The sequence below is a fragment of the Trematomus bernacchii genome, unplaced genomic scaffold (assembly GCF_902827165.1).
Source record: "Trematomus bernacchii unplaced genomic scaffold, fTreBer1.1, whole genome shotgun sequence".
Classification (NCBI taxonomy): domain Eukaryota; kingdom Metazoa; phylum Chordata; class Actinopteri; order Perciformes; family Nototheniidae; genus Trematomus; species Trematomus bernacchii.
The window spans coordinates 1,379,393-1,501,658 of NW_022987513.1; the positions used below are offsets into that span (position 1 = coordinate 1,379,393).

At 40.0% G+C, this 122,266-nt stretch overlaps 4 protein-coding genes across 4 annotated transcripts; 1 reads left to right on the forward strand and 3 right to left on the reverse strand.

The window, feature by feature from the left end:
- Positions 1 to 11,722: 11,722 nt before the first annotated feature.
- bhlha9 (basic helix-loop-helix family, member a9) lies at positions 11,723 to 12,592 on the reverse strand. The gene has a single exon (XM_034152467.1). The coding sequence runs from the start codon at positions 12,590 to 12,592 to the stop codon at positions 11,723 to 11,725; it is 870 nt and encodes a 289-aa protein (XP_034008358.1).
- Positions 12,593 to 29,188: 16,596 nt separating this feature from the next.
- Positions 29,189 to 42,917, reverse strand: riox2 (ribosomal oxygenase 2). The gene is made up of 10 exons (XM_034115165.1): positions 42,870 to 42,917; positions 39,291 to 39,734; positions 38,378 to 38,497; positions 37,679 to 37,807; positions 37,128 to 37,231; positions 35,560 to 35,662; positions 32,472 to 32,637; positions 30,483 to 30,571; positions 30,019 to 30,129; positions 29,189 to 29,440 (listed from the first exon to the last, which is right to left on the reverse strand). Exons 2-10 carry the CDS (start codon positions 39,726 to 39,728, stop codon positions 29,288 to 29,290), a joined length of 1,413 nt encoding a protein of 470 aa, XP_033971056.1. The 5' UTR covers positions 39,729 to 39,734; positions 42,870 to 42,917; the 3' UTR covers positions 29,189 to 29,287.
- A 7,643-nt stretch (positions 42,918 to 50,560) lies between these two features.
- Positions 50,561 to 68,225, forward strand: sim2 (SIM bHLH transcription factor 2). Its single transcript, XM_034114201.1, has 11 exons — positions 50,561 to 50,750; positions 56,379 to 56,461; positions 58,463 to 58,552; positions 58,787 to 58,895; positions 60,070 to 60,155; positions 62,213 to 62,412; positions 62,686 to 62,792; positions 65,715 to 65,862; positions 66,426 to 66,579; positions 66,706 to 66,997; positions 67,528 to 68,225. The coding sequence occupies exons 1-11, from the start codon at positions 50,576 to 50,578 to the stop codon at positions 68,088 to 68,090; spliced, it is 2,007 nt and encodes a 668-aa protein (XP_033970092.1). The 5' UTR covers positions 50,561 to 50,575; the 3' UTR covers positions 68,091 to 68,225.
- A 2,714-nt stretch (positions 68,226 to 70,939) lies between these two features.
- On the reverse strand, positions 70,940 to 102,602 carry hlcs (holocarboxylase synthetase (biotin-(proprionyl-CoA-carboxylase (ATP-hydrolysing)) ligase)). The gene is given in 12 exon segments (XM_034113969.1): positions 70,940 to 71,530; positions 72,193 to 72,406; positions 73,007 to 73,121; positions 73,385 to 73,545; positions 73,713 to 73,780; positions 87,152 to 87,432; positions 95,385 to 95,423; positions 95,425 to 95,565; positions 97,834 to 98,828; positions 99,534 to 99,696; positions 100,886 to 101,026; positions 102,226 to 102,602. Coding segments are annotated over 12 exon segments (2,745 nt in total). The 5' UTR covers positions 102,481 to 102,602; the 3' UTR covers positions 70,940 to 71,358.
- Positions 102,603 to 122,266: the final 19,664 nt, after the last annotated feature.

The window sequence follows — 122,266 nt, forward strand, 5'->3', positions numbered from 1 at the left end:
TTTTTTTGTTATACCATTACTTTGTTGAGAGGGAACATTTCTGTTCATTGACACTAAAAAGACCATTTTTGTTACATTCAAGACTGTGCCTCTGGGTCGTGCATTTGGGTTCTCCAGTTTGTGTCGAGGTCGTGACACCTTTTCAACTACAGCACACCTCTAAAATGGCTTGGCAGAAGAAATGGCTTCATATTTTTTGTGTTGATTTGTTATCGCCACTGTTTTAAAAATGCAATCTCCATGTTTTTGGATATTAATATGGATGAAAATATTTAATAAGTGTAGGAATTGCAGCTGTTGGTCAGTTAAGCACAGTTTATAAGACATGGAAGATAATTGTACATGGGATATGCAATGGAAGACTACATTTGTGGTGGTATGCTCACCCATTAGAAAATATAGCACAAGAAAATACATGTTCTTGATACCGTTCAACAATTAAGAATAAATTGTTCAAATGTATTGTTTGCTGTCTCCCTGCAGTTATTGGTGAGCTTTAAAATTGTGTCAAGAATTTCTGGTAATCTGTAAATTACCAGCATGACATGAAGTATACTATAATAAAGAAATTGTTTTACAGTTACAATACTGATACTGTAACTTAAAATTATAGCATTAAAGTTTCTATTTTACAGTTGAAACACTATTACCGTAAACAAAAATACAGTACTTTTTAAATGGCAGTGTTTTATTTTATAGTTAAAATACTATTACCTTAAACAAAAATACAATGCTTGGTAATTACTGTGTTTTATTTTACAGCTATAACACTACTGCTGTAACAAAAAATAAAGTAATTACATATTACTGTGTTTCATTTGACAGTTTAAACACTATTACCGTAAACACAAATACAGTACTTGGAAGTTACTGTGTTTCAGTAAGTAACTTATCAATTGCTGCCAGTTAAATACTATGAATGTCACGGTACGTTTCTTACAGTGTGCTCAACTGTAGAGTTGCTGCCTTTTCTTTGAGGCCTGACACATCACAAGGTGTTCTGTTCCTTTCTATTCTCTTGCCTCCTGATTTTTCTCCTTTTCACGATGCTGAGGGCCACATTACATTATATATGATTCATCTGTGAGTGTGCTACATCAGAACGTCACTTAAAAGTAGAAGTCTTCAGAGTCATTGACGTGATGCATGTTCAGTATGTTCAGCACTGTATGTTCACATGGAGCTTGGAGCTGCCATTAATGAGCCATATCAACATCTAGAGGGGTTTACTAGCCTAAATGTAGCGTCTTCCATGTTATGAAGGTGGCTGTTTTAGTAGATCGCCATGGCAACAGATGCAGCAGACCCTTCACTATGTAATTGCTTAATACAAGTTTAACTAAATAGTCAGTAGTTCATCTGTGAGCCGTACAGATTCTCAAATGAGTAAATACAGTGGTTCAGTGAGGAGGGTTTTTGTAGGCTGACCTCAAAGTTGGCAGCGCAAGGGCTTTCTGAACAAAAAGTATATGGGATGTTTCTATTTGAAATGTTGCAAGTTTATGCTACGTTTTGTTCAGCAGGATATTCTCCACCTATAAACAGCACGTTGTCTTTTTTGGAACGTAAATGCAATCGTCAGAAGTGCATTTACGAGACATAGACACTATTTGGCAACTGCAGTTTTCTTATGACACATAGAAGCTTCAGATATTCACCACAGGGTATTTAATGACCTATTTTATTTCGTAGAGCAAAACTTGAAAATGTCTTCAGCTTTTTTAACCACAGACCTTATTTCAGGGTTGTAACAACAAACAAGTTCAATCAAACATTGACTTTCAGACAAGGGAACCAGAAGTGTTAAAAATAACTGATTTCCAGTTTTTAGGACTCATTCTCGCACCACTCATCACTTGTAAACATGTTGATCATTACACCGGACGAAGCCGTGCAGTTACAGTCAGTTTTACTGTATGCATCGCATTGCTGCACAATTTATATAAGTTGTGCAGAAATCTGGGAAAGAATATTTAATGTCATTCTTGTTTTTAAGGAGGATAATGTGCATACGTTTTTTCTTTTTATTCCTCCTATATAGTTGTGTTTGGTGTAAATCAATATGACTGAAAATGAACAAGAACATTTGTCCTGGCCTGTAGATATTTTTCACAAATATATATATTTTTTTACAGAAATAATGATATTCTTTTCAATTTAGTTTTTACTCTTACTGAATAATGACTATATCTGCAGGGTTTTCTGGCCATTTGCCTTCGCCGGCTCCAAAGCCTTCTAAAAATGGTGGCACACCTTAACAACTGACTTTATTATTTATGAGTTTGTAATATGATAAAATGTCATAAATCCATAACATCACCACTGTGCATGTTTGTTTGTTTTGCAGCTTATAGAACACAGATTAGAACATTTATAAATGTAATGATATGTATAACAGAAAATATTCAATGAATACATTTCATAGCACTTTATTTGGCCAAAAGCTTTACCCACAATGCAATTTTTAAATGCAAAAACAATAAGTACCCTAATTAGTCTAGAAAAATAAAAGCAAAATAAATGATCTAAATAGTTTATTTATCCTCTGTTTATGCCTTCCCCTTGTGTTGTTAAGTCATTAAAAAGAAATAGAGATAGATTTGACTCCTGGTGACTTGTTTAGTCCCTTTGAGTACTGCACTTGAACACTGTTGAATCTAACAAAGTACACTGTGTACTGGAAATTATTTTGCTGCTTTATAAAGCCTTTCAAAGGGCTGTTGGGGGATTTACCGTGTAATTATGTGTTTGTAATAATTAACGTCAGATATACTAATGTCAAACAATGAATTATGCACATGTATTTGTAGTACGCTGGTAATATAATGTCAGTGTCAGACACTATACATTCCATTTTTATTGTAACCTACATTTTTCTTTTACCCCATCTGACATATTTCAACTTTCAGTTTGTGACAGGAAGTGGCAGAGGTGTGGACTCGAGTCACATGACTTGGACTCGAGTCAGACTCGAGTCACCAATTTGATGACTTTGGACTCGACTTGACAAAATCACAAAACAACATCAGCGACTCGACTTGGACTTGAACACCAATGATTCGGGACTTGACTTGGACTTGAGCCTTCTGACTTGAGGTGACTTGATAATTTAATTCAGGGGTCTCCAACACGCCGATCGCGAGATGCCGCTAGAAGAGCAGACTCCCGTCGGGGAGAGCAGAATCTTCAGCCGCTGCAACTCTTGCTGAGAATCCATGCAGGCAGGGGCGGGACTTTATTTTGCTGAGCCACCATGCGGCCAATCATATGCGAGGACACACTAGGATCATACCATTATGTGAAAGAAGGGTGGGGGGCAGACGCTCCAAAGACAGCAGGTGTAGTGGTACAGGCCAGCTACACAGAGCGACGGGGAGACGGGGAGCCGGATTTAAATGCAAGCACGTCGGAAAAAGTCAAGAAATTTGCGAAAACCGAACAAATAAGCAGCATCTGGCTGCATTTCAATGATATTGGAAAAAAAGAAAAGAAAGCAAAGCTGAGTGCAGGTTTTTTTTTGGTAACCACTCAGGATTTATTGCCAGAGGTGGGAGAAGTTCAGATCTTGTACTTGAGTAACAGTACCAGAGTGTAGGAATACTCGGTTACAATAAAAGATCCTGCATTCAAAATGTTACAAGTAAAAGTACAAAAGTATTAGCATCAAAATATACTTAAAGTACCACCTGCAGAGGGATTTAGATTCAGGTGTTCTTTTCCCCATAGAGACGCCTCGCTGCACATTATCCCTTGCATAAAGATAGGTTGTGGGTCCCTTATAACATGCTGTACACAGTGGAAATAAACATTCTGGTCACCTCAACATCAGGGATCTTGTACATTAAACTCCTTCTGAATCAAACCGTCACGGTAGCCTTACCTTACTGATCCCTCTTACAATAGAAGAAAAACACGTTACTTTACCAGCAGAGAGAAAATAAATTGATTATTAAATTATTAATGTGACTAATAAAGAGCAGTTTGATTATTAAGTATTATTCTGTTGATCGATGTCATTACATTTGTTGAAAAGCACATAAGGACTTGTTTAAGACTCGTTTTGTCAAAGTTTAGGACTTGGACTTGACTTGAACTTTCCCATCCTGACTTGAGACTTGACTTGGACTTGAGCGCAAAGACTTGAGACTTGACTCGGACTTGAGCGCAAAGACTTGAGACTTGACTCGGACTTGCAAAACAATGACTTGGTCCCACCTCTGGGAAGTGGTATAGTGAAAATATTTTATTTTGTATTTACTGTTAAATATCCTTACATGATACTGCTGCTGTGTGCATACATACAGTTGCAGTGTATTAATAATGATAATGAACTCACTGAAAATGTCATGTCTTTATGAAGGAATGTGTTTTTGTCTCTTTGGCTGAATCCATACATTCTCTCCACCAGTCAGTGATTGTCAGTGAAGCCCCGCCCCCTGGTTCTTCACTGATAACACCCAGCAGCTCCACAGTCCTGCCTCCATCTAGTGTTCAGTAGTGAAGCTGCTCTGTGAATCCAACAGATCAATACAACAGGCTGCATCTTGTCTCAAGTGTCAAATGGAAAGGGTGGACATAACACTTCATTTATGTCAAGGATTTGTGCTTTGTACAAATCTGACAAACGATTGAATAAACATCCAATACAAAATACACTGAGATACTACAGTCCGTGAACTCTCTCTATTTGCAGGTTGGCCTGACAGAGAGAATGTTCCAAATCAGTTTTCATTTTTACAAATGTATTAGGACTTCAGAGGGATCAGGCCCTAACACAGAATGTCTAAAAGCTAATTGTAAATGCAACATTCCTTTAATAAACTATCAATGATCTCAAGGGTCACTTTCAGAGGGATCCTAACTAGCCTCTAAAGAAAAAACGTGATTAAAGTGATAAAGTTATTATACTCCAATATATTTGGTAAATGAAAAAATGTGTTTTCCAGGTTTATATATTTACATGCCAATCATACCACTAATATAGACAGGCCAGGAATGACAGAAATTAATACAAGCAGAGTTATTTCCCGAGATCATATCACATACAGTAGATTAGGATCTAAAATGATCAGCAAGATGAAGTCATGTAAACATATGAAAACATTTATGACGACCATCAACCTGTATAAAGGCTACTGCGCAAATACGGCTTTGTTTAAAAACATTTTACGGCTAGTAACACCAAATATTTTTAAAATATAGGGCTAAGCCATGTCAATTTTATGTCCATAATCAGGGCTTTTTGTTTTGAGTTATTTAGTGGGAATGCTGATACAGCATTCCAACTATATGTTATGCTACGGACGAAAAGTTTATTATTATTCCGTCCAATTATTTTGGCCCTCTTCTCCTCCCACATTCAACATCGCAGAAACTCCGTTCAAACATCAAAACGTTCAGCTCGGTCGGGAATCGGGCGCTATTACTTTTATCATTCATAACTTTCATAATTCCAGAGATACATCCCATAATACATCCCATTTTTAACCATTGAAGTCAATGGAGAAATTCTTCAGACTTCAACAAATCTTTATGCGACTTCAACTGCTAACTGTTCATTCATACTTTCACTCAGAAACCTCATTCCAACTTTAAAATGTTACACATCTTTCTGACATTATTCATGTAACACAACTTTTAAATCTGATTCTTACTTTTAGAGATATTAAACATTGTTCAGACCTTGTTAAAGAGGTTTTCTTCAGATTTTAACATTAACTAGAGTGCGTGATGTCACAGCTAGAGGGTAGGAAATCTTGAAATTTCCCTTCATATTTTTTTTTAAAACTGCCATAATTGCCAAACCCTACATTCCTGAGACATACTTTTTCATGAGAAACGTAGGAAAACATCTCGTAGCTTGAAAAATGACAAATAATTAACCAAAATAATTAAACAAAATGCCTCTTGAGGGCATGAAGTGACAAAAACGTTCAACATGTCTTCATTAAAGCCCATTGTAATTTCAGGCAGATATTTCCTCACAGCAGCAGCCGCACACCTTTCTTAAACTGCCAAAAAGGCCACATTATTAACCCGAAAGTACACAAAAATTACACTTCAGATACTCAACTTCCTTGACATGCTTCACGTTTTGAAATTTCACAGATATCTGTTATCGTTCTTCCACAAAACGTTCACATGTAAGAGGTTCATCTCTCATTCAGAACAATGAAACCTTTGATCTTTTCATAGCTCGTTAGCTCAACTACAAACCCCTGTGTAATGGAACACGATGATGTCATCACTCCAACTGACAGCAGTCAGTTCTAACTGTTCATTTCATACTCACACACACACGGGGTGTTTCTCAATCGCGAGTAAAGCTGCTTCAGAGCCACTATTTCAAGCATACTACGTCATCGAGTGCCGCCGAAGTACTGTTCCAATCTCCAGCATACTTGGAAATCTACCGAGCCCGGCGTACTCCGTTTGGAGAAATATTGAGGCTGCACATGAGTAGACTCCCCACAATGCTTTGCGCACGGACCAATTTCCCCAAATCTGTGGCGGAAGATGTAAGGCGGGGCCTCTCATATGACGCACACCTGCACACTTGCTAGCGTGTTCCACACTTCGTTTTCCGAATGCCAGGAAGTATTCTTGACTCGCTTCTGAAGCAAGATGCTCGGCAGACATGTGCTACCAAGCAAGCGTACTCGCGATTGAGAAACTCTCTCTCTCTCTCTCTCTCTGCCACACCGGTCCAGAGCTGTTGGCTCTACGCCAAATCTGAAATCTCACCATATGCCGTTTCCATGGAAACGCATCCCTCGCCATAAAAGACGATGTCGCTATAACTCCTATGAAAATGTTAAAAAGTGCTCAAACTTCACATGTGTGCTAACAGTCCAGCCGTGAAGACATCTACGGGACAGTTTTGAGATTTCTTCAAATGCCGTTGCCATGGCGACAGACCACTCGCCATGAAGCACGATGTCGCTGTACTGTAAGTCCAATGGACACGGTCTGATCGTCCCCCAATCTTCACTTGTATATCACCGGTCCATGCCTCAACAGCTCTACGCCAAATCTGAGATCTCACCATATGCCGTTTCCATGGAACCCTCGCCATAAAACATGATGTCGCTATAACTCCTATGAAAATGTTCAAAAAGTGCTCAAACTTCACATGTGTGCTAACAGTCCAGCCGTGAAGACATCTACGGGACATGCCGTTGCCATGGCAACACAATGCCCGCCATGAAACACGGTTTTCTCATAACTTCAGTGAAAATGCTCCAAATGGCCCAAAACTTCACAGGTTTGGTAACACAACCATCAACGCATCTAAGCGTATTATGGGATGTCATCAAATGCCGTTGGCATGGCGACAGATCATTCGCCATCAAGTTAGTTCAAAAGTTAGCATTTCAAATATTCTGCTGCTTTCCAAGCCTTTTTACTTTCTTTTCTTCACTCATCACACATTCAAGCCCCCAGTGTTCATGTATCATTTCAATCTAAATTATTCACTTTCTTCTTACACATTACTTTTCAGCATAGCAGTTTAGTGTCAGCTTTTCAGCATAAAGCATTCCCACTAGCAATTTCTTCAGGAATTGCATTCTCTAGTTGATCATGCGCTACTACATTTTATAAATGAATATGTTATAACAATGGTGGAATGTAATTAAGTACTTTTACTTGAGTACTGTGCAAGTATAACTTTGAGGTCCTTGTACTTTACTTTAGCATTTGCATTTTATAGTACTTTTCTACTCCCCTTCACTTTGGAAGCCAATATTATACTCTTTACATTTCTACATTCATTTGACAGATTTACTTACAAGTTACTTTTTCAGAAGAATAGAAAATAGAACAAAAAATAAATAAATGAAAAAACTAATGAATATATTACCAGAGGTTGAGATATCTGACAGCAGTTTATCAAGTAAATAAAACTAGCTTCACAATTATTAGCTGTGATCAACACTATAATGCATACATTATCATAATACAGTCATGTATATACGTATATGATTTTGAAATGGCCTATTACGCACATCGAGTACTTTTACTTTTGGTACATTATTTGTCTTTTGATGCCAATATTTTTGTACTTTTCCATGCAGATTTTTGTCTTGTAACAGGGTATTTTTACATTTTAGTATTGCTACTGGTACTTAGGTAAAAATTCTGAGTACTTGTTCCATCTCAATACCCAATACATACTGTAGCACCGTGTCAACCTCATCGCTACAATAAAGTAAAAGTTTCTGAACCTTCCTGATCAGAGTTGCTCTGAGACGTTTCCTAAATCACTCCGATGCCATGACTCCTTGCTAGATTTCTTTCAGGTAATGAGCTAAACGAGAGGATGTTCTGAACAGCTCCTGTCATGTCTCAAACAGGAAATCATAATTCAGGTTTAATATGCCTTTATAAATGTCATGGGCAGAAACAGAGTCTGTACCATCATGCCCTCTGACACCTACGCTGTGTGTGTGTGTGTTTGTGTGTGTGTGTGTGTGTGTGTGTGTGTGTGTGTGTGTGTGTGTGTGTGTGTGTGTGTGTGTGTGTGTGTGTGTGTGTGTGTGTGTGGGTGGGCGTGTGTGTGTGTGTGTGTGTGTGTGTGTGTGTGTGTGTAAAGGGGGTGTATGTAGTATACAGCATCAACATCTACGCCGTGACTCATCCCCATATATCACGCAAACACACCCCTGTGTCTTGGAATCATTGCTCTCATGTTTGCTTGTTTTCTTTTCCATCATCTTGGCGGCGGAGTCTGTCGAGGAGGCCAAACAGTCTGAATAAAAGATGCATCACTGACAGATTCACATGGCGGAGAAGTGAGGTAAACCCTCGGGTGAGTCACAATGCAACAGGAAAGTTGACACGTTAAAGCACTTTATCGACAAAGGTGTTGGATAATGTCATGACTCACAAACTGATTTTGGTAAACAACCAACACATGCACTGTCTTGTTACATTTTACTGTAGGGCTCCAACTAAGTATTATTTTCATTTCTGATTTATTTGTCAGTTATTTCCATTTTGTCTATAAAATATCAGAACATTTTAAAGAATCTTGCGCTTTGCCAAGTAAAGATGTCAAGTAAACAGTCCAAAACCCATGATGTAAGAAAATAAAAGGCATAAAATCCTTATATTTTAAGATTTCTAAACCAAGAAGTGTTTGGTATTTTCTATGAATTGAGGAATTGCTTGTTCAACTAATTGTTTGCTCTCTGTTTCACCATCAAACGTTGACATTAAACATATAGGTGACATTCACTACAAATCTAGGTGGTGATAAAACCTCTTATTTTAATGATCAAATGTATTTTATTCAACAAATTGGACCTCAATCACAATCTTTATGATAAATAAGTTTCAAAACGTATAAATACAAAATAAATGTTTTAGTCAAAGTCATGTACAGGGGCTTAAATAATAACACAATACAAAAAAAACAAAAAGGTAAAGAAAACACACACTAAATGTCATACGTACATGTACAGATCATAATATAATGTACTATAAACCTTTAGTATCAATGATTTATATATTTTTTTGTAATCTGTTAAGAAAATATTCCTTAACTTTGGTTTGAATTGTTAATGAAAATTAATACTTGTTTATTATTGATAACATTTGTGATTGAATGGTTGTTCTACAGAGCTAGATTAAGAGTTGGTTTGCCTAGTTCTGTACTTTGACTTTATTTAAAAGTGTTTTTCTACATTATCAGATTTAATAAAAAAGAATGTATGTCTATTTTGTTAGCAAGTCCCCATTGAAAATATTTCAAACTCTTATCAATCCTCCCATACAGTTGCTTTTCTTTTTCTAAGGAAACAAAGATCCAATCTTTTCTTCTCTGTTGTGGAGTGGGAATGTGTTTCTGTTTATTAAACCAGCGACTAGACACGTGTTCTCAGGAGGATTGCGGTACTATCAGACCACTTTCACTCTGGAGTGTCATGAGGACCCAGACAAGATAACTGGCACTGCAGTGAGAGATGTGTGTGCCAGAAAGGGGGGGGGGGCAGAGACATGCCGTCACTGAGCTGTCAGCCTCACTCGTCTCTCACAGGTGAGTCAAGGTTCTCTAGTGATTCACGTCTGTGAAGAACGAAGTCCCCTCCCCTCCCCTTCCTATTATTTCATTCCTCTCCATTCATCTCTTTGTCCGGATTCCCTTTCCTTCCTGCCTGCTAATTGTTGTCGTTCCACACCATTTATTTCCCCCTGAGCCTGCAGTACTCCTCCCCAGGCTGACTGTTTTCAACAGCGTCTCGGGGGCCCTGCTGGGAGACCTCCAGGAGGTTCAAAACACTCTCACACCCAGTTCCACCTGCGGGCCCGTGGATCCCGACTGGGGATTTCACCGCGCTGATGACGGGGCACACTCTTCCTTCCTGAGCCCACATAAATCTGTCGGTGGGCTCAGACCCACAGTCTAATATTAAAGCTGTTTCCATGACATAGTGCTCAGCAGGGGGGAGGGCAGCTGTTGTTGACTAACATGAGCTGGAACAGGAGGGCGGGAGCTGTGGTTTTACTCTTACCGATGTGCTAACAAAACACTGAGCTATTATTGGGGATGATGTGTCTTGCTGTTGTTAGAAAGCAAAGGTTTTAACCCAATTAGGCGTGTACTGTACTTTAATGCAAGAGGCAGTGCATGCACTTTCCATACCCCTGCATTAGTTATATTCGATTTTTTTAAGCTGATATATCACATAGTCAGTGTTGTCGGCCCATGTTTTTATTTTGCTGTGTGTAAACAGCACCTTTATTCTTCTCCCGGTAAAATGGCAAGAGTGGACTTGTAAGGACATTTTTCAACAGAGTGAAGGACCTCTGTCATCTCAGACTCTGAGAGAGAGGCTACTGACCTTAGGCTATAATCAACACACACACACACACACACACACACACACACACACACACACACACACACACACACACACACACACACACACACACACACACACACACACACACACACACACACACACACACACACACACACACACACACACACACACACACACACACACACACACACACACACACACACATATTTGTAAGGAAAATGTTGTATGTGTTGTTGTAAATCCAATTACTAGCAAACAGTGTTGCTATAAAAAGAGACAGAACAGGAGTCATATAATTAAAACATTTAATTTTGGAGCTTAGAAAAGTATATACAAACTCTTTACAACTTTACGAACATCCATTCATTTTAAACGTATACAGAGTATAAATACAAGAATGTTGGGTTCAAATCGTAGACATCTTACTTGAAAGAAAACATGGTGTAAGTTACATAACAGTGTAGCACACACAGAATGCAAGCTGTCCCATGTGTGTTTGTTTGTCTACTTGTGGCTCTTTAAGGTCATTCTCACTTTTACTTTATTATCACACATTTAGCATCATTTTAAGTTCTTTAGCCTCTGCAGAAGACCAAACAACAATTAACAATCAAACATCTCGAACATAATTCTGTAGGAGAATTATTTACAGTGACACATTCTTTTACATTTTGAAATGCTAGATCAAAACAATGCATACAACATTCTGCAGTCTCATCATGCCATTGCACTAAATCTGTTACTCACATTATGATCACTCTGCTCTAAAATAATATTTTCATTGTAATACTGAGTTGATGCAAGAGAAGGAACAGAAAACGTTTCTCCCTGAGGTCATTGGTCAGTCCGCTGTGTCATCAGCAGTGTTCAGGACTCATGGTTCTGTATAAAGCCCGTTATAGGATTTCAGAACCCAGAGGGAGGATGTGCTCCGGCTCCTGCATGTAGCTCATCTGCCAGGGAAGCCCCAGAGCTGGAGAGGGCTCCACAAAAGTGTCCATGTATTTCTGAGTGCAGGAGCCCCACATGCCCGTCTGGTACCCCAAACCCTCACCCACCTGTGGGTATCGCATAGGGCTGGGCGGATGGTCGTGGGGGCTGCCGCAGTGTCCATATGAGGCATAAAGCTGTCCCTCAGGGGGGTAACAAGGGTAGTGTGGTGACGGGGGACATGATGACGCGGTGTTGTCCATGTACACATGAGGCTCCGTGGGCAGCCGGTGCAGGGGAGGCCCTTGTTGAGGGGGCATCTGGTGAGGGATGGACGAGTGCCAGGGGACGTAACTCTGAGGCTCCAGACGAGGAGCCGGGGCCCGGGTCTGCTCATGCCGAGATGCTCCCATGGCAGCGGGTCCTGCAGACGACCTGTTGCACTCCCGGTGGGCGCAGGGCTTGCTGGGGGGGTTGGAGCTCAGGAACACTGAGAGAGCGGAGATGCGGTTGATGGCCCTCTGCAGGGTGGCGATCTTTGACAGCCGCTTGCCGCTGAGGTCGTGGTTCAGAGTGACGCGCAGGGCATTGAACGCCTGGTTGTAGTCCATGATGCGTTTCCGCTCACGGACGTTGGCGGCCATCCTTCGAGCTTTTGAGCGAACCGGTCGATTACGCTTCTTGGTCTGACCTTCCTCTAGGTCACTAGGGCTGGCAGAGCTCTCGCTGTCTTCGAAAGACTCCTTGGGACTCCCTTCGTCCTCCCCCTCACCCAGCACGCCAAGCTCCAGGTCTTCTTCAGAGAACTCCGATCCTTCAACACTGCTGCAGCTCATTGTGTCAACAACCAGGACAGATCTTCCTGCTTGTATCGTAGCGAGGCGTTTGCAGACGACTTGACACTCTGGCTTGGTGCTCCCTGACTTGTTTTGTGGGGCTGTCGGTATTTGCTTCTGCGCCGACAGCCCAGGTATCCTCCTCCTCTGACTCCTCCGGTGCCTTGTGATTACTTGTACCTTGACAAGACAGGTTGGCCTGCGTTTTGAATGCTCTTGAAGTCACATGGTACAGTCACCTGTGAGGAATGGTGCACTCTCTCTCCCTCTCCAGGTTTATGGGCGCCCTCAAGGCAAATGGCACTGTCACCTCCTCCTCCTACTCTGACTCTCCCTCACATCCCTTACAGGATCGTAGCCTACAGAAGAGTTTCAACACTTCACGTCACTTTTAAACATACGCAAAACATACTCATTATTTGGATAGCAATTTACATCACACTTTTAACACCTTGACTGAGGTTTGATTCCACGATTCCTCCTGTACTCCAGTTACCTGTTTGTACTTGAGACTTTCCATGAGAGTTTTCGAATGTAGTCACTTCATTGAATTTCTGTCATTACAAAGAACTGTATCAGTAAACAATCATTTATTTTTCCGCACAGTACCATGTGTGCTTCTTTTTAACATCATTAGCCATGAAGAGATATTCATCTAAATAGGCGTTACACCAATATTAACTCAGGGCAGTGGCGGCGTCAGGGTATGGCTGGGGTAGGCTACAGCCATACCAAGAAATGGCTTAGCCCCACCTTAGCCCCACCATGAAAAGTAATGCAAATTCAATTAAATAATAAGCAAAATGCTAAATGTTGAGAACACGGATTGCGAAAATATACGGGTCGTGTCCACAGCACACAAACTGATCCTGCTGTAACAACAAGTGCACGTTACTAGAGATGGGCGAGTCCTGATTCATCCGGATCATTAACCCGGATCCTAGAAATGAGCTGGTCATGACGAGTCTCCCCTCTCCATTAACCCGAGTCCTTGAGTCCCACACTTGGTGTGACGTACAAATTAAAACTATAAAGTGCGTCACTCGCTACTCTCTTTATAACATGTAAAATCACATTACAACGTACCCCAGTCCATCTGCCTACCCTTTAGCAAGTATACAGGATAGCTGCCTGCCAGAAGTGATCGTTTGGCTCAGGGGAGGGGACGCGGATCAGTGAAACTTCCTGCAGACTCGTGGGGACTCAGAGGAGCCGACGGCTCCAACAGCAGACTCGCAGATTCGCAGATTCGCAGATTCGCAAATCCTGACTCGCTGCAACACACAGCGGATCAGACTCGTGCGGACTCGGAGCCGTAACCATATAGCAGCAGATCCAGAGATCCAGCAGACTCGTCCGTCATGCACGAGTCCACAGCAGACTCGGATTCGCAAATCCTGACTCACTGTGTGTGCAACACACAGCAGTGCGGACTCGCAGACTCAGATTTGCCAAATCGCAAAATAACCCTTTTTTTTGTGATCAACATTTTTTATTAAAGCAAAATACACTGTGTAGCGGAGGTTAATATAACGTCAGTTTAATAGATAGATAGATAGTACTTTATTGATCCCAAATTGGGAAATTGTTGTTGTTACAGCAGCATAAGGCATTTTACAATAAAACAAAACTACAAAATATGCAAGAATAGAAATAAAAATAAAATAAAATATAAAATATACATGTCGAAATAGAAAATATACATGCAGATATTATATATATATATATATATATATATATACAAATATATATATGTATATTCAAAATATATGGAATAATAATATGCTCGTGAAATGCAACAACTTTTCGGTTTCACCAATAGGATTTCTACGGTCTTGGTGATGCTGACTCATATGACTCAAATGACTCGTATGATCCGGATCTCTTCAATGACTGACTCAGAAGACCCTGAGTCCGTAAAATGATCCGGATTTGCCATCTCTACACGTTACTGATGCAATATGGTTGAGACCATTCGGGCTTATGCTAGAAGAGGGGTGCAAGGAATAGTCTAAGTAGTGGGGGAGTTTTATACACTAAAGGTGTGGAAATTCTCTGGCGTTATAATATCAGCGCGGCCGCGGTCAGATCAAAATGCCTCCGAATGCAATTTGAATAGACCTACAGCCAATCAGAGCAACGCAACGTTGGATCTGCGTCATGCCTTATTGATTGAGATCAATCGAAACCGCCATTCAGTATCCCCATTGGATCTTCAACGTGTACTATCATACGTCACGTTCACAGTGATCCCTTTTTATTTACTTCAAGACAAATGTGCCGTTTTATTTCATACAGTTCCATTTTGATTGAGACAGGGAAATAATCTAAACCTCACGCGTGGCGTTTCACTGTCAAGGGGGGCGATATAGCGTGTATGTAATTACATTGCAAATACTGATTTGCGCACCACCACTGTATGGGTTAGCCCTACCATAGATTACCTAACAAAAATGCTCTGGCGCCGCCACTGACTCAGGGGCATTCATGACAAATTGCACATTTATCCAAATCTGTTAGACACGTTTCCCCTTCTCTCAGGTCTGGGAAGAGTGGAACCCTCTTATCTAGCGCAGGTTAGGTTTTTCCTAGCAATTAGTTGTCTCTGGAGTGGCGATTGTGGCTCTCTCTGCTCAGGTTTAAGGGCCATGTAATTTAGAGTAGCTTCCCTTGGAACATGTCACCATAAATCAGGGCCGAGCAGCACCCGAGGACAAGAGCAGAGAAGGCCCTAGACTTCAAAGAGGGAAACAACAAGGCCAAATATTTTACAATTAGACCCTGCAATTGCTGCTGGTTAGGCTATCGATCTTTCACAACCTTTGGCTAGTGAAGATGTGGTGGTGATTTTGACGAATGATTTTTGAATGACTATTTTAGAAATGGTTTCATATTGATTATAATAAGCGATTTGTTTATTTTAACACTACTGAGTATCATTCATGCTCTGACGTGATATTTGAATGGCCTACAGTACATACCAGTGGAAGAACAAACCACTTAGCACTTTTGTAATGACTGCCACTTATTCACTTTTAGACTCTGAGAGGCAATTATCTTTGTGTATTTTGAGTGAAATGTGTGTTATTTGCGAGTGCCAAACACAAATGTCCATTTTATGTAAATGTAATAGACCAGGGGTTCCCAAACTCTTTCAGCATGAGACCCAAAACAGAAATGTTCTGGTCCTACGGGACCCAAGCTCACAACATGTCATGATTTTCCATAATATCTACATTTATAAACAAAGAATACAACACACCATGAATTTAAAATGTAAATGAAAATATTTATTTAATTATAAAAGTGCATCGCAGCAATCTTTCTCACCATAACAACCTTCCCTTAGAGCTTGCCCGGAACAAATAAGGATCAAAGCAATGACAAAACATGGGAAGTGCAGTCAAGTATATACAGTACATCACAGATCAAATCCAATTTAAATTATACAATTAATAAAAGTGCAATATTAAGTTTGTCACTAGCTCAAAAACTATGTACACACAATTTTAAACAATTTTAAATTAACAAAGAACAAACATGTTGTAAACAGAAAGAGACAAAACACTAACTATAGGAAGTGCAGTCAAGTATACAGTATACAGCACATGACAGGTGAAACCAAATTTAAATTAAATTATTGTCGCTAGATTAAAAACTATGTCCACACATGTTTTAAACACTTTTAAATGAACAAAGCCATTGTAAAACACTCTGAGAGACAAAGAAACTCCAACACTTGGCAACTGATTAACTTTACTGACTTATTTACAATATTTACAATATTTTCTGATCGGACATGCTAGAATGGGTATTATATCATATATTGAATACATGATATAATAACAATGACATCTAAAAATGAATGTCCCGAAACATAAAATGTTTTTGTTAAATCATCGCCTGTTTTCTGGGACTCTTCTTTTATTGTCGTTTAAGTATCTTTATTAACACTGATCGCTTTGCATGGCCGTCGTCAGTATAAATCAGTCTAAAATGACATTGAATGATTTGTCGGCATCAGGGCCGGACCTAGACATTTTGGTGCCCTAGCTAGGCGAGATTATGATTTGGTGCCCCCCCCCCCCTCCAAGCAATACACAAAGAATATATAAAGAATAAATGAAAAATCTCTACAAAATACCAATACGTATTGACATGTTGGTTATATACATAAAGAAGGTTTCAAATGTATTATTGTATGAACATGTTTTAATTGGGGGGTGGACGTCACATCCTCTAGGGGGGTCTGGGGGTATGCCCCCCCGCAAAGATTTTTTTAACATTTAAAATGCTTCAATCTGGTGCACTTTGAGCAGCATTACTAGAGACTAGATCTAGGGGGTATAACTCTAAAACACCCATATGAAAAAGATCGGTTTACATTTTAATAACCAAATAAGTATGTGAACATAACCAATAACCTACCATAGACAATAACAAATAAATGTAACATATTTTATTTTTGTTGTTCATTCATATCTTATTTTACTTAGTTAACATTTATTTATTCATGCATTTTTTTTCAATATCTCCAGTTTTAAACGATATTTTTGGTTACTGTCCTATAGTATACATTGGAATGATTTCAAACCTGTTGTTATTTATCCTAATAATTATAAAGGTGTGCCTTGGAAATATGTGTTTACATAAATTGTGACCAAACCGTTTGAGACCCACTGAGATAACTTAGACTAAAGTGAACTATCTAAACACTCAGAGTCCTTTACCTCACTGAGCTGTAGTTATCAGCCTCAATCTAACAACAATCCGCGGTACCGATGCGCGCCCTCTCTCTCTCTCTCTCTCGCTCGCTCGGAGGCTCGCTCGCACTTTGGCTGTGAGCTGCGGGTGCCTGATAAGTCCCCCACTTTCATCACTTACAGCGCCCATCGTACAGGGCAAATGCAAAATGTTGCCGGCCCGGGGTGCAAAGGGTGTTTACTTTATTCAATTATTAATGTAAATGTATTATATCAAGGGCAGAAAATTAGGCAGAATAAAAATTAAAAATAAATTAATTAAAAAAAATGTTTTATTATAAAAAAAAATCAAAACACTGCTTCTTGAAAGACTCTACTTTGCAGATGAAAAAATCCTTCGACCTCTCCACATAAAACACACTGAGGCCGCTCCTCTCCATTTCTAACAGCTTTTGTGAAGCCAACGTTTAAAAACTCCTCTTTGTATCGTCTTTTTGCCATCATGTACGATCGAGATTCAGAGAATGGCTCATCAACGTCGCTTAAACAGAAAGCGAGAACACTTTAGCGGGGGACGCGTCAGAGCTGATGGCTGCGTTGCAAATACAATCTTTTATTTTTAGTTTATTTTTATTCAGACAATGAAATCATTCAATATACAGTACAATGCTATATTGCATGATTTCATTTAAAAAAAAGAAAATAAATAATAATACAAAAATTGTATTTGCAAAGCAGCCATCAGCTGTGACGCTGTGTGTGTAATGCAATGCAATGCTGGCGACCCAATAGAGAGGCGAAGTCCCTCCCTTTCCGGTTGAGCTCCATGGGACCTTATTTAGAAGAAATGATGTATTGAAGTCAATGGAGAGAGAAAGATTATCTTTCGATCCCATTTGAATTGAGCCACGAATTACACATATGATGTTTGTCAATTTAAAAGATAATTTTGCAAGTACATTTTTTTTAAATGTGTCGTAAAACTGTGAAGTAACACTTTTTTTTGTGTGAAACGCTCAATTAACTATCTCTGGTCTCGCACACGTCACCAACACCAAGACGGCCGTCACGTTGGCACATTTCACTTCTTTCTTTCAGAATGAGGCAAAAAGTATTAAAAGAGGTGAAAATCACTACAAGTCTGGGCCTGTTGAGAGCTGTACATACACACAAGAGTTATCCCCTAGATTCCACCGGGTCCGTCTGCGCCGCGTTACGGCTGCGCCGCGGTTTTGGTCCGGCCTCCTCCGGCGTCATACCCTACCAGGCGCGTTTCAGAAACATTTCAGAAGCGGAGCGTCTTGCCTGCCGGCTCGCAGTTTTTGTTGATTTGGGCATATTTTCTGGACAGGCTACTTTGTACAGACAAAGTTAATAATAACTGTAATATTCCAGTTATAAACAACATGAATCAAAGATGTGTTGCTGTATTTTAGTGGTAAAAAAATGCATTCATCATCATAATTATTCTATATATATAATTTACACAGTGCCTGTAAACCGGAGGAGAACGCTGGCATTTCTCCTCCTACTTGAAAAGGCCCAGACACACCAGGCCGATATCGGCCGTCTTCGGTTGTCTGGCGACGAAGCGTGCCCTGTCGCCCAAAGTCAATTTGGTGTGTCCCGAACCCTCGGCCGTGACACGCCTTATTTGGCCTTTCACGGTCGACACATGGCCGATTCAACATGTTGAATCGGCCGTGTGTCAGACACAAGCTATCGGGCCAAGAAACCACTCTGATCAGCTAGCAAATGAGAAGCGAAACGGAAGTGAGGGACGTAAACAAACGATTTAAGAAGGCACAGGACAGCAGCTAAACACCAGCAGGTGATACTTAAAGACATCAAACATAGCCCTTAAATGTCCTCTCTTACCTCCCACACATAGCAGGGACATCTCTGATATCGGCGGGAGCGTCCCCGGCTGTCCTCTGCTGAGAGCTCCGTGATTTGTTTGGTCAAGTCCGGTTTTTCATCTCATCGGTTTATTTGTCAGTATAAAGTTGCAGGATTAGTCTCAAGTACCTCAACATTGTCCTTAAGTACAGTGTCTAAGTAAATGAGATAGTGTCTACTGCTGTTCATTTACCTATTGTGAGTCGCCTCGGATAAAAGCATCACATGGAAATGTAAATTTAGCAAGAAGTGGCCATTATTACATTACATACATTACTACATTGCTGACTCAATAAACTACACACCCGCCAGAACACTGCGATCATCAGATGCAGGTCTATTAACTGTGATTTTATAGTATGTCTGCACTTTATGTGCTCATTTCATCATTCATGTATTTTTATATTCTAAAACATGTTTTCGATGGACGAGAGTGAAAATGGAACGCACACGCTATTTGTTGTTTGTTTATATCAGTCTGTTCTTCTTCTCTGTCTTCCGGTTGTTGCCTATTTTGAATGACGAATACACACTACCGCCGCCTGCTGGTAAGGAGAGTTATTGCCACTCACGCATGCGCAGTTCGTACGTGCTCGGCTGAAGTCTTTGCGGTGGGTTCCAGTGCGACACATGGCCAAGACACAGGGGAACTCGCCGATGCAACTGTCGGTGTCAGTGTTGGCGAGTTCTCTGGTGACGGCCTGGTGTGTCTGGGCCTAAAGACTACGGAGGGATAGGGTCTGCAAAATTAGTTTGTGTGTGTGTATATATATATATACATATGCTATATGCTCTGAACGTTCCACTTCCTGCCTGCCCGACATTACCTTACGGCTGCGTCGCGTCAAAAATAGGATTCATCCTAATTTTAGAGGAGCCCTGCGCCGAGACGCTTCTGGGACGCTTCTGGGACGCTTCTGAGCCATAACGCGCCGCGTGTGGTGGAATAGCACCCATTGACTAGAGTGGCCGCGATCGCTGTGAGCGCCACGGCGCAGCCGTAACGCGGCCGTAACGCGACGCAGACGGACCCGGTGGAAATTAGGGGTTAGTCGGTTCCGTAAGAGCCAGCATGCGGGACTGGCTTTACAAGGTTTCGGTGAGTAACACGAGTGTAATGTGTAACGTTAATGACATCACTTACGCGACTCTGGGATTTGTAGTTTTTCTAGTTGCGTATTTTTCATAGTCTTATATTTCAACAGTTTTACGACAAACTGTGACTTTTTTGAGATTGACAAACATCATATGTGTAATTCGTGGCACAATTCAAACGGGATCGAAAGATAATCTTTCTCTCTCCATTGACTTCAATACATCATTTTTCCGAAATAAGGTCCCATGGGGCGGAAGTAGAACTTCTGAATTACACATATGATGTTTGTCAATCTTAAAAAATAATTTCCATGTAAAAAAAAGTCACAGTTTGTCGTAAAACTGTAAAACGGGATTTTCTTTAGTTTGGGAAAGGCTGTAATAGACAATAGAGAAATCTGAATCTGAATACTAAATCATGAGTTGGATATCATTTTCTTAATTTAGGACTAAACTACTAGATACAGAAAATAAACAGATTATTTTGTTTTGTTCATTACTGATGTGATGACATGTCTAACAGCAGTTTTCCTCTGCTTCTGGCCAAGTGCAACAGGTCAGGTAACTAAAGGGTAGGCCCTGAGACACTGAACTGTGGGTCGTTGAGAAGCATTGCTTCCTTCCTGCCCTCTTCTTTTTATTGTACGTGTATCAGCTCTGAGACACCAGCTTTACAGCCCAGAGCTGCAGCTCTAAAAGCCTAACCCTAACCCTAACTGATCTGAGGTGGGAATGTTCTCCAGCCGTTCTTCTGATGTGTCCGAGAGATCAGCACAGATTGGACTTGGATTACTCACTTTTTGCAAAAAAAATTAATAATAATTGATGTAGCCTAGCTTCACATACATACAGTATTGACGATCGCAGTGAAAATGTATTAGCTAAATGTTCTTTGTTGCAGAATTGTTGCATAATACAATATGTTCTATTGTTTTTTGAGTTTTTTCTGTTACATTTGTATTGCTTATTAAAAAGTGCATATTTTGTTTTTGTTTGAAACTTGAAGACCTACACCCTAAAGCCATTCAGGTTGACCTTGCATTCCACACTCATGTCTTCTAGATGCAAGTCTCATTTAAACAGTTAATTACACTAAAATCGGCCATTATTGGTTGAAAGGGAAGTCACTTTCACTTTAAATGGTAGAAATGTTCACACATACCTGAATAAATGACATATCAACAGTACAAGGTACAAATGTTTCTCACTGACACAATCTAGACCTAATGACACAATACAATCTAAAAAAATACTTGCTTCAAAAAATACATTGTGTAGATTTTAGACAGAGCTCAAAATCCTTTTGTAGCAAAACAAATTGTGCTCACTCAAACTAAAGCCACACGACAATGTTTTAAGCATTACATTCATTTTTTGTCTTTGTTTTTGTTTCAAATCCAGGAATCTGACCCCGCCTCTTGAATAACCCTGCTGATCTTTTGCATACCTTTATAGCTCAAACTGTTTGAAATGTTCAGCCCCTGATGCTCCGAGGAGAGTGTAGCTTTATCACAGGCCGTGATTTACGGCTTCACAAACATGTCAGATTTACTGCTGCGGTGTAAAGAGCATGAAGACTACAACCTCGGACTCTCCCCGTCCATTCATTTCTGACAGGTGACAAGACACCAGTAATTATCAGCCGCCGGGAATAAATCACTAGATTTTATCACGCAGCTCGCCATGCCCTTGGTGGAATAACCATTTTCAAGCAAAGGGAAGCCGTCCACCGCCGCTGAACCTAGGATTTGTAAATCTCCTGCTCAAGCCCCCATAATGACTGGTTGTTAGCCGCTTGTTATTAGAGGTCTGTGTGCCAAACGTTATAGATGTATATTTCCAAAGGGGTAGTTAGGGGTAATAAGTGAGTAAGGTCCAGGTCTGCTAACCTTGGCTTTGCAGTGGTATGTTAATGCATGTTTTTGGTGTCTGCCATGGAATTTTCTCACCTCAATAAAAACCCTGCAGTCAGAAAAAACAAAAGGCTTGTGGTTATCCCTGCCGCTCCACTATTTGTCCCAGCACAATCCCTTAGAAAGTTAATGTCAGTATAAATCAGTGTTATCAAGCACACTACCAATCTGTGGTCATTCATGGCGGTTATTTTATTTGCGATACTCAAATATCTGTTATTGCAAATAAATAACTGTTGCTTTCTTCGTCAAAAAAGGAATTTTAACTTTTATGCTTAATGAAATTGAAATATGTTTATTTACAGTGCCAGAAATACCACAGAGTATGACCCCATCCTTTAAATGTATTTGTTAAATAATTGCTACTAATGTTTACTTGCTAGAAGATAATGATCTAGTAATGATTTAAATGCAAAGATAATTCAATAAATGTATAATGAAGAGAGGAACAACTCCTTCATTCAAATGTTTTCTGAAGTAACAGTCCATATTTGCACTACAGACTGTACCCACTATACTTTCAGAGTGTTGTCTTCAAATACATATTCAATTCAGACACATTAACACGTGAGCAGCATTTTAATGTCACAGCTTTAATTGCTCATTTGAATAATTGTCTATATAGCCTGGTAGCTTTTAACAACGCACTTTATTTTATAAATTGACTTAACTGTTGCCATTTAATAAATATAGTAGAGTAAAAAGAACAATATTTGTCTCTAGAACACTGAAACATTGACTTGAATTAAATGTATTATGTCAACAGATTTCACACAACTTTATTAAGTTAGTTGAAAGCAATACTATTACTTTGAAATAGTTCCAACTTAAAGGTCCCATGTCATGGCCATTTCTACTGATCATATTTCCATTGTTGAGGTCTACTAGAATAGATTTATATTGTGCAATGTTCCAAACTCACATTGGTTTCTCATACAGCATCTCTGTAAAGTATGTGTATTCACTCTCTGTCCTACACGGCTTGTTGGAGCTCCTGCCCCCCCTCCTGTGAGCCCAGTGGCCGTCTGCGAGACAGCGAGACACAGCGAAACCCAGCCCGAAACCAGCCCGAAACACACACACACACCCGCAGCCTGGCTGGGAGTTTGTGTGTGTGCTCACACACCGACTCACAGCCTCGCCGCATCCCGCCGTCTCAGGGAGGAGAAATCGGCGGAGCTGCAGCTGAGAAAAGATTGAGTGTGTGTGTGTGAGGAAGTCCGCGGATTGGTCCATTTGGACCAATGGGTCCATTTGGGTATGGGCACGTCACAGAATCCAGGAAGTAAACAATGGAAAGAGAGAAATCTCCAACGAGGCGTTCTGGGGCAGCATAGACAGGTCTTTTCTGTGTTAGAGTTTTACTCCCTACAGGGTGTACTTTGAGGGTTTGTGACTCTGCAGACCGTTTACATGCAGAAAAACCTTCATAACACACAAGGGGACGGGTAATAACCGGAGAAGCATGACATGGGACCTTTAATAGTATTGCTTTCAACTAAACTGATAGTTATGTGGAATTTGTTGACATAAAACTATACATTTAATTAAAGTCAACCGTTTTAGTTTTTTCAGTGAAGGTAATGAAGTGAAAGTAGCTGTAACAGAAAATGAAAATACTCCAAAAGGAATTTAGTGCTCTTACTTTCTTCCCCTCGAACCAGCATGTATTCTCTGTATTTGTATGCTTTCTGAGGCCTTTACAAATCTCACTTGACACGTGACTGTTTTCTTTGGCATGCTGCCCAGCAGATATCTGTCCACACTCTTATCTTTACTGCTTGTTGTACAGTTTGTGAGTTTGAAGTCATGAAGCATTTAAGAATCATTTGAACATTATCACACAAAAAAAGTGTCAGTTTGATCTGAGGAGTATTCAGGTTTAGTAAGAGCTGTTATCATCTGTCAACATGTACCGCAGAGACAAGTGAGAGAGTATCTACATCTCCGATTCTGTCCAACAGGTTAAAAAAAAAATCAAAACAGCCAGGCTACTGACACAACAATTGTGAATCATTCTGTCTGAAATTACTGGCAATTACGTGTCGTTGGCTGCTGTAATCCCTTTCTGCGTGCACGGCAGCTATAAAACTCAGTTGTTGGGTTGAAACAGTGCCCCAGGTATTGGAGCACGCACTGCTCAGCACTGAAAGTCTTATTCACAGACTATCTGTCACAGCCACGGCCATTAATCATAGAGGTGTGCTGAAGTTTGTTCTGCAGCATTAGAGATGTTTCCAGGAGTTTACTCTGAGAGCTGGGAAGCACGGTGATTTATAGGAGGGGAACAACTAGTAAAGTTGGTGGTTGCTCACAACAAAAATGATATTGTGATCAAGGCAAATTCAGTTAATGACACCAGGATACAGTGATCAGTGATCTCTGTATTTATTCATCTGTATAATTTGTCATATTGTTTGTTAAATTATTTCCCTGCCGAAGTACCTAGTGAAGTACAATAAGATACTTGTACCTTACTTGAGTATTTCCAGTTGATGCTACTTTGTACTTCTACTACAAAAAGCAATTTAAAAAGCAATTTGTATTATTTCTACTCCCCTTCATTCATTTCACAACATTAATTACTAGTTACTTTGCAGGTTAATTATAGTAATACAACAATATAAATCATCAGTAATTAAGTACATCTACTCAAGTATTGTACTTAAGTACCTTTTTTTAAATCTTTGTAAAACCACAACTCACTTAAACACATGATATGCTGATATGTTATAATGCAGTCAACACAGTATTTTGAGTATCAATGCTAAAATGCTCTTACATGTATTTGTTAGTAATGATAATATAATAACCATAATAATAAAAAACAGTGACAAAAAGATTCATTTACTTTCATACTTGAAGTACATTTGGGTGATAATACTTCTATACTTTATATTATTCTGAAATGGGTCATTGTGCAGAATAAGTACTTTCACTTTTTGTATTTTAAGTATATTTTGATGCTGATACTTTTGTACTTTTACTCAAGTAAAACATTTTAAATCAGGACTTTCACTTGTAGTGGAGTATTTTCAAACCATAGTATTTGTACTTTTAAAGTAAAGGTTCTGAGTATTTCTTCCAACACTGTGTTTTAGGGTGGATTTAAATACATGGCAGCACAAAAAGGCATTCAAGTCAAATTTACCTATAGCTGCAAAATTAAAAACGTTTGATCATTAATTAAATCACTGATAACATATATATTATTCCAAAAATGGCCATTCTGCATAACTAGTTTTTGTACTTCAAGTATATTTTGATGCTTATACTTTTGTACTGTTTTTACATTTACAAAAAATGCAGTACTTTACCTTTATTAAAGGTATGTATACAATGCATTTTTTACTAAGTAAAATATCTAAGTACCTCTTCCACTTCTGCAGATTGATTAATGAGACATTTTTGTTTCAGTCAGGTCATAAAGGAAGGTGGTTACTATGTAAAGAAAAACACGTCTAAAGTTTGGGTCACTCAAAATCCTGCACTCTCTAATTTAGCCATTAACAAAACTTCCCTTCTTGGTGATTTATACCTTGTTACAAAACCATGCAAATCTGTCAGTACTGATGTCATGACATGTCGAACAGTTTCCTCCTCAGAGGAATGTCAGTATATTTCCTCGCCTCCCTATACTCGCATTATGGTATGAATCACTTGTTTTTACAAGATAGTATTAACAGTAGGACCTGCAGACTGAAGTCATTGCTAAATAGGAGTGAGTTTATTGCAGTGGTATTAAACGCTACAATTAAAACATATGATCATGTTGAAGTTAATGTCACCAAAAAGTTACCCCCTAAAAACAAAACGACAGCGGCGTAAATCCATAGTGCATTCCTCTGAGAGGGAGTCAGTCATTACGCCGGGTTATCATTACAGGCTCCATTTGGAGTGTTGGAACATGTGGTCAAGGTTAACTGTCTGTAGGCTAGTTCCCACACAACCCTCAGCAGTTACAGGCTGCCCTCTGACCGACGGAGCAACACACTATACTCAGGAGAAATGAGCCCAATACGTTCAGGACACTCTCTTAAATGGACGTGTGAGAAGTGTCGATCGACAGTTGTCAGTGGTTAGATGGATGAAGAATCGATTGGAAGAACAAATCAGGGCACAGGGAAAAACCTGAACAAAAGAATGCTTGAATATGAATATTGAATATTTCTTTAAATTGACTATAGCACTTTCCTAGTCTGCGTCCACATAAACCCATTCATACAGAGGCAGCCATACAAGCAGTGGTGTAAAGTAACTAAGAAGAGTTACTCAAGTACTGTACTTAATTACAATTTTGAGAGACTTGTACTTTTCAAGACTCAAGTTTCCTTATCAATACTAAACCAAAATGTAATTATACCTCCTTTGAAAGCCTTGTGTTTAGTTTTACGCATCCGACCTGGAACACTTTGCAGCCAATCTTATTTGTTACAGTGTACCGTGCACCAGGTCCTTATTCAGAATTCCTATGAGAATTCTGAGTTTTTATCAACTTCGGTACTTAAAACAGATAAAGTAATTATGTGACTTTAATATTCATGTTGACAACGATAAAAATAATAATAATAATAACTTGAATTTATATAGCGCCTTTCATAACCTCAAGGTCGCTTACTGTTACTTACTGCAAAATAGCCTTACTGTTGCATTTAACTCTGTATTAGATTCTATTGGTTTCCGTCAGAGTGTAAATAAACCAACCCACTGTTATAATCACCCTCTCGACCTTGTTCTGACTTATGGTATTGAAATTGAGCAACTATTAGTCGAACCGCATAATCCTGCTTCATCCGACAATTTTTTAGTAACTTTTGAAGTATTACACCACCCCAAATTGATCATGTCGTTGATAGTGCTACAGATGCGCTGCGAATTAAATTAGACTCTGTTGCTCCTTTGAAAAAGAAGAAAATAAAACAACATGGCATAATGCCGAAACCCTCAAAATAAAGCAAAAGTCGAGACAACTTGAAAGGATATGGCGTTCCACTAAACTTGAAGAATCTCGTTTAATTTGGCATATTACTCTCAATGAATATAAGAAAGCACTGCGTAAAGCGAGAGCAGCTTACTACTCTTCATTAATAGATGAGAATAAGAATAATGCAAGATAAAATTGTTACTCTTAGAAACAAAATTAATCAAATAAATAAAGTAGTGTTATCAAAAGCTCCCGGAAATGAGGTTTAGTATGTTGCCTAAGGACACTGAGAGCAGGGGCTGGGGATCAAACCTCTGACCCCACTTTTCTCAGTGCAGTCAGCTGAGAAAATGAAAGGCCTCGTTATAGTGGGCTACTACTATTGACTCAGTTATCTCTATTAACACACATAAAGCTTCAATGTAATATATGATGCAACACAACCCTTACCCTAATCCAATTGTCTTTATTTTGTAAGTGTGGGATTCTTTTATTTCCTCACAGCCACTCAAAACATGTTTTTACAGAGTTGTTATTGAGTGTTAAAGTCACGTGTCTGTATCGAGACATCTTCCTGAACTTTATTCACTTTTTAAACTACAAACTCAGCTCTTCTTAAAAAATACACTGCCGAGGAATGTTGGTAAAACGAGGAAAGAGTGGAGTGCGAATAATGACTAAATACAATTAACAGTGATGCCTACTGCAACAACATTTAAAGGGGACCTATCATGCAAAATGCACTTTTGTACGTCTTTTATACATGAATGTGTCCCCGGTGTTCCAGGGAACTCACCAAGTGTCAGAAAACACAACCCTCTCTATTTTCCTCCATACCCAAATCTCTAAAAAAGGGGCTGCAACAGATCTGATAAAAACTGATCCAGATTTGAACACTGTCCTGACGTCAGGACGGTGGCGCTACGGCTATTGGGCCAACTCCACCAATCAGGAGGAGACAGCCACGGCCATTGCCGTTCGAAAGCGCTGGAGACGCTGTAGTACATATGCCAGGCCTCTAGATGGTGCTGTTCTCACAGAATCAGCCCTTGCAAAAACAGGGGTAAAAAATGTCAAATTGAGCAAAATGAGGCATGGCTAAAATGCATGATCTGTTTGGTATTTTGAAAAAAAAAAAGTATAAATATGCCTTATATAGGTATGGTCCTACACTATATTATTCAAATATAGCATGATAGGTCCACTTTAACATTTAAGTCCCGAACAAAAACCCACAACTTGTAATCTGGGTTTGAAGACTTAGTCGACCGTAACCAGCAGGTCTCCCTTGAAAAAGAGAGCAATGATCTCAATGGGATACACCTGGATAAATAAAGGTTTGAAATTAAATGAAACCAAAATCTACCAACTGGCTCCTCTTGTTAGAGAAGAAATGGTGTTTGGTATCACCTTGGAGGACATGAAAAGTGATTTGTCATTGAACAGCCTAATACTTCAGGCTGAAGATTCACACATGTAAATGTAGGAAAGTGAAACCTGTTCTGTCATTAAAAGGTATCTTTTATAGTATTTAACTCTTGTCTGTTGTCTCTATGAGTTTATATTTCAGTTAACCAAGATTAGTTGATGACGTCTTACATTTCTTTGTTTATGTTACATTTTACCTGCCAAGGGACTAGCGGTGTATACATTTTTGCTAACTCTGGCATATTCACATTTTGCATTTTTAGCACTGATTTTTTACTCTGTGCCTATCAAATAAACAAATAAAGAATTAAATAAATGTTTATGTTTATGTCAAGGGATGAACAGTGTTCAGTCAGAGATCACAATTTATATATTATACTTGATAGAAAGAGCTGTAGTAGATGCGGATCATTTGTTTAATCCAGGCACACAGTACATTAAGGAATGCTGAACAAGAGTTTGTATAGAGTTACAAAATGTTGTGCAACGGAGGAAAAGAGGCTAGAACGGACCTGACATCAAGACTTGTGCTCTCAACTGCAGAAACAAAGACTTACTGAAGATTTGGATCTACATGGAGCAGCTGTTGAACTAATTAGTATTGCTATTAGGAATACAAATGACTTTCCACTCCTGGAGGTGTGACATCTTTATTCAGGACGAGCCATTAATAAGACAAAGAGAAATATTTATTATTTATAAAGATCAACAGATAAGGATTTCATGTGGTTTGCTATAGCACCTCCAGCAGGCTCTCGCTCCACAGAGCCAGCACCAGACTGCACTTCTCCTCCGCTGTGGGCAGCTGCAGCTGATCCACAGTCAGCTGCTCCGCCTTCTGCAGCTGCAGCAGCGCCTGCAGGTGGGACAGGGGGAACTGCAGGCCCTGCACACACACAACACAAACGTCACACTCATCAAGGACTGTGCATTGCCAGTACAGTACTATAGCTGAAAGACAGGGTGCTGCATCTATGAGCACAGAATAAGACAGTGTCACCCCCCACCCCACCCCACTTTACAAATGTCAGAGTCAACTTTATTGTCAATTCCTCTATTTTTGTAATACAGACAGGGGGGTCGAAATTGTGCTTCTCACCATCCCAGAGAATACAAATATATAAAAAGAGAAATATACATATGCATACATACACGCCTTTACACCTTTCTAAATACACTGAAAGGTGTTTGTTTTTTACATAGTATTAGCCTGTATCTAAGATAAGAGTAACCTTAGCAACAGGGATGCAGTCAAAGCGAACATTTAACTACAACAATGAGAGGCTTAAACATTTATTTGAACACTTTTGGAGAGAAAGACTTACATCACAAGATTGCAACGGTAAAAGAGAAGCTGCAAGAAGTGATCAGTCCCTCTGAAATGTTGTATCACATGAGAAGTACAGAGAGCATGCAGCTATCCTTTAAAGAAGTGAAGGACAGAACAGCTGAGTCACAGCTTACCCTGGAAATGTCCTCTTCCTCTTCTTCATCACCACTTTCACCCATCATGTGGTTCTCCCTCTGGTTCTTCAAAGAATGTAAGACAAAGACTACCATCTCTGAGGCCTCATCCTGAAACACACACACACACACACACACACACACACACACACACACACACACACACACACACACACACACACACACACACACACACACACACACACACACACACACACACACACACACACACACCACACACACACACACACACACACACACACACACACACACACACACACACACACACACACACACACACACACACACACACACACACACACACACACACACACACACACACACACACACACACACACACACACACACACACACACACACACACACACACACACACACAGCTGAGCATGTCACTGAATCCAATCTGTTGTGTTGTCAGGACGTCAGACTGCTGGTGGACTTACCGTTCTCTCCTGGCTGGGCTCCACTGTTATCACCATGTGGTCTTTGTGCATCAGACATACTGTATCCTCCAGAGCAGGAATCCTTCCAGCTGTGACACACACACACACAGAGACACACACACATTAACAAAACAGCAATTCTATAAAAGCGCACACAGTATTCAGTCCACTGTCTATCCAGCTGTCAAATGAATTACTTCATTGCAATTAATTAATGATTTACAAAATAACAATTTAAAATGTAACGCAAATAATCGCATAACACATCAGGTAATGTTTATTTTATTAAATTAATTGACCTATGTTATGGCGCATTTCCACTACACGGCCTCGCTCGGTATGGCTAGGCCTCGTTAGGACTGGCTCACTTTATGGCGCATTTCCATTACAGTTTAGGAACTGGGGTAGTATCTATAGTAACGCAGTGTAGGCGGAGCCGTGACGTCATCTTCAATGAGAACCCCAGAAAAACAACACAGCCGTTAGCTGTTAGCACTCAGAGCTCACAGCTCCTCATATATGTTCAGAAACTAGACAAAAGTTAAACAAGTACAAACCACAGACTGCCTGTGTCATGGCGAATACAGTCGCTGCTTTATTTATGTCTGTATAGGCCGTTGTTGTGAGTGTGGACGGTCGGAGCATATACTGCGTTAGCTTAGCCAATCTCCATTCAGAAAACACGCATTTTAAAAGGTTTTTCCCCTGCCGTCTGTCTGCAGACTTGACAAAGCATTAATTCATGGTTTTTACTAACCGGTATCAGTATGTTGTTACTTCGGCATCATTTTGAAACGTGTATTACAATTAAATCACGGTCAAATATGTCCATCTTGTTGTAGTTGTAGCCCCCTTGCCAGCGATCCTCTCTCTAGTTTAGCATACTCAGCCCGACTCAGCCTCGTTGTCTCTGGCCCTAGACCCACGATTTTATGAGGCCAGAAAAACTGTGAATTAGGACCCGCCGGCCGGTACTAGGCCAAGTGGAAACGCAACCAAAGATGGGCCGCTGACGTCACAGCCCTCTTAAACCATGCTCCGCGCTGTAGTGGAAACGCGCCATTAGTGTTCCCTGGTATACTCCTAAAATCCACCAAATGTAATCTCGAACTGCCAGCTTAAAGGGGACCTATTCTGCTGATGTTCAGGTTCATATCAGTATGTAGTGTCTCTACTGTGACATGTCTCCAGGCTTTAATGTTCAGAAAGCTCTCTATTTTTCTCATACTGCCTGTGCTGCAGCACCTCTTTTCACCCTCTGTCTGAAACCAGAGCCCAGTCTGCTCTGATTGGTTAGCTGGCTGGCTTTGTTGCAATTGGTTAACTGCTCAGAGGTCCTGCACCTTAGCCTATTATGCACAATGTGTTTGAGCGCTAGCCAATAGAAGCCCGATTTGTACATACTGATGTCACTATGTTACAGAAGTAAACAAAGCAAAACTATTTTTCTGTATCTTTAATACTTTTGTATGCATGCTTTAGGTAACATTAAGCTGTCTTTGGCTCTTTTCTGCTGTAACAATGTAAATGTCCCCTCTGTGGGACTAATAAAGGTATTCTGATTCTGATTCTGAAAGGAGTCCAAGGGAGGCGTTTCAGGCAGAGAGGGGGTGGGGGGGAGTGGGAGAGAAACTGCATCGGGAAGGACATTTGGGATTTTAGCCTTTGCAGACCGTTCACATGCAGGAAGAGGGAAAACCCCAAAAAGCATAATAGGGCCTCTTTAAGGGCTGTCCAAGAACACTGCTTAAAGTTTGTAATAAAGTTATCTTCTAAATTGTCAATGTTAAGTGTCTTTTAATTATTGTGAAAAGCGCTGTATTAAAAAAGGGTTATAAATATTATAATAACTGTATGTTGCTGCATGTTAAACCATTAGCCATTAACTTCATTAATTTAATAATTGATTTGATTCAGTGTATGATGTAATTCATCTCATACATTTCTAGAATAAATCCATTGACAACACTAGATTGAACATGAGCTCACATGGTGTCAGCAGGTCCTCCTGGCTGTGGGGGGGAAGTCTGTTCGTGATGAAGTCTCTCTTCATGTGGGTGGAGCGGACCTCCTGCTTCCCCGTTTCTATTTCCTCAGCCAGAGACCTGAGCAGAGAGGCCATCTGCCTGCTGGTGTCCTGTCCTGCCCCATCACCCTGCAGACAGAAGATATCAATACATCTTCATATCAAATGTTCCCCTGGTGTGAAGCACAAACTTGCAGTGGTTGGAAATATGTTGTAGTTTTAGACAGGTCTATCACCATTAAAAGCCATGAAAATGGCTGATGTTTGCAAAGAAGGCACTATTTCATGACGACACGACTCCCCAATCACAACACGTTGCCCTGATTTGCATACCAAGCTGCTCCGATCCTACGGCTATAACTCCACGAGAGAGGGCTTGTTAGAGCCAGGATATCAACACAAAGGGGAAGGCCCAACAAATGGACAGGCACTATAAAATCATTGGGACTGTTATTTACGAGCGTATCATTGTATTTGTGGTGGCATGATAACACAGATAGTAAAAATACAAGCACCGCCTATCAGAACGTTACTCTGCAGTGCCAGCAGTTGTCAACACTCCCCTGAACACAGACCAGAGTCATTACCAGGGAATTCATTTTATTGCTGTATTCCACAAAACATCATAATGTATTAAAACAGGGCTGTCAACGCTAATGCTCGCATTTCATCTGGAAACACAAATGAATCACAACACTACATTTGTCCCAAAGTTGCTCCCGTAATACTAGTGAGGATTTTGACCATGCGAAAAGGCAAAGATGTAGTTCTACATGTTCTGCACTGACTGGAAACAGCTGATCCATGACAGGTGTGGAGTAAAGAGTGTGAGATAGCAGACAGGGTCTCCACTGCAGGAGCAGATAGAGCAGAGCTGGAACACATCATACAGAGGGGAGTCCCAGCAGTGACAGCGGCTTTGTCCATGCTTTAGCTAACCGCGGACTTAACAAGCACTTTATCAGGTGCTCAAAGATTCAAATTCGAAGATGGCGCAATGATCCCGGACTCTGCCATTGTCCCCAAAGAATTCTCTATTTTTCGCCAGGACCGGACTGTCAAGTAAGTAAGGGAGGAGGTGTGTGCTTTATGGTGAACAATAACTGCTGCTCGGACTGTTCAGAGCAGCTCATGATCTAGTGATGTGTCGGTCGCGAACGAGCCGGCTCGTCATTTTTTATGATTAGAGACGGTTGGATGCTGCTGTTTTTAGCGTTGCAATATATTTATTTTCACTGTGTTATTTATTTAGGATTATCTTTAGGTTTTTACTGAAATAGAGCCCTGCTGTTTTGTTAGGGCTTTTTCTTTAAATACCATTTTAAAGTGTCGATACAGTAGCTGTCCTTTTTTTAAATGTCTATGCTTAAGTTGTTATAGGTGTTGCTATCTGCTTTGTGTAGCGTGGTTCTACAAGCAAGTCAGTGCATTCATTGGGTGGTATCAGAGAGTTACTGGGTCTGTCAATGCAATGAAAACAATTGGCCACAGCCAAAATGTAATTTTTACTTTTGAATACTTCAGTACAAAGGATGTATTGAATAAGTGATATATGTGTACACCAGGGTTTCCGTTAGCCGGTAATTACCGGTTTTTAGCTGGTAACATTTATTAAAAACCGGTAAATTCAAAACCTGCCGGTCAAAATGTCCGGTAATAATTAGGGATGCTCCGATCGATTGGGCGCCCATCATTATCGGCCGATATTCACTCTTAATAGTTTGATCGGTGCTCTCTATAAAGGCCGATCAGGAGAGCTGGATCGATCGATATGGACATAAACGCGAGTGAAGTATAACCGGACGAGAGAGAGAGATCAGAGATCAGATCAGCTGCTGAGTCTGACGGAGACACGCAGCTCTGCATGATCACCTGAAGCTCCGCCCACTGTTTAGCGAGCGAGAAATTGACGGGCTGTCAGGAGAGAGAGGGAGGGAGAGAGAGAGGGAGGGAGAGAGGAAAAGAGAGGATCCGTTTCTCCCGTGTTATTATCCAAAGTTAATGTAAACTTTTGAATAATGTACTTCATCTACTATAAGTCGTTTGAATGTAATAATTATGTTGTTTGTTGTTTGTGGAAGCGTATCATTTTTGGAAAAATTAATCTAAACTTTTCGATCTTTTACGATTATAAACTGAAGCAATATAAAAATGAGCCCCATTAACTGAGTTTTAAACATCAGCATATCCGGTCATAGTCCGGTAATTACCTGCTAACGGAAACTCTGCTGCACAATTCTTATTATTATTATTATTGAAACATGACCGGTAAGTTTTGAATTTGTCCGGTAAAATATTTTTTTCCCGGACATTTGACCGGCAAGAAAGAATCCTAGCGGAAACCCTGGTGTACACATGTAAACCATTAGTCAAAACAGGGTTACATTTGATTGAATTATAAAAGGTATATGTGGTCAAATGAAGAGCTGTTTAGGAGCCGAAAGAGCCGGCTCTTCTTGGTGAGCCGAGCCAAATGATCCGGCTCACTAAAAAGAGCCGGAATTCCCATCACTATCATGATCGGATGCCAGCCTTGTGACATTGGTTGTGCTGACAGCAGTGTATGTTCTCCTGCACTCTGACAACACAGCGCTGGCCAAGCTGTATGGTGTTATCAACAGGTTAGAAACTTCAGACGCTTAATCATTCAGAATTGATGTTATAATAAAGTAAAAAACCCTCTGATTTCACCTAGCATTTATCAGGCATTTATTTACCACACCTGTATTTGTTTTATTTGCCCCTAAAATAAAGTTAATACTAGTAATTTAAACTTGATTAATCATGATTAATCACAGATTCATATTGTGATTAACACAATTACATTTTCTTTTTTTTAAAGGACAGCCCTAATTACAATAAAAAACAACAACAGGTGTGTTTTCCAGTGTTAGATCATACATAACATTATCTTTCAATCCATTTGAAATAATCTACAAGTCTTAGTTTTGAGTCCGTTAATCTGTGGCTAACTGACATTAGGTAGACCCTGTCAGCTTAATAAATGATACTTCATTGTTGTGTCACAGTAATCCAAACCATCAGTTTTACCAGTAAGAATCTTCTGGGCATGCCTCCTCTCAGGCTGACTTCCCTCTTGCTGCGGTCTGACAGCACGCTGGGAAACACGTCCAGCAGCAGATCTCCCCACGACCTGAGGAGAGGACAGCGGGGGGGAGAAGAAAGGTGAGAGACAGTCTTTTCAGCCACATCAAAGAGGGACAAATACACAGCGAGTTCTTCTTAACTGAGATGCCAAACATGTTTTATGTGCACAGGTTGACCAATTGCACATTTCTACGCTTTCCTTGTGTTTTACGTGTGTAACTACAGTAATGTGTGTTGGTTTCTAAACGCTGACAAACACACATCAACTGTGCTGACATCAGCGGTGGAATGTAAACCAAGGACATTTACTCAAGTACTGTAATTGTGTAAAACTTTGAGGTACTTACGTATTTTTTTCACATAACTGTATGCTACTCAATGTTGTACTTTTACCTCCACTTCATTTATTTTACAGTATTAGTTACAGCATTAGTTACTAACTTCTATTCTTATTTATCGAATTAAACGGAATATGAATAAACTAATAAGTAATGAGATAGTATTTAACATTAAACTACCCGGCAGTACATACAGTTATTAATATGAGCTCTGACTTTACAAGCTGTATTAAATCATTAAACGGATGTACACATGAATGCATAATGAAGAGAAACAATAGTTCAATATGAATTCTACTGAAATCGGCCAACTACATAATGAGTACTCTAAGTATATGTTGATGCTAATCCTTTTGTACTTTTACTGGATTATGATTCTGAATGTTGGACTTTTACTAGTAATACCGTATTTTAACGCTGTAGTAATACTACTTTTAGACCCCCTTTACACGAGAACGAAACGGGTTGTATCTGCATAGTTTCTCATGCGTATAGCCCTTTCATTTACACGAGGCCGTAACAAAACGATAGAAATGGACCCCACAAACGATAACAGGTCCCAAGGTGGATAGATTTGCAAACGAAACGCTCTGGGGGGTCAAACGGCTCCGTGTAATCGCCTCTATACGATCATTTCCTGAAAAAATAACGATAGCCCCACCTCTCCCCACCTCTGCTGCTCACTGCTGTAGCATGGCCAGTAGCTACTGTCAGTAGCTACTGCTAGTGCTACTGCTAATGCTACAGATGTTAGTACAACATCTACAGCTCGACCATGCTACAGATGTTAGTGCAAAATCTACAGCTCCTCTACCACAACCATCAGCAACAAGTGGACATGGAGAATTACATGAACTACTACATGTTGCTAAATCCACCGCGGGGCATAAACAGAAGGGCAACCATGGCAACCGTGCTCCGGGGTCTTCTTCGCTGCTTTTGGTGTATTTTGTGGCGGAAGTTACAGCGCCACTTACAGTCCCAGCATATGTACTACAGCGTTTCCAGCGGTCTCGTGTGAACAGACACGTTAAATGAAACAAATGCATGTGAACGGAAGACTTTTTTGAAAACGCATACTGTGCATAAACGCAAACGTTCCCGTGTAAAGGCAGCCTTAGCACTACTTCCACCTCTGGTTGACCCGATGTAAAAGAGTAGGAGCGCTCATACATTCTCTGATAGGTGCTGAGGGTCAGGTGGGTGGAGTGCTCCTCCCCCGCTGGTGTGCTGGCCTGATGGATGGTTCCTCTGGGGAAGTACAGAAGATCTCCTGCCTGGGGAGGGAGGAGACGACTCAGTCAGACACATGTGACTCTGTTTTTACAGCAACAAGTTATTTTGTTCATATTTTGTGTTAGAATACATATGTTGTAAATATAGAAGGAACATAACATCTATCAACTCATTCATTGCTGTTATATCATTGTTTTTCTTAATGTCTGTATCTATTAGCTTTTAATCGTGCTTGTGTGTCTTTTTTGTGTGTATGGGTCTGTATTGATTTGCTTCTATTGTGCATACAGTATATGTTTTAATATGTGTGCTTATGTGCTCTTGTATGGATGATGTTGATGTGATAAAGGGAACCAAGGGACTGCAGATGAAAATGTGCCTCCATGGCTAAATGTGGCACATTTACTGATGATTTACATCAAGTGCTCATGTTAATATATGTTCACTGTACCTTTTCAAATAAGAATATATAGATGTATTATCTTTACCTTCAGTGTAATTTCATGTGAGGGGCTGCCGATCCTCTCCTCTGACTCCACGCAGTACTCTGCTGCCAGAGGAACGGTGGGGTTGTAGAGGAGCCAGTTCTTCTGTCCCTCCAGCTGCAGGATGAACACCTGGACAAAGAGCAGCCCATCAGGTTATGTAGAGGGAAAGGTAGTTACTGAGACGGTGCATTCTGTTCCTATTCACACATTCAATCGTATCATCAATTGCTTAGGTAAGCGTAGAGCATAACTAGTACAAGAACTCTCATTGGAGTTGTTTCACATAACAAAATGTTGTTCATTTTGAGCTGAATCTGTATTGGGAAGTAACTACGTGTAAAAAGGGACTCGCATTTCATTTCTCTCCACCGGCTCCTTGTTACTGCTTGCATTCAATTCAAGGCATAATGCTTGCTAACAGCCCACAATTACATGAGCATTCTCATTCATAACAATCTGCAGAGTGTGTTATTTTTTTAGTGATCGTAGTGCTCAAGATTTTTAGTGACTATTAAACAGTAATTTATTTTTTCCCTGGCACAAAAAGGGAATAAATAACTAATACAACAACCAAAACCTTGGTATAGATTAAAACCTGTGATACTCTAGCTCCTGGACGCTGTGATTTAAGGGTTTAGTCAAAAATAAAGTTTGTTTTTTACACAAGCTGGCTTTCTGCTGTGAATTCAGAGTTTGTACCTCGACGTCATCATAGTGAGCTGGGAGGCCCTGGGACTCCTGAGGTGTGATGTAGACGTTTGATCCCACCAAGCCTCCGAAGAAACACTCCAGCTTCTCCTGAATCTTCCACAGCTCATCCTGACAACACACAGGAAAAACAAGATGAGGGCCGCTGCTGACAGACCATCACTCAACTGTCTGATCTGACACTAGGGCTGTGCAATTAATCATATTTTAATCGCAATTACGATTTTGGCCTGCCACAATAACGAAAACAACATAATCGAAAAAAACGATTATTTTACTTTGCTAGGTTGTGACAGTGCACTGCAACATATTGGATCTCATTTATTTTGGTCTCATTTATTTGTATTTATCATATTTACATATGTTTAGTAGCTTGTGGAAGTGTGCTCCAAAACATTTGTTGATCTTGTTTATTGGTATTTATTATTTTGATATTATTTATTTAAATGTCAATATAAATGTATCATTTATTTTATTTATTTTTGTATTGGTTTTTCAGTTGAATTATACGTTCAGGGTAATCAACAGTTAAAAAGATACTGTTCAAATTATTATTTGTATTTGTTCAATAAATGGATGTTTTCAAAGTCAATGAATAATCGTATTTAATAATCGTGATATCAATTATTGACCAAAATAATCGTGATTATGATTTTTGCCATAATCGCACAGCCCTATCTGACACTTCACATCCACATCTATATCTGGGATAAACCCCAAACACATCTCTAATATTCCACAAGAAGTTGCTGCCGTGGTCGTCTCAATCCATCTGAAGTTATAACAGTTGGTTGTTTCATGCAGCTTTAAGAAATGGGTTCCTTATTGATGGACTAACATTAGCATCATTAAAGTGTTCACAAGACATGAAGCCATGCCTTCCTCTCTGCTGGAAGCTGCTCACCTTGAACCTCTGCGGCTGGTGGAACTGGATGGTGGCCTTATTCTGAGTAAAGCTCTTGTTGAGGACGCTGCTCTTAACTTTCCCCTGCTTGTTGAGATCTTTTTTCTTGCCGTTGATGCAGCGAACCACGTTGACGTCCGTGTAGTATTCGAGGTCGTGGGAACAGAGGCTCGGCAGGTCGGAGAGCTGGAACAGAGACTGGTAGTAGGAGGCTGTGGTGGGGTCAGACCTCTGCAGGTGGAGGGGCTTCTTCTCCCAGTACTCGCTGAAGAACTGCTCCGGCCCCATGGGCTGGATGAGGCTCTCAAACAGGCTGCTGGGGCTGAGGAAGCTCAGGGGGGAGGGGGGTGCGCTGTGCTCGACCCTGCTCTGTTTAGGGAGCAGCTCCTCCTCGCTGCTCCGTCTCTTCACCGGCTTCTCTTTGCTCCTCTTTGGCATTTTAATCTGAAACACGATTCAAAGAATATCATCAGTGAGATAACCTTACTGCCGCCACATTTTTGATTTTATTTAAACATTTTAGAAAACTGCAACCACTTGCACACTTTTTAAAATGTATATTGTATAAAATATTTAGTATTTTTTATATTCTGCCTTCTTTAGATACTCTATAGATATATGTAATTCTACTGTTGATATATACGGTAGTGATGTTACGTATTGCGCCGAGGCGTCGGAGCGTGTGTCGAGTAATCCCCGAAGCTTTTTGTGAAGCTTGTATCGAGGCTTGTATCGTTTTGGGCCAGTGACGTCACCGATGACAAACGAAGCCTCGCTGCCCCTCAATACCACGTGACTGCTTCAGAAAGTGCTTTAGATCGGTTGAACCACAACGGTCATAATATCCATGGATGTATAATAAGAACGATATTACCCTTCCTGTACCCGGGCCCGGCGACACGATGGAATTAAGAGAGCTCAGACCCTCACTTATATAAAGGTCGGAACATGTCATAAGTATAAATAAATAAAAGCATAAATAAATGTAGGAATAGAAATATGAATAAATAGTATCCAGTGTGTTCAGGTAGATTCAGTGCGTGGGCTGTGGCTCAGCTGGAAAGCAGTTGACTATCAACCTTAGGGTCCCTGGTTCAACGACTGGTCAATACATCTTGATTTTGTTTATAAAAGCTACAGCTAAATGTGATAATGGGCTACAAGCCTCACAAACGAACACACATCCTAAAGGTTATGCTTTTGTTTACATCAGACATACACAGACACATTGATTTGAAACAGCTTTATTTTGCTAGATTGAGTGCACGCAATCTTGTTTAAAATATCTATTGTTAATTGTGTTGTGTGTAATCCTATTGTCAGTGTCTTACAGCTCACCTTGCTCCTGGCAAAAGGCTGAGCTGATGGAAAACACCTACCTTTATAGATGTGACAGCTAATTGGACTACGCCCTTCCTCTCAAACCCTGAGGGGTGTTTAAAGAGGCCACTCTATTTAAAGGGGACCTATCATGCAAAATGCACTTTTGTACGTCTTTTTTACATGAATATGTGTCCCCGGTGTTCCAGGGAACTCACCAAGTGTCAGAAAACACAACCCTCTCTATTTTCCTCCATACCCAAATCTCTAAAAAAAGGGGCTGCAACGGATCTGATAAAAATTGATCCAGATTTGAACACTGTCCTGACGTCAGGACAGTGGCGCTACGGCTATTGGGCCAACTCCACCAATCAGGAGGAGACAGCCACGGCCATTGCCGTTCGAAAGCGCTGGAGACGCTGTAGTACATATGCCAGGCCAGTAGATGGTGCTGTTCTCACTGAATCTGCCCAGAGCTAGAAATTGTCAAATTGAGCAAAATGAGGCATGGCTAAAATGCATGATCTGTTTGGTATTTTGAAAAAAAAAAAGTATAAATATTCCTTATATACAGTAGGTATGGTCCTACACTATATTATTCAAATATAGCATGATAGGTCCACTTTAACCCCTTTTTAGAGCCTTTTCCCCCTGCACGCAACAATGGACTGGCCAGTAGTGCTATAAATTCCTGCAGTGTGGAGATGAGGGGGGGTATGCGAGTTGCTCTTGGGCAGAAGAGCACACAGGACGTTTTGTTTATGCGTTAAATGCTAGATTGTGTCTGTTGATATCTACACCTTTTTGTTTAAACCTAATTGATTTTATTACCCATCTTAAAACTGTACATATATTGGGTAAATAAAATCCTTATTTTTTTGCACCTCAACCTGCATTCCTGATTTTTGCGTACCCTGGTCCTTCACAGTAGTTAACAAATGTATTCTTTGATATGGTTTAGCCTTTCTCAGGCTACAACATGGTTAAGTTTACGAATATTATTAAGGAATACAAATCCCTCTTTGCAATGTTTACCAGCCTCCTTAGGCTTTTCAATCACAATCATTAAACTGGAATAAATATAATATTGTTAACATGAAAATATGATTTTATGTTCGTTGTTTAGAGTTATTCTAAGGCTTTACTCATTGGGAACTGTTTTAGATTCATTTTGGATTAATAAAACATAATATAATCTAACTAGATGAATAGTGACCATAATACGTGTGATTCGGAGCAAGAAAAGGAAAATAAACAAGACTTTGTACATAAATATTTGTATTGTGCATAAAACACCTATAAATAAAATGTGTTTTTCTTAAAGCAAGGTTTATACTATAGGCAGGACTACTGGAGCACATGCACATAACCTCGTTTCACAGTCTCACATATTTGGTAGGTCTATCTTGAATACTAACAACATTATGGCTAATAATCAAAATCCTGAATTCAGAATATGAATGGCAATTACATTTCCGGAAACCAGGTATTATGATGGTAGCCTATAGATGTTATTTAGGGCTACTTTGGACTGAAAGTAGTGTGACACTAGGCGCTTTCATGCGTTCACACCAAAAAGAGAACTTAGTTCATGAGAACTTGTCCCCTCTTTTCAGTCCCTACTAGAGAGCAGGTACTTTCTTGGGGAGAAAAAAGTTCCAATTCTGATTGGCTGGGCGAATTGCAAACCAAGCCCCGTAAAACTCTGAAGTAAGTTAGCATTTTACCACTTCCGGTTCCTTCGACAAAAAACAATGCAATTTCTCCATAGGATTTTGGAAAATAGCTCGAAATAAGGTCTGTGGTTGGCACACATTGAAGAGACAGATCACGTTTTGTTCAGCCGGATAATATCCACATGTCTACCCTACTTTTATAATTTTATAATCATAAATCTAATCGATAGATTTATGATCGAGATTTATGATTCACTATGTAAAAAAACACTAACAATATTACAGTTGGATAACAACAATGAAAGAGTGCGGCATTATCAAGCGACACTTCTCAGACCAATACGGGAACTTTATTTTCTAACGACACAAAATAAACTATAAAAGTAGATTCCTAGCCAGACTAGAGAAATTAATAACAGATAAACATCATGTAAACTTTCGCTCGTCTGTCAGCTCTAATGAAGCCGAGAATGAAGTTGTTGGTAATAATTTCGCGCTATAAACAAGAAAACATGTCGGACACTGTTACTCCATAAGCAGAAAGTGACAGAATAATGTGAGGTTAGTCTTTAACAACACTCACCTCTTCTGCAGCACAGTGCCCACGTGAACCGAGCTGTGTTTCATTAAATATGTCCGACTGGAAACTGCTTCCAGCTCTGGGTCAGTGTGGGCAGTGTGACGGCAGGGGGCGCTGCTGAGAGGATGGTGGTACTATCAATAAGTGATAATATGATGCATATACTATTACATATCATGGGCAGCCAGCTCTAGCAGGTTAGCTATCTAGGTGAGCCTTATGATCCATAAACGATATACTATGTTTAAATGTAACTTCTGGCAGCTTATTCGTTTTGCAATACCCAACACCTGGAACAACAATGTTGTAACTGAGCAATATACGTTACACTAGGAAATATGGTATTTACTACTGTCATTCTGCAGCTACTTCATTACATTCGACTTGTTTTACTTATTTGTTATAATGCTGGTACTTACCTTTTTATACTTGACATGTGTAATTATCTTAATGTATAATATGTGTGCTCACTTTACTAAATACTGTTTTTATCTTTGTCTCTATCAGTACTGTCCCTTTGCTGTAACTGTATCCCCTCTTTAGGATTAATAAAGGGATTTCTGAGGCCTGTGGTAAATATTGTGATTCACTGTATTATTTTGTTTTCGTTTTTTACTGTGTTTTGTTTTATCTTAAAAAAAATATCATATAAAATACATTACTGTTTTCTGTCAAAGTAAGTTACTTTTAGCTACATTTGTAATCTTCTGTCTTTTTTTCATTCTTTTTATATTTAATATTGTGTTCCAACCTCTGTGGGTGACATTCCTACCTTGAGATTCATTATGTTGTTTTTGTAGAGCTTGTTTATCATAAAGCCTGTAGTTAGTTTTGAGGTCTATGGCCAGGGACCATGTGATAATAACTCACAGGAGGACTTTCTTCTTCATAAACAATGCTTTCTACCCTCACGCTGCACAAGGGGAGTTTTCTTATACCTTGTCTGTATACATTCTGTGTATTTATATTGAATTAGTTGACTAAACTAAATGTTCTTATGTTGCTGTTTTGGTACAGGTGAAGCGAAATTCAAGATAATAAAGAACATGGTTTCTGACACAGTCACCAGAAACTGTGACTAACTGTTCCTGGATATTGAACAATAATGTTACCATTATGAGGATAACATTAGTCAGTGTAGCCAGGTATCACACTGTTTCAAATCAAATACCTTGATTTTGATATTTACAACAATAGGGTTCACTACGTGCTTTAGCAAAAAACAACACATTCTACTTTGTAGTTCCTTCTGTGTAATGTGTGTGTAATTCTTTTTTGTATGTTCAGTTGTATTGGGAAGAGAGTGCAGGTTAATATAAGTGTGGTTGCTGTACAAACTATTTTGTCCGGTGCCTTGCTCAAGGGCACCACGGCAGGGCAGGAGGTGAACTGGGACCTCTCCAAGTAGCAGTCCACACTCCATATTTAGGTCTGGTCGGGGACTTGAACCGGCGACCCTACGGCTCGCAGCCCCTACTGACTGAGCCACTGCCGGACATATAACCTGTTAATTAAAGGGCCCATGACATGCTTTTCCGGTTATTACCCGTCCCCTTGTGTGTTATGAAGGTTTTTATGCATGTAAACGGTCTGCAGAGTCAAAAACCTTGAAAACACCCTGTAGCGAGTAAAACTCTAACACAGAAAAGACCTGTCTCTGCTGCCCCAGAACGCCTCGTTGGAGATTTCTCATTTTCCATTGTTTGCTTCCTGGGTTCTGTGACGTGTGAACACCCAAATCAACAACAAATGACCGGATTGGCCCAAATGGACCAATCCGCGGAGCACCTCACACACCAGGATCCCTTGGCTAACTAACAGGGAGTCCCCATTGACTTGCATAGAGCTCCCTGAACGCTGGTAATAGACGAGTTGGGATGGCGGAGAAATGCTCTCCGTAGAGCCATTCTCACAGCGTTATAAACCTTTTTCTTACTCAATATCAAGCCACACTTATTGTTTTTACTTCGGCTGTGAGTGTTTGTGTGTGCTCAGGATGAGTTTCACTTGTTCTCGCTGTATCGCCGACCCAGAAACCTGTCCGCTCCTCGCAGCAGCTCGCAGCCTCACAACGTCTCGACCAATCAGAGCACACTGGGCTCACAGGGAGGGGGGGCAGGAGCTCCAACAAGCCGTGTAGGACAGAGAGTGAATACACATACTATACAGAGATGCTGTATGAGAAACCAATGTGAGTTTGGAAAACTGCACAATTTAAATCTATTCTAGTATACCTCAACAATGGAAATATGATCAGTAGAAATGGCCATGTCATGGGACCTTTAACTGCTTTGTTGAATCACACAATAATATGAATTATCTATCAGCTATCTATCATGGAAAAAAGTCATTTTAGAGCCAAAATATCAATCGTTTAACATGGTTAACATTTTGCCATCCCCCGTCAAGCAAAATTCCAAACACAACTGGATATTATAAAAATAAATACTCAATGAATTATATTCGTCTCAACAGTGACATTATGGAAATCACTGAGTCCTTTCACAGTTCCTCAGCAGGCCATGATGAAATATGTCACATGATGCATCTCTAACTCTGTTTGTCAAGACAATATGTTTGTTTACCTTTTCCCATGTTTGCCTACAGCTGATACTTTGAGTTCTCTTTTGGAAGTATTACTGCTCTGCTAATAATAATAATAATAATAATAATAATAATACATTACATTTATATAGCGCTTTTCCTGGTGCTCAAAGCGCTTTACAAGCAAGTACACTCACATTGTCCAGTGAGTGTAAACTAAGGTCAAAATGGGATTTGTGAGGAGGGACTATTTCTTCAGCAGGAAATAGTTCCAATCAAACCTGCAGAGAGAGGAGTACGGATATTTTAACTTGTTTCTATTCTCTTAATTTTTATATTTAGGATACTTCGTCTGTGTTAGCTTTGAAGTGTGGGTTAAAAATTCATACTTGACTTTAGAATCCATAGAATAATCTCACCTCAAAATCAGATTAAAAACTTTTAGGGACAAAAATGTTAATCCACAATAGTGGTAATTTTCAGACTTTAATGGTACGGCTTCTCAAACAATAATTAAATGATTATTTACATCATTAGAGTTAATAACTGTTCTTTCAGCATTAAACTCCGGGAGAATATGTCCCTCTTTTTGAAGATGTAATGATTTCACTTGCCCGCTAGATGGCGGTGTTTAGCTGAGTGTGTTTGACTAGTCTGGGCACCAACAGGTATTAGTGTTATGAGAAAGGTGTCTTCTATAATAGCTGAGGACAAGGAGAATGTTTCAAATAACCAGACAGCCTAAGTTATGTGCCTAACGCTCTTTATTTACCATCACCAAAGGAAATGTTTTATATTGTTATAAAATAAAGGGCAGTGTGTTGGGAGTACTGACAGTGAAGGCCACACAGTCCTAGGCTAAAATCACATAATAGTTAAGATGACAATGAACATGATACAGCAGTGTGGTTGTTGTACACTTTTCTAACAATGAACACACCGTTAAAACTCACAGCACAGCTCTGTGTTCTGCAGCATTCAACATCTGATTTATCCCATGTGTAAAAAACAAAATGCACTATTCTTTCAGAAAGCTGCTTTTTTGTGAGGTGCTTGACTATTATATTTAGCCATTATTAATTATTAAAGAACTCATCTTATCCCTTTGGCAACTTAGAGGTTAAAAAAGGAAAACTATTTTCCTAATGCAAAGTGGTGACGCCTACTGTATGTATGTATGCATTGCATGTTAGTTTCCCCTATTCATATTGAGTCACCAGTCTACATTTATCAACCGAGGTTTTATGGTGATATTTATTTGTATTTGTTTTACTCACCTGTAGCGTTGTTAGACATCTGTTGCAGTGAGTAAACAGTACAATCCATTCTGAAGTGCTTCCAGTTTTCATTGTGACATTTTTTCCAGTCCCTGATCTGTCAGTATACATATGTTCACAGTCATTTGTCATATTTGTATTGTTTTTGAATAATTATGTTTATTTTACCCTTTTTATTTTTTTATAATAGTTTCCTCATATACACTTATTTTTAATAAAACGTATTTTTATTAATTGTTCTCTTACTGTGTAATGTGTGCATCAATAAACCACTGCAAATGATGTGTATGGACTTCAAGAAACCTAACTCTGACTCAGTTGAAACTTAAATCTGTCACATGATCTGATGTGAAAAGGCCCGATGTAATACAAAACAATGTTATTTCTGCAGGGCTTTACTTACTTTGTGGACTTTAGCACCACCTTGTTCTGTCTTCAGTCTTCCTCCAATCAGTCACAGTTAGGTCTTCTTCTTCTGTCATCATGGAAACATTGGGTGTCCTGCAGTGTCAGTGAGTCTCGGGCATCCACGCTGTCCTGTCGTCCTGTGGGCCTGTTGCACATAACCCTAAAGAAAAAGACTACAGGCTCTTCTGTAGACCAATAATGAAAGAGCACAACAATTTAAGTGTGAAAACTCCTTGATAATAGATGTTAAAGGATATTTTAGATGTATTAAGAAGTACTATAGCCTGTATGAAAGGATTTTTGCTTTCACAAGTTGTTGAATGTATTACCTTCTGTTGAATTATAGCTGTGAAATGGACTTTTTACCATGAATGCTGTGTAACAAATGCGCCAGCAGCCAAACATACTCTGTTTACCTGCAATCCTGTGTGCCATGATGACATGGCACTTGTGTTAGGCTTCACTTTTCCCCAAACTTGTTGCTCCAAAACACACCAATCAATCAAACAGGAAACTTCTGTTGGAGTTCTAATTGTAACTTAATAATTAGATCCTCTTCAGGAGGAAGACCTGCTGATATACAGGCAGTTAACAACTTCAGGACAATGGTAGGGGACGTTGATGCCGCCGACATCCCATAACCAAATGAATACAGACCCTCAATTGGACCTTAAATGTCAGTGTAGCTCCATGAGTTTGTGTTGGCTTGAGGTAGGCTAGGAGCAAATGGTAATCTGAGGTGACCTTGTCAAAACAGACATGTGCAGGATCTCCACCAGAGGGCACCATGACAATACAAATAAATGGTTATGTTATGTGCAAATGGGGTGATTTTTGAAATATGTATTGATGAGTTCAAATGGAAAGAAAAGACTGGTGTGGTAGTTAATGTTCTGTTAACAGGACTTTTAACAAGCAGTAGCTGTATACTGAATATACTGTATACAGAGAAAACAACAATAATACCTAACTTTGAACTTTCCAATAAATAAAAATATCGAACCTTTGGCCACATAATTTAGCCTTTTGTACACAATTGGGAAAAAAGGACAACTTTTGTGAACATGGTGGTGGGGTGCATTCAATTCATTCTTCCAAATGTTTTTGTTCATCAGTATAACTATATTTAAAACAAGAAGAGACAAGAAAGCACAAAAAGAAATGTGACATTCCACTTATCACTAAGAGGACTTCTCTTACATACACTGAAAACAACTGAACCGTTGACTTTAATTAAGTTCAAGTTCTTTAAAAAAGCACATAACTGTATTGAGTTAGTTGAAAGCAATACGTTAATAAGTCTAAATCAAAGATATGTTCAAAATAGGTTCAACTTAATATTATTGCTTTCAACTAACTTAATCAAGGTATGTGAAATTTGTTGACGTGATACATTTAATTAATGTCAACATTTCAGTTATTTCAGTGTAGAGCATTGCTTATCTCACCTGTCTGACATTCATAATGTTCATAACTTCCATTGGCTCAACTCTGTGGTGCAGAGATACCCATCTTAGTGTCAGCAGGTCAGCAGCCACAATGAACGTTATGTGTTTTTGTACTTTTATTGTAAGGTATCAAAGTGCATAAAATAATTGTCAAACAAATATTAAGATGCAAGGGGAAGAACACAGAAGGACCCCCGACAAACATCAAAATGTCTTCCTTTCATTTTGTGTGTGGTCCAGTTAAATTGAATTAAATTGAGAGGTGTTTTAATTGGTGTACCCACTAAATTGCTCCCTCAGAATATATAGCAGGAATGTAGAGTCCTGACATCCAAAACAACAAGAAGAAACAGTTGTACTCCTCCTTATTGAGACTCAGAAAGTGTAGAAGTGCACAGTGTGTCCTGGGGAGAGTTTCCTCCACAGCTGGAGCAATGTTCATCCATCAACACTGACAGCCTGCAGAAAGTGATAGCCAGACTATTACAGCCAATGCAAATAAATGGACTGATTACTCTCTTATGAAAGCTGCCTTCAGGAGCGCGAGGAACATTTTCCCTCCGCTCCATAGGCGTGATTAACCAAGTTGTAAAGTGTAAGTTAGATATAGACAGACAGTGACTGATTGCAGAATATAATTATTAAATAAACGTTTGCATCGTCATTAATGGGGCGACAAGATATATTTTATTCTTGCTGTACAGAATTAGGGCATTGTATAGAAGTACTGGGTTTTATAAAAGGATTCAATAGAATGTATAAAACACTTTGTATGTGGTGTTGAATGTATTTAAGTAGTGATCATTTGTACTGCAGATTTCAAAACGTGATGTTCTTCATGGACATGTACGTACAGAAGCAGAATAAAACATTAAACATTGAACTCGAAACCTGGATAGAGCAATCCACAGTGCTCTGACAGAGAATCCTCAGACTGCAGGTGCTGCAAAGCACACACCTAACAAGATTGTATTATATAAATAATTATCATCATAAAAATGTATTTACCTGTGTAATTTATTGTCTGAGCTGTAAATACAGTGTATAGCCATGCGTAAAGAAGCTAGTTGTTACACACCCAGAGGTTCACTTTCTGATAAAACGCACAAAATTCGAGCCAGTCCAAGATAAGTGTTTTCCACACACACACACACACACACACACACACACACACACACACACACACACACACACACACACACACACACACACACCATGTATACATCACTTCAGGGGACATTACATTGACTTACATGCATTTCCTGGAGACTTATCCTAACCTTAACCCTTACCCTAACTCTAACCCTAACCCTAACCAAGTCTTCACCCTAAAATTAATGATTCCCCTCATGGGGACCTCCATTTTGTCCCCATAAGGGAGGCGAGTCCCCACACCTGACTGTGTAAACAGATGTAGGTCCCCACAAGTATAGTAATGCTAGGCCACGTGTGTGTGTGTGTGTGTGTGTGTGTGTGTGTGTGTGTGTGTGTGTGTGTGTGTGTGTTTGTGTGTGTGAGAGAGAGAGAGAGAGAGAGAGAGAGAGAGAGAGAGAGAGAGAGAGAGAGAGAGAGAGAGAGAGAGAGAGAGAGGGAGAGAGAGAGGGAGAGAGAGAGAGGGAGAGAGAGAGAGGTCTGAGGGTGGTTCAGTGCATCTCCTCTTGTGTCAGCGGTGTTGGCGCAGGAGTCTCTGCGCAATGTCCGGAGAGCAGCGGATTGATCTGGTGGATGAACACACGGTGGAGAAGTGACGGCACAGTGGACGTGGCGTTCAGCTTTCTGCACCTTGCTGTGTTAAGAGCAGGTGAGGCTGGGCACCGAGCTTTAAGAATGGTTCCGACCCGTGCCCACTCTCTGATGTCCGGAGTGCGCTGAGCGGCGGCACAAAGTCTCTGGATCCTGCTGAAGTTTTGTGTCTGGAGGAGCACTCTTCCCTCCGTCAGTAACAGAACTGTGGCTGGTTTGTTACATGAGTTTAAACAGCTCCGCGGAGACTTACTTTTATGCAAGAATCTTTTATCTGAAACTTCCGGAGATGAAGGAAAAGTGCAAGAACGCGGCGAAGACGCGCAGAGAGAAGGAGAACGGAGAGTTCTACGAGCTGGCCAAGCTGCTGCCTCTGCCCGGAGCCATCACCTCCCAGCTGGACAAGGCCTCCATCATCCGGCTGACCAGCAGCTACCTCAAGATGCGGGCCGTGTTCCCCGACGGTATGGGACCACCAGAGGGATGGGGTTATTATTGTACTGATTATTATATCACTGTATCGGCAGGGCCCATTGACATTCAGACACCGTAAAGAAGCACAAACCATACAGCAATAAGATAAAACATGTTGCCCTATAATACACCCTCAATGTATAAAGTAGTCGATTGAAATAAGTATGCCTATCAAAAATGACGGACTTTATTGAATTAGTTGCGTTTTAATTGTATATAGGATATAGGGCCTACACCACACTAAAATGCAAATATATAACTACATTTATAATGGTTCACTATGTATAAAGAATGTAACTTTTCGTTATGGCTTATATGTGTAAGAAAATAAATAAGGAATTCAGTTTGACTTGTATCCTCTAATATCTAAGAGCTTTTATACGGTGTCTCACAATTGCTTGATTAATATAAAAATGAGGAGAAAAGGTATTTATACACAATTGCTATATCAATAAATAATTTAATTTGTTTCTAATACAGCAAAGGGATTTTAGGAGCGTGGTAAACCTGATGTTTTTCTTGTTAATAGATTCCAAAGTAAATGATTTAGTAACCATTTATTTTGTCACCACCAGTCATATCCAACAAGCCTTTTGTGACGGGTGCCTAATTTTATCACATTTAAATACAGTTTTAAATACAAGTTTAAAACGTTAAAACAAATCTCATAAATGTTAAAACCCTTTGCAGACCGTTTTCACCGAGAGAGCTTGCTTAAAAAAAGGGGGACCTTTTAAACACATTAAGAGTTTTGTCTGAGGGATGTAGATAAGATAAATAAGATAAGATTTACTTTATTTATCCGATTTATTGTTTTGTTGTTGTTACAGAAGCATATAGCCTATACAAGGCATTGTAGGCTACATCAATTAAAAATAAACATTATAAAATGGAAACGTTTGAAAAATAGAAATTAAACTGAAAAAGAGAAGAAAATATACAAGTTGACCATGATGGCATATTACATTAGATACAAATGTGCAGTATGAAGTTGTGAAGTATACAAAATATAAACTATGGAGCTGTCAGTTCTCTGCCAGCCATGGCGAGTTGTAAAGTGTTATTGCAGTTGGCAGGACATTTTTCCTGTATCTGTCCTTGTGACTTAATAATCCATTAAATGTTTTTATTTGTAGCCCTTTTTTTATTAGTATTATTATGAGTCTGCTCTCCGTGTGCTCCTTCACTCCATCATAATCCGGGCTGTTCCAGCAGCTTTGGTAATGGAGGTGTCAGTGAAGTGGTGGTCTTATTTCCCCCTCTGATTAAAAGCTGGTGTCTACTTTAGCCACCTCACTCATTCATCAAGGTGAATTATTTCATTAGGCCGCAGAGAGCCGCAGTGGGGCAGGTTAGAGGGCAGGAAAACACCGCCCTTCCTCTCTGTCATCACTCATAAAGTCAGAGTGAACACACGGGCCCTGTGGCCGGGCCACCTCAGAGAGGGGCAGGAGGCCCTCCCGGGCCGCATATAGAGAGGGGTCGGCAGCGGGACCTGCTCCAGAGAGGGGCCGGCAGGAGGCCCTGCTCCCCAGGCCGCCTCAGAGAGGGGCCGGCAGGAGGACCTGCTCCCGGGCCGCCTAGAGAGGGGCCGGCAGCGGGACCTGCAGAGAGGGGCCGGCAGGAGGACCTGCTTCCGGGCCGCCGCGGAGACACCGGCCGGCTCCGTGATCCGACCGGGAGATAGCCTATAAGGATCAGGAAGACATGGATCCATTTGTGGTGGATTATTTTAGAGCCATGTAATCTTAATAAAGCCCCATAATGCAGAGCGCCGGGACAGGCTGTAAAACACACAGACACGCACTTCATTTAGTGCGTTATTACTTTGCCATCTGTTTTAAAGAAGAAGAACATGCCCACCCAAGTGTTAATCTATACAGGAGTATTAGACATATCCGCCTGCAAATATTACATGGTATATCCTACCAGCTTCAAAAATATGTAGCCTATTTATAATGCTTTTTCATTTGTTAATCAAGGACAATTTCTATTAAGTTGGCCATTACCAGCCAAGGGACAGCACAGCAGTATCCCAAAGCCAGGCATGTTATTTCTTAAAAAGCAGGGGATAATAGGCTATTTTTTTTTTTGTATATTTGTAACCAAGCTAGAAGCGGACCCGCCGGAGCACAGAGGTTGCCTGGAGCACTCTGCTGCTGGGACATGTCGGTGCTTTTGATAAACAGTGTTTCACAAATAAATACAAGAATAAAACCCCCCACCCCCTGAAAAAAACGGGCAATATTAAGATAAGAAATATGGACTGAATGGCGACTTATTAAAGGGCCGTCTGTTGCAGTTTTGGCATAGAATAGTAGCCTATTTGATAGTATTATTGTTTTAATTAGCCTATATTAATAAATGTTGGTCATATTTTAGACTTTTGTTATTTTGGTAAAGCTTTATTATGGTTGGACTAACATAAGGAATACACCTAAGTACCAAACGATGTGTGTATAGCCCTACCAATTAGATATTAACATAAAAATGAATCTAATATATTTTCAAAGCTACTCAGAAATGATCGTTTGTTAAGGAAAGCATATAGAAAAAAATGTTTTCCTTTTCTGGATAAAAAACGTTTTTCAATGTAAGGTTTCAAAAAAGTGAATTTCTTACTGAAGACCAAAAATAAGTAATATTTAATTATGTCATAATTCCATAGACATAATTATGTAATTCTCGGATATCAAAGTATTTGCTCAAACCCTTTATTAGTACAATGTAGAGCTGTAGTAAATACTAGTTACTATTGCAGTCAAAAACATATCAATATGTAAAACCTTAAAATATAAAATATATTTTGCGTTTTATGGTTTTACGTTTAATATGCACAAAAAAAAACATCAGTCAGACGGTCAGACCTGAACCTGACACAACTTAACAAAACGGGAACACACTTAAAGCAGTTTCATAGGTCAAAGTATATGTAGCCTTTTGCTAATTCTATTTTTCAATGCTATTACTTTAGAATTTTTGCTAAATTGTAAATTCATAAATTGGCCATTTTCCCCAAAATAGAAAATGAATGCTTGTTTAGCTTTGGTGGTGTCATATCCTTTTTCTTTGCAACCTGAAATCAGTGTCAATATTCCAGCAGCTCTACTGTAGTATGATATTACGATTGATGTGAAGAGAATAGTTCATTCAACAATCTGACCTTTAGCAGAAACTCTCCTCTGCATTCTGTCAGGCTTTCAGAACAACCTTCTGCAGGAAAGGATTCAGTAAAAACACTTTATATCCACGTAGGCTTCTAAAATATTATTATGATTTGCTTTTCTCAACTCAAAGTTGGGCAATATTAAAAAGTGTGCACATATGTGTTTATTTAGCTTTTAAATTCACCCTTTGCCTAGAAGAATCTGATAATATGTGATGCATCATCAATTGTACAATATACTCAATCCCCCAGTTTGGAGCACTCTGACTGTGATCAGTGTATTTGATCCTGTGTTTGGGTAAAGGACCTGCTACGGGAAGCTGATAGGTATTTGTGACTTTGTGAATAGCCTGACACCTGATGACTGCAGAACAGAACAACTACATGTTATTGACACTAAGAAGTAAAGCGTAACACTTTTTACTGATCCTAAAAAATGATGACCTACTGTGTAAAGAATGAGCAAGAAATAGCTTGGCCGTCATCTGTCTCAATACTGACGTTGGTGACAAAAGAGTTAAGATGAACAGTGTCAAGCATTAACTCTTCAGCCCTTCCTGCTGACAGCACTGTTTTCTACAATATTTGCCTTTTTTAAAGCTTTATTTATTTTTACCTCAGCCTAAAGCAAAAAGTGGGGTTGGTCGACTGAAAAGTATCCCAACAAACGGAGAGGCCATTCAGGGTATTGACATTAGAAGTAGAAATGTGATAATCATGGACATACCTAGCTTCAACCACACTTTATATTGTTGTTCTTTAAATAATAACTTAACGCAACATCATACTTCCAATGAGTGAGACATGTACTCCTGCTTACTTATAGAATAATTGGGCCTCGTCGAGTCCTCTATCCCTCTGGGCCATGAGAAAACATTTGAGGAAACACTGTAAAACTGTGTGTGAGATTGATTGCTAATATGGAAATGTGCCACAGCCTGCATGACTTGGAATTCTATGTATTGGAACACCAACTTTATATCCAGTGCCAATATTCAGTTCCTATATGCTCAAAGTAATGCACTATACAGTATACATAGTACTGTATGTACATACTGTATGTAAAGAAGTGGAAATAAATGGTGTGGAGGGCTTTTCATACCTATCTGTATATATCTGCATATTACCATTAACAGCTGTGGTTCTCTCAGCCGCATTGTCAGATTAAGTTATAAAGAGCATGCCCACTGTCTGAACAGGGAAAATACATAATTTGTGAAGCATAGTTGCCATGAATTCATCCTTATCCGTCTGATCCTTCTTCACGCCAGCAGCAGACAGCAGTGTCACTGACTGGAAAGAGGCAGAATGGTTCACTGGTTTGTATTAGTTTTATTCATGGCCAACTAACTGTAAGCCTGACCAAGAAAATATTGTTGTGGTTGATAAAGAGGTCAAATCAACCAAAATAGGTAAAAAACTGAATTACTTCTAGTGGTATCTCTGCATGCACATAGTTACGTCCTCAGTCCAATACACTGGAGGTGAATTGAAATTAATTTGTGGAACTTGAACCAGTTTGAGATTCACATAGCTTGACCTCACGTAGCAGATGGCAGCCTTCAGTCTCTGCAGAGGCCATCCCAACAGGAACAGGAGAGGTGCTTGTTGGCCTGAGTCTCTACATCGAGCTGGGGAGAGCAAAGATAACATGACTCATAGTCACAATTGCAACATTTGTGGGAAATATAGCAGGTTAGATATGCAAGAATGTTCCTGTTTGAGTATTTCCCTGAGTTAAATTTGACTTCTGAGAATAGTCAGCAGGCAGATTACTTTACCTTCTGCCCTGCTGTCATATTGTTCTCATGTCTTCCTTTTTTCATTAAATCGTGTGGCTTGGATTGTACCTCATCCAGTTGCCATGCATCTTTGTGTGGAATTGCTGTGACCTGGGATTGATTGATTTTTATTATGATATCATTTCATGTGCAGCTGAAGCGTCTAGCAATCAGTGGGTCAGTGGGTCGATCCCCTGCAGTCAACATGTGTCCTTGGGCGAGATACTTAACCCCAAATGCTCCCGTAGGCATTCTACAGTACTGAATGTCAGTCGCTTTGGATAAAAGTGTCAGCTAAATAACATGTCATTAAATATATGTAAAATATTACAATATAACATTTGCAACCTGGTACCACATGCTCTTAAGTTATGTCTTGTTTTACTCAAATATTTCACTGAGACGGTGGAAGTCTTATTGAGTAAGGGTATAGTGGAAGTCGGAATAATAAGGGTCAAAGTTCAATGTATTCCTGTTTTCCAATGACCTTGCAAAAAATGACAGTGCTTACAGAGCTGCTCTCTTTTACCCTAAATGTGCACAATGTCAAACTTGCATGTTGATTGTGTATCCCAGTGAGTGTGTGTTTATCTCCCCACTGTTTGTCTCGTGCATGATATATGTGTCTGTGTTTGTCTCCCTGACTGTCTCTCCTGTGTCTCTCTCTGTAGGTCTGGGTGAAGGATGGGGTCAGACCTCAAGGTTCAGTCCTCTGGACAGCATGGCTAAGGAGCTGGGCTCTCACCTTTTACAAGTCAGTACCTGAACACCACGCTGCACCGCTTCAGTTACTCTGCTGAGGGATGCTGTGATATGCTGCATGAAACTGCTGCTATACCAGATGCTATTGCTGTATGCATGTGTATGCTATGCTAATACAATGTTGCTTAACTGGGTGATGCATTAGAGTGGGGGTCACAAACAGCAGCAAAGATGCTTAAATCTGGCCAAAATATTAGCTGCAATTACATTTGAAATTAAAAGAATTATCAAGATTGTGGGCTTCTTCATTATTCTAAAATAAATACAACAATGAATGCTGTATTTAAACGTTCAGGTCATCAGAAAGTCTTCTATCGCAGTCTGAAAACCAACTTATTTCTACTGCACCTTGGCAAATAAAATACATTTAAAAAATAAACTTAGTCGGTAGCCCTTAGTATGGTTTCACATATCTAACGCCTATGCAGTAGGATATATGATGGCCTGGCTTGCTGAAAGCTATTGCTCAAACCAGCAGGATTCTTGCTCCTTTTTTGAGATTGCATCTCCGTGGTTGATTGGTTTTTATTATAAGTCACTTCGGATAAAAGCGTCAGTTAAATGTAATGTAATATAAATAATAAAGTAGGCTACAGACAGTGAGTGTTTCTTTAAGTTGTTTTTAAAATGTGTTTTACTGAATTCATTTTATAAGTTTTCAATGTCCCTTTAAATGTACACAGTAATGGACACAAAGTATGTTTTATTAAACCTCAAGTTTCTGCTGGAAAAGAGATGTGTTTGATAATCTCATACATATTTAAATATTGGTGATTGGTTATATCTTGCAACATTCTATTATTTTGCGGGTAATGTCAAAAGTCACGATGTACGCTGTGCGTTCTGTTATGTGTCAGTGCATGGTGTGTGTGTGTGTGTGTGTGTGTGTGTGTGTGTGTGTGTGTGTGTGTGTGTGTGTGTGTGTGTGTGTGTGTGTGTGTGTGTGTGTGTGTGTGTGTGTGTGTGTGTGTGTGTGTGTGTGTGTGTGGTACTTAGCTACTCAGAATGCATTCCGTGCTCCATATGATTTTGGTCTCTTCAATTCATAAGAACCAGATCCAAATGACTTTTAAAATCACATAACATGTTTTCAAGCCTGATCTGCTGTTTATTCCCATTCTTAGTGATTCTTAGCACTTCTTCATTTCTACTTTCATTTTATTCATGGCCTGGAGGTGTTATTTAACTGCAGATGGTTATTCTAAGAATATTACAAATACGAAGTAAAACTGCACACAGTGCAATGATCACCATGGATATCTGCAGCTGTTCAGGCTTTAAAAGAGACATCAGCTAAGCTGAGTTCAACTTGAGTTGGGTTCTGTTACATATTACTCAGTACTGTCACTTTTTAATAAATATATTTATCGTGTAATAATAAGTGTCGAGCACAATAGGCCTGCTAAAGTGATGCAGAGGCTGAGGTACAGAATGTGCTCCTTTGAACAGAAAGTGCTGAATAAGAGTTTAGAGTTCAGCACACGTTCATTTTTGTACCCTCAAATAATGAATTCTTGCACACTTTGGTACAATAATAACAATAATAATTACATAAGGTCAGCACCTTTAAAATAAAGTTACAAAGTGCTTAATTATAAATGAATGTATAATTGATCAATTATTAAATTACATTTCCCAAATCAATTATAAATTAAATAGTTCACTGCCCATATTTGAAATGATGTTAATACATTGAATATTTTGACAGAATTGATCTTGCAATTTCACCATGCAATAAAAACAGAAAGCTTGTTTGCTGCAGTTCCAGTTCCAGTGTGCAGAAAAGTGAGAACAAATGAGCAGCTGATTATTTGCAATGTTCACACCTTTTGTATTTGTGCTATGATTTTTGCATCCTTTATTTATACCAGATATATTAACCCATTTTCAGAAATGTATTTTGTCTCATACACTCCTAAATGTTAGTGTTTTTAAATAAAGATATAAGAAAATGTTTGCGTTTAACAGTAATGACTTGTTTCCGCTCCCTCAGACTCTGGATGGCTTCGTGTTTGTTGTGGCCTCTGATGGAAAGATCATGTACATCTCTGAGACAGCATCGGTCCACCTGGGCCTCTCCCAGGTAACACCCTCCTCCTGACCTGCATTTTATAAGAACAAGAGAATGTAACTTATAACAAGTACTGGTCACACACATTCATCACGTGACAGAAATGGAATTGTCTATTATTTGTTAATTGATTAAATACTTTTCTATCTTATGTCTTGATTTTGGAAAGTTAGTTATACAGTAAAGACATATAGGTGCTCACTACACAACATTTATGAACACTTGCTGGAAATGTGTGTGTTGCAGGTGGAGCTAACCGGAAACAGTATATTTGAGTACATCCACCCATCGGACCATGATGAGATGACAGCAGTGCTGAGTCTCTGCCAGCCCCCCCACCATCACTTCTCTCCAGGTACTAAAACATCCTCAGGCTCCAGGCTCTTGTTCATATGCTGTGGTACAACCTGTCTGTCTGAAACTCTGACAGGACTCGCTGACCCTCCCTAACCCTAACTATTCAAGGTCAATGTCTTACTTCTTGCCAATTTTGTCCAAATCTCGGGTTACCTTCGTGACAATACCACATCAACAACAGATAAAGACAGAAAGCCTGGAGATTTACAGGACGTATTTCTAAGTCCTTTTCTTGGCAACCATTCATCCGATCACACTTTGCGGTGGTTCTTGGAATAGAAGTACCAGAGCCCGTTTAGAACAGGGACTACAACAGTACTGTAAATCTGGTTTTTTAAAGAATTATATAGTATGAGGGCTTTACTGTGGCGCTGATCTTGTTTATAAGATATATCAATTCTGGCGACAACATGACGCCCGTATACACGATGGCGCCGCGGACGTAAACAACAACGCAACGACGGAGCTCCATAAAAACAAAGCTGTCTATGCCGTCTGACATGGTTTTCATATTTTTGGGGTAATTATACCGTTTTTGACATCTGGCATCACTTTAACATTTTGGTATGAGAGCGCACGCTGGAAGTAAGATGCGCCCCTGTTACCTAAAACCCTGGTACACAAATGTATCTCAACAACATGGAGAACCATTATTTGAGACTGGCATATATTAGAGACAGACCTTGAAGTGATACCTGTCAGGTTTTTCCATGGTGCTGGAGAATTTTAGGAAATTATTATTTTGCTAAGGAGGAGCAATACAGACTTTATCCATCTGTCATTAAGTGAAGTCATTTTCAAAAGCATCACATTTGTGCTTATGGCTTCCGTTGTACCTCAATCACCAGTTATTTGGACTAATGTGCCTGCAAAATAAATACATTTCCATGTGTCAGCATCACAAAATGTTTTCAGATTGGGTCTCCGGAGGTGTAGTTATTCATTTGGGTTAGGCTTGAGGTTGCAACTTACTGCACTGGTAGAGCTAACTGCTGTTATGTAAGGAGCACACTTGATGATATTGGTCTGTCAAAACAAATAGGTGAAGATTTTGATAATTTTAGGAGAAAGAAATGTAACTGGTGACAAAAATCCCTGGGATATAGTTTTGTAAAAACACAATACACTTCAACATGTTGGTAATGCCTCTGTTTTGTGTGTTTGTGTGACAGAGTATGAATTAGAGCGCTCCTTCTTCTTGAGGATGAAGTGTGTTCTTGCTAAACGGAATGCAGGACTGACCTGTGGGGGATACAAGGTAGGTGCAGCCACTGTATACACACACTATAAGCTTTTGGTTAATTGAGGGACTGGAAGAGATTTCATTTAAAATTGGTTCAAAAACAATGAATTGTCATTAGCAGCCTATTGGACTGAGCCAACGTTTTGGACGTTGAGGAATATTCAGTCAATAAAAGCTCTTCAATAGTCAGATGTTTGTCCAATCACCTCAATAAATAGAGCCTCTCGCAGAGGTGGGAAGTAACTAAGTACATTTACTCAAGTACTGTTCTTAAGTACCATTTTTAGATACTTGTACTTTACTTGAGTATTATCATTTTATGCTACGTTGTACTTCTACTCCACTACAGTTCAGAGGTAAATTGTGTACTTTTACTCCACTACATTTATTTAATACCTTTAGTTACTTTACAGATGTGGATGAATGATGTGAAATATAATCAAGTCTTAAATCAGACTTTAGTTCCACCTGGAGTAAATCCACAAGCTACCCTGCAGTATACAAAGTCATTCAAACTAGCTACACCTTTACCAGCTTTGATAACACTTTAATGATCAATCATTATAAAACATATCATATATATTATTCTGAAATGGACCAATCTGCACAATGACTACTTTTACTTTTGGTACTTTAAGTATATGTTGATGTTAATACTTTTAAATGAGGGACTTTTACTTGTAATAGATTATTCCTACACTCTGGTACTTCTACTTTTAATTAAGTACAAGATTAGTACTTCTCCCACCTCTGGCCTCTCGTAATCCTTACAAACACATCTGTGTGATTTACCGTGCAACAGGTGAAAGAGTAGGCAGAGACTAAACGAGAACGCAAACGGTTGTATCTGCTACTTTTCTCTTTCGTATAGCCCGTTCGTTCACTCGAGGCCGTAACGGAAACGCGGAAACGGACCCGCAAACGATAACGGGTCCCAAGGTGGATAGATCTGCAAACGGAACGCTCTGGGGGGCCAAACGGCTCCGTGTGTACGCCCTATACGATCATTTCCTGATAACGATGAAGCCATAGCCCCACCTCTCCCCACCTCTGCTGCTCACTGCTGTAGCATGGTCAGTAGCTACTGTAGCTACTGACCATGCTCCAGCAGTGAGCAGCAGAGCGTTCCGTTTGCAGATCTATCCACCTTGGGACCCGTTATCATTTGCGGGGTCCGTTTCCGCGGTTCCGTTACGGCCTTGTGTGAACGAACGGGCTATACGCGAGAGAAAAGTAGCAGATACAACCCGTTTCATTCTGGTGTAAACAGCACAGACAGATACAGCACTGAAGAAATGTTGGCTTGTTTCAATTCCATATTTATGTCAAACTGGTAGAGAAGTGGATGCATGCAGGATGTGTTTGCTCATTGATTTATATATGCTGGTGTTTTGTTAGGCTTTTAAACTTATCTTATCTCTTAACAGGGTTATGTTAACACTATATCGTAAAAATGTGGCTGTAGCGGAGTTGCCCTGGCTCACATCAGAAACAAACATTTTAATAACAAATGTACAAATATGTGGCTGTATTTAAATGTATAATTGGTATTTTGGAAGCTCTGCTTTAATCAGTCACATGACAACTTGTTCTTCATGCAGAACATGTCTATCATGTTCCATTATAAAAATATGAATTCTTTGCTGACACTTTCCAAAACGCTATTATCATCTCAAGCATCAGAAACAGATCAATGCATTCACTACCAATTGGGTGGTAGCACAGCCTCTAAAGGAGGTGTGTGCCTTTACATGAACACAACACATGGAGCAGAAAGGGCCAGCTGGGTAAACACTTAGTGGCTGCAATAATGCCTCCATACATACATTTTGTTTGGGTTAGAAAGTCAGGTGGGCTGTGCTGCTCCTGCCAGCTATGAGTTGCATTTTGGAATTTGAGTAACAAATGCTTGAATAAATAAATAATATGTTGAGTTTGTTCACTTAAATTCTGAACATTGTTAGATTATATTGTTTTAGTTTCAAACTCCTTGGTCAACTGGCAGCAGAAGTTGCACTCTCTCTGTCCCTCTGAACCGTTGAATGACCCTGATGTCCTGCTGTGGTTCCCAGGTCATCCACTGCAGCGGCTACCTGAAAGTGCGTCAGTACATGATGGACATGGCTCTGTATGAATCCAGCTATCAGACTGTGGGTCTGGTGGCCGTCGGTCACTCCCTGCCCCCCAGTGGTATCACAGAGATCAAACTCCACAGCAACATGTTCATGTTCCGGGCCAGCCTGGACCTGAAACTCATTTTCTTGGACACAAGGTAGGAGAGAAGCTTTACTGAGCAGTTGTAGAGAAAGATGAAAGCCATGATATGGTGATATCCTGCTGGTCTCTGTATTGATCATGAGAACCATCACATATAATCAGAATCAAAAATAGATCATCTATGGTAACAACAAATCCCTCCTACAACACATGCACAATATAACATGTTCTAAGCATATATAATGATCTGTTTTAAAATATTTGGACTGCTGGATTGTTAAGTTGAACTGACTGTGATTGTGTCCTCTCTCCTCTGTGCTGGAGCCAGGGTGGCAGAGCTGACAGGATATGAGCCTCAGGACCTGATAGAGAAGACCCTCTACCACCACATCCACGCCTGTGACATCTTCCATCTGCGCTACGCTCACCATTTATGTGAGTCCTCCAACATCCTTAGTCAGAATTTGGTGGGAGGGTACTGTAAGTCCAAGTTCAGTTACAAATCAACAATGAATGAATAAATAATGTAATGGCTCAGAAAAACAGCAAGCAAACCACATCACTGACAGGAAAAAGATACAGTTCCACAGGTGGCGGTGGCTCAGGAGAGCAAGTCGTCGAGTAATAGCCTTAATCAATCAGGTCTCCTAAGATATCATTCAAAAATGGAAAAAGGCGGATGTGTTCTTTTAATGCCAAAGTGCTTAACCAGATACATATAATGTCCACTGGGTGTGTTAAATGCAGTCTTACTTTTCATAACAATCCCACATTACACATAAGAAAAACTGAAAAATGGACTTTAATTAAATAATATTAAGTTTAACCTAATATTTGTAATTTAAACTTAATATCATTTATGTGAAATTTGTTGACATAATACACTACGGAACACAGTGACATCGCTAAGGAACACAGTGACATCGCTACGGAACACAGTGACATCGCTACGGAACACAGTGACATCGCTAAGGAATACACTGACATCGCTAAGGAACACAGTGACATCGCTAAGGAACAAAGTGACATCGCTAAGGGAACCCAATGACATCTCTACGGTACAAAGTGGCATCGCTACGAAATACACTGACATCGCTAAGGAACACAGTGACATCGCTAAGGAACACAGTGACATCTCTACAGAACACAGTGACATCGCTACGGAACACAGTGACATCGCTACGGAACACAGTGACATCGCTACGGAACACAGTGACATCTCTACAGAACACAGTGACATCGCTAAGGAACACAGTGACATCGCTAAGGAACACAGTGACATCTCTACGGAACACAGTGACATCGCTACGGAACACAGTGACATCGCTAAGGAATACACTGACATCGCTAAGGAACACAGTGATATCGCTAAGGAACACAGTGACATCGCTAACAGAACACAGTGACATCTCTACAGAACACAGTGACATCTCTACGGTACAAAGTGGCATCGCTACGAAATACACTGACATCGCTAAGGAACACAGTGACATCGCTAAGGAACACAGTGACATCGCTAACGGAACACAGTGACATCTCTACGGAACACAGTGACATTGCTACGGAACACAGTGACATCGCTACGGAACACAGTGACATCGCTACGGAACACAGTGACATCTCTACAGAACACAGTGACATCGCTAAGGAACACAGTGACATCGCTAAGGAACACAGTGACATCTCTACGGAACACAGTGACATCTCTACGGAACACAGTGACATCGCTACGGAACACAGTGACATCGCTAAGGAATACACTGACATCGCTAAGGAACACAGTGATATCGCTAAGGAACACAGTGACATCGCTACGGAACACAGTGACATCTCTACAGAACACAGTGACATCGCTAAGGAACACAGTGACATCGCTAAGGAACACAGTGACATCTCTACGGAACACAGTGACATCGCTACGGAACACAGTGACATCGCTAAGGAATACACTGACATCGCTAAGGAACACAGTGACATCGTTAAGGAACACAGTGACATCTCTACGGAACACAGTGACATCGCTACGGAACACAGTGACATCGCTAAGGAACACAGTGACATCGCTACAGAACACAGTGACATCGCTAAGGAACACAGTGACATCGCTACGGAACACAGTGACTGGGTGTTGTGCTGAGGCACATGACGGTTTTGTGTGCCCTCCCATGAAAATCATATGCCCTCTCTGTAGATTTGTTCTGGCGCCGGGTCTGAATACACTTAAAGTCAACGTTTCTGTTTTTTCAGTGCATCTATCTGAGATGATATGCATTTCCGATGTCAAGCATGGAAAGACAGTACAGCCCCTTGAGAGCAGAGGAGATCAGTAGAAAAGGGAACGTGTTCTTGACTGTGGTATCAGTAATGATTGATAAAGTGAAGTTGGGTAAAAGGGTGTGGTAAACTTCAGGCCTGCAGACAGGGCTGATACTTTACTAGATGCGATCGGAGTGTCCATATCCAAGTGTGGTCGTCAGTGCATTTGTAATGACATCAGTTACACGATTATAGAAGGTATTGTTGAGACAAAGAATCACATTTACTTTCAGCCGCAATGATTCAGGAATCAGGACCCAATGGAAAGGTCGGCGACCCTTCTCCCTCATTGGACCAGGTCAAACAGACCTTGAGCTGCCTCTCTTCCTGATTTAGAATGATTCAACCTTTCTTGAGTTCGGTGGTGAACAGCTTCTCCGAGGACAAGACCGGAGATTCTCTCTCTCATCTGCCAGTGGACGAGTCCCCGGCTCTACAGTGAGCTGGGAGATGATGTAGGCCGCCTTGGATCACTTAGATTGGAAGGAGTAGAAAAAAAGACTGACGAGTTCCTGGAGCTTGAGGGCTGCTTTGATCAAAACAGAGAGATGTGGTTAGGCTGCAGTGTGTTCAAAGCTGTAAAAACAGTAGGCGGGCATAATCTTCCAGGTCTTTAGTGACCAGTTTGAAGGCCGGGTTTTGGCTCTACTCAAAAATGCGCAAGTTTGCAATGATGTGTGTGTCGAAATTGCATTGGTATACATAAACAGACCAGTCTATAGTATATTCTCTGATCCGTTTTTTATATGTGTGAACCTACTGTTAATTTAAAAACCAAAAACTCAGATTTTGCAGGTCAGATTTTTGTTTTAAATTGAAATCGTTGCATCTCTAGAGTTCCCCATGTAAACTAAACACATAATATGTCAATGTTATGTCACAGCTTGTTTCTATTGCCCAAAGGTGTCTAAAGTTGCACTTTTTTTTAATGAGCGTTGTGCAATGCTAGTTTCTAAAGAGGCTCTTCCTGTATGATTATAATGCCCTGATGTCAGATTTGACAATGTCTCTGTTGAATTCTGATCTCTGTGTTTCCTGTAGTGCTGGTTAAGGGTCAGGTCACCACCAAGTACTACCGCATGTTATCGAAGCATGGAGGCTGGGTGTGGGTGCAGAGCTACGCCACCATTGTGCACAACAGCCGCTCCTCCAGGCCTCACTGCATCGTCAGTGTGAACTACGTCCTCACGTGAGTAGATGTCCTCCACCTCTTATTTCTCCATATTAAACCTCCAGTTAAAACAGAACAAAGACATCAGAGGTGTAAGAAGTAATCAGACATTTTACTTAAGTAAAAGCAGCAATACTCAAGTGTGAATTATCCTTTGTTACAAGTAAAAGTCCTGCATTCAAATCGTAGTTAAAGTACAAAAGTATTGGCATCAAAATATACTTCAAGTACAAAAAGTAAAAGTACAAATGTTTCAGTAGTATCAGATTTAAAATCATTTTCTATAATATTTTTTAATTGCATTAATGTCAATGTTGCACATGGTACTGGTGGGGATTATTTAAATGACTTGATATACTGCTGGGTAACTGAAACTATAATAATACATAATGATGTTTTTGTTATTTTATTTTCTGTATCCATACATATATTTGTGTGTTATGTAGTAGAGTAAGTTAAAAAAATTCCTCCAAAATATAGTTAAGTAAAAGTATAAGGTAGCATAACAAAATCTTACTTAGTTCTTTGGTAAATGTATTTAGTTATATTCCACCATTGAAGGACTGCCTGTTTCCACACAGTGAAGTTGAAGGCAAGGAGCTGCTGTTATCTGAAGACCAGAGTCGAGCCAGTAAGCCCTGTGTCAGTCTGTCCTCCACTCAGGACCCCCGCAAACACCTCCGAACCAAAGCAGTCAAGATGAAGCCCAAAGTAAGAGCAGCTCCATATCCTGAGGCGGGACTTCCTGCCGGCCTGCTGAGTAAACAAAAGGTAAGGGGAATGATTTGAGCCCCATCTTAAAAGAGAAATCCTCTGTGCATGTCATTCAGATCTTCAGTGTGTAACTGTGATTGTGGGTATCAGGAGGCTGCTAGCCTCTTCCAGCCGGACCTCTCCACCTGCTCCTTACAGAGGGGGGTGTGGAAGGAGAGATCCCAGTACCCCCTGACCCCCTGCAGGGAGAAGAGCTCCAGCTTGAGCCCTGAGGCCGGCCAGGTGCCCTGCGGCCCCCCCTACAACCTGACCCTGCACTACCCCTACAGCCCTCAGAGCCCGTTGCCTCGCTCCGGCCCCCCCTCTCAGCTGACTCAGCACGTCAGAGGCTCTGTGGGGTGGAACATCAGCAGCCCCCCCGCACCCAACAAATACACAGGTACACTGTTTATCCAATGGATGTCATCGTTACAACAATTAAACTTAATTTAAAGAAAATCATAGATTCATAGGCGTGTTTCCTTTATAAATGATATTTAACCTGGACTTCCACTCTCTCTCATCTCAGCTCATGACCATTGATCACAACCTCTGCTTAAATGAGCTCCTTCTTTATTGGTTTTGAGGATTCTGCTGACATCTACATCTATGTCAGATCATCAATATTTCTTATTGTAATATTTACTTGAGTTGCATCTCTTTTCAAATACAATAGAAAATAGGTATATCTATGGTATCAAAGGCTTTATTAAAACGAAGATAGAAGATTAAATAGGTATTATACATGATTCCTCATTTAACCCTATAGGTTTTTATAAAACCTGATTGGTAAAAAATGTATCTCTCTTTTAACTCATAAACCCACTGCTGTTTGTTTCAATCAAAAGTATGTTCCTGAACACTGTCCGCTCCTGTTGCTGCAGGAGTTCAGGTGTAGTTTCTACTGCTGAGTTGTGTTTCCCTCCCCAGGCCCCGGGCTGGCAGCTGAGCGCAGGTTCTCTGATGACATCTATCCGGATTGTTCCAACAACTCACATTCCAGCAGCAGGCTGAAGGAAGAGCCCTACGAACATTACACACTGGTCCACAGAGAGGTGTCTGACGTTTGTTCCCACCCCCGTCTTCATGGCACCAGAGACAGTAAAGCTTCAAACCAGGCGCTCCACCATGAGGGGGCTTCAGGTGAGCGGGGCCCCTCCTGTCCCTTGCTCAGCGGCGTGGGGCTGGAGCAGAGGAGGAGGCTGTGTATGATGGAGGCTCCTTACGGCCCCCCAGCTGCAGGATACCCCCACCCTGCTGACGGAGCTGCTCTTCATCAGCACAGGTCTGCAGAGGAGGACAGGAGGACGTTGGGGGGTGGGGCCCAGGCTCCATACATGTCTATGAACTTCCATAAAGTGCTGGGTAAACACGGCTCTGTGACCACGCTGAGCCACCTGACGGACCCTCACAGCTCCGGCTCGTCTCCGGAGAGCCACAGAGAGATCCCACATTACATCGGCACATCGGTGATCATCACCAACGAGAGGTGACCCAGGACAGATCTCAGGACAGATCTCAGGACGGGGAGCCATAACTGTGACTGTTCACAGACTGCAGCCAGGGTCCGTCACCTTTCAGAAGCCATGTTGCACTCCTGCAGGATAGTTTGACACACCACAGGATATTACAGCTCTTTTTCTTCAATGTTGTCTGTCATATATAAGATCAACTTGAACATTTTCTATAGACTGAAAAAACTGAAACATTGACTTTAATTAAATGTATTATGTCAACAGATTTCACATAACTGTATTAGGTCAGTTGAAAGCAATAATATTAAGTTTAAATAAAAAAAATATTAGGTTCAACTAAATATTGCTTTCAACTAACCAAATACAGTTATGTGAAATCTGTTGCCATAATACATTTAATTAAAGTCAATGTTTCAGTTTTCTCAGTGTAGAATATATATGCAATACAGTTTGTTTCAGGATTTTTTATTTTATTATTAGTCAACTCAACCCAAACCTAGGGCCCAAACATCGCAAACGCTCGAGCCTACTTTTGTTCTTAAAGGATAAAATAATTTAATAAATAATTTAATACATTTTCAGATATGGAAATGGTCACTGGTGAACATCTAGACAGTGTTAGTAATGAGTCAGCGTGAAGAAGAAGACCTTTCACAGACTTTGATTATCAGCACTGTTAATAAATAAGTTTGAATGAAAAAAAGATGTCTCAAATTGATGCTAAGCATAAATCAATAAACGTAAAAGCTCTCAAAACCTTGAAAAAAAAAATTCAGAAGTCATCTTCTTTCAGCAAACAGAAACAGACTTGCATATGTGGTGCATATGATAATGTGCAGCCACAGCAGAGCAGCAACAAGCCTCCATTACAGCTTTTATTGAACAGAAAAATAATTAAGGCACTATTTATTCAACATTAAATATTTATTGCATAACTTAAATTACCTATCAAGCATAAACACACTCTAAATACAGTGCAATATATGGGCAGCCTAGTTTATTTAGTATAATGTGAGCCTGAAGGCATTACACATTGATGTCTGTCAACAATACAAAATGGTTTACCATGACTTAGGGTTGGCCATGGTGCAATGCACAATAGCTTGTTAAAAAACAATACAAATAAAACAAATTATAAGCTCCTTAATATTGGTATCATTGAACAACAACAGAACAGTTTTGTTAAGAGAAGAACACTTGCAGATGGATTAAAGAAAGCTGATGAATCCACAGGCTGTCTGCTGCCTAATGTGCTTCTACTCAATATTGACCTCAAGTTAACACATGTGTATACATTAGACATATCATTTTTGTTTTCATGTGATAATTGTCAATCAATTTGAATTGTGTTATGACTTGGGAGCTGCTCAGTTTCTAATACAATATGTTCCATTAACTCTCAGACCTTCCCATTGTTCCCAATCAACACACTTGGTCTTAATTTGATGAAGAATGAAGATTTCAATCTGTGTCCAAATGAAATAATTGATTATTTCAAATCACCAATTGATAAACAGAGAACAACAACTGCTTTTTATTGTACTTTGACAAATCTTTCATAAACATGTAATCAAAATGACTTTAATTCTATGATTTGATTCTTCAAACTGTCTTTTTAATTCACCAACAAATAATCTGACTAGCAAGTGTAATAATGATGCGTTTCATCTTTCACTCTGGACTCACATGTGCCTACTTACATTATACTGACTCAGTCACTGAGTGTCATGGCAATACAGACAATAATCCAGATGGAGTAAACAGGCTTTCTTCTAGTATTTCATTCATGGCATGAAAACACTTACTTCAGAACATCCTGTGGCCGTGATGACTTCCACATTGGCGTGCTGTTTCTGAGAGGGGGAAGAAGAGGAGGAAGAGGAGGAGGAGTAAGAGGAGGACGGATGTTTCTGTGAAGCACCGCTGCATCCAGCTCCAGCAGTTTGAATGTTTCCTTTGACGTTTTCACTTCATCTGGGGAGGATGGTGCCGAGGACAAATGATGTGTCCTTAAGTGGCTGTGAGACGGACTTCAGACACACGCAAGCACACACACATACACACACGTCAAATCCTCAGGATGAATCTCTTTCCTCTGCAGTTAGTGCTGTCGGTAACACAGGCCTCTACAGTCCAGTGGTAACATTGCCCGCTTGGTAACTTAACCCCACACAACATTTACCGTTGAAATGATAAACGGACTGTGCTTTTCCAGTCTTTACAACCACTGAAAGCCGTTTGACATATACAGGTCATTCATTGCAGAAGCTGCCATATGATGCCAGCAGCTCAGACTAACATTCACACACACTACACAGCATGCCTATCTGGAGCAGTTTTGGGTTAGGAATCTTTCCCAAGGACACATCGACATGTTGTCTGCAGGAGTCAGGGATCCAACGATAGGTGGAGACCGCTCAACCTCCTTAGCCGCTCCCGATACACGCCAACACTCTTGTCAACACAACATTTACAAATGCAATGAGTTTGTATAGAAACTCATCAATGAACTTCTGTTATGCAGATACTAAGAGGATACTTTTTCTTCTACTGCCATCCCATTGAATAACTCAGCCACAAAGGGTACCATTACAAAGATGATGCTGATCATTCATTTGATGCTTTTTAAATTCACTGAAACTTGCCAGAATGTTACATTAAATGTTTTGCTAAAATCTTATATGAACTATTTTAATTTTCAGAACTTTGATTTAACTTTATTTAAGATAATATTACAGGAAAACCATGAGGATATTGACAGTTATTGCTTCCTTCTGTCTTTATATCTTGTATAATCTGGATTTTGCAGAGCGCTGTGACCAGGTAAGTGAAGGTTATAGTATAAAGACAAGAACAACATATTTCTGTGGAAATATTTATTTTGCTGCAGCAACAGCTGAAACGATGACTGTTCTTATGTAAGTGTGAAACCAAGTTAGCTTTTCAGACGAGGGGTGCAAATTGAAAGACAATGGTTTGAACTGGTGGTCCCAAAACAGAATCAAATCAAACCAATGTTTGTGCTCGTGAGCAATCACTGATGCAGATATTACTTTTGTTATGCATGTACTGTAGCTGCCATTAACCCTCTCACATCACCGTTTGTCTTCCAACAACTTATCCTTAAGCTAACCGATACCCGCACTGTAAACGAGGAACATATTTAGTGCTTAACCAATTAGAAAACATGGATACATTTATACTGTATACTGTAGTTACATTAGATTTTCTGTCAGAGTGGTTGAGTCTGTTGCCAGAAACCATGACATCCTGTAGTGATTTGGTCCTAACGCTGCTTGATGACCACCAGGTTCTTCAGCATGTCGAAGGAGTTCCCATCGGGCTCCACTGACACCACGCCCTGCTCCTTGTTGTGCACCTGCAGGAAGCCGTTGTGGTCCAGGCCGACCACCTCCGCCTCCACCCCGTCCTCGCTCCAGAGCCGCACCCGGGTCCCGCTGAAGGCGAGCACAGAGGGACAGTCAGTGCTCTGCTCAGGGTGTTTCATGAGGAAAACACACATCTCTGCAACTCAAGTGCTATTCATTATCCTCTGAGACTGAGAGTGAGATAAGGCTGGGACTCCCTCCATAGGCTCATAGCTTTCTGCACACTTTGCACATTTGATCATAGCATGGAATGCATTGCAAGGATTTCTCAACAGGCCAGATGTCTATGAAGGATTTGTTTGCATTTAAAGTGAAATACAATATACAATCTATGTGGTTCTTTTTGATTCATGCTGTAACTGTTTTAATACAATAAAGAATATTACAAGAGCAATCATTTCGTTTTTTGTTTGAAATGAAATAATTAGAATCAATTAAGATGAATGAATTTTCTATGCCAGATTAAATGACAACACCAACATCTAAGTGAGAAAGTGTGATGCATATCATTTCATTACAAATGGTTGGGGGTTATGGGGTTTATGCAGGATGTCCAGTCATGATTCTTCCTAACCACTTGTGGTGTGCAGTATTTTAACATAATCCTTATATCGGCTCAGCTTGCTCAGAACCATGGCTGAGCTGGAAACAAAAGAATACATGGGGCTAGTCCACAACTTTCCCTGAACACGGCAGTAATGAAACGTTAAATCACAGTCTGCAGCACTCACCTATGCAGCCATCTCTTGTAGTAGGTGGGCAGGACGGCGTCGGGGCCCCCCTGTTGGAAGCTGCAGATGAGGGCCTCCAGGAAGCTGACGCTGCGGGCGATGATCTGAGCGCAGCAGAGCGGGGGCAGGCTGCAGCCCTGCTGGGTGTTGTGCTGCTGGATCAGGTCGTTGATGCACACTGTGGGGTTACTGTTGGTCACGTTGAACCCACAGCCTGCAGGGAACATCAGGTCAACACATATTATTATGGAATTCTGTACTCACAAGAGGCCTGTTGCGAAAGACCATATTTTCACTATTGGTGACTATTTGTTCCAACTCTTGGTTTTATAGAAAAAGTAGGTTTCAGGTGATGGAACACTGAATGTGATACAGAGCTGGTGAGTTTGTTGAATCATTAGTAGGAAGGGTTGAAGCCTGTGACACAAGATTTTCATCGGCATAACTACACTGTAGCTATGTTCGTATGACTAAATAAAGAACCTTGAACCTTGATGTAGATAAGACAGCAGCCAAAACAAGATTGGTGATGCAGCTTTTGTTAATTATGCTATGGAACAAAATACCTATAGACATGAGGGAAGCCTGCTCGGTGAAGCTCATAACTCCTGCTCTCTGCTGCACTTTCTCTGCTGCACTCCGATGCATTTTAACCTGCTAACTGTATTCTATGTGATGTCAATTTTCTGTGAGTATTTTAAGCGATGTCTACTGTGAAGCACTTTGAACTGCAAATAAAGATTATTATAAGAGTGAAAAAGAGAAATGTCAGTTAAAGCCTGCAGACTCATTAGCTGTGATTAAGTGTTGTTACCTATGAGCAGATGAAACGTTGATCCTATTACTGTGGAAGTCACCAGAACCCCCCCGAGCTTCATCAGGTTACCGTAGTAGATGTCATTGGGCCACTTCACCCTCAGGTCTAAATCCTGATGAAGGATAAAACATATTCCAACATCATCAATCACCAACATAACACATTTTCCTGGAACACAAATGCACTGATCTTAAAAGTACTACCACTTACTTTTCCTACTCTGTAATACAATGTAATAGCTTTCTACAACAGACAACTTCTTTGATGTCTGAGATGTATTCAGATGTACAGTATTTGGTTCAAATCACAGAGATGTGCAGTCACATAATATGTTACTGTTGATGGAGCTGCGGTAGTGAAATGTGGATGTTATACCTGGTATCCAGGAAGTGAGCGAACAGCCTCCACCACCGCCAGAGCCACCAGATGCTGCAGGAAGGGGATCCTCTGCCCCAGCCTGGAGCTCATCTCCACCTGCAGGGACAGGGTGAACATGGCGCACCCCGGGGGGCTGAGCCAGGCGTTCCGCCCCCGACCTGCAGCAGCAAACACAGGACGGAGACACTAAGGTATCAAACACCAACACACAATTCTGACAAATAACATGAATGAATCCAAATTGAATGCAACTGAATCTGCTTCATCTTAAAAACATTGAGGTAAATGTTGTGTGAGCATGTTTTCAGCGTGCAGCAGCACTGACCTCTGCCCTGGATCTGTCGACCAGCTATCGCTATCAAACCCACGTCCTTTGGTAAGTGCAGAGTCAGACTGAAGGGAGACAAGAATGAACAACACAGAAATGTTAAAATCTTCTTCAAAATGACTTAAATGGACTCCTACTTTAGCCTTGCTTTTACTGTAGCTCTATTAACAACATTCAAATATTGACAGTTAATAACCTCCACCAAAGAGGTTATGTTTCTGGTTTGGCTTTGTTGGTTTATATGTTGGTCAAATCAAATCAGAGGTATTATATTACCCCTGTTTGCATGGAACAAAGCAAACATCCATACATTGTTCACACAAATCTGTGTTCAAAAAAACGTATTACTGTATATGCACAATGGACAAAAAAGTGAACCTATAAAGCAAGGGGTTTGGGAGTATGACATTGTTTACAATGGATTACTTCTTCTAGTCGCCACCAGGAAATGAGTATGTCACGGTTCACTGCTACACCAAAAAAAAGATTTGATCTGATGATATACGTGGTAACCATTGGGACCTCCCAGAGTATAGCTTTCAAAAAAGAGAGATCCAGTTGATTTGTTTATGATTTCAGACATTTCATTTGAAGTTTCTCAATTTGGATTTTATATTTTAAAGGATTTATCAAGACTTAAACTACTACGACACCACTGACCCCTCCAAAGGTTAATGTCCTAATGCTGCAGTCTTTTACGTTGACCACCTTTTATTTTAACAGCAATGCCTTTTGGCTAATACTGCGCTCTCGTTGTGGTCAGGATACAGTACACAGGAAGACATACACTTACCGGTAGGACTAAACACTAGTCCTGTGTGACACTGTCCTCACTATCAGCTATGCCTCCACCCATGGGCTCGGTGCAGTGTACCTTCTGACACACTCACACACATAGCTATATAAAATGTCCGGTTTCTCAAAATGGTATTAACATGTTGCTGGAATGGTTATTCTATTACTCCATTAGTTGATGGATAGATTATTAGTAGCTTTTTTTGATGATTTTTGAAAGATGCAAAAAAGGTTGTTTGAGAATATTTACAAAGTGCATGGAAGCATTTTAAAGACCAGTCTAAGCATCAAGAAATCTGCAGATGAATAGATAATAAAATAAGAATAAGTTGCAGCCATAAAAGGTTTAGCACTTTTTTCAAACCACAGAAAGAAAGAGTTCATATTTTTCCACCACCAACATTTGGAAACCACAAAGCTGACTGAACTTTTCAGTTTCTTAATAACTATCATGTGAGTTACAGTTTAAAGTGACGTTTTATTGCCATGACCACCTTGCAATCTTATCAATCAGCATTTCATTAACGCTCATTGGAGAGTTGGGGGCAGTTAATACCAGAAACCAAAGAGAACATGTTTGCACATTCTCTCATCTCCAAATGCAATTAAAGCTGATCCAGTGACCCAGTGCAGCCGCCCTCTGTTGGCCACTGAACAAAGATGGTGGAGCCGCTAAAGCAAGCGAGCAGGGCCTTTCTGCTATTGTCATGCAAAGTTGTTCACTGGTAAATCAGCTTAAGCACACAGGGAGCCCCAACCCAGATAGAGCTTTGTAACGGACTTCTCTAAGAAGTGTTTATCAAAGGGATAGATGGATAGCTCAATCTAGACTCTGAGCTCGGGGAATTCTGGTGTGACAGGCTAGTTACTGCGGACTAAATTAGCCATGAGCCTTCGTAAGCCTTTGTCCAGATGATAAGTACTGCTGATTATGAAAAGCATAACAGGACAGGTCTTATAACAACAGTCCGGTGCCTTATGTACATTTCTTGTTGAAGACATACAGTAGCATTGAAAGAGATGGGAGTCAAAAATAGGCTTCAGCCATCTGAACACAAATAAAGTAAATATCTACCAAAGTTGCAGCCTTTTTATTACAAAGATGTTACTATCCTTTTTGCAGCTCAATAGGGAAACACTCTAAGTAACAAAAAGACACATTTTTGTACTAATGTCCCATAAATGCATGTTACTAACTCAGAATCTGGGTCATTATCCCAGGGGTTTTTGTGTATCCCCTTGGGCCGTATTAAAGGTTACTTCTAGATCATGAGTGATGGCTGTGCCTGTTGCCGTGGTCCGGCCTGACTACCATGTTATAATTGTTTTGGCATCACCTGGAAGATTGTTGACAACCTCCTGGATCCTTCATTTTCATATACATTCACATAAGGATATTTGTCATTTGGATTGGTTGTAAATATGATGTATTTGTTTTGAGATACGACAGCTATGGTAACACTGTCCATCCCAGGAGAAGGATCCCTCCTCCGTTACTCTCCCAGAGATTTCTTCTAGTTATTCCCCCTTGATTGTGGGGTTTCTTTGGTGTGAGCAAGGGTCTCCAGACGGTGTGTATTACAGTATGGTGCAAAGCCTCCTGAGACAAATGTGTATTTTTTTTATAATAGGCTCTATAAAAAACATTTGATTGGTTGATTTCAAAGATAGCCTCTTTTGTATTGTATTAACTCAGCCTGCTGAAGCACACTGGAAAGGGATCTTTTAACAGCCAATGGGAACAGAAGGAATGACTAGAAGCACAATCTGTTTCTATGATCATGAGCACCTGACTATTGTTTCCAATCAGCCTTGATAAATGTGAACATATCCTTTAAGTTCACCTGTGGAGTGTTCTTTTGTAACAACACTGTTTGCAAATCCTTTAATCTATGCAAATATGTCAGCCAGACGTGCATCGCTGCAAGCAAAGGAAAACATATGGGGGGGGAAGTAAAAAAAAAAGCCCACAGCTTGAGGAATTTGTTAGCTTTACTGAAGCTGATTACAGTGGACGTTTTGTATAGCGCTTCTGCAGCCAAGTAACTGCCAACATGTGCTCACTAATGAAAGAAAAAAAGATTTTAAAAACAAAACCCCGGGTCTCTGCTGTCAAAAACACATCTTTAGTCTCAGATGGAGGAAGTCGTTGTGAAAAAAAGCCTACTACATATGCAAGACAACAGGGGAAATGTATTTGAATGAATTATGTTGGAGTAGAAATCTTTTTATCATAATATCAAATATTTCAATATGATTTGATAAACACACACTATAGGCAAACTAGTCGTTTCCTGTGAGATCTTAATGTAGGGCAGATCAGCTGGAGCATGACCCTGCTGAGGGTGAGGCTGTTAGGATGGGGCTCAGTCCCTGCTGAGGGTGTAACGGGGGATGCTGCTGTTTGGCAGGACCACCGAGAAACAGTCTGATCCGTGACTGACAGCTCTCTGCCATCAATCAACCCCTGTGGAGACCAAGACCAGGGGCCCAGCTGGCTCTCCGGAGCCCTCAAGCTTCAGAAAGGAGCTTTAAATAGGAATAGCTGGACCTAACAAGACCAGTGAGTCCACCTCTGAACACCTCTTCGACTGGCTGACACAGAACGGAGCTGGGGCTACAAGTGAAAATGTACTCCATCCAATAGAATGGAAAAACCTATATGTAATTTAAACGTATATGGAGGAGAAAAAAGGGACAACCCCAAAAGTATAACCCAAAATATAAATTGTAACAATGGTCTGCATTTATGAAGTGCTTTTCCAGTCTTCGCGAGCCCTCAAAGCGCCTTCCGATTGGAGGACTACCATATACCGCCTGAGATACAGCTGCCCCATCCATCACTAATAAGTAAAGCAATAATCCTACACATCTTGTGTCTTAATACTGTAATGATAACACACTAAAGGCAGGTTTATAATATGGAAGGAGGAGTGTGGTTATGTCTTAATGTGTTCCTGTGTACTTTAGTGATCTCTATGTTGGCCAGCTCAAGGCTGCAACACTGGGAGATATCTGCTTTCCTCTAAACTGAATCTTATATTGAATGCAAATCCACTGAATGTAACAGAGAAGACCACAAGCTTTAAAAAAAACTAAATGTATTATAATAATATATATAATGTATTATAATGTTTTATAAAAATATATATAAGAGAATAAATCTAAATAATGAAAAAAGTGAAACCACGATATTGCATATGTGGGGGGAATCATTCATAATAAACCTTTCAGATGATGTAGTGCTAGACTTATTGTACAATGGAGAGATCACTACAGAGCAAGCAACTGTTGAAAATAGTCAATTAAAACAGCAAATAAGTGGGGTATACAAAAGATGGAAACACTCAATACATGATGACTTGAAGGAAACGATTGCCCATTTGGTGACACCCCACCAGTAGGCGAGACACTGGTGGAACGTTTAAGCCGTTAGGACATTGTAGGTGGCTTTTCAAAAATGATGTGTGTTTGAACTCCCACAAAATCACTCCCAAAACACAAATGAGACTCATAATCACTCCCAAAACACAAATGAGACTCATAATCACTCCCAAAACACAAATGAGACTCAAAATCACTCCCAAAACACAAATGAGACTCAAAATCACTCCCAAAACACAAATGAGACTCAAAATCCAGAGGGAAAATGTAAGATATTTTCTTATCCAATGTAAAGACCGATAGCAAGAAAGAATGTACCTTTTAAGTTTTAGGTTCACTACAGCCACAAATGTGGATTTATCGACTGTTGAAAATAGTCCCCAACAAATGCACCCTTTCCACTTTTTTGAGGAGCATGTGGTACCGTTTGTTTTTTAAGATTTAAAAAGTGGACTATAACCTGAGTGCAAAAGAAAGAGCAGGACAGACTGCGAGGAAGACGAACACATTGCTGGTCTTTTTATGTTAAACAACAGATGTATAAATGCAGTTGGAAAAAAAAACCATTTTAGCAAAGAAAGAAAGGGAATACATAAGCAACCATGGAACAGGGACCTGTTTGCACCCTATAGGAGAAGACGATCAAACGCCACACAGACAGAGAAATCGGGACCTCTGTGGTGTTACTCTCACTACTAAAATATATTTAATCTCCTCAGATCACTCTGGGACCATTGTCATCGACTCATTCCAACAAGACCAGAACAAAGACGTACAAAGTAGCATATTTGACGGATAGAGAGAGGAGGCATTGTCCCAAGAGGAAGAGCTTGGGCATCTAAATCCCCGCTCAGGACTCTTTGTTTTAGAGGGCAGCTAAGCCACAGGGGTCACAGTCCAGGGTACAGCAGGTCAGGAGGATAAACGCCCACCAGCAGAGTCATCTGAGAGAGGTGGAGGAGGACCTGAGATCACAAGCTACAGGCATGTCAGCGTCTTTCTCACACACACAAACAAGACTAATGACACCGACACAAAGAGAAAATAGGGGGCTCTGCAAATCATCTGTTAGGTGTGTCTTCTCCAACAAACCTAGTAAAGATATTTCCCAGCAGCACCGGTTTCTTCGAGAGTGATATTTACAGACAGATGTAAAGATTCCAGTCCAGTAAAGGTTAAATTAAACAGATTCTACTGCAACGTTTTCAGCAAATCTAACTAATTAAATGGTTGGATTTTATGTGGTGGGTTAAGATATAATTTTTCTGAAAGCCATTTATCTCCGGAACCATTCCCCCCCAAAAAACCTCTCACTTCGCAGATTAAAATATCTCAGATTAAAAGATTATTTCTGCCATCGATGCTCATTTTTGAAACAGGATTTGCCGTGCATAAGCGTGTTTGCATTGATCATTCAGCGGCATCAAAGGGATGATCAATAAGAGAGGACAAACTAATCTGTAAATGTGATTAATTGAGCTAATCCTGTTTACTGAGGGACAGCAGAAATTATCATTTCCAAATAGCACTATTGGAAGTGATCAATGAGAGAGGGCTGCTCCATTACCACAGGGCAGCTGAGGCACCGACAGATGACCTTGCTCTGCTGACGGCCTGTCTGGGCTCGGCCGGCCTGGTCAGGCAGAGGTTCTGGGCAGCAAAACACAATCATCCATTAGACTGAATATACAATTTAAAATGTTTTTGGCCAAAGCAAATCTTCCTTATGTCATATTCCTGCAGCTTACATCCCAGCCTTTTATAGATCAGGGTATATGCAGGAATCCTGAAGTCAAATGTAATACCTTTTAAGACCTTTTTTAAGACCCTTTCCATACATTTTAAGACCTCATCACCACTTCGAGTTTTAACCGGTTAAATTGGCGACACACTTGACCTCACATTTACTATATACAGTATTGATTGTCCTTCCTCCTTATCTTCCAACAATTTGGACACAAACTTGCATTTCCCCATAACGATGTTGTTTAACAACCGGCGTAAACGGACCTTTGCCGGCGTAAACGGACCTTTGCGCGCTATCAAGCAGTGAGCTTGTCCTGTTCAGATGACGTCAAACCCAACGGGATGCCATAAATAAACTACACAGAATCACACTACACACCTACGCAATGATTACATTCAGGCAGACTGTAGAATACAACCTCTTTGGACAATGTATATACTTATTGAAAACAAGCTACAAAATGTAATACCTTGGAAAATGCCCTTTAATACTTTTTAATAGCCTTAATTTTCGCTAAATTGATTTATCAACTTTTATTACTTTTTAAGACCCCGCGGACACCCTGTAGATGCCATAGTGGTGATGGGCAGAAACATGCTATTCTCTGTGCTGACGGTATCTACATACTGTGTGTGTATACTGACTGCTGATGTCGCTAATGAGGCAGGCTTAACCTCTGCTAACAAAGGAAGTACCAAATCTAGAGGTACATTTCATCATATTTTGAGAAAACTACAGAAGAAGAGCTCGACGTTAACGTGGGATCTGGTGAAGCTCAGGATAGGAAAGGGAGATATATGAGAACATGACTATGAATGATTATGTTTTAAACCCCACAGAAGACGGTATTATAGGTGTTTATAACAGCACATGCACCTACTGACCAACAGTAACACATACAGTAACAGGAGCTACGGGGGGCTTCACAAATCATAAAAGTGGTGTTAATAGGTAGAGATTTAGTTTTTTGCTGTTTGTTCCATTGCGATGTTGACTTCTGTGTCGGCCTCCATAAATATTTCATTGATTTATTCGACTTTTTCAGGCATCATAACACCTGTATATCCCTCTTTTAACAGCATCACTCTGTAACTGTAGAGGTCAGGTGAGATAAGTGCTCACATTCTTTTAGCGTTTATTATTTTAATATTTACAAAGACAACACAATGTAGTTATAAAAACAATTTAAGTCAGTGTAAATTCACAAAAATAAGTGATTTCATCTAGGTTTAGATTCTCTGTACAACAAGTAGAAATTGAAATACGTTTTTTAAGAGGGTTTGTATTTGTAGAGTAGATGGTAGTTTCCATCATACTAATGCAGTCTCTGGATTGAAACACATTGAAGTGCTTTCTGGCAGGTTGCTGTGGTCTTGTGGAGCTGAAATGAAAACCTGCAGCTCTGGACCCTGTACGAGACTTCATGACCTTTCCCCATCACAGCTCCAGAGTATAACATACCTTCCACAGGACATAAAACTTCAAGTCAAACACTGCACCATATGTTCCCCAGAATAAGAAATGGGGACGTTTAGGCATCTGCTTACAATCTTTTATAATTGCAGGTGGAGCATGCAAGGTCAATTGGGCCAATTTGATTTTTATGGTCAAACCTATTGCCATAGTTATGAGGAATCCATTTTCCCTGCACCAAACCCCCATGTATGTTCTGTGGTTTGTATTTTTCACAGGAAACAGGACACTAATTCCATACAGTGTCAGTTTGGATATTGGATTGCCTGTCAAAACAAACAGAGCCTGCCAGGACTTTTGCCCTACAACTGGAACAGCTTTCAGTAGAAGAAGGGTGTTTTTCTATTCCGTACGGAGGTGTTACACTGCAGTGACTGTATGCTGTTTACGTGACTCTAAGACACAGCAAATGTGACATTATGACAGTGTTTGAAAAAAAAACGGGTAAAATGCCAAAAACATCTTCCGAATGTGCAGACAGCATGGAAAACAGAATCTGTTCGAGAAGAAGGAAAAATAATCAGAATCACATTTACATCCATCGGGCTTCTCTTCCTTTATCCATCAGGGAAAAATAAAAGGGGGGAAAAGAATACAAAAGTAAAAGTGGGCCCTTGGGTTTTCATGTCTGAGCCTGAAGCTCTTACAAGAAAAAGTCAACAAGTAGGAAGTGTGTTGCTCCAGGCGCAGGGATCAAGTTCAGCAGAGCAGGAAAAGAATCATTATGCTCTCTGAGCAGCCAAGTGGTGTTAGAAAACCCCTAAAGTCTCTTATCCTGGCTTTTCACAAATAAACACTTCCACACTTAACCAAACACCAACAGCTTGCCCACAATCACACACACTCTCACAAATAGGGATGAAAGTAATAACTCATAAATCAATTCTTGGATTAGCAGAAAATCACTCACTAACATTTATGATGATCGATTAATTGTTTAGGTCAAAATGGTGAATATTCTCTTGATCCAGTGGGTATTTATCATCATTGTTAAGTGAATATATTTATTCGGACTGGTGGTTGGAAAACATACTATAAGCTTCTTTAAGACACAATTATTGGACTCTAAGAAGTTGTGGTAATGTAATTTTTCTGGGAATGTATAAAATATGTAAATATAGCAGCAAGAGCGGTGTGACTGAAAACACTATTTTAATCTCTACTACATATGCATTTTAGTAAAACATAAATGTATCATATTCTCTATTAATAAGAAAAGCAATAAAAACTGCCCTGTTGTTATTTCTTACATTTGGAATAAACAACAATTTGTACTGTATGTGTGTTTTATGTACTTAAAGACTGGTCACCATGAAAAATGGTTATACTAACAAGAAGGGCTGACATTAACTATAATTCCGATGCCAAGTTTGATTATCATTATTTTCGTTTTGCTTGCCTTACTTAGAGAAATATATATCTTTTTTTTATTGAATTGAAGAAGCCAAAAATCTAACGTTTTGAATGTTGCCAAAATAAAAGCAGATCACTTTACCTAATTGAAAGAGTTTACACTTTTTAACAAATCAAGAATCTAAGCAATCATTTGATCATGACTTTCATTATTCAACCGTTTTTGATATGTGTTGCAACTAAAGCATTTCATTTAGTACTAGTAATGTGGTTTGATACCTTGGCTGACTGATGTGTATATGTCATTTGAGAAAAATTAGGAAAATAAGTTCAAACCTTTTATGTGTAACAAAAGGCCTTCTCAGTACTGCATACATGTTATGTTACCAATATTAGTATAACAGGAAACAGAAAGAAACATGAATTAGACACAAATTTAGTGGGCTTAAAGATTTTGTTTGAAATGTCAACAGACTGTGTCCCTTTTTACGCTTCAGTTTCTTAAAAGATAAAAAAACAAAAGAAGTGATAATAGGTCAGCTTGAATGGTGTTTGTAGGGGATATTTTGGGCTGTTGGACAGAGCTAAGCTAGCGTTTCTCCGTTGTTATGCTAAGCTAGCTGTTAGCTGTAGCCTTGTTTTAAATGGAGAGGTTATATCAATCTTCTCATGTAACTACACTGATAACAAACAAGAGCACTGCCCAGAAAGGCAAACTATTCTCTAAAAAACATATGAAACATTTGACACTACACTGAAACACCCTCACTATAATGGATACCCTGCACTAGCTGTTTTCTGGTAACAGGGACATGTGCGTCTGAAGGGCTGCTGAGTGTGAAGCTGATCACTAAAAGCATTGAGATTTCAGCTGGGTGTGACCTTGTGAGAACACTGTCCTGTGTCTCAGGACTGGCTATTATTAGCCGCTCCCTGCCAAACAAAGCCTTAATACCCTGGACAAACACTCCGCCTGCCAGCCATTGAGCCTCAGCTTCAAGCCTCAGCACTCAAGTGACTGAACCTGAGTTTCATCAGCTCCTCCATCTCAGCCAGCACCGACCTGCAGGCACTTCGCTTCAAACCAATTCCCTCTCTGCCTATTAGCCCTCGCAATCCTTTATTTATACCCCAGATAGAAGAAAAGCCACAGTCATTGTCATTTCAAAGGACTCTAATAACGGACTCCTCTGAATTCATCATCTGTTTGACTATTTGCTTATTTGATTAACAATTTAATCCTTTTTTAAATGAGATGCTATTCATTTTAAGCCAAGTGCCTCACCTGTGTAACCACTGACACCTTCATTGAACCGTATTTTGCATTGTTCACAATTTTCTTTTAAGTTATCTATTTGATTCCAACATACATTTCTAGCGGAAGATGGTGTATGTGATGAGTTGTTTTGTGTATTTAGTATTACTTGCATCCTCTGTAATGATTTTTATATTTAAAATTGCAAACTGCAGATTCATTCATCCTCTTAATACTCGTGATGACGGGCAACAAGGCCACCTTTTTAGACATAACCCGAATTTTCCATTCCAACAGTGAAAATCTGTTACAACATGAATGAGAGAAATCCCATGTCGAGTCCTGTGATGCTGCTGCTTAGATACACACGTTTTTTCAATTTTGAAGTCAATTCAATTTTATCAAAAGGCTGCACATCTGGCCCTTTCTGAACAGCCATGTTCAATTTAAAATTGTTTTAACAACATTGTTATCACCATTAGTGGTATATAGGAACACCACTATTACCACAGAAAATACTCAAGTGGTTAAAAAATTCTGCTCATCTTTCTGTTTTTGGGCCGGTCATAAAAAGGGTCTCACCAATCTTCATTTCATTTCAATGTCTCTCTATCCAATTCAGAATTCATTTGATTGTTTTTGTGATAACATACACAGCTCTGAATGGTCAGACACCTGCCTAAATGTGAGCTCACTGCAGCCCTGTGTCAGCAGCAGGTCGTCTGATCAGGGTTTGTTTGTTGTTCCTGGCCTCAGGCATAAATGTCAAAGGAAAGCTTTGGCTCCTAAACTTTGGAACCCTTTCCTTTTTGATTGAAGATCTTTTGACACCTTGGACACTTTTAAAAAAGCAGCTCAGACCCCTTCAGACTTTCATTATTATTCGTTTACATTTCATGGTGTTTTTACTCTAGTCCAAGCTTTTGTTTTGTGTCTGTTGCATATTTTCTGTTTAATTGTGCACCTTTTGACACTCTTCTGTAGAAAGTAGCTCTACTAAAATACAACTTAACATTTAAGACTGACTTAAATGTAATCAAAATCAGGTGAGACAAAATTACACTTTAAGGTATACACCAGCAAATTGAAATGATAAATCAAAAAAGTTTGGGGACTTGCAAGAGACCAAGAAGAAAATAATTGTCAAAATTGTAGCAGGGGAGGCCCAGACATTCTGACTTCTAATATTAGTCACACTTCCATAATACTAGATCAGGCAATGAAGCGTGTGTGCAAGTGATTCTTATTCAGCGTGCTTGAATATATTCAGGTGAATGTCAGACTGCCAAATGCTGTAAAACCAAAGAATCAGTCGTCACCAAACAAAAAGTAAATGTTCATTCCCACTAGCATTCCTATAATACTGTTAGAAAGTGTCAATTCTACCAGAAAGATGGATTGTCTCCAACATATTCAGTATCAAACTGAATACTTACTTAGAAATGCTTGAAGAAATAAAACAGACATTCCTTAATAATAACATTAATCAAGGCCGCTCCAGAGGGACATCTGGAAACTCAAACATTAGCAGTGAAATCAAACTGTGGCAACAGGTTTGGGGTTGTATGGCCTGCTCATTCACCCAGCATTAGTTTTTGTATAACCTTAATGACAACACTGTCTGTTCCAATCAGCTCAGTGCTGCTCCACAATCCATTTTTCAAACTTTATGACAGTTTTAATTGCTCCCACCTGCTGCCAGACCGACCCGCTCAACAGCCACTTTTACTCACATGTGGGTGCAGACAAAGAAGTCTATTAGGTCCAAGTTGCCTTTGCTGCAGTGAGGTCACTTAGGCATTAAATTAGTTCCAGCCTGCCTAACCTCCCAGCACTCACACGCACGGACACGCACGCACACGCACGCACTCGCACGCACACGCACGCACTCGCACGCACACGCACACGCACGCACGCTGACTATGGCTGCTAGCAATTCAATAGCACCATCTCGACCCCAGCATCCACCTGTAGGATGTGAGTCTACCTACACCAAGAAGGAAGTTTGTTTTGTCGCCTTAATGTCAAAGATTTGTTATAAAATGAAATAAAACATCATGCTATTTGAAAATGAGGCTGAAAAGGAATACAAATAGAGAAAACATGGTCCTAGAATGGAGCCCTGTGGCACCCCATACATGGATAATGCTAAAGGAAGTAACGCTTGTTACAATCTTTCAATAATAATAATATTATGATCTACTATGTCACAAGCAACCCACTAAGGTAAAGCAGAACCAGCGTCCGCCACTCACCTGCATCAGTGTTAACCAGGATCTAATTTGTAACTTGATTTTATGTCTTCACGGTAATTTACTGAAATTATGAAACAAACTATTTCTATTCAAAAAGTAGTGGATGGTTTTAAACATGAGAAGCTTTTGACAACAGTAACTCAGCTGACTAAGAGAGAAATAATAATGCACTAGTCTAAAATTCACATGCCAGCCGCTGGCCCAGAGTGTCATGTGTAAAACAAGATGTTATATCTCTAAGCTTTAGTCTTATTCTTTTATATTGCTTTTTTGTATACCTAACCTTGCTGTGTAGCTTCTGTTAAGAGGAACTGTTTTACATTGACGCATTGTTGGGAGACCCAAGCCACCCCTGTCGGCAGTCACACATTAATTAATCAAATCACATTATGTTGAGTTAGATGCTAAGTTAGATCTCTTCAAGGTCATTTTCCTATCAAAGAAGATGTCTGGGTTTTAAAAAGAAACAAAAGACATCAACACAAAGCAGATAATGCGTAGACGTGGAGATAGTATTAAAATAAAGGTCATTATGGAAGTGCAATTTACAAACTCTTAAAAACTGAAGACATACGTTTTTTTATGTTTTTTAAGTAATTGTGTTAGGGTTAGGGTTATAAAACAAATGTTCCTGGCATAAATAGTAAACTTCAATCTTCCAGACAAAATGGTTACAGTATGGGGTCTTTTGTGAAAGAGGAGGCTAATGCTAAGGTCAAGGCATTGATTATTATGATAGCCAGTCCTAGAGTGTGACAACCAATGATATGATGTAAATACAGCTTACATTTACACACATCTTCATCTGGGTCACAATAAACCTGTAACTGTGACCCTTTGAAAACCTTTGGCGTCCTGACCACACAACAGTGGGTGATATGCACTTTTTGCTTTAATGTGCTCAAAGTCCATTAAGCATCTGTGAGCACATTATACCATGAAATATCATCTGAACTTTGGGGTCTCTGATTATAGGTAATACCGATTGCAAGTAGGCAGAAATAGCTGCAGGGTCTTGTGCTTTAAGGCGAAGTATAAAATTACAGCTGGGTAGCCTGTGCAAATGTTGTATGTCTTTAGGTCAGTAAGCTTCAATTTTGCGTGTGAGAAAATGCTGCTGCCAGCCTCAGAGTAAGTTTCAAACATTAAACAGGCTCAGAGGAACATGTGTTACCCTTGTAGCAGGTCCATGGTGGACGTGGCGACCTCGGTGTACAGCAGGGTGTGTCCCAGCACGCTGCTCTTCAGGTTCTTACTGTAGGTCTCCATACTGAACTGAGGCCAGCTCTGGGCCTCTGAAGAGTTGGTGACCAGGGCCAGAGAGCCATCAGGCAGCGAAGGAGCATCCTGGAGCTCAGAGCAGGACACCATCTTTAGGGAGGCATTGGATGATTTAAGGAGACCCTTCTGGTCTGCACGTGTCTGCAGCCAATTCACAAAGCTGGCCTTGGCCTCCTGTCGGAAGAGACAAAAATAAAATCAGGTATTTATTTTATAAAAAAATATTGAAGCTATTTCTTTACAAAGCCAGATCCAAACTTGACATTTCTGTTATGTAAATAGATATACCCACTGACAGCTTCTCAGATTTGTTGAGCTATTGTTGGTTAGATCCCTGTAATAAAGTTTGTGGGTAACACAAGTCCAAGAGATTTTCAAGTTTTGTTCTACGGCATAAAATCCGTCAGTAAATACCCCACTGCTGAATGTCCGAGCGTCTATGTGTTTTAAACGGAGGTTGCTAACAAGTGACTGAATGAGACTACTAAATGTCATTATGCCAAACATTAGCCGCAGTTAGTTAGCTTAGTGATGCGCAGCCATGTGACGGTGATGTGGTCTTTGTATACCCTAAAGTTAGCTTTTTACTTATGGATATTGCATAAAAGTGGTGTTAATATTTGTAGATCATTCTGCTAAACAAAACATCTAAGTATCATCAACTTGTGCCACAGATATAATTTTTAGCAACATTTTAAAATCTTTTCACCCTCTGTCTGAAACCAGAACCCAGTCTGCTCTGATTGGTTAGCTGGCCGGCTCTGTTGTGATTGGCCAACCGCTTAAAGATGTCCCGCCCCTTAGGCTATGATGTACAATGTGTTGGAGCGCAAGCCAACTGAAGCGGGAGTGTTACATGGTGATGTCACTAAAAATATAACGGTGAATATATATAAAAATATTAGGGCTGTCAAGTTAACGCGTTAATAACGTGTTAACGCAAAAAAAATAACGCCACTAATTATTTTAACGCGCGATTAACGCATGTGTATTTGTCCTCGGCCTGCCCCGTAGTTTCAGAGCCCAAAGGCTTGACGTTGTTGTTGTTGTTGTTGTTGTTAGTTGGATGGTGGGAGATTCTAGCGAGAGATATGGATACAAAAAAAGGTGTTTTAAACAGCAAGCCAAGCACACACTCGCTTGCGGCAGGCCACGCTTGAAAGTTTGCCGGGGAGACGCCTGGACAACAACAGCGATAGCTAAATGGGTGGCTACAGCTTAACATTGTGGAGGACGAGGGGCTGCGTTAGATCATTCGGATCGCATCCAACGTGTCGACTGCACATCACAGCGCATTATTTTGACCCACAGTGGGAATTTCAGTCTCATGCTTTGACTGAAGATGAAGACAGAGGAGCGGCATTTCGCCGACAACTGTAAACAGGCTTGTCTGTTTGAGCAACTGGCTCAGTGCAAATAAGTACACAGGGTTGGGAGAGAGTGTAAGAGAGAGAGAGAGGTTCCAGGTTGTTGTATTGAAAATATTCAGGAGAATATTTGTCATGGTTCCAATGATAAACAAACATTTGCATAAAGCATATTTGTCCACTCATATGTTGATAAGAGTATTACAAACTTGAAAAATATTCCTCTAAGGTACATTTAGAACAGATAAAAAATGTGCAATTCATTTGCGATTAATCGCGATTAACTATGGACATCATGCGATTAATCGCGATTAAATATTTTAATCGACTGACAGCCCTAAAAAATATATAAATATACAAAGCGTTGGATGGAAATATTCTATTTGGATTTCGCCACCACAGCCAGTAGCGTTATTGTAAATGCATGCTACCACTTAAATATGATTGTTACCGCCATTACTCAGCCAAATAATCATGTTGTAAAACCGCAGACATATACTGTATTTGTAATGTGCACCATTTCAATCCAAGCCTTGAGAGACTTTTCTGATTGATATTGCAAGATATGAGTTTGAATTTATTTGATGGAGGTTCTGTTTGAAATAAATGTGCAGGATGAGTTCATCAGAGCGTGTGTGGCTAATCAATGACATGGTGTAATTAGGCAGCAGGCCCAGTGTGTTCCAGTCACTTCACATTTATCAGGTTTCTCTCCTGTGTCCTTCCACACACTACACATGTTGTCTTAATGTTTACTATCTTCTTTCTATGGTGAATATATTATATTGTTATGGACTACCTTCACTCTCTTATTAGACTTGACTCTACTGGTATGAACTCCCATGTATGTGAGGTAATAATGCAAAGCATTGTGAAATAGTGTAACATAAACACAAGTTGATTGAGTTAATTTAACATTAACGTGAAGTCATCCTCCCAAGATATAACAGGATATGGTTTGCACAGAGTATGATAGTTTAGATGAGCCATGGACTCTCATCAAACCCTGTCACATGATTGGCTGAGCATGACTGTCAAACATCTTTATAAATGTATTACATGCCATGGATTGTTTGACTTAACTCACTATATGTGACAGCAGAAGCAGCAAACCCGTGGACATACACTCTACTAATGTAATGTGTTCTAAATTCATGTTGGAGTAGAAGTGTCCTTGGGCAAGATACTGAACCTCAAACTGCTCCCCTCAGTGTGTGTGTGTGTGTGTGTGTGTGTGTGTGTGTGTGTGTGTGTGTGTGTGTGTGTGTCAGTCAGCACTACATCGGAAGCACAAGGAGCTATCAGGTGGACTCTGAGTACATTTTTTTTAAGACAACTACAAGTCTGCAGAGAATCAAGATGATAATTGGTCTTGTTTATTTAAAAGACTAAAACGTCTTAAGAGTAAAGACAGTTTTCTTTGACTAAAAAAGACTCAAATCTCTAGATTAACTCTTTACTAACTAAAAGGGATCAGGTAAATAAGATAGAACTAACAAGGACATTTGACCGAGGAGCCTTCCCTTTCTTCTAAAAATTAAACTTTTACGACTTGTTTTCCTGACAGAGCAGTAGGTTATTCTCGGAGCACCCCTCTGCAAGGTGGCTGAGTTCCTACCGATATAAATTCTTATCCTAAATTAAAGTCACATCAGGAAATCTCATCATCATTTTGGTTCATTTCATTCTAGTAAATATTAGAATTTAAGTAACACATGGAGACAAGAAATATTGTTGGATTCAATTAATTTGATATAAAACCAATGTCTCAAGTCTCACATCTGAGACAATAATTCACAAAGTCTGGTGAATAGAACCACACAAGGTACCATGATCTCAAGACAAAGGTTTTCACACACCTGCAGTTACACTGAAAGTCAAAGTGTAACTCAATGGAGACCTGAATAAATTGAACGCAACTAAAAATACAATATTCCATTCAATATTCTTGCTCTTTGCTTTGTAAGGCAGCCCTGTGACCGTCTAGTGCAGGGGTGTCCAAACTACGGCCCGGGGGCCAAATGCGGCCCACGGACCATTTTGAATCGGCCCTCAGCAAATTAAAAAAATATAATGGAATATGGCCCACAAATGAAACTTGTGCTCGTCTTATATTGTACTCCGTAAATATAAATGTAAAAATATATTACACAGTAGTATTCATGTGTTAAGACCACTTTTCAAACCAATTCAGTCAATTCAAGTTGGAAACATTTTCTAACATACATGTATCTTAGTTGATAAGAAAAAAGCCCAATTACTTATTTACATAACAAGTTTGAAATATACCCTTCCTATTTCTCCTTATTATAATCAATCTGAGGCTTCTGTTTTAAGGGATGAGCTGCCAACACTCACAAGCATCATTTACCTACATTTGATTGATTTTGCTAACTTATAACTGAACTTATGAGGCAATATATCTATAGTGAGTGGCCCATCCCTTCGTATATTTTTCTGTATGTGGCCCTCGGTGAAAAAAGTTTGGACCCCCCTGATCTAGTGGGATGCAGAGGAACTGCCAAATTGTATGATTAAAATCTGAATTAATACAAAAAAAATAATTGTATTCATACAAAAGCTAGTTATTATTATATCTAAAGTTGCTTAATAATTGACCAAAATAAAACATGTCAATAAATCAACCCTCCACCAATTCATGAATATGGAAGGAATTCTATTGAAAAAAACGTGATCGACTTTCTTTTTTTTATCACGCCTAAGATTCTGAGTAAATACAAAAAGGTCATCTTCAAAGCTGGAGAGAATGTAGAGAATCGGATACAGAACACACACAAAAGCCACAAAATGATAACGTTTTGGAAATTCAAAAATACCTTGTTCAGGAATCAAACCGAATACGGAAAAGACAGCTGGCTTAATAAAAGGAACTGTTCTAACATATGAACTAATGAGAATGTTACTCCCAACTGCATTGTGCTTTTTGTTTTAATTATTCATATTTTATTTGTATGAATAGTGGTATTGTATTTTTTTTTTCTGCAAGTACACTAACATCACCACCGCTAAGCTAAAGATTTAGCAAACGTTAAGTACTCTCAAATACCAACCCTTTTATCAACCGCTGTTTTTGATGACACGTAGAAGCTCCGGAAACTCTCCAGTGGGGCATTTACTGAGGTGTTTTAAGTAGTAGAACAGAACATGAACATCTTTACAGCTTGTGTTAACAACAGATTTTAATGTAGGACTCATTTCTGCACCACTCTCGGTGCTCTTTGCTTGGGTGGGGGTAGGGGTTGGACACTTTAAAGAATGGTGGCGATTTTCATTGGTCCAATTACATTAATGACAGCCTGATACCCACTGCAGGGCCTAATGGTAGGCCAACACATTACATAAACACTGGGTTTCAATAGGAAAGCTCCAACACATTTTACTGCCTATAGATAACAGTGACTAAAGAAAATAACAGTCCATCAACTCCAACAAGCTTTGACACACATTAAGCCTCAGCACAAACTTGTGAATCCTATAATAGTAAAACGAAAAAAATAAATGGGGGTCTTTGGCAAATCCATTTCAGTCCTGATTCTATTTAACTGGAGAAGCCACTTCATTTCCAGACAGAGGGAAACGGGGATTTACCAGCTCATGGCTGAGAACAGGAACACCCACTGAGCAGAGATGGAAGTCAGCCGCGCGGATCACCAGCACACTGAACACATTAGTGTGTGTTTGAGACGGCTTTCATCACCTGCAGAGAGTCCTGCTACTAGCAGAGTGTCAGCCCTACAGCTGCTGCATGGTCCTGTGGGTGTGAGACCAGCAACACACTGCTGGAAAATACACAACTGACCCACGTCTCTCTTAAAAAGAGAGATACTTTTAAATGACAGAGGTGACATGTATGCATATTATGACTGTTAATGGTGCCATTTGAATTATACATGGGTATTGTATAGGATCTCATTCTTATCATCTGCCTTTTATACATATTATGTGCAATTCATAATTAATATATATTTATTACAAATAAACCACTGTAAAGATTGTAATATACAAGTTCAATATTGTAGTGTGCTCATTTTTACTCCAACTTATTATGGTAATAAAAATATATATATTGTATTTTTTTTATCTTTTATTGGACATTTTACTTTGTCTTCTAGGGTTTATATAAATATCATTATTTTATTTTATCTAATTGCACATTTTTACTTTAACTGTATGTATATAAATAGTTTCGTTCTACATTTTAAAATATTTATTTTAATATATTTGTTTGATTCTAAAATGGAGCAACTGTCAAACCTAATTCCCTCCAGAATAAAAAAGTATTTTAAATCCGATTGTGATATATGTAGAAAGCTTAAATGATCCCATAATATTGCCCGTGAATGTAAGCATATGGGACACAGTCTGTCTGTGTGTGGAATATAGTATATATATATATATATATAAGTGTTATATTCTGTGGATTATTTGAAAATGTTTTGTCTACTAAGTGTTGAAAAAGTGATTCTCTTTTTTAGGTGCATTATTTCTCAGAGCCCAATTTAACATTCACATGTTTATCCACCTAACCTTTCAAAACCCACAGATATTCATTTGACAAATATATATGTATTAAAACAAATCAAAACAGAAAATATTATAGAGATTAGATTTCAGGTCTTCAGATACGTTCATTTAAAAGTCGAGGTGAGAATATTTCTTATTTTTCACACATGGATAGGAAGGAATCTGTCAAATCCGACTTATTCTGTAAACTGCTGAGAACAAGTAGTAATTTCGGAGAACATCACTCCTGGAAACCTCCGGCTCCGTGCTTTAGCGACTCGAGACTACAATATTGAGGGACAAATCAAGCCGCCAACTTTAGGTCTAGTAAAAGCGTTGTGCAGTGTAACTCACTCGGAGCAGAGACATGTTGAGGACACGGCTACCAGCTCCCCTCACAATAATCTGGAAACAATTCTGCAGCCCCAAATTACCATAAGCCTGCTTCTTGTTGGGACACGGCCGGGAAGTGGCTGGGGCAGCGGGGTCAAAGGTCACACAGCAATCCAAATATACAACAATGAAGAAAAAAGAAACTACAATACTACTTCTACCAAAGCTAACGTTATACTATTTTGTTTTCTTAGGTTTTCTAAGGAGGAATGGGATCCCTCACTTCACTGATGCCAGCGGGGCCATGTGACCAGAGATGCTGGATTCTTGTTATAGGGACACCTGGAGCTCCAACTCCCCCTAGTGGTCATTCTGCAGTACATTTATCCTTAAAAACATCCTTTATCAGAATCAGAAGACTTTTAATCGTCCCGCAGAGGGGACATTTAGACAGAACCATTCCTGATAAACTCTCAATCTTAACTAAATGAAACAGTATATGACACCAATTCAATTCAAATTACTTTTTTGTATCATTAGGAAATATCTGTTGAGCTATTTATTAATGAGATGAGAGGCACTTTCTTTCAATGTACATACAGGTATGGAAGTGTGAAAAAAAACTGAAGTTATCCTGATCCAAGACCAGCCCCCGCAGAGTTCTTGTGGTTGCCTGCGTCCCACCTGCCAACCTGCATCTCAGATAGGCTTTTTCCATAAAAATAGACCACCATTTAAAACAAAAATATCTGACAAGGAGTCTCTGCCAAATCAGCTGTGTTAGAAAAGCTTGGCTAAATCAAAGATCTCTTGTGTCTTTAATATTTACAGACACAGGAGAGGTCTATAAAATATCTCCATAGACATTGTCTTAAGATAAAGTGAACGTGTAAAGTGAAATGTTTTCCGGTGCTCGTTGGGTCGGTCCCTGTGACAGCTGATCAAAGCCCGATCCACGGCCCTCTGGTTTGTGTTGGCCCTCTGAGCGCGGCCCTGATGTTAGCCTGCTGCATATATGCTCATATATTTGCATACATTTAGAAAGCAAAAGTGTTTCCACGTGTGAAGCATGCAGGGCAACGGTGCTGCCGCTCATACAATTAACTTTAATAAAAACAATCTGGTTCTCACTGTGTCCGTGTGTGTGTGTGTGTGTGTGTGTGTGTGTGTGTGTGTGTGTATATAACTAAATGGTTAGATGAAGGATGAATAGATATTTGTTCTCAAAGAGGGCAGAGAATGTGAGCAAGAAGGTAAAGATAACAACACATTTTATGAATTGTATACATTCTTTTGAAAAATAATATACTCTGAATGAATCAGAAAAGCTCTTATCCATGGACTCCCACTCATGCCTGTATCCTGATATGAAAATGATCCAGGAGAGACACAGACAAATGGGTTACATTAATGATGCCAAGTATTGTTTATCAATAATTCAAATCAAAGTTAAGGAATATTTTACGTAAAGGCTACACAAATGTATGTTAATCACCAATTCAAATATTGACCTTTGTTTCATTTAAGTAATTAAATGTATTTCTAGAAGACTTATGACTTTTTGTTAATCTTTAAAAATGATTATATAGGGTTATAGGTATCGTGACCCTTCTATAAGAGTATAAGTGTGTAGTGCACCATAAGATTTGAGGTCTTTTAACAAAAACAATATAATTGGATAACTAACGGTAGAGCTTCTTTTTTATAAGCCATGATTTCTACCCTTCTGCTTCAACTAACTTTGTTTTCTTGTACCTTTGTATATTTTATATATTAGTATGTATATTGTATATTAGTTGGAATAAATAAAAGAAAGAAGGGTCATCCTCGCTGGTGTCACTTTGACCTCATGTTAACCCGGCGCCCTATAAAGCACAGACAGACGATCACGGTGGCTCTCACCTGAGAGGTGGCCAGCAGGTGGACTGGGCTTGGGGGGGGGGGTCTGGCTGAGCTCACAGCTGAGGCCCAGAGAGGTGAGGATCTCTGTCAGGACTTCATAACGCAGAGCATTGCTGACCTTCAGCTCATCAAAACCTTCGGGTTGTAAATTCTGGGAGTCAGGAGCAATTTCCAGATGTGCCTGCAGACAGGAAGTTCAAAATGATTGCTATGGCAAATGCAAGCATACATTTGATCTCTATGCACTTGCAGTTTAGAAATGTCCTCACAATCTGTTTACAAGTCAGAGCTAACAGCACTCCAAAAAAGTGTTACCCTTACAGCTTAATTAAACATTTTCCCATTTCAAATGAGATACTGGACTGTTGCTCTGAGCAGCTTTCAGAAGAAGTCAGACACACATAAATATTCACCAACTGCTAACATGTAGTATGAGTACTCACTAAAGTAAGACTTTAGTACTTAACTGCAGGCGCAGATCTGATGCATTCTGCCCCCAACACATTTATCATCAGGTGCACTGAAACAGTTCTTACATGCTGCAATCATTCCTCCTGTTTAAACTGGTCATTAAGAGGTCCCTTCTTAATGTGATGCTAAGGTTAGTGATGCCGGAAACATCAAAATGGCAATATGGACTAGTGCAATATCCACATCGCAGTAATTATAATATTTGGTCAAAATATGTGAAAATATCTAAATGAAGACTTGAGGTGCTGCAGAGAACTCCTGTCCTACAAACAGTTTTCCTTCTACTTAGTCAAAATACTTTTTTTGCTACACATCTTTAAATGTATTTTTCAAGGATTAGATGAATAATGTTTCAAAAACGAGTCAGTCAAAATAATCACAATTAGTTATCTTTTCCAAATTGTGCAGCCTTACATTCCACAGTTCTCATTTTGTGCAAATGTATTTCCAGTGTTTAACTGAAGCAAACTATGAGGCTTCAGCGGAGTTAGAAAGATTAAGTGTGTACCTTCTAGAGTCTTTGAAAGTGTGTTTAAAATGTGTAACATCCCTGAACTGCAGCTACGCAAGGAAAAGGAGATTAGTAAGTACATTTCACTCATGTGGGCACCTGACTATCGTCTTCTGAAACAGGCTTGTGAACGCAGCCTTGCCTGAGCTGAAGGTGACCTTCTGTAACCTGACAGGAACCTGGATGTGTCCTTCGGAGGGACAAAGACAGTTCTGTAAAACCTTTATCACACACTGTGGCCCAATTCCAAACTGACCCCTACACTCTGTAGTCTGTAGTCCCACTCACAGCTGAATGAGGCCCTTCTTTCAGGCGGAGGGTGTGAATACAGAGGCAAGTTTAGGGACAAACTCCCCTCTTTTCAGCAGAAACAGGAACTTGTCATAACCAGGGTTATGAAATATAGAAATGTGGTTCTAATGTTCTTCCACTTCCCTATACTGTGTGTGAATGGGCTGGTCAACTTTAGAAACAGGTTTTGATATAATGCATTCATTATTTAACATGTAGTTAAATCAATACCTCTCTGAAAGTGTCAATCAAACACAACCTTGATATCTTGGTTAAAGTAGAATGTATGACTTGGCTGTTGTATAAGATTGCATAAATGTTCAAAGGGGCAACTAAAAGATAAGGAAACCGTAACTTCAACATTTAAAAACATACTCATCCCTGTTGACTACTACAATCATCACTTTCAATATTGTCCTATGTCCTTACCAGGCTTTGGTAATACCGGAATACATATTAGGGTATAAGAAAAGCTGTTTATGTAAAACATATCACAGTGACATAAAAAAGATATAGGCAAATTACTGGTACCTATTATAGAAATGATTATTAATAGGAAGATTACAGTGTTATTTGAGTTAAGAGCAATATATTACGAAGCTGTTGGTGATCTAAACCTAAATACTGTTGTAAGATCATATAGTGTTTGTTGTAAAGGATCAGATGTTATCTCTTCTCTGTCAGCTGTTCTGTTCTGTAATACTTTAAGTGTGAATCTATACGCCTACTGCCTGAATCTGCTTTATGCTTTTCACTTTCTTTGGTTCATTTGTTCTGTTTTTCATTCAGTAGGGGAACCGATATGTGTGTGGGAGCTTCACTTATCCCATTTAATCACAAGTTTAAAATACTAGTATTAAAACTTGTAATACTTGTATTTTATAAGTGAGGTGTACTTGTAATAAACAAATTCATGAAACTTGTGAGAGAAATAAGAGGTGTTTTACTTTTTTATAACATCTCACCTTAGTTTTTAGGATTTCTGAATTATTGGCATAAATTCAGATTTTTTTTTACACTTAACTTGGTAATGGGTTTCATTTGCATAATGTTCCTCTTTTTCTTAGTTTCTTACACTAAGGTTTCCAACAACGTCAGGCCTATATATTTTTTTTTTACAACTCATTAGTATATTAACGCAATACATTTTAAAAGTACCCCTCCCCTGGTCCTTACCTGACAGAGGACAGCTTCTCCACCATCTCCTCCGTGGGTTACCCTGACAACAACCATATCCCTCTGATGGGGGCTGTCTCCTTTCAGCTCCCCCCACAGCTCCACCTCACCCCCTCCCTGAGTGTCCCTGATGTAGACCTTCCCGCTGGCCAGCACGCTGAGCTGCAGCTCCGTGCTGTCCTCCCGGGTGAAGCTCAGCCGGCTCACCTGCCCTCGCCGCCTCTCCCGGGCCTCCAGACACAGGCCTGCAGGGCACAGGGTGGAGGCCAGACCCAACACCCTGCCCCCCTGGCTCAGGTAGGTGAGAAAACGGGTCTGAAGCTGGGGGGTGAGAGTTTCCTCCTCGGCCAGGACCAGGAGCCTGGTGTTCTCCAGCCAGGGGTCGCTCAGAGCCTGCTGCGGTTGGAGGGGATATATTATGTTGTTTTCCATGTCTATACACTCTGATATCAGCTGGCGCACGGCTTCATAACGCTTTTGGCAACCCCCCGTGTACAGCAGGAGATTTGGAGGTTTGCTTTTACAGTCACTCAGCCCAGAAAACCCTCCATCGGGCTCCACATCATCCAAAGTCTCATCTCCACTCCCGAGCCCGCCTGAGTCATCATCAGGAAGGTCTGGAATGTTCTCAGCTGAGGCGTATTTGACAGAGAGGATGGTGCTGTTCTCCAGCTCCAAACACTCGTGGCAGCTGGACAGATGGAGGTGGTGTTTGTGGCCCTCCATGTGGAGATAATTCCCCAGGGAGCGGTCCTCCTGGTCACAGACGACTCCCAGGTCCTTGCTCCCTCTGAGCGGCTCCGACCCTCGGCGCTCCTCCAGCCTCCTCTTCACCTCCGGGGTGAGGAGCAGGCTGCCTTTAGGGCACTGGAGGAGCTGGTGGTCTGACGGGGGACGACGCTCAGCAGCACCCCCTCCAGTGTGGGTGAAAGTCTCAGTCTTTGGACACTGCTTCTCCAACAGTTCACTGAGAGTGGATTCTTGGAGGAGGACAGCTGTGGGAAGGTTACAAATATGTCAGTGAAATGTGGTGACCCGTATGGTGACTTTACACAACCTTTACATGCTACAAATAATAAATAATTAGGTATACATATTGTACTCACACTCTACCTCAATGCATTCAAATCTGAAACTACTTTGCATAATATTGAATGTATCTTTTAGTAGTAGTAGGTTAGTCCATTATAGTGTGTTCTGACTTAAACTGTATATTTTTATATTGTGTCATTACTGTACATTTTAATATATTTCCTGTTTTTTTTAATCATGTGTACGCCTTGTTTACATGCTGCTGCAACAAAACAAGTTCCCAATTGAGGATCAATAAAGTACATCTAATATAATATTTAAATAGATTTTTTGGGCCAAATAGATGCTCTACCCTAACAAGAGTAAGTAACTGCAATATATCATTTGACCACATTTTCTAGCTTCTACCACAATAAATTCGACATGTTACACTTAATTTATTTAATAAACACTGCTGCTGCTACTTTTCTAACCAAATGAGTACTTTGTAAATTGTAATAACTGTTCATTTCACATTTTAAATATTATGGGCATTCCCTTTATCACATTTTCTTTTTTGTCTCTATCCTTACTTTTGCTATGACAATGTAAATGTCCCCTCTGTGGGACGAATAAAGGAATTCTGATTCTGATTAAGGTAAATGTGAAATGTAACTGAGGCTACATACGGATTATCTTCGAAGGCTTAAGCCCATTGTCCAGCTGAAGGCGGTCTTCAATGAAAGCCACTCCCAGACGACTGAAGTTATCCACGCTGGCCTGGGCCACCGCTCTGAAGGGCTGCCCAGGGCTGCAGGCCAGAGGGCGGCAGTAGTCAGACCACTTCAGCACCTACACACACACACACACACACACACACACACACACATTAGTTTTTAGCTTAAACTCATATTCATTGGAATGGAATCATCTAAGTAGTATAATCATAAAGCAGCAACAAGGCGTAAAAACAAATGTATACACAGATTAAAGCAGCAGGCAGCCACCTAAAGGCTTGGACGGTTAAGCCTTTGTTAAAAATGCAATGTGACAGGGGTAAATCAAAGCAAACACTGGACAAAAACAACATTCATTCAGTGTGTGGATGAGCAGTAAAAGCGGACAGATGAGGAGAAAGAGAGAAGGAAAGAAAGAGAAAAAATTGAGGCGATATGGGGGTGCATTAAAAAGAGAAAAGCCTTGCAGGAAAGTGCAACAAAATGCTGCAAAATGTGTATGCTCACAAGCAAATGACAGGGTCTATGGTTCATAAAACATTTTAAAACAAAACTGACATGCTAGAAGAACCACTCTCATCATGTCATAACAACACAGCTACCCCTCACTAGTTCAGTTGGTGGTCTAAAACCTAATAAATGACATCATGCTCTGTCGGGGAAAAAAAAAGATATTCCACATGCATAAAAAGGGAGGAGAAAGATCGCTGTCCTGTTGTATGAGTGAAGGTATGGATCATGTCTTGGACTAGATTCCGAGGCTTAATTATTATCCTAGTCCTGAACTGCCTTCTCTTTTAAATTGCATATTTGTCAGGTTTGACTGTAGATGCAAATATGGAGGCCATGTTCATATGTGGAGTTGCGGCAAGCGGTACCGCAGCATCAGGACAAAGACCACAAGACTCAGGGACAGTTTTATCCCACAGGCCATAGGACTGCTCAACTCAATAGCTTGCATTATTTTGTAAAAGTATCTGTTTATGTCTTTTATTTATTTGTATTGCATTGTTGAGGAACCTGTGACCCAGGTTTTTCATGACATTGTATATGACATTAAACCTTTGAAGTCTTGAAATCTTGAAATGTAAATGACTATGTTGGCTAACACAGTCACTGATAATGCTAAGCATATCATTTTTGCGTTACTGTTGATTCTGAAATACTGTAAAAATGTTGGACGTTTTTAGCTATAAAATTGGGTGTTGGGAAAATCAGGGCAAAATATCTCTGCTTAAAGCCAGCTTTTCTGAATTTATGATTGTTTTGGGAAAATGACATGTTAAGCAAGGTGTGGTGCCTACTTTCTGATTGGATGTGTGAGGAGAATGGTAGCCCACTCTGTGTCCTGTCGCCTCTATGATGAATGAAATATTCTCTATGCGTGGACCACAAACCAGAGAGGAACCCAACAGCACGGTCCATTTGCTGAGGTCATCACATGCCTGCGGACAATACAGACAGCACAGAAGAGAACAAAGAACAATACAAGGCTGTTACACATCCGTTAGTAGTTAGTGACACAAGTCATCAAAGGCTTTGAATGACATCAAGTTGTGAAGAAACTATAAGGCAGTTAGAGTGACACCATGACAAATAAGCTGCAACGTTTTCAATAAGAAGACACAGGCTCAACATATTAATAGTGTTTCAAGTTAGTGAAGTCTCACACAAGTAGGTCAAGTCTCACACAAAAATGAAGGCCTCCCGACTCAACTGAACAAATTGATTCAGCTCCACTGTCACAAAGACAGATACAGGAAATCATTCCTAACAGCAATAACCTACTACAACACCTCGCCCAATACCCAGTGAAGGTGTATTTGCAGTCTATTTTTAATTAAATGCATCTTTCATTATCTTTCTACTTTTTATATGTATATTTTCCGTTTGTGCTTATTTCTTTTTGATTCGATTATATTGTTTAACTCATGCGTAATGCCAAGTAAACATGATGTTGAAACAAAATAATTTCCAAAAGTGGGATCAATAAATATATAATCTAATCAAATCAAACCTGACTGAGATTGGAGCATAAACCTCTAATGTAAAGCTTTGATTATAGGCCTATAGGTATACAAATCTGTTTGTTTTTACCAATCAAACACTGCTGATTTGTTTTTAGTTTGTAAGTTAATCAATCTTCTTAGTTTAAGATAGGATTAACTTTATTGATCCCAATTTGGCAAATGTTTTCGTCACAGACAGCAGCATGTAAACAAGGAATTGCACATAATGTGAAAATGAGTAGACAAATTAAATAAACATTAACATAAAATAGAATATTACAATTAAAAGTCAACTATATATTGACACTAATATATATATATATATATATATATGTAGACTATCTGTCAAAATACACACTACAGGTATGAAGGGCCAATTTACAGCTACAGTTGAGTGTATTAGGGGGATTTTTTTTATGCAAATAGGTTTATGTAAAAGTCAAGTTTTTTATTCCAGGACTTTTATGGATATCATAACATTTATTTTGTATTTTACTGAATTAAAATATCTGAGTGCTTCCTGCTTCTGGTGCTAAATGAGAAATGTAAACAGACTGTGGGTCTGTGGCAGGCCCAGGATCAGTCACCACACACTGTTTACATCAGGTCATTCAGCGCTAGCTCCAGTATCCAACCTGAGGCTCCGTGACATAGACGGCCCTGTCCCCCAGCTGGAGGAAGACGTTGTCCTCGGGAGGAGGCGGGCTGGGCGGCCGTGGTGCGGCTGTGTGTGCTCCGGTCGGAGAAGCTGCTGAGGCCGGGCTGGAGCACAGTCTGAAGCTGAAGCTGAAGCTGCTGCTGTTCAGTCTGCACAGGCTGTTGCGGATGAGCACCGAGTAGCACTTGTTAAAGCGCACCCACAGATAGACGTAGCACAGCGTTATTAACATTTTATCCAGTGTTCACGAAAGCGGCCATGGTGGACGTACTTCTCGCCATGGAACTTGACCTTGTTTACAGCAGACCAAACACTACTGTAGAACCCGGCTGTCAAGCTAACTGCTAATGTATTCGTCCGTTCGGCGGGTAGTAACAACAAGCGTTAAGGCTCGTTACCGCCCCCTATGCTGGAGTGTGGGAAGTTCTGACAAAGAGATAAAAAGGAAGGCAGATAGCCTCAGTCTTCTTTTTACCTTTTTGGACCACAAGTACATGTAGTCAAGAACTGTACTACTTGAGTACAATTTTGAGGTACTAGGTAGTTTTCTATGCAGGGCCATCCCTCCCTACAGGCCGAGCATGCAGACTGCGTGGGGCCTCACCTTGCGGAGGGGGCCTCATCTTGAGGAGGGTGCCTCAAAATACATTAACATACATTTTGAATGCAGGACTTTTACTTGTAACAAAGTATTCATACACTCTGGTACTTCTACTTCTACTCAAGTACAAGATCTGAGTACTTCTCCCACCTCTGCTTTTACTCCACTACATTATGTAGTACCTTTAGTTATACTTTAGAGATAATGGATTAATGAAAAAATATGATTAACAATAAAAGAAGGTTTAAGTTAAACCTGGATTAAATTCACATTCTACCCAGTACCCAGCAATAAATAATGTAATTAAAGGTCCCCTATTATACTGTTTTCCATCAATATATTATAGGTCTCAGATACAAACATGTCTCTGAAGTGTTTGGCTCGATAAAACCAAACAGATCATACATTGTAGCATCCCATAAACCCCTCTGTTTCAGCCCTGTTTAAAAAGTGCTGATTCTCTGTCTGTTACTTAGATGAACATAAGGAGCCACTCCCAACGCCCCTCTGCGAGATATTTGGTTAAAATAAAAACACATAACACATTTTGCATAATAGGTGACCTATAAAGTTTGTTCACATTAAACATACATAATTCCAAAACAAAATATATATAGTACATATTATTCTGAGTTAGGCCAATCTGCATAATGAGTACTTTTCCTTTTGATACTTTAAGTATATTTAGAGGCCAATACTTTGGTACTTTTACTTGAGTATTATTTTTAATACAGGAAACTTGTAACAGAGTATTTCTACACTTTGGTACTTCTACTTTTACTCAAGTACAAGATCTGAGTACTTTCCACCTCTGAAAATAATTACTTGAGACTACTTACCATAAAGGTTTGATACTGGAGTATTTTATTGCCATGCACACAATTTTACAAAAGTATTTCTCCATCAGATGCTCTTATATTAAATGAAATACTTTCAAACTTTAACACAGAGCATGACCTTAGATCCCACTTAAACTATGATGAAAGTATGTCTGTTTAAATAAATAAAGGTTAAACAAGACGAAATTACCTAATTCTGGTTTAGGTTCATGGCCTAAGTGCAAACTTAAAAGGTTACGATGCAAATGTAAATTCAAGATGTAAATAAGTAAGTCTGTTATTAAGATGTGACAAACAGAACAGGCAGAAATTGTATTGGTTTCTGAACCAGTTTATACAGAGATAACTTATGGCGCATTTCCACTGCAGAGCGTAGCACGGTTTAAGCGTGCCGTGCCAAACCCGGCCCGTTTTTTGTTGCTTTTCCACTAGGGGTAGTTCCGGCTCAGGGCTACTTTTTCACCTTTTTTCTGGCCTTCCAAAATCGAGGTTCTTACCGGGCCAACAACCGGGCTGAATATGCTAAACTAGTGACGTAAACACTCTCGACTGCTGAATGGTCAGAGAGAATCGCTGGCAAGGGGGCTACAACTACAACAAAATGAACATATTTTACCGTGATTTAATTGTAATACACGTTTCAAAATGATGCCGAAGTAACAATATACTGATACCGGTTAGTAAAACCATGAATTAATGCTTTGACAAGTCTGCAGACAAGACGGCAGGCAAAAAACCTTTTAAAATGCGTGTTTTCTGAATGGAGATCGGCTAAGCTAACGTTGTATATGCTCCAACCGTCACAACAACGGCCTACAGACATAAGAGTGATTCTACAATTTAGGGTACATTCCATGTCCATTGATGTCCATTGATGATAATTATAATTATTCTAAGTATTTTCTTCAAAAATATCATATTTAGCCTATTATTGGAAAGCATGTTATAATATCACACAAACATTATGTGCATCCTATGCTTTATTTAGCTTAAAATGTGTCATGATGTTCTTAAATTGTCAATTTTTGCTCTGTCCGTTTTTCAGTTGAGGGTGTCTTGGTTTCAAAATAATGAATAAAAACCATTAAAGTAAATAAAAAAAAGTATTCATTTATTTCAAAAGTCTAAATACTAAAGAATAATAACATATTTTTAATTGATTTCCTCCTTTAAATAATTTAAATATCTTAATATATGAATGTCTGCAAAAGTTCTGTCAACTATGTTACTAAGAGAACTCCCCCCTTTAACTCAAAAATGGTTTGTCCCAATACCATGTCACCAGCATCACATGATGCCATGTTCCTCTTTGGCAGACATTTTGAACACACTGTGGTGATTGTCCTCTAATTTTTTACAATATTTTATGTATAATAGCACATGGTCAATTAATATACTCATTGACAATCAACAATGTTACGTACATTGTTATGGTTTACAATTGTTTAATGATTTTAATTCAATTATATGTTCAAATGTGATGTTAACCTGTTCAAGAAAATGACATGTGGTCATCCAAGCAAGGCCTACCATTGAAATGATGGGTCAAAATAGGGAAATTGTCAACTAGGTTACCTGTCAACTAAGTTACCCAGTACTGTAATAACTGTAGTAACTTAGTTGACAGGTAACCTAGTTGACAATTTGTAGGACATGTAGACGTCATTACACATCATTATCAATGGAATTTTGCACTTCTGCTTGAAATTAACATAGTGCTGATGGTTAATAATGTGTCCAGTCAACTATTTTATTTGCGTCAAATGTTTGACTTTCATTGTCAACTATGTTGCACCTCATTTTTTCAAATTTAAAATATCTAAAATAGTGGCTTCTGATATCCTTTATAGTATAATGTATATCTACACAGGTTGGAGTTTTACATGACATCTCTTAAAACTATCAAATGACCTGTATGGTAGTTTTATAATACAAAATATCCCTAAACTTAATGACAGTGCTGAACATATCACATGAAAAAACAAAACTTTAATACAATTATTTTTAAACTTTAAAAAAATCTTTGGATATATGGTAGAATAGACTCAAGAGCCTTTCAAATGTGATTTTACTTGAAGTGCAGGACTTAATCAAATGATTGTAATGACATCAAGTTTGTCCGTAACATAGTTGACAAACTGAGTAGTGAAAACATCCTTTCCCTTAAAATAAAATAAAATAAAAAAAATGTTTAAGCTTTGCAACTAGTGGATATGTTACACTGAGGAATATACTAACTTGAACCACTGATTGTTCTATTGAGAAAGAACACTTTCTTTGTACTGTTTTGTTGATGTGAAATGCACCCTAAATTATAGAATCACTCTAAACCAGCGACTGTATTCGCCATGACACAGACAGTCTGTGGTTTGTACTTGTTTAACTTTTGTCTAGTTTCTGAACAGATATGAGAAGCTGTGAGCTCTGAGTGCTAACAGCTAACGGCTGATGTTGGTTTTGTGGTTCGCATTGAAGATGACGTCACGGCTCCGCCTACACTGCGTTACTATAGTTACTGCCCCAGCTACTAAACTGTAATGGAAACGCAGCATAAAGTGAGCCTGGCCTACCAAGGCCTAACTATACCGTACTAAGCCCGCGAGGCCCTGCAGTGGAAATGCGCCATAAATGTAGTTGACATCTAGTATGTAAACTAGGATTTGCAATTGGTAACAGTTATTAACTCTATTGAAGTAAATAATAATTTAATTGTTGAGAAGCAGCACCATTAAAGTCTTGAAAATTACCACTATTGTGGATTAACATCTTTGTCCAGAAAAGTTTCTAATTGGACTTTGAGGTGAGATTATTCTATGGACTAATGTTTCTAAAGTCAAGAATGAACTTTGAACCCACACTTCAAAGCTAACACAGACAAAGGGTGTTTCTCAATGTCGAGGAAGGCTGCTCCAGAGCCACTATTTCAAGGATGCTACAGTACGTCATCGAGTCCCACCGAAGGACTGTTCCAATGTTCAGGATGCTTGGAATTCTACCGAGGCCGGCGTCCTTCGTTGCGGGAAATTTCGAGGCTTCACATGTGTATCCTCCGCGGTCTTAAAATCCCCACAATGCTTTGCACGCGGACCAATTTCCAAATCTTTGGCGGAAATCACGCTCCATTTAAGGCGGGGCCTCGCATATGACGCACACCTGCACACCTGTTAACCCGTTCTACAATTCTTCGTTTTCCGAGGCTAGGAAGGATTCTTGCATCGCTTCTGAAGGACCTGACTCGGAAGACATGTCCTACCAAGGAAGCGTCCTCGACATTGAAAAAACACCCAAAGTGTCCTAATAAAATGAAAACAAGTACAAATATCCTTACTCCTCTCTCTACAGGTTTTATTGGAACTACTTTCTGCTGAAGAAATAGTCCCTCCTCACAAATCCCATTTTGACCTTTTCCTCCAGTTTTTATTCAGTGCCCTTTGGTGTTACTGGTGGACAAACTGATAATATGTGGCCTTTTCTTTCAAATAAATATACCTTTATTTAACAGCATCCATTGTGTGTCTTCCTGTTTTTGTCATGGCTGAGGCACAATATAAAAGTCATCATATTATATTTCACAAGGGGCAGAAGTACTATATTTCATGTTATAAAAGGTAAAAGTGACCACAAGTGATAAAACATTATGAAAAGACAGTGTCTTGAAGTCTGATTGCTGCAATATTCCTCATACTGAAGATATGACTGTATATTTGGTTTAATTTACTCAGGCTTTAAGTCCTACGTCTGTGATATGTCTGCCTCCACCAGCAAACTGCTGACATCACAAAAATAATTTCTAAAATAATTCAACAGTAGCTCAGCAGAAACACTCTCCCTGCTACGAGGGATGGACTAGGACTGTAATAACTTGAATAATAATACGTTTTATGTATAGCACCTTTCATACTAATTGCAGTCCGAAGTCCCACAGTAGACAGTTGACAAATTGTGACAGAAAACTGATATCAAAGCATAGGCTACAGTTGTTACCAGTAAAACACATTAACAAAATAAATAAAGGGTGGCAGGCAAAATAGCAACATTTTTATCCGAAAAAGTGTCCCTCCACTTTTCAAAACCAAATGACGTTCATGACATATATTTGAAACTTTTTCAGACGGGGTTCAACTTCTTATTATACATCCATGGTTTTGGTTTTAACCGAGGCAACCCACCGGACACAGACTGAAGCTGCACGCGCACGCACGTACAGCACTACTCACGTGACCAACTGTCACCTATTAACTGACGCACATTCATAACGGACACACAGGTAGGAGATGGTGTGTAATTGATATGCACAATATCATGTTACATATAAATATGACCAACACCATAGACTGCACACTTGATTCACATATTTTCTCTGTATTAACCGCAACCCACACTGTACACATGATCCACGACTGAACAACACATATTTATCCACATCATAGACTGATCCACACTTGCAGTGGAGGTGCCTGTCGCTGTCTATCCGGCATTGAGTAGCCGAAAGGCGGGAGAGAAGAGAGAGCAGTCAGCAGGGAGGTACCAGACTACTAGCTAAACACAACTGTTAGCGCTGTGTATGTGTATTTTTACTACTCAATATTGCTTATGAAGCTCTTGGTAAATAATACCCTTTGAGCATGGGTTAAAGGTATTGTGAATTCGTTTTTCCCCCAGAAACTGTACATAAAAAAAGTTAGCTAGCCTCTATTAGCAGTTTTGCTAACTTTTTGATTATTTGTTACATTCAACACTTCATATAACCTGATGGACTGTGTGGTTGTCTTTGAGCTTATACTTTACCGCCAATACTCAAATGTTGGCAAAATCCTGCCTTTTAAAATTAAATTAAATTTGAGCAGAACCCTCAGTTAAGGCAAAGTCGCTTATGTGTGGGGGAATGTATAACGTTTATATACTATACACATTAATGTTCCGATAATCCTTGTGTTATTTAGTATTATATTTTATAATATGACTATTATTACTGATTAATTAGCTGGCTAAGGTTAAATGAATCCTCACAACACTGATATATTGCATAACAAGTAGCCTAAGTTTAGCTCATGTACTAAGAGGTACAACATTTCTCTCTGATATATAGTAGAGTTGGGTACAACATTAAATTATAATAGGACATACTCAAGTTAATATCAAGTACCTCAACATTTACTTAAGTACAGTAACTTTCTGTAGGACATATGAAAATATATGTGTTCCAACCTTAATGATCTTCCATACTGTAGTTCAGGTGTTCTGGGTGAAGCAGATGAGACAGGATGACTGCGCTGCCGTTCCCCTGTCCTGTTCATGTGGGGGTTGTTACCACTGGACGTGCACACGCTCGACTGCACAAATACACTTTGGAGAGAAATCTGACCAAGTTGGAGAAATTGCTGAATGAGGGTATGTAACTTTGCTTTGTAATGATGCCCCCTGGTTTGTATCTAGACTGCCATCATGAAGATAGACAAATTCTTTACTCTCTACATTACACTTTGACCCCAGAGCTTTCAATACAGGAATACTTACACTTGACAATGCAGACCTAAAACAAAACCTGGTCTTATTGTTTTTGTATGTGTACCAGGTGTTGATGTGGACTGTGTGAATCATCTGGGTCAGACGGCACTCTTCTGTGCTGCTCTGTCAGGCCAAGTGAAGGTGACGGAGCTGCTTCTGCATTACGGAGCTGACCCCAACCAGTGAGTGTGGGCCTGGCCCCAATTCTAAGAAACCATATTCATTCTGATTATGATTGCTTCTAAAGTCATCATGACTGAATGGTTTTGTTTTAAGAACAACTTTGAGTTGCAGTCAAAATAGTCAAGAGATGTCGCCTATGGTCACATGACTTGGACTCAATCATTAATCAGATGACTTAAGACTCGACTAGGCCTGCAACTTCGACTTGTTGTTCATTTGGATTTAAGTTTTTATAACGTGTAATGACTACATTTCTCCTTAATCCCAAATTCAAGAAAGTAGGTCGTAAAAAAATTGCAGAATAATAACTATTATATTCCTGAAAATAGATATATTCTGAATCAGCTCAGTATCACATTCAAATATTGAAACATTTCAGCGTGTAGACTCCTAATTTAAATTTGTTGCTGGTTTAAATGACTAACTTCTTGGACAGCACATTATATCAGCTGATGACTTTCTAAGCAAGACTTGAGTTGAGGCTAACTCGTCACCTGAAAAACAGTGACTTTGTCCCTCCCCTGCTGTTTGTATTCACTGTTTCACAACACAACTTTCTTGCAGTCGCTGTGAGGACTGGAGCACCCCAGTCCATGCAGGCGTTGTTTCCGGTAACTCTTTAGTGGTGAGTGGCCTGCTGGATGCAGGAGGAGATACCAGACTCCATGATAAAGAAGGCAGGACACCCTTTGACTGGCTGAGGTCTGTGAAGCCGGAAGTCAGAGCTAAGGTAAGCTGCTGAGTGGAAACAGTATCATTTTGCTTGTTGTGTTTTTGCAGTGATTTAGCATTGCAGTTCTGTTAGGGAAAGAGAGAGATATAGAGAGTAGCCGTGGGTCAATGTGTAACGACGTCCTCTTCATCAACCAGAACATGCTTCCTCTCACACTTTGTATGAATAAGCTTCACTGGTCAGTCTGACAACTGTAGAGTGAGGAGGATGATACGCTCACGTAGATGAAAGTACAAAACTCACCAGCAGCAACATTCAGGGTCAGCTACTCGAGGAAATTAGCTTAACATCATCAGTGTTTTTCTTGAAGCATAAAGAGCGGACTCACGAAAACGTTGAAGCGCTCAGAAAAAGACGCTGGGTGCAGCACTTTGTCCTCGAGGTGGTTGCACCCTCATCGGAAACAATTTCAAAAGAACGCTTGCGCTCAGAAAAAGCCTTTGTGTGGATACAGGCCCTAATTGAACTCGTGCCTTTATCGGGCACACCCCTGACTGAAAAGGGCTCTAGTACAGTATGCATCATTGGACTGCTCAGTATCCTATCAAATTGGAATCTGTGTTTCTCTAAGGCAGGGGTTCCCAACCTTTATTGTGCCAAGGACCGGCAGATACATAAAAAGAAAATCGCGGACCGGTTGTCAATTTTAACTGATTTTAATATTTACTCACCAGCAGGTAGCAACAGAGATTAATTGTATGTAACAGCCTGAACAAATACTAGAACAATATGCAGCCCGGGGGTTGGGAACCCCTGCTCTAAGGCACGAAACTAAAACTGCTTTTTTCTGCTCAGATGCAGGACTTCCTGGAGAGTTGCATGTCCTCCATGCAGCAGCTGAGTCAGAGCCCAGAACGGACCAGGCTCTCCTGGAGCCCATCCAAATCATCCACATCCATCATGTTACACCCTGTATCTCTCCTGGATCGCATAAAAACAATGTATAGTAGAAAATAAAACATGTTGATCATACATGTGTACCACATCATATTGTTACATTTTCAATGTTTTTTACTCTCTTTGAGGAGTTTTTTTTATCAAAACTTTATTTTAGAGGCCATTATTTAATTGTATAGAAAGCAGATGAGTGTAGTTTCACATCAGTCCTGAATAGACGCTGACAATTGATTGAAGAAAGCAAACATCATAGAAGCCCCCCTTTCGGCTAAGGAATTATTAGTGGTCCTAAAAAATACATTGCAGTGCAGAGCAAAATTTGTAATTCAAAAAATGAACAGGTAGTATAACAATTGTCTTAATCGGACAGGCCTATGTATTCCACTTCAGAAATGGTGTACTTTGGGATGAATTGGTCTACTTAAATTATTTTTGCAAACTGTATGAAAGAATAACATTAGACCATATAAATAACTTTGCAGTTCTGTTGTTTTTTGTTTAGTGTATAAAGCTGATATGTTGGTGTATTTTTTCTTCTTTTAGTGGATGTGACATGCAGTTTAACAAGAGGACCAACAGCAGGTCTTCCTGTGTGTCAGCCTACTGTTTAGGCTTTGGAAAGGTAACCACTTCATACAGTATACAGTACATGTTGGGTAGTAACACTAGTAGGGCTGTCACAATCATTTTAGCTGACGATTGTGATTGTGCCCTGCCTCTCTCCCAATGTCACCTGTGACAGGCTCTGTTTAGAGGAGCAGCTGTAACATATGGATACTATAAAACAACTGGAGTATTCCTTGTGTCTAGGTTTGTGTCAACAAGCAGTGCCAGGCATTAGCTGTGCCAGCATCTATTCCTCTGATCAGAGATAGTGATCTGACCCCGGCTGATGATGAACCTGTGCTGACCTTCACCTGTGGCTCTTTGGCCTCAATGACCAAGTAAGAACATGAATGCGCCTAGCTGGATCCATAGAAGAATATCAGAATTCCATGTATGTTGACAAATATTCACACGTGGTGCAGAGAAACAAAAATGCAGAAAGAGTTAAATGCAGCACCCCCTGCTGGCTAGAGGATCTTTTATCAAATAACGATTGGAAGATATATTCAAAGGTTTTATTGTCATATGCACAACAGTTAAAGACTAGTTGTTGGCAATACAAAACTTAAATCAGGCCCCTCCAACAGTGCAAAAATAGTGGAATACAGGAATACGTACATGTAAAATTAAATGAAGAAGAAGATATACTTTATTGATCCCCAATGGGGCAATTACTTTCACTCACATCACATACCAAGTTGATATACTGCCCAGAGCAGTTGGTAGTTCGCTGCCTTGCTCAAGGCACCTCGGCAGGGCCCAGGAGGTGAACTAGCACCATGTACCAGTCCACGCTGTGTGGTCTGAACGGGAGACTGAACCACTGCCACGAATGAGATAAGACAAAGTGTAATATTAAATATTGTACCTTGGAATCGGATGAAAAAAACAAGTGAATATATCAGTGAAACTCAAGTCATTAAGACCCCTTTACTGATTTACATCACTGTAGGAAATATGATTAAGATTTACATTTATTATCTATTTAATCTCATAAGATAAGCAGCATGATATTATTATTATTATATTTGACCAAGAGATGTTCTATCACTGTACTGACCAAATTGTGAGCTCTTGTTTGTTTCATTTACAGCTGGAGGGGCTCGAGGGTGACAGTAAAAACACTGAGGGACAGTCGCACAGCATATCTGGACCTGCTGCTCATAGAACAGGAATACTGCAGGTGAGACAGACACGAAGTACTGTATGTGGGAAAGTCCTTTTTTGGTTGTTAGTTCGTGGCATTTCTAAATCAACAAAAATGTGTACTCTGGCACAGAAGTTTTAATGATTTAATAACCAGATTTCCAAAGTCTGGAGCACAGCAAGATGTTGATTTATAAAAGCAAACCTTGGACATTAGATTTGTAAAATAGTGAGGCTCGCTGTCCGGCAGCCTTTCCTGACCTTAACTATTTGAGGCCGATGCCTAACCTTAACCATCCTTAACCAGCCCGGCATCCATCGGCGTTTGTACTGAGAAGTTAATCTTCCTAAAGGATATTCTATAATTAACGGACGTTACTTTCCTAATGTTAGTCCACTGGAACATTTTATTTTATACATGGAAGTTGTAGTACCAACGTTTTGTAACAACGAACATTTGCTTTATTCACTTCCTGGGGGCTGGACTTTACTGTGCAAACATTTAGCAGAATATCAGCTCTCCCAAACTAACATTCAATTCATGACTAACTTGACACCAACATTTTATTTATGTGTGTGTCAGCCAGCTGTTCCACCCGCAGCTGCTGCAGCTGATGGCAGTGAGTCTGTCTGATGACCTCATGAGAACCAGTTTGGTGTTTGAAGCAGTAGAAATTGGCTCTCTGCACAACCTGCTGCACAACAGGGTAATGACACTCAGACACTGGTTAAGACCACCTATATTATTTGCTCTTTATATTTAGATTTTTGATTGGATGCTGTGTATTTGTGTGGACTATCATACTGGGTGAGATGATGCCAAACAAAACTAAAATATATAGGAAAATCCTTTGCTTGTTTCCCCACATTTCAACCTTTCCACATTTGTGTGTGTGTGTGTGTGTGTGTGTGTGTGTGTGGTGTGTGTGTGTGTGTGTGTGTGTGTGTGTGTGTGTGTGTGTGTGTGTGTGTGTGTGTGTGTGTGTGTGTGCGTGCGTGCGTGTGCGTGCGTGCATGCATGCGTGTGTTTGTGTGCACACAGCGTGCGGAGTTTCCCGTGCTGCAGGAGAGGTGGCTGCTGTCGGTGCTGCTGCAGGTGGTCGAGGGTCTGCAGTTCCTCCACAGGGCGGGTCTGGTGATGAGGAGCCTGTCTTCACACTCTGTGGTCCTCACAAAGCTCACAGTGGCCAAACTAACATGTTTAGGCTTCATGGTCCCCAGGTAGGCAGACCTAGGCATAGTTTGTTGTAAACAATCAAACTTTGTTTGTTTATACACACATGCACATTGCATGTTTTTCAGTGTATAACCAAGTACAAGAAGTATGACATTATGATATATCGTAATGTTTAAACTGTTGTATATACTGATATATCTGTACATATTAATAACTGGGTAGATGAAATTGGATTGCATTTTCAATGAGACAGATAACAGCAAACCTGAGGAATATTTTCTAAAAGAATAGTATTAAGAGGTAGTAATTATATTGTGTGTGTATTTCTCCAGCAGTCAAAGGAAATGTGTCAAACCCCCCATGCACATAGTCCTGCCCCCCAGTCTCTACAGATGGGCGGCTCCAGAGGTCATCAAGCAGCGACCGTGCACAGTGCAGGCGGACATCTACAGTCTGTGTGCTCTAATCCAGGAACTCTACACAAGTAGCTCTCACATCCTTCGCACCCCATTTTAGACCGAAACATTGAATAGAGCGGTGCAGTTGTGTCATATTTTTGTAGGCTGACCTGGAATTTAGCATCAAGGGCTCCCTCCAAAAACCTCCCTTTAAAAAGGTTTTTAAAAGCCTAAATGCAATCTCCAAAAGTAAAAAGCTAATGTCTGGTGGTAAAGTAACTACATCACAGTTGCATGGCTGCGCATCACCACCGCTAAGCTAAAGGTGGCTAATGTTTGGCGTGATAACATTTAGTTCTCTCATTTAAACATTAGTTATTAACCTCTGTTTTTATGATGCATAGAAGCTCTCGACATTCACCAGCGAGATATTTACTGAAGGATTTAGAACAGAACATCTCTAAAGCTTGTGTTAACCACAGATTTGATTTCAGACATCTAACTAAAAATCTGTGAACTGGAATTAGTCAAATGCTAACTCATTTCCGGGTTATACAACTCATTCCTTCACCACTAAGTTGTTGCTTTTTCTATGGTTCAGAGGATTGTTATTGTGGTCTTAAAAAAAATTACGTGAAAAGAATTGAACTTTGTAAGCTCCATGTTCTTTTTTGTTTTTCCTTTGTCTATCAAATAAGAAATGTCCCTAATAACATCTGAGCGTTTTAATCTGCATATAAAGATGACTAAATGAACAGCAGGGAAGCACCTCCTGTAGTTTTCAGATATAGATGATGTGACAGTTTGTTGAAAAGGAAAACGTCTCCAAGTGTTATGCTTTGTTTCAGACAGTGAACCATGGGGCTCAGCAGACCTGGACACTATCAAGAAGGAGATAGATGCAGGACGGGTTCTGGCAGCAGATAGCATGCTTCCACAGCCGTACTATGATGTGGTGCGGACAGGCCTGCAGCCCCCCCCACAGGACCGCACCTGCAGCCTGCATAGTCTGAGCTGCACTCTGCAACAGGACATCCAGGTACTGGAGCAGTGCCCATTCGGAACGGGTCCATCTCTTGGCCTGTTGTACTTCTCAAAAACCGCTCTTACACGACTCCTGTCCACACTGCAATAACGTAGCTGCATTACAAACCCAATTCCACTCGGGTCAGAAACACCTATGAAAAACAGTCTGGTTCACTTAACTGTAAGGCAAGGTAGGCAACATCATTATAAAGGGCTCCAAACAGCTTTATTTATTGTAATGGTGAAATCCTAAATATTGAATTATGTTACCATTTTAACTGATTGTTCACCCAATGAACTTAGAGCAAAATGCTCAACTCTAACTGTTACTTACTTCTTGTGTTTTTTTACATCAAAGGAATGTAGGACCATACCGCACTTTTAATGTGCGGTATTAATAGTAAGCCTAATAGTTTCACTTTAGATTAAAAGCTTTGAGTACTTCTTCCAATGCCATTAACAACATTCCCAGTTAGATACAGGTATTCCATTTGAAACAGACATATCATGCACATGCTCTGACATGTGCGACCACCACTATTATAATGTAACGGATAACAGACAGACAGGCACACAATCAGACATACAAGTGTGGAAGATCAACTTAACACCCCTGGTCAACACAATTCCTGTAATATTTTCAGTTATAATGTTGCAAATAATACATGCACCATGGAACAAATACATTGTCATCTTGCATAATACACTTTTCTGTGTGTGTTTGCTGCAGACGTTTTCCCTGGAGGAAGAGTTAAGTGCGGACCCAGAAGAAGATCTGGAGCCTGAGGTCAAGACCCCAAACTGGCATACCATCGTTGGGGAACCAGAAGAGAGCGGTACTGAGCACAACACAAACTTAAAGGCTTCCCATGTTATGGAGAAAGATTTGCCTCACTGTGATTTGTGTGAGAAGTAAATATAAAACACCTTCCACAATCACGGAAAAATAACTTTCGTTTCAAACATATATCAAACTCAAAATATTTATAATTATAAAACAATCTATTTTGAGACCAATCTATCTCTACAATATGCCCTCCTGCATTTCCGGCTTTATTTTTTCTTTAATGTAATAACATTCGGCAAACAGTTTGAGCTACCTATTTTATATGGTCACTTAAAAAATATACAGTATGTGTATATGCAAACACACAGCTAATAGTTTAGAACTGTGTAAACGGTGTATGCTTCAGGCACATAATCAATCACAAAAGGATGACCCGAGGCTCAAACCCTCTCTCAGTTGTCCACAGACCCACATATGTGCAAAGACAGGTTTTCCTGGACCAACAGCTGCTCAGAGAGCCAGAGCTGGAGAGAGAAAGGGATGGATGTACAGAGGGAGAACCTGTCCACCATCAGGTGTACCCTTATCCAGAGCCAGTTAGTGTTGAGGAAGAACCTGAAGCGGAGACAGACACAGACGGGGAAATGGTGGAGCAGCTGGACGACATTCGGCTGTCAGAAAGAGAAACGGATCATCAGATCAGCACCATGGCTGTCAACCTCAAAGTGAGCTGGGAGCTGCTGCAGCAGGCCAGCAGGAGCCTGGACACAGTGGAGCAACACATAGAGGAGGACCCACTGGACCACCTGCTCAGAGATGCTCCATCTGATATCCAAACAGACTCCTCCTCCAACTATTCAGGAGTCAGTTCGGCTGTTGGACCACCTTCAAAGAAGTACAGTGTGATACCTCAGGGAGGAGAGGATTGGGGGAGGAACCTGGAGGCCCAGCTCCTGAGCAGAGAGTGGGAACTGCTGAGCCAGGAAGAGCTGGCTTTATGGCTCAGTCACTACCCCCTTAAAGAGCATGAGGAAGAGGAGGGTGGGTCCTCAGACCACTACATGACAGTGGCTGCTGATCTCAGCACAGAGGAGCAAAGCCACTACACATCAGCTGTGGACGGCAGCCTTCCCTATATCATTTCTGGGAACAAGCAGCAGGTACAACAACACTGTGTTTTTTAAACACATTTTTCTATGTTGAGTATATGTCACAATATTGTGAGGTTCTTATTTTTATCAGCAACACTCATTTCCACTGTCAAAGAACAGAGCACCACAGGAAAGATTTAACACATTTATTAATATCAATAAATTACAACAGAAATGTAAATCGTCCTTTTTAGATATAAGAGGTTAAAACTGATAACACATGCAATTGAAAATGTGTGACAAGGTAAAAGTATTGTAGATTTACAGTAGGCAAAGCAATTGATAACAGACTTAAAAAAGCAATGCCAGAATTCAGATCTTTGTTAGTACTTAGAATTGTTTGAGGAGTGTTGTACTTCATGTAGTAGAGGGGGTTTGTGATGGGCAAATCACACCATTAAAACCACCAGGCATAAATACAAAAACATGCAACGATAAATATAAAACCAAAATTGAATAGTTAAGATGCACATGTTGGGATTACGTGAATACATACAAGCTTAAGAGAATGCCCATCTTGGCGTATACCCAGTGTATACAACTGTTAATTACAATCAGCACATCAGCTGTGTATGTGGACCAAACTGTGGAACATCTTTTGTTGCTTTGACTGAAATGCATTCAGTGACCTCAAATTCATTGTCTTTTATGCAAACATGATTTGTCCCCTCAAGACATCTACCGGTAGTTCAGAAGAAGATGCAGATGTTACTGTGGAAGTGTGCAAGCCTGCACCTAGGGAGAGTCGCCTGCAGGATACTCACAACACTCGTAAGATATTGATATTGTGAAAAATGTGAGAAAGATTTTTGCAAAGTGGCATAAATGTTTAACAAAGTTTCTCTGTTTTCCTCCTCAGACGATGAACACAACTTTGAGAAAATAGACACTGATCCAGATGTCAGTGGAACACTGGCTCAATGTACACCCAAAATTAACATGTAAGAACACTAACATGCTAGCTTTATATTGTAGGTGCATTGATGGCAAAGATACGTTACTCCACAGGGACAATATATGATACTTCAGAAATATATAATGTACATCATGTATTTGTGTCGGCGTATCAGTGCTCTCTTTCTCCAGACAAGCTGAAATGTCTTATCCTAGGCTTATTCTCTTAGAGCAGGGGTGCCCAATACGTCGATCGCCATCGCAAAGGTAGTGTGGGTAGATCGCATGGCATTAAAAAGAAAAAAAGTTAGTCTATCATCCATCCTGACTGGCATTTGCCACTTGATTGACGTACAGGTAAGCCAGTCTGAGATCTCATCTACTCTAACACGCAGTTAGAATAGAATAGAATGGGAGGGATGAAAGCCCTCTTTAATGGTCACACATGCAGAGCACACAGCACACAGTGACATGTGTTCTCTGCATTTAACCCATGCTAGTACCAGGAGTCTAGTACTAGCATGCACGGTCAACCGCGCCAGCTGCAAATCACCGGCGAGCTGATTACCTAGATAGCCTTCCAATTTATACGATTCTACTAAAGAAAGGGTATCAAATTGATGTAATGACCAAAAATGTACAGTACTTGTATTGTGCCATACGGGTTCATGCAGTTATGCAAGGCACACCAACATAATGTAGGCTATACTCAGTAGGCCCTATATATAAATAAGTAATATGTTTAGCATTTATAATGTAGGTAGACAGGCCCGCCCCTCCCTACACGCAGATCACGCACACTGCGTGGGAGCCTCATTCCCCCCCCCTGTCAACGCTCGCGGCACAGAGGGCCTCATGACTTTGCGTGGGGCCACAGATTGGGCCCTGTAGGTAGATCATATTGACTTGGACATTTTAAAAGTAGCTCCCAAGCTGAAAAAGTGTGGGCACCCCTGTCTTAGACACACCTGAGTGGTTATGAGACATGGCATATTTAGAACACGTCGGAAAACAAAACATTTGCTTTTCCATTTAAAGTCTCCCATCAGCACCACTCTAACACCAACTACAGGTGAAGCATAGTGTCATATACAAAAAAGGAATAACTCGTATTTTAAACAATAACTAAAAAAAAAAAGTTTTAGAATAGATCTAAATGGATCCAACACATGCCTCGGAAGATCCATGCTAACAAGTGAGCCCTGTTTAAAGAAACAATTGATGTTTAAATAGAAAATGTATTTTCAAAGCTAGTCAGTTAAAGCACCCTCCTGATTTGTGTGGGAATTACTCTGGCAGAAATCATGTTCTGATGTGAAATTACGGACTTTAAATAATGTACATTAATAAATACTATGTATTTGGTCGTAGCTAGTTTATACTGTAAAGTGTTAGGTTATAAGGTCCATCCCACAGTAATGTTTCTCCTTAGAAGCTGATCTTTATGTGTGTGTGTGTGTGTGTGTGTGTGTGTGTGTGTGTGTGTGTGTGTGTGTGTGTGTGTGTGTGTGTGTGTGTGTGTGTGTGTGTGTGTGTGTGTGTGTGTGTGTGTGTGTGTGTGTGTGTGTGTGTGTGTGTGTGTGTGTGTGTGTGTGCAGGGCTCAGTTAGACATGGCTCTGCTAGCTGAACTCTCCAGCATCACAGCCTCTCCAGCTCAGGAGAAGCTCTCCAGTGTCTCTGTCAGCGGACGCGCCCCCCCCTGTAACAGTACCCCACGTAGCCCAGGTAAAAACACACATAATGTTCTCTTTTATGAAAATACCTGTTTTTCACACAATTGGACTTAAGTGTTTTCACCATAAATGTTTGGGAAGTTCTCCCAAGTTTAAAGCTAAATAAAAAAAAAGTTAAATAACTGGAGGTGGAAATCTCGAGAACATTTGGAATCTATGTAAGAAATGCAAAGCAAACTTAACACAGTGTTTGATCTACACTGCAGAGTGGTGGTGCAGTGATGATGATCTAATGCCGACCCAGAAGATTTGGAAATATTTCACAAAATAATATCTTTAGCATACAAACATTTATGATACTTACACATTTTGTTGAGCAAGCTAATCTCCACATATTAACACCACTTTCTGATTTTTGAAGCGTAAATGCAATCTCCAGAAGCAAACAGCTAACATTAGGCTGTAAATGCATGACTGCTAAGCTAAAGGCAGCTAATGTTTGTTGTGATGATGTTTAATAGTCTCCTTAAAGCTTCGGACATTTATCAGTTGGGTCATTTTTGACGTATTTCATGTTGTAGAACAAAATATGAAAATCTCTTAAGCTTGTATCAACTTCAGGAATTGGTGAAACGCTGACTTCATTCTTGGTTTTAGGAGTAATTCCTGCACCACTATGTAGATGGACAGGAGGGGGAATACAGAAAAGATCCTGTTTGGAGAACCAGGTTTCTCGCTTACATAAAAACTATAATAATAAACGGCAGAAGGGCAACTGTAACCTGGACTTGGATCTAACGTACATTGATAGATATTTGATAAACATTTCAAATAAAATGTCCAGACATAAGGTATTTCCCTGTTTTGACAGACGTACGCCGACGTGTGATGACAGGTTTCATTGAGGCCAATCTCCAAGACTCCCCTGTGTGCGACCCCCCCCACCCCTGTGTATCAGCAGTCTGAGAGCTTCACCACACCAAGAGACACCTCAGTAAAGCTCACTCATTTCATTATCCTCACTCGTGAAAGACCCAAACCAACATAGTGTTAACGTGCCTCCTTTTAATTCACTCCGTACTTCACATTTGCATTTACGTGTCAATTTTTCAGCCTCCACCTTTCAAGGTAGACTCTGACAGCAGTCTCCAGGGCTTCTTCACCACCTGCCAGGAGGAAGAGGTGTCAGAGACTGCCTCTACTGTGGAAGGAGAGGGAAAAGTAGAACAGGAGGAGGAAGGAGAGGGAGCAGAAGCTCAGGAGGAAGTGGATCCGACAAGTGTATCAGTGGAGGAAGAGGAGGGGGAGGGCAGGGCGGAGGAGGAGCTTGAGGAAATGGAGGAAGGATTACAGATGGTCAAGGAGTGCACTGAAGGAGAAGAAAACATGGAAGCGGAGGAAGGAGGAAGTAATGATGAAGAAGGTAGTGAGGAGGAAGAGCATGACTGTTGTGACCCACAGAGAGGTGAGGACCAACAGCACCATCGTTTCTGATGATCAGTCAGTATTCTGAAGCATTACCGATACCGATCGCCGATCCGATGGAGTGGGCGGGGCCTATGGGGATCTTCCATTTAAAGTGATGTTTAAAACTCAGTTAATGGGGCTCATTCACTGGCGCTTCCACAAACAACAACCAACATCATTATTACATTCAAATGAAGTACATTATTCAAGTTTACATTAACTTTGGATAATAACACGGGAGAAATCTTTTCCTCTCTCCCCCTCTCTCCCTCCTGACAGCCCGTCAGTATCTCATGCAGCTCACTGATCCAGTAATGTGTGAGGCCGACAGTGAAGAATAAATATATTTATAACTAGTTTAGCTTGTTCCAGAGGTAGATCAAATAGCTAAGTGTGTTAGGTCTAACTCTCAGTGTGTGTTTAGCTCCGCTCACCGGTCCGTCACAGCGGGCGGAGCTGCAGGATTTCTGCTTCACACACACGTTGCATACCGCTATTTTACTGTCTTTTTCGGACACCTTAAAATACTGCCAGACCGGTGAAGCCATTTTGGCGAGCTTGTTTTGCCGCGCACAGAGAAAAGTGTCATGTATTTTACGTCATCATTTTACGTCATGCGATCGGCTCTCGCGATCGGCATTTAGAGAGCACCGATCGATCGGCAGAGAGTGAGTATCGGCCGATATCGATCGGAGCATCCCTAGTATATGCTGTTGTGTTTCTTATTGAAGTCACTTGAACACAATACAGCGCTTCCTACTTACTGTCATGTATTCATTTTAGCAGGTTTGATGGCGCATTACAGCCACCTACTGGGCTTACTGGATTAACACAGGTTGTAAATAAATAAAATAAAATAAATTATTGGAAAATAATAAATATTTAAATATATTAATTAAATTAGTGTATAATGTATCTGAAGTCTTCCCAA

What these genes read in the sequence shown, in the direction of transcription:
- riox2 (XM_034115165.1), bottom strand. Translation starts at nt 39,728, where the DNA reads ATGCCAAAGAGGAGCAAAGAGAAGCCGGTGAAGAGACGGAGCAGCGAG. An exon ending in CACATGAAATTACACTGAAG is followed by an intron (nt 37,232 to 37,678) that starts GTAAAGATAATA and finishes CTCCCTCCCCAG; the next exon opens with GCAGGAGATCTTCTGTACTT. An exon ending in CTCAGCACCTATCAGAGAAT is followed by an intron (nt 35,663 to 37,127) that starts GTATGAGCGCTC and finishes TCCTCTCCTCAG; the next exon opens with GTCGTGGGGAGATCTGCTGC.
- sim2 (XM_034114201.1), top strand. Translation starts at nt 50,576, where the DNA reads ATGAAGGAAAAGTGCAAGAACGCGGCGAAGACGCGCAGAGAGAAGGAG. An exon ending in CCACCATCACTTCTCTCCAG is followed by an intron (nt 58,896 to 60,069) that starts GTACTAAAACAT and finishes TTTGTGTGACAG; the next exon opens with AGTATGAATTAGAGCGCTCC. An exon ending in AGTGTGAACTACGTCCTCAC is followed by an intron (nt 65,863 to 66,425) that starts GTGAGTAGATGT and finishes GTTTCCACACAG; the next exon opens with TGAAGTTGAAGGCAAGGAGC.
- bhlha9 (XM_034152467.1), bottom strand. Translation starts at nt 12,592, where the DNA reads ATGAGCTGCAGCAGTGTTGAAGGATCGGAGTTCTCTGAAGAAGACCTG.